This window comes from Erpetoichthys calabaricus, chromosome 6 (assembly GCF_900747795.2).
Source record: "Erpetoichthys calabaricus chromosome 6, fErpCal1.3, whole genome shotgun sequence".
NCBI lineage: Eukaryota > Metazoa > Chordata > Cladistia > Polypteriformes > Polypteridae > Erpetoichthys > Erpetoichthys calabaricus.
The window spans coordinates 74,292,826-74,414,721 of NC_041399.2; the positions used below are offsets into that span (position 1 = coordinate 74,292,826).

The 121,896-nt window shown below is 37.1% G+C and overlaps 2 protein-coding genes across 3 annotated transcripts in view; one reads left to right on the top strand and one right to left on the bottom strand.

Annotated features, from left to right (window-relative positions):
* The window catches only part of ndufv2 (NADH:ubiquinone oxidoreductase core subunit V2), a 72,157-nt gene extending 62,230 nt beyond the window's left edge, over nt 1-9,927 (bottom strand). The window contains exon 1 of the mRNA XM_028803704.2: nt 9,761-9,927. Within this exon, the coding sequence (XP_028659537.1) occupies nt 9,761-9,805 (45 nt within the window). The 5' untranslated portion in view covers nt 9,806-9,927. The remainder of the gene's footprint in view (nt 1-9,760) is intronic.
* Nucleotides 9,928-23,629: 13,702 nt separating this feature from the next.
* On the top strand, nt 23,630-119,862 carry acss2l (acyl-CoA synthetase short chain family member 2 like). 2 transcript variants are annotated; one of them, XR_007935238.1, is made up of 19 exons: nt 23,630-23,912; nt 24,402-24,597; nt 52,978-53,069; nt 60,613-60,716; nt 68,049-68,121; nt 68,240-68,315; nt 70,237-70,321; nt 75,131-75,268; nt 75,834-76,004; nt 79,035-79,168; nt 86,833-86,965; nt 92,898-92,954; nt 94,333-94,413; nt 106,335-106,443; nt 110,808-110,876; nt 113,538-113,714; nt 116,497-116,571; nt 117,737-119,719; nt 119,792-119,861. XR_007935238.1 is itself a non-coding variant. In XM_028803706.2 (18 exons), the coding sequence occupies exons 1-18, from the start codon at nt 23,780-23,782 to the stop codon at nt 117,862-117,864; spliced, it is 2,031 nt and encodes a 676-aa protein (XP_028659539.1). In that variant the 5' UTR covers nt 23,630-23,779; the 3' UTR covers nt 117,865-119,862. The 2 variants fall into 2 exon arrangements, 1 of the variants encoding a protein (XP_028659539.1); XM_028803706.2 differs by having other exon boundaries at nt 117,737-119,862.
* Nucleotides 119,863-121,896: the final 2,034 nt, after the last annotated feature.

The following is a 121,896-nucleotide window of genomic DNA, read 5'->3' on the forward strand; positions in this document are numbered from 1 at the left end:
CTAAAAATAGTGCCATTCATTTCTTTCTATTTGTAAAAATGCCTCCCCCCCATCATTTGCCCCGATTCATCTCCGATGATGGGATAAAGCAGACATTAAACAAATGAGATTTGGCTTTTTGCATGGACATACATGCTATATAAGTGTCCCGGCTTGGGACTTTCAAAATCTGATCATCCTATAATTTACTTTCAAAGTGTCACATTCACTGGATATCTGTGATGGTCACTTGCTGTAATAAGTTTGCCTTTCACTTCTGTTATTCCCTAAAATGTATCATAAATGAATATCTTTGCAAGTCCCATTTTATGAATATGAAAATATATGGGGCGTGTCTGAGAGGTGGGGTGGTTCTTGTGATAGGCCAGCAGTTCACCAAAGTCTCTAGTGCCTAAACAGCCCTTGAATGCACCTGAATGTTATGCCATGTGTACATTTTCTAACTTGTTGATCTTTTAAAATAACTAGGGGAATTTGCTCACGTTGTGAACAGGAAGACTGAACGTACCCCAAGGAGATACGGTCGCTCCTCCGAAACCCCCTATTAAACGGTGATACAATGGGAAACAGAGTTTTTTTTTTTTTTTTTTTTTACCTCCTCTTTGCTCGATCAGCTGCTGGCTTGCTGCTGCTGCTGTGCCACGTGATCTGCATGGCGCACTTCTGTCATATCACCTATGTCCATATATTCAATCTCTTTTTGCTTTTACCTTTTCATCAATATCGCACTGAATTTTGATACCGCGGCGGTGGGTTGGCACCCTGCCCGGGATTGGTTCCTGCCTTGTGCCCTGTGTTGGCTGGGTTTGGCTCCGGCAGACCCCAGTGACCCTGTGTTCGGATTCAGCGGGTTGGAAAATGGATGGATGGATGGATTATGATACCGTTTTGGAATTACATTGTGACAACGCAACATATAACTGCCCGTGATTGAATATCGTTTCTTTCTCTCTACCAGAAATGTGTTTGACAATAGCATTCACACAATTTTCACCCAACAGCAAATCTTTTAATTCTTGCGGATACGACCTCTTCATTGGGAAGAAACACTATTTTTTTCCCTGAAGGCAACACGAATTATATGATCTACAAGTCTCCGACTTAAAGTTTAAATCCAAACAATATATTTGATTTCTTTACGATGTTCCGTTATTTCACCAAGTAATAATTTCCACTTGTTTGCACTAATGCGATCTTTACTATCCTTTTTTTGAGACTTTTGAATTTTCGGACTTCCATTATTTCTAACCTGCTCTGCATGTGAACCACACCACCATTTTTGAATTCTTTACGACGTTCTACTTTGTAATCTACTCTGTTTTATTTCTGGCCCTGGGCGTGGTTAAATTTCTTGGCACAAAGACTTGTCTCGCGGGACGTGAAAGTGTCTCTCTGAGAAAAATCACGTCTCGTCTTCTTACAAGATTTTTTTTATATTTATATAATAGAGAGATTTGGATAATCTTGCCACAAATACAACTTGCACTGTGACACTTACATGCTTTGCTCCATGGATTTACCCGGAGATGAGCCACATGAAAGCTTGTGGGCAAAGGCTTGACTGCATTCGTAGGAAAATAGATTTGGATGTTCTTGTGACTGCCTATGAGGAATATGTTGTTCTATATAAATAGGAACAACAGAAGGCCAAAACTGATTTTTATACAAACTACATCCTACATGGCCAGGCATAATCCCTCAATACTTTTATCTATCCTCTGCTGAATGCTGTCAAGAATTCCTGTTCTTTTTCAACAACAACATAGATATTCAGAGTTTCGTAATGGTCCAACTCCTCAGTCAGATACCTTTTTATCTCCCCATCTTAAATGGAAGTAGTTTATCTAGATTTACCTTTTTGGTTCATCCCATGGTCCATAAACATATCATGACCACCAGGCTCGCCACCTGCCTTCTATGCCCTCCTCCTCCTCTCTGATTAATGCTCTCTTCCTTTTCTTCTCTTATTAAAATTATCATTAACACATCCTCTCATACTAGATAATTTTATTCCAGCCTTAACATGGCTACCATTACACCCATCCTCGAAAAAAAACAGGCCTTGACACCAAGGACTTCAAACAACCACACTATTTCTAACCGCCCATTTCTTGGTAACATTTTAAAACATACCATTCCTGGTCACTTGAACTACCATCTTGTTGCTAATTATTTCTTTGAGAAATTCCAGTCTGGGTTCAGGGCCAATCATAGTACAGACAGTGACTGTACTATCCAGGTAATTAATGATCTTCTGGTTGCAGCTGATCATGGTCTGTTAACACTTAATGATCTTCTTAGACTTCAGTGTCGCTTTTGATACTGTGCCTCAAGAGATTCTCATGTTCAGGCTTGACCATGAACTAAATATTACTGGACAGCAATTTGTTACTGTTGTTCGGTTTAGAGAAGACCTGATCTGACTCTCATACTGTTCCTCAGGGATTAGTTCCTGGCCTTTTACTCATGATAATTTATATGCTGTCAACTGGGGCCATTATCAGATGGTATGGTTTACAGTCTCACAGCTATACTGATGATACTTTGGTCTATCTACAGTACATACAGGATCCATGCAAATCTTACCACTCCCTGGCTTGTTTAAAACAATGGTTGACTGATCATTTTATCAGACTAAATAGTAAAAAAACAGAGGCATTATCATCTCATCCCTAGGTGTTTTTAGAAAAATTGACAATTTTTCTTTAATAATTCCAGGTTTTATTATATCGTTATATACCAAGTCAAAAACCTTTGTCACTCTTAACCCCACATTCTCTTATGAACTACTTCATAAATTGTGAATTTCCCCTTGGGATTAATGAAGTACCTATTTATCTATCTATCTATCTATCTATCTATCTAAATACATTACACTAAGGCAGCCCCCACCCTGATATCACCATGCTTATTCCTGCTGCAGGGGTGTGGAAATCCAACGCCCGACTCGTCCGACACAGGTAAATTGACCATCGGACAAGCGTGTTTTTCTGGTTTCAGTTGTCCGCGGACAAGTGCAATTTTCTGGAGAAAAAAATATCATATGTGCTGTGCAGGGCACATTTTACCACGACTTTCACATTTTAAACATTTGGGTACGTACTTTGTGCAGAAACAGTCTACTTAGGCATGTTCTTCATGTCTCAGATTGGATTTTCAATATTGTTTACAAAATGACGGCTGATTTTTCAAAGGGGAAGCACTCTTATGGTCTTACATGAGTATTTTACCCTAATAATTACACGCTTGGAGATGCGTTCATTTTTTTCATGCCGATATTACGATGTAATCTGATGATTTTTCATTATAAAATCGATAACTTTTATATATTACCAGTAACGACACACTGCACGATAACATGCAGTGAATACACTTGAGTTTTCATCCTCTTTCTCTGTACGTTTAGCATTTGTTTGCTCAGAGGTTGATGTGCTTGCTGCTTCCTGAGCAGCTCTTCTTTACTCCACCCTAGCAGCCCGCTGCTTCTCTTCTTTCGTTGGCATCTTTTCGCTTTAAAACCGATTTAGTTTTTGTGTTGCAATTACTTAGTACATTTTCTTTAATTTTTCACTTAAACTGGCACTTAAGTCTTCAATCTGCCTCAAGAATGATTAGCGAAGGTGGTGGGGAATGAGAACGGCTCCCATACGCATGCGCCGCCCTGCTGCGCACTGCCGAGAGTTGATTCAACAATAAAATAAAAATAAAGAGTAATAGAAATCATCACCCCGAAAGTGGATAGCAGATGTCACGTAGTATATGTGTACCAAATTTCAAGTCAAAGGTGAAATGGATTGCGAGCTACAGGTGATTTAAAATTCTGGACAGACAAACAAACAGCCATGGTAGCGTATTATAGGAGAAAATTGATAAAATTCATTGTTTCTACATAAAAATGCAATCATTTTACTTACAATACAAATGTTTTCACCACATAACAAAGGTTGTTAGGCAGTTAATCTTTCCTGAAATTTGCGATTTCGTGTAGGTTGTGATATATTTAGGAGTTAAGAAATTTATTGCGTGACATCAATTTTGATGAGCTGTCAATAGATCGTTTTTGATTAGCGAATATTTCATATAAAACAAGTTGGTTTCGTGCTGTCAGTTTATTACAAATAAAGAAGAAAATATTCTAACGGTTTCCAAAGGTTATGAAATATCTATAAAAATCTTCACTGTAATTGTAGTATATGAAACAGAACTAGTGTAGCTATAATGAAGGCATTGTTTATTAGTGAGTTAAAATGATAAGGGAATCTTTTATATAATGTTCTAGAGCAAGGTGGCAAAATACTACTCCCTGAAAGAACTTTTTTCAGTTTTAAAATGGAAGGCAGTTTTGGTATCAATAAAAGAGATCAGAAAAAATAAACTATTTTTCACTTTTGTTATTTTTTTATGGGCAAGTGAATTTAACTTGCGGAAAAGTGGATTCTCTAAGTTTACTTGTCCGTGGACAAGTAGAAAAAAATTTGATTTCCACACCCCTGTGCTGTCACCTCACGACTCGATTACTGCAATGCAAATTAAAGGAACACTTTGAAAACATCAGATTTCAATGGGAAAAAAATCATGCTGGATATCTGTACTGATATGAACTGAGTAATGTGTTAGGAACGAAAGGATGCCACAGCATTGTTGTCTAGCCACAGCATTGTTGTCTAGCACCTAAAATCTGGACTAGCCTGCCAGTAGGAATTCGCCAGGCTAATACAGTGGAGCACTTTAAAAAACTACTGAAAACACATTATTTTAACATGGCCTTCTCATAACTTCACTGTAATTTAATCCTGATACTCTGTATATCTAATTCATTATAATAACTATTCATTCAAAATCTGTACTAACCCCTACTCTCTCTTCTGTTTCCTTTTCCGGTGTCCTGTTGGTGGTGGCGTGCGCCACCACCATCTACCCAAAGCACCATGATGTTCCAACAATGATGGATGGATTAAAAGCCAGAAGTCTGTATGACCATCAGCATCAAGTGACTCCGTAAAAAACCCGAACTACAAAGAGGACTACTTCATTTATGTTAGGTAGAATGCCCAAAGGGGACTGGGTGGTCTTGTGGCCTGGAACCCCTACAGATTTTATTTTTTTCTCCAGCCTTCTGGAGTTTTTTTTGGTTTTTTCTGTCCACCCTGGCCATCGGACCTTACTCCTTTCTATGTTAATTAATGTTGTCTTATTTTAATTTCTTATTTTGTCTTTTATTTTTCTTCTCTTCATTATGTAAAGCACTTTGAGCTACTTTTTGTATGAAAATGTGCTATATAAATAAATGTTGTTGTTGTTGTAGCCTGTAGAGGTCTGTGCATCCCTCCATGGATATGCCTCCCCAGACCATCACTAACCCACCACCAACTATGTTACAGGCAGCATAACGTTCTCCATGGCTTCTCCAGACCCTTTCATGTCTGTCACATGTGCTCAGGGTGAACCTGCTCTCATCTGTGAAAAGCACAGGGCACCAGTGGTAGACCTGCCAATTCTGGTATTCTATGGCAAATGCAAATCAAGCTCCACTTTGCCGGGCAGTGAGCACAGGGCCCACTAGAGGACGTCGAGCCCTCAGGCAGAAGTCTGTTTCTGATTGTTTGGTCACAGACATTCACACCAGTGGCCTGCTGTAGGTCATTTTGTAGGGCTCTGGCAATGTTCCTCCTTGGCCAAAGAAGCAGATACCGATCCTGCTGACGGGTTAAGGACCTTCTACGGCCCTGTCCAGCTCTCCTAGAGTAACTGCCTGTCTCCTGGAATCTCCTCCATGTCCTTGAGACCGTGCTGGGAGACACAGCAAACCTTCTGGCAATGGAACATACTGATGTGCCATCCTGGAGAAGTTGGACTACCTGTGCAACCTCTGCAGGGTCTAGGTATCGCCTCATGCTACCAGTAGTGACACTGACCGTACAAAAATGCAAAATTAGTGAAAAAAGTCAGAAAAGGTAAGGAGCAAAAAAATGTCAGTGGCCTCCACCTGTTAAACCATTCCTGTTTTGGGGTCATCTCATTTTTGCCCCTCTAGTGCACCGGTTGTTAATTTCATTAACACCAAGGCAGCTGAAACTGATTAACAAGACCCTCTGCTACTTAACTGACCAGATCAATATCCCAGAGGTGTCACTGACTTGATGCTATACTCTGATTAAAAGGTGTTCCTTTAATTTTTTTTGAGTACTTTAGTTACAATCATGCACAAATATTCACATACCAAACAAAAAGAAAAAGCCAATTCAAATTTTATATACATATAAAGAAATTAAAAGTTGACTGACTCATTCATTCATCAACAAATTACTTCCCATTTGGTTAAAAAGCTGAAATTGGGCAGGATTGTACATCTAGGCTAGTAGGTATCTGCTAAGAAAGGACGTCTTGATATATTAACATTTAGGGGTAAAAATCCTCATCCAAAAGAAAAACTACATACTCACAAATCTCAAAAATGCCTTGATGGATTTGATTGAAATTTGGTGATTATAGAAATTATAGAAAATATTATAGAAAACTAAAAAGGTACATGTGGCCTAATTTTCATTTGTTGCTAAATTTGATGATATTTATTAATATTATGCTAAGTTAAATGCTTTGTGTTGAAAGGGGCTTCATGCAAACTAAAAACGCAGCAGAAGTGATCAACATCAGCATTAACCAAGAGTAAGGATGGATGAGACTGAAGAGGCTGTATTCTGGACAGGAAAACCCAAATATAATCATGTTTAGTGTCTGTTTTCAGGTATGAAATGGGAAGAAAAAGGGTGGTGAAGTTCAAGAAAGATAGGATGTTCAATGGTTAGTAAGCACGCTATTAAAAGTCCTGGGAGGGTGCCAGCCACTGTGCCTATGAGTGCTGTTGTTGCTTCGTTAGATACCAAAAGGGAGGGAGAGAAAGTATTTATATAAAAATACAAAAACTGTATACATAAATAACTGATGCTGCTATAACCAAGGTCCAGTATCTATTGAAATATCCTGGGCGAAACCAGGTAACACAGCTGGAATGTATGTATGTATGTATGTATAATAAACATATATAAAATATCCATCTGTCCAGCATTCATGTCTGGGTGTAGTGTCATCCAGTGTCCACAACAGGGCTGGAATGTCTGACAAAGAAAGGCAAAATGAAGCAAAAAGAAAGAGGCATGTAAGGCATATCCAGTGAACAGAGGTTTGTAAATGCATGACATGATTGAAACTGACAGATTTACAATTGTAATATAAAGCCCATCTAAATAAATGGGCATTTACCTATGCTATAGTATAATGGGAGAAAATAACAATACTTATGAACATTACCAGTAAGACTTGGCTTTACAAAGTACTAAGAAAGTATTCCTTGTACTAACCATTTTCCAACTGGAATTAATGTCAACGTACTATGGATTGCGAAGATAACAGGGTGAAATAACTATGCTACATTCATCAGGCCTCACTTATGAAATGTTTCCAAGCTTCAGTATATTGGAGCGCAAGAGACAGGCACATAATAACCATTCTGGGAACATAAATTTGATTGTAACCACCTGGGTCATCCAATCAGTAGTCACCCAATTCTGAGAAAAAGTTGTTGCTTTACTGTTTTTAGAAAATTAACTTTGCTTATTAATTTGTACAGTTGTTTGATGGCCAAAATTACATTCTGCTCCCTGCTACCCCATCAAAGATGGCAGCTGTCACTATTTTTTAGCAGTAAGAAGTCTTTGCAAGATGTCAAATATCTCCTGAACCAATAATGATATTTAACCAATTCAAAAAATGTTTTTCTCAGCATAAACTGAGGAGTCTTTTTCTGCTTACCCAATTTTCTGAAAACAATCAACTTTTCTTATCAGTTCTTTAAAAATTGATGATCAGACATTGATTTACTAACTTTGTGAATTTTTTTACAGGAAAGGTACACAGTTATTATTCATACTGTTGAGACCTTATTACACAAAAATCATAGAAAAAAAATTGAAACCCTGAAAATGGTTATCTTTTCACAGATTCCAAAGCAGAAAAAAATCTATTTTTTTGCAATTTTTTAGCGATATGTTATACAATCTTTCTGGTGGGGCAACATACAAAAAATCTGCCTCTTTTGTATAATATCACCTATATGATAGTAGTCCACCCAACAAGAAATGCTTATTTTGTTCAGCCTAGACTTTGAGACATGGGGCCTAATAGGGCAGAGAAAATATTTCTTACTAGTATGTACATAACACTAATTAATAACATACTAAAACTTTGCCTTACATTTATCACAAGTTAAAAATCACAACCTTTGCCTTAAACACTCAATTAACATGACTTTTATTGATGAAAGGTCAAAGTGTCTGAATACTTAAAATGTATTTTGGCCAAGAATCAACCACACAAATGGGTAATATTCTTTTTAATTTTTTTTTTTAAATCATGTAGCACGCCACCTAAATGAAGCTCCCATCTGTGTAGGCAGAGACCCAAACAAGTGCAGATCCCCAGCATGTTAAAGTTACCAGTCAATATTCACTTTTAACTTGCACCCGCTTTACTTTTAAAATAAAAAAGGTCAGAATTTGTGGTGCTCGCCTGTCTATTTATGACTTTGATGAAGACATAATGGTTAAACTTAAGCATGATGGTGCATACGCGATGCTGCACTGCAAAAGTGTTCCCACTTGTAAAATGTCTATGTAGTACTGTACTTTGCATTTTGGCAGCAAAACAATAATAATAATATTAATACTAATAATAATAATAGACAAATCAAAGGAGTGTAACAGCCATTAGAAATATATCGTTGGATTTGGAATATTACTGAAATAAAGCCTGTCACTGTGGCAGAACTTCAACATTAGGCACGAACATTCCTCGCCTCTAGGCCTGCCAGTCATGACCAGAAGGCTGAAAAACAATTTTAATTTCCATACCCTACTAGTGTGATATTCTGCTTTTCTATAATTCTAATTTGAGGAGACCATAGAATACATACGCCGTGACTGTGTCCTCCTATTCATTATAATTATTTGCTTTTTTTATCCGTTACTGACAGCACCAAAGCGACAGATTTTTAAAAATTTAAACACACATTGCACACTCAACTGTGTGTGCACTACCAAAAATGTTTAATTTATAAAGTGTATAACAAATTCGCTCAGGAAAACATTTGTTAACAACTGCTAAATTTCGACGATTCAGACATCCCTAGATTGTACCACAAAATGCGTTAAGTAAAATTGAATATTCAGCGAAATGCAATGTAAAGACAGTACTAAAATACAACAAATAAACTGGGCTTTAATCAAGGGAACGTCATCATCTTCTAGTACATAACAATTACCAAAGTCGGTTAATTGTTTTCGTGGCTTAGTTAAGGCCCATCATATAACCTCTCTCTCTCTCTCTCTCTCTCTCTCTCTCTCTCATTTTATTAATATTGCTCTTCGTCCATAAATATACGGTTTGAAGAATGTGTGCCCAAGTGATGTACAGTACCGCACCTTTAACATAAACCATAAGTGACTTCTTCAAGGTGAAGGTGAAATGAATTTAACATGAGTAGCGATGCACAGTTTCAACACTGGAAACTGAATTATTAAATATACATTCATTCATTCCACATTTTAAGAATTCAGCTGTAGCACAGAAAAAAGCAAACCGATACGTATAACTGATTTTGAAAACAAGGTCGTCTGCGTCCTTGCGCCTCTGGCCTACTTTTGAATAAAAAGACAGTTTAACCCACTTTTGTCTCTCAAGTCAAGCGAAACGAATTTACACCTACCGAGCGAGAGAAGCCGAGCCGCATTAGAACATTGGAGCAATGCATTTTCCACAAAATAAATCTTCAGCGTCCTAATATTTAAAACAGTAGAGTCCAAGCCTCTTTCCATCGACCGCCTCTGCCATCTACATCAGCACTGTGACGGAACATCCAATCGAGCGTCGAATAATCGACGCCGAACGCGCATGTCTACATTGCGAGTCTTAAGTTTGTCAACTGCTAACTGACAACCACACCAGATGCCCAGAGCTTCATTTCGATTGTATTTTGAGAAACGTTGGCAAACTACCTGGCACACAAGAATAATAGAGATCAAACTCTGCTGATTAGATGGAGCGTCCCTGCATTAATAATAGTTTGTACTCAGTGAAGAGTGACATTCAAATGTCATTTACATTTTACTGTGGATTTTTGTTTCAGTTAGATTCTTAGACAAAAATCAGTTATCACTTTAAATTGTTCTACTGTAGTTATACATGGTTCGCTACTTAGTCTAGCTAGTCATTCCACTGTAATAAAAGAGATAACTTGATTTCAAAAAGATTAACACAGTCCACACCCCCACTGTAGGCTACACTGATAGCTCTGCAGTGTAATTGGTCAACATCACCAGAATCCTTGGTGTGCACCTGACCTTAATTTGTCCATTAACACCACCTCCATAGTCAAGAAGGCACCAGGGTATCTACTTCCTTCAGCGGCTGAAGAAGGACCTCTCTCACTTCTCACCACATTCTACATTCAATAGCGTTCTGACTAGCTGCATCACTGTCTGGTTTGGGAACTGTAGTGACTCTAACCGATGGGTCCTACAACGGATAATGTACACAACAGAAAAGATCATTGAGACCTTTCTGCCTTCCATTGAAGACATCTTTATAAAGTGTTGCATCCGCAAAGCCTTTTTGTGAAGAAGAGTTCCCTCTCACAGGCCCTTTGTCTTACTTCCATCTAGCAGAAGGTACTGTAGCATCCAAACTAGTTCTACCACATTCACCAACAGCTTCTATCCCTTTAGCTTTCTGGACCCTGAACTCTGTGCTGCCCCTCTGCCCTCAGATCTGATCCTAGCAGCTTATTTATATGTAGGGAATTTATTACACTTGTTACTATTGTTATTTATTATTATTATTTTTTATTTATTACTATTTCAAATTATTACTATGTACAGTATTCAATCACTTATTATTTATTTGATATAATGTAATTCCTTACCTGTCTTGCACTTGTCCTGTGTTTATGTTGTACCATGGTCCTGGGGAGTGTTACTTCGTGTCACTGTATGCTGCAGTACTGTGTATGGATGGTGGTATGACAAAAAGCCACATGACTAAATTTTTCCTTTTTCTTGTGTGTTTTTGTTTTAGCAAGTATCAGCCAAATCATTACAAACCAAATTTGTAGAAGTATGCCAACTATATTTCATGGCTTCAAAGATTTAAATAGTTGTGTCAGTATCCCATCATCTGGCACACAATCAAATACGCATAACATAACATAAAATTCTGAAACCCACTTAATCCAATCATGTGTAACAAGGGGCAGGGGCTTATCTTGGAAGAATCTGGTGAAAAGCATAAAGCATCTCTCGAAAAGCATGCAGACATAAGAATATGTTATTTACACATGGACAATAACCAGATCTGAACCCAGGCCTCTGTATTCAAGAAGTATAAGCGCTAAACACTACACTTCTGCACTAGCTTGTGACAAAAAACATACTTACAGTATGTACTGTATTCCAAAAGCATGATCAATATTTGGGGTTCTTCATACTTTTCTTCAAAAAGCTAATAAAAAGAAGCTGCAATTTATAATATTTAGGAGTTCTACTTTCTATTGTAGCATCTGAATGTAAGAATTTTTCCTTTAATTAAACTAATTATTAACAATAAAGACACACTAATAACACTATCTACTGTGTTACCATGCCATCCCACAATAAAAATTGGATTATTTAATTCTTTTCATAAATAAAGGCACATATGTTTGAGTTTAAAAATCCTCCATACAGTAAAGAGATCCAGTAAAACATTACTATTTACTGGCAGTCAAAGAATCAAAGAATGAAGAGGAATTTAAATTGATGGAAAAATAATAAAAGATAAACAATGAAAAATATATGGAGGCAGTGTAAAGTGGCATATGTTTGTTCATTAAAAAAGATATAAATGAGCTAAATATTTATATATTCAAGTGAGAGGTCCTTTATTGTTTTGTCTATCACCTCATGTGTGGGTTTTGTATGCTTTCCCTGTGTGAGGTTTCCTCCTATATTCCTGAGATGTACAGTTTAGGTCATTTGACAACTCTGAACTGGGCTTGTATGTGCATGAGTGTTCTTTATGCCAGCCAGGTTTGGTGACCTCCTTGAACCCAGTGCTGCTTGGAAAGGCTCTGACTCCCTGCAAACCCTAACAGGAGAAGTGGGTTACAAAGTGGATGGATGCATAAATACAGTACTTGTTCTCTAAACCACCTAAAACATTATTTAATCATAATTTATTATTGTTATTGTAGTGTATGCCAATTTTATTTAATTTTACATCAAGGCTTGGGGAAAATATGCTTTCTGCTGAGGCATCATAGGTCCAGTGACCTGGGTTAATTTCCAGACCTATTTGTTGTCTGCGTCATGTTTGCACACTTTCCCTGTGCTCACAGTTTTCTCAAGGTATTTTTGCTCCCACAAAATTTGAAATATGTGTAAGTTAGGTTAACGGGTGTTGACTGGTCTTGTATAAATGAATTTGGGTGTGAATATACAGTAAGTGAGCCATTTGATAGACTGGTGTCTATCATATCATATCATATTTAAGATTGGTTACTGTCTTTAGCCTAGTGCTGTCGGGGTACTTTATGGCTCTCTACAGCCCCATAATGGACAAAGTAAATTCCAAAAATGTACTGCCTGATGAATGAGTGAGAGTATGTGTCCTATATTCCAGAGTTAGGAGTTTTCTGGTTTGTGCCAAATGTTGCTTGATAGGCTCCTTATCCTACAGACCCTGTAATAAAAAAGTGGGTTTAGAACATGGATGGACAATCTGCATGCATAATGAACATGTTGGCATATAAACAATGTCTCTTTTTTGGATCTTTTGTTTTTTTTTATTAATAAACCAGATTATAATTCTTCAGAACAGTGTTTCCACAGAAGAAATCATTACAAGGCATTTTATGAAGAATTCAAGAATATAATATACTGTAAAGGTAAAGAACTCTACAACTGTTTTTTCTTTGAGTTAGACCACCCTGATATGGGTATTTTAGAAAGAATCAACGGGGTGGAAATACACAAGAAACCAACAAAGTCACAATCTGCTTTATTTCATGCCTTTTATTTATCCTGGAATTGATAAGATGTAATATATTTTATACATTTGTTTTCAGTGACTGACATATTTGATAATAAACACACCTGAGCAGTAGAAGATGCAAATAACAAAGAGGTCAATGTGTACAAAAGGCAAGGTTTTATAGAATCCTGGTTCCAAATTGCTACTCATGTTAAAGAAAGAAAGAAAGAAAGAAAGAAAGAAAGAAAGAAAGAAAGAAAGAAAGAAAGAAAGAAAGAAAGAAAGAAATGGTGAGGTTATTCAAGAGAACTTAACAAGTGGTACATGCCATGTTTAAAGGCTACCAGAAAGACCAAAAACATAAGTAATAGACACCTAGCAGCTTTTGGCTATGGCATAAAAACACAATCTAAAACAAATAAATCATCCAATAAGAAAGTTTTATATGTTAAAAACATATTTTAAAGTTTTTTGTGAAGCTAATAAGAACATCCATCCATCCATCTATATCCATGTTTTTTTTTTAGTTTTGTTTCTTTCTTGGACGCTCATACAGGTTGCATAACTTGCTCATGGTCCCAAAGTGTGCCAGTTGTGGTGTCTGGAGCTGCAGTATTAATGTTTTACTGTGGCCTCAAGGCACTAAATTGTTTGCATGCTTCAAATACTGGATAAACCTACTCCAGAATGTCACCACCATTGGATTAAGTATTAACAATGTCCCATTCTATCAAAACATTGCATTCTTGTTACTAAGTGCTGTTGCATCGATATTTCATGTGACAATTCCAAGTACAGGGAAGTCCATAGCTGAATTTATTATGTTAATCAATCACATTACAGATCTTTTTCACTTATGTTGACCTTTGACTTTGCATGATATCCGTGTCCAATGACCTTTATACTTCAAGCATATAATAAAGGCTGCAAATATCTGAGCTTCCATGGATAACTTAGATTCATTTTGTCTAGTACCAAATTATTTGTTTTATAGGCAGTTCACAGTATATGCAGAATTCTTCACCAACACCAATTTTTAGTAGGCATTTATTTTCTTCCTATCCAGTTTCTTTACTGTCCAATTTTTGCGCCCATAGAAGGTTACTGGCAATATCAAGATATGTACAATTCGGATTTTTGTGTAGAGTTACAATTAATTACTTGAAAATATTGTCTAAGCTCTTCATGGCTATTCTGCCAAGAACGATTCATTGCCTGATTTCTTGGCTTCTTGTCACCTCATTATAAAGTACTGATTGAAACAGCCTTAAGTTGTCCACTATTTTTATTTCTTCTCCATCAAGACTGAAATTATACAGTAATTTGGTTCTTTACTTAATATTTTCTTATTTTATTTCCTAGTACACCTTGTTGTAATGTTTCATTTTGTCCTTATAAATATCCATCCATATAATTCTAAATTTGTCTTTGTTAAAGTTATGGAGCTTTTCCATTGTCTGCTTCCACAGATGTAGTCAAACTCATTTCTATACAATACATTTGGCAAGGCCTATGTGTACAGTCACCGCTGGTGTTGCTGGAGGAAGGTGTTCAAAATGAACAGGGTGATAGTCTTGTGAAATTTGAACAAATGTTCTTCCTCTTCATTTCTGATATTGCATCTATATTTTCCAACCACTTGGGAGCTTTCTTTGATTCACACTTTCATTCCAGTTGCCCATGACAACAGTGTATCTTCTTTGCATGTTTCACATTCAGCTTACATTGTCACAGAGCTGATGAGATTTCGTCCCCATCTGCATTAGCTGTTGGCCCATATATTTACGTAACAGCCATGTTGATGTCAAATGGTCACTAGCTACATTGTGTTTCATTACAATTCTTACAAGCTTCTTCTTATGATGCAGTTAGATCAAAGTAAGATGCAATGAAGCCAAAAACATGGCTCATGGTCAAAAATGGAAATCAAATCATTGTATTTCACTCCATTTCAAGGACAGAATTATTAAAAAGTATAACACTTAACGTTCTAAAATATATTATAAGGTTTAAAAATTTTCCATCACTTACTTTTATTAATAATCTTATCTTCAAAAATGAGTCATGTCATCTGTCTACCTGTGTATTGATCCAATTAACCAACTTAAATATCTATCCATCCATCTATCCATTATCCAACCCACTATATCCTAACTACAGGGTCACGGGGGTCTGCTGGAGCCAATCCCAGTGAACACAGGGCGCAAGGCAGGAAACAAACCCCGGGCAGGGCGCCAGCCCACCGCAGAACTTAAATATCTACCACATGGGAAACATGAATCAATATGAGCAGTAAAGCTATATCCACATGTGTAAAGAGAGAAATAATAAAATTTCCGTTTGTGTTTAGGCTCATATTATCTGCATACTATACTGTCAAAGAAAAAAACAAAAATGTATGTTGATGTTCTAGTTCATTTACGATTTTCAATTGAAATATCAACAGCAATTTTAGATTAAGCCTGTGTGCTTATTAAGTATAATATTTGCATATGCTTTTGTGCAGATTATGTTTGGACAGCATCAGTACTTTGTTTGTCTTATAACCTCCACTTTTTTCTAATCAAAAATCAAATACAGTTTATCTGTTCATTGATGACGTACTTTCATATGTAACAGATAAGGAGATGTATATGATGAAAATATGATTTGAACTGAGCAATCGTGACTTAAAATTCAATGTGCTTAATACTAAAAGTAACATTCTCAGGGATGTTTCTTCCAGGGAGTCTCCTACGTGGAATCTGTTTATGTCACAATTGGTTCCAGCACCCCAACATCCTGTGTTTGACTAACCAGGTTCCCAAAACAAAACAGATAAAAAGGTATACTTAAGAATATTCAATTTTTCTACCATAATGTTAGCAAAGGCAATTATGTAAGTCTTTATGTGGAATTTATAATGCACCGGTATCTAAAAAAATGAAAAAGCAGTTAGAATGGTAAAATAAACAAAATGTTATGTGTGCAAATTCACACCATTAAAATGTCTGTTATTTTCTGAATGCATGCAACAAAGTAAGCAATTTTGCATCTGCTGCTTTAGCTTTTAAAATGCTGTAGTTGCAGTTGTTTAAACTTTGTAATATATTTTTTTTAATTTAGATTGTTTCTATTTCAAAACCACAAAACAAATGGAGCAACCCAACCTCCTGGACAGATTTTATATTAATCATGTACAAATGCACACTAAGTATTGTACAGCTGGTATCATTTAGAGTTATTAGAATATCCCTAATTAATCAAAGGGCCGCAGCAGCAGATTTGCTAATGGGCAGCAGCAGTGAAAAGATTAACAGAAATACCATTTTTATTTTGCCGTTGCTTACATGTTGAGCAGATTTTCTATAATTCATTTTGTCTACTGCTTTTATAGTGATTAAATTTGAAATTTTGGAAAGTAAGTGTGCTTATGTGACACATGGTAAAACTAGTCAAGCAAATGTTTGATATTTGAGGACAAAGGATATTTCTTTTCAGTTGCCTTGTCAAGGCACAGACCAAGAAGTTATCTTTTGGACTTTTTTTTGTCAGAAGTGACACTGTTTGGTGAAGCACCAGGAAATTAAATGGTGCTAAATGTGGGTCAGGAAAAGAAAAGGGTTGTCCTGAGTAACTGCCCAGTTATGAAATCAACTATGTGAATGGCAGCCCTATTATTAAGGGTAGCAAATGTCAATATATTGTCCTTTTAATACAATATCTCAGGATCTGGCAATAATTGCTGCACCATCCGAAATTGGCCACAACATCTATATGAAGAATATTACCACTGATGTGGAACAGATAAACTTGCAGTTGTCAACACACAAAAGTGTCCACTGGCAGAAAACACAGGTGGTCAGATGGAGAGAATTAGGCATGTGGAAAAGGTGAATCTTATATCAGTTTCTTATGTTTCTGAAAAAATATCAAGGTTGTCATTCCTGATCAGTCATTTACTTTAATGTAATCAGATTTAAAGTTGTGAAACGTCAATTCAAGTGAATAACTTCCTTTAAACAAACAAACAGCCCACCACCTCCAAATAGAAAAGAACATTTTTAAATACAACTTTTGTAAATTCAAGTATACTGTAGCTGGAAGTGATGCTATAACACTGTTGACCACTTCTGATGCAAAAGTGGTTTCCAAGCTATGAGATGACTTGCTGTACTGTTTAAGTTGACATGTGTAACAATTGTGTGCAGTGTACAATCATAACTTATTTAATTAAATGGCTGAATAGGATTCCTTTTTACCTCTGTGGAATTGTCTTTTATACTACCAGTGCTAATATGGGTGAAAGATATGGGTTTGCATTTTAATAACAAGATTATGACAGAGATTTCAAAAATATGAAAAAGTAATTTCACATACTTTATAACTTATAATCCTCATAAACCTCCCTCTACTCCAATTGTCCCATGTTGGGTTCTGGATAATCTGATCACCCTACATATTCGGTATTCTCAAGAAGAAAGTATATTTTTATGTCTCTTTGAAATGTCTTCAACAAGACAAATTAAGTGTTATATTGGACACATTTTGTAGCAAGCAGCAGAGCTTTAGAGAGGTCTTTCTTTTTTATGACAGGCAGAAGAATCATTAGCATCATTGCACAAAAGTTCTTTTATATTTCACCACATTACTTATGACAAAACTAAACTCAAGTCAAAACAAAACACTCTTTTAAGATAGCATTTCTTTCCCAATTACTATTTTGCTGCCCCTTAAGCAGGAAATCTCTTGCAAAGGTTATTTCTTTTATTTGCCAAAGTTTGGATGCTTTGTTATGCTTTTAGCCATCTTTATAGAGCAACCATGACGATTTCATGCATTGCATAAATGTGCCACACTGCCTAGCAGTTTCCAGAGATGAAAAGCCACTGGTCCCAATGGCTTTCTTGCAAAATTTAATATATCTAGTACTGATGGCAATAAAAGCAGTATTTTCCAACTCTATCAACTTATTTCAAGGAAGAACTCTGTAGATGATCTTAGCATACAACAGGAGCTGAATATTTCATTTAGAATCTCAGATGAAGAATGGAATTCAGCAAACAAGATACCATACATTCTTCTTCAGTCTGTCCAAAGTATGGTGTAATACATCCTGAAATTGTGCACTACACACACCTATCTCAACTAATCTAAAATCTATCTCGGATAAGAGCCAAACTGTGAATGATGTCACCAAGCTCATGTCTTACTGCGTCATAGTGTATGTTTGGTACTGCCCCTTACTCACAGCATTTTGGGGAAAACATTTACCTGTCTGTCAAATAATTTTGGATTTACAATTACTCCAAAACCTTTAATAGCATTATTTAGAATAACATCAGATGAGATAACACTATGCAATAAAAACTCTATAGTGATAATCTAAACTAAATTGCTCATGCACTGACTTACTTGACAGGAAGAATCCTAACCCACCCTCATAACTCAATGGGAAAATGATGTCTTACATTATCTGTTATACTTTCCAAAGCACAGCTTGTTCAGAATTTGGCAAGAATTATTCAAAGCTGTTCTAAAATATTTGACAGACCTCTGTTTAACCTCTTTTCTCAATGAACATGAAGAACTACATTATACTGGGCATCCTGTTCACATACTGTAGGTCTCTCAATTTTCTTCTTCTTTTCCTTTATCTTTTCTAACTACAATGTGGGGGCCAATGTGCCTAATCAACCTTCTCCATTGAGCTTGGTCCTACATGTCCTCCCCATTCAAACCCTTTTCCTTCAAATCTTCTTTTACTTTATCCATTCACCTCTGCTTCGGCCTTAATGATGGAATCAATGCAATCAGCTTCAGGGAAAGATTCACATAGCTCTCTCAATAAGATGTTAAAAAATAATAACATACTTTATTATGCAACCTTGCTCTTATTTAAGAAGCCTTCAATCATTTTGTTCTGGGGCTATGCATAAGTGAAACAACCTTCATCAAAACTTCTACCTACTGAATAAAGACTTTCCTTAATTTAGATGGATGGATTGAATAAAGTTATATTTTATTCAATATTAAAAAGACACATGTCTTCACCATCAGCCATGCCTGAGATAATGAGACATCCTATCCTGCCTTTGTCTTCCAATATACTGATTGAGGAGACTAATCTAACTGTTGTCAGTCTTAGCTTCCAATATATTACATCTACAGCTAGTAAAGCTGGGTAGTGCCTTGGATGTCTCTTCTGAGCAGGTTAAATATTACCTCCTTCCACGTTGCTGGTAGTAGAAAGAAACACTGAACTCTGCCTGCCATTACGGGTTTTTGGATAGCCCACCCACTTGCATCTGCCTGATTCTGTGGCATGCCCAGGACCTCCAAGAACCTGTGGACACATACTGCTTGTTTTAGATACAGCACTCCCAGGTTTGGCAGGCAAAGTTTCAGTATTACCAATGGTGATCGGAAATTCTGTAGTTGTACAACACTACCACCTTGCCATACCTTACTTGTTCATCAGTCAACATGCAACTGCGCTACTGCCCAGAACATTCAGAGAGTTTTATTGGACACATTTTGTAGCAAGCAGTAGAGCTTTAGAGAGGTCTTTTTTATGATAGGCAGAAGAATCATTAGCATCATTGCACTAAAGTTCTTTTATATTTCATATATGGGACATGAAGCAATCTGCCAAACTACTTATGTGCGGCTAGTCCATCATTCCATTAAACACACTTTAGTTGTTTAAAATTGCAGTGAACTGTTTAAATCTCTGACAGTTGCTGGAGCTTCCATGCTATGCCCAAATATCAATAGTTCTTCTGTGGTGGCTCTGAGGCTAGGGTTCTGCCCTGGCCATCGAAAGGTTGCCAATTCGAATCCCATAAATGCCAGAAGTGATTCCACTCTGTTAGTTCCTTGAGCAAGCCCCTTAACCTGCAAATGCTCTGTCCGGGTTATGATGTTAACCTGCATCCAGACCAGCAAGCAGGTCCTCCAACGTGCAGGGAAAACTTGGGGGTTGGTGGCAGGATTGGCACTCCAGCCACTGTAAAACAAACAAAAAAAAACTTCCACTATTCCATTATATTCTAACTAATGTAATGCTGAGGTGTCATCTGCTACATGGTTACACTCAGGTCCTAAATTGGGATCCTGAGGTTGTTTGTTGTGTGGTGGGTGTGTCAACAGGTTGTATCAGTGCATGCGCCCAACCTTCTGTGTAAAAAGATAAATAAATAAATAATTATAAAAGGAATGACCAGTGATTGCCAAAGGAATGACTCATAATTTCAACTGCACAGAGGCCTCACACCTTAGCAGACTAATATTTGGGATCAACAGTATAATCAGTACAGATAAACCCTTGAAAAACATGAAAATGAAAGTGGTGTGAAAGTAATTTATTCAGGTAGGATGTTCCCCAATGTAAGAGTTGTTAGTCAGTCCATTCTTAGTCGGACAGCATATGCCACCCAGCTAAGACTGGAATGTGTCATGCCAATGCATGTTGTTTCTGAAGGTGATTCTGATTGTCTTGACTAGATTCACCTACTAAATTATCTTGTATGAGAAAACCACTGAGGGCAAAGCAACTTTTGTTCACAACTGCAAAAGGGAGAGAGAATGCAAAAAATAGAAATATAAGGGGGGAAATGGCCAGATGTGTGAATTGGTAGCACAATTAGTGTGTGCGTACCAAAGATGTGTCAGGCAACAGGTAGACACCCTCAGACACTCAGGCGTACTATTGCTACAAGTTTTGAATTTTTTATAGAGGTTTATTTATGAATGTTCTTTATTGCTATTCTCTTAATATAGTTTTAGAAACACAAAACATATATTTTTGCTGAAGAAACCAATTTTTAATATGAAAGAATATTTTTCGCTATTCCTTCCCTTTTAGGACTATTGTGTGTGATTGATTGTTAGAAGTATGTTGCCTAAAGACATGCTCTCTTTTTTGACAGGATGGAGCATGGCAAATTGGCATAAGCTGCCAGACAAAAGACAATCTACAAAATACACTCATGAATGACAGATTCACTTAATTCAAAGCGAACCTTGCTCAGAGCAGAAATACTAGAGCTCAGTTGTCGTAGTGGGGTGACACACATGTAGCTTGACTGACCTTATGTCAGTTGGGTAACAGTACAGAGTGGGGTGGATCCAGGCATAACAGACCTGAGCAATGGAAATAGGCTCTTGGGACATAAAACATATCTCCTCTAGCAGGAAAGAAGTCAGAATTTGGGTGAGTTGCTGAAAAAACTAGACAAATATGGACTAAATCACTTCTATACACTCCTTGATCAAAGGTAGCCTCCTTCCTACTCTGACGTTGCCCCACAGGGAAGGTTACAGGTGATTATAGAAATGCTTACATGTACCAGGCAGGCTAGAGCTGAGATTTGTTTCAGTGGATGAACGTGTCGGCTCAGTGTGACTTAAAAGTTACAGAGATGAACCAGTACAAAGGCAACCTTAACCCAAACATGTTTGGTATGAGGGAAGAAAACCACACAACGCAGAGAAAACCCCACAGACACAAGGAAAGCACAGACTTCTGACACTTTGGAGCTGTGAGTACTAAATACTGTGCCTCTGTGCCATATTATATGCTATTTGTCCTAATTGAAGAGATGGATGTTATTCACTTAATAAGTCCTCAGTTAATTTGGCTTTGTGGCTCTAATTGTCTGAAATATCATAGGCTGATTTGTGGAGCTCCATCCATTTGTTACAATTAATTTACAACTGAACCTTCACTCCTTACATTTTAGAACTGCTGTTTTTGTATTATTATTTCAACCAGGTTTTATTGTGCTACAGCTAATCTTATTTCAATTATTTTTCTGTTTTTTGTCATATTTTTCCTTAAATTGAAATCTTCTCCTTTACAAACTGACCCTAGTGCCACTCAATACTGCATCCTTGTTTCTTCTTGAAATACAGTTGTGACTTTTGTTTTGCTCAGTTTGATGGGAGTCTGTTGGTTTGATACTGTGTCAAGCACTCTCACTTACTAGAAAAAGAACAATGATTCATTTTCTTTTTTTAGGTTGAGCTATAAGCACAACTACTACAACTAGCAACATTCAATTTATGCCTGTGACTTTATCCCTGGTTAACAGGACACATACACAAGGCATATCACTCAGGGCTGGTTGGTAGACCAAACCACCCCCAAAAATTTAGTGGAACTTCAGAAGTCATAAAGACCTAAAAGCTGTTTAAACTGAACAAAAGGACTGTAGTTTAAAGTCAAGTTTTTACATGCAGCACTGCAGAGCATCCTAGAATGTCAAATCCCTCAGACTCCACAATACTGTATTTGAAATTGTGTTGAGGTGAATGTTGTTAACGATGTATAAAATAAAGTTTATTAAAATCACGGTGGCGCAGTGGTAGTGCTGCTGCCTCCCTGCGCGGAGTTTGCATACAGGTTAGGTGCATTGGCGATTCTAAATTGTCCCTAGTGTGTGCTGTGTGCTGTGTGTGTGTGCACACTCTGCGGTGGACTGGCGCCCTGCCCGGGGTTTGTTTCTTGCCTTGCGCCCTGTGTTGGCTGGGATTGGCTCCAGCAGACCCCCGTTACCCTGTAGTTAGGATATAGCGGGTTGGAAAATGGATGGATGGATGTTAAACATTATCTAAACGTTTAAAGTAAATTTTTAAACAAGGGAGGCATAGTGGTTAAAGCCTTTTGGCGCCTCAGACCTATCTTGATTCACATTTTCAGTATGTTAATGTAGCTTGAGTTGGCATCCAATGCAGGGGTTGATACCAAGGTAAGACTCTTCTTAGCAAAAACACTTTCTTGGACATAACATCTAGAAAGACCGATAAGTAATTTTGAAATACACTGCAATTTGAATTGCTGGAAATGTACGTTTCATTGAGCACATTGTTGCCTAGTAATTTAATCAGTTACAAGTCCCACCATGTATCATTTTTCACAGGCTAATAAATTGCAGGGAATTTGAGAGGCACCCTACATTCTGCTGGAGTGCTGGTATGGCAGTGCCTTTCCAACTCAGAGTACAGTAATTGTGCTTTGCATCACATAGAGGCCGAAAGTGGTGTGTGCGATAAGATATCAAAATCATGTTGTTTTGTCTGCACCTGTAAAACTGTCAACTGGTTTGGCTCACGGCTCTAATCAATTACTTATTTGTGGTCGTGACATTCAAGTATTAATGCCCTTATAATGAAATGCTTCCATGTCTAAAATATCCCAAATCAATTGAAAAAAATCCAAGTGCAACTAAAATAAACTTTCTATGTCTCTATTTTGGAACTGTGCAAGCTCTCACATCAAAACGCAATATATTTCAACTGTACGTACCCATTCACTATGCTTCTTTGCAATAAATGTTCTCCATATTCTGCAACTGATCCTTGCATGTTTTAAACGAATGTCCCAAAGTAGCACACCAAATCGTATTTTGCCGATTGGTTGTCCGCAAAACCGTTTGTCTGTCCGTTCGAAAGCGCCGCCAGTTGAATTAACATGTGATTTCTTTTTTTTTTTTTTGCCTGCTGGAGACCCGCCCTCGCTTCAACGAGGAATGTCAAGTGCAGCAGAAGCCAATCAGAAAAGGGGAGTGTCGAGCTCGAAGCCCTAATTGGCTATTCCGGTATTATGTAGTTTTAGTGGAACTAGCAAAAAGTCTGGACGCAGGCGGATACCGGTGTACAGTAAAGTACGCCGACCTGCGACAATTCTGATCGCATTCATTTTGCCCTTGTCAGTAAACAACTCGACAACTTTTTGCCAATGGGACTTCCAGGACCTGAAGCCACTAAGCAAGTAGTCTTCAATCCTCCCCTCGACCTTCAGAGAGATGCACACATTCCCGATTTCAAAAGCTACACAGAACTTTATAAGAAGTCAGTGGAAGAACCTGAAGGTGAGCTATTATTAAGACGAGTGTCATTGATTTATTTGCATATACACAAAGTTTATAATGGTTATAAACTATAAAATAATCGATTGAAATTCATTTAATATGATGTTTAACACTGGTTGGTGTTATCAAAGCATAGATGAGCAGTCGTTATGAAAACTTTATATCAATGAACCGTAATGTTGGGTTAGAAATGCAGAAGTCTTAAAGGAAATAATGGACAAATAATGTTATGCAACTTTAGAAATAAATACAGACGTGCATCAATAAATTCAGAATGTTTCATGTATTTACATAGTCATCCGCCTCCTGATTCTATATTACATTTAAATACAAACTTTCAGTTTACACTACATATTCTTATAACTATGTACAGTCGTATAAATATGTACAGAGAAACACATTTATAATTAGGTACAGAAATTAAAAAATAACTTTTTTCAGAGTGTCCTTGTGTCAGAATCATTTTCCTAACTTGCAGTTATTTTTCAGAATTTTGGAAGGAAGTTGCACAAGATTTCTTCTGGCATTACCCACCAAAGGGGCCCCTCCTTCAACACAACTTCAGTGTTGCAATGGGACCCGTCTATGTGAAATTCATGGAGGGTGCTAAAACCAACATTTGCTACAACTTGCTAGACAAAAATATCAAGGAGAAGAACCTTGGAGAGAAAGTAGCCTATTACTGGTAATCTCTTTTCCTTTACTGAAATATTTTCTGGCTTGCGACACTAAAAACACCATGAAAAATCTTATCAAATGTTTTGAGATTGCCTGTATTGTTTACTTTGTAACAGGACGTACAAGGCAATCAATAATAGTAGAATGAATATAACTTAAAAATAAGCTTTAGCTAACAAAAAATGCCTCACCCATCCATTTTTTATACATGTTTTTATTTTAGAGTTACTAGAGTCAGTTTTGACAGGGGTTAGTACTAACAGTATTTTAACCACAGATGGTGTGTCAGGTCATTTCTGGGAATATTCACATATCCACTTATAGTTGACAAATTTTCGATTGCCAATTTATCTGAAGGTTTGTCTTTGCACTATTGGGAAAGTACAACAAAATCAGAAATGGACACATGCAATCAAGAAATCAAACAATGGTCCAGAAGATGTGAGGGGGCCTTGTTCGAAACAAAATCAGTATACCACCAAAATACAGTTTATAACATTTCTCAGTTATATAGCAGAAGAATAACCCTGAAACTGAAAAAAAGAACAATTTATAGTTTTAAAGTATTCAGATATCAGTTTTAAACAAAGCACCTTCACAAAAAGAATAAATACTGTAGGTCTGAGACATCGCCATGATCTGAATCAGAATACATAAGTCTACAAGAAGTCAGAATAAACAGGCGACATTAAGAGCAATGGCTAACTGGATAAAAGACTGGACTAAGAGTGACAAAGTTACAGACTCAGTCCCCACCCCACCTCACTGTCTTTTTTCAAGAGAGTTATTGTGCTTATGCAATATTTGTCTTCCATTTATGTGCATACTGCTTTGTGATAGTACTCACTATGAAAGGTGATAATGAAAATAATGGTTCTTATTTACTTTTTTGGAACTAAGCATACTGCAAAATTTAGTTGGTACTAACTGAGTATGTGAAACCACTGCCATATGCCCATAAACATGAAGAAAACAATAATGTTTTAAAAACATAATAAATTACATTAAATAAAAAAGTAATAAAAAGTACTTTACAAGTATTGTATAAACATACAATTTTACTGATAGCACCAAAGATTAATTTCCTTAACCACAGAATTTAATCAATAAACACATTTCTAATGCAGAATTTGCTAGTTTGGTAGCTGACTTTGTTACTGGTGTTTATACAGACTATTAGGTAATAACAGTAGTTTATAACATAGGTTTTTTGGAGATGGAGTCCTATTTTTAAATTTGATATAGATTTTTTGAAAGCTAATTTCCATTCCCTTACAAATTTCTGAATAACACTATAAGAACATCTAACATATGCCCTGAAGGAAGAGCTGCTTCATATTCAAATGATGTTTGATAGAGTAAAATAAACCCAGCAGGCTACGGTCTCTGTTGCTGAAAGCAACTGCTGACATTGAATAACAGCAGTGCAAGGTTGGTTCATGGTAGTCTCAACAACATTTACATTTACATTGCTTATGTAAAAAAATCTGGCTTCTTTTCGCAGTTCAAAAATGAGCTTATCATTTAATCAGCTACAGCAAACCGGCTTGCTGTGAATTTACCTGTTATTTTTTAAAGAAAAAAATCTATACAGCTAAAAGTGATAGGTCAAGAAGAAATACGATTTATTATTTAAAAAATGACTTATAAGCAACACTCGTCCATTCATTTTCTGAAATCACTTTTTCCATTAAGTTAGTCGCAGGCAGACAGAACGAGAGCTGGAGTCTGTCATAGCAGCACAATTCATGTATTTCCCATAGAATGCTTATGTCAGGGTCTGATCTTAGCCACTCTGGTGTAACAGGCCAATTCAGACTCACCAGTTAACCTCACACTCATGTCTGTAGAGCTGAAAGAAGAAAGCTTACAGATTTTACACAGGCAGTTACCAAGCCAGGAAATTAATCCAGTTTCCTTGGAGCTGTGAGTCAGTGCTGATCTGTATAATAATCTCTAGCTCTCCCAAATGTCATTCATGTGCTTCTGCACAAGTGGTCTCTGCTATGGTTCAACATTCAATCGAGAGCTGGCTTCAATTTTCCAACTGCAGCAGCTGGAATAGACTCCAGCTCCTTGTGATCCCTAATCAAGAAAAAAAAGGAATTTAGAGTGTAATAATAGAGGTAGTAGTAATAGTGGTATTTTATAAAAGTTGTTTTTTTAACTTTTGTTGGCTTCTTTACTTGATAATTTTTTGATTGCTGTATATTTCTGGCCACATATTTTATGAGCTACTGAAGTCCTCTCTTGCTACTATTTAAATTAGTACATTCGGTTCATTATTCTAATAACTAGGCAGATAGATACATATCTACCTAGCAGTTCAAGAAACATTTTAACAAACAGCAACAATGGCCCTCAAACACACAAAGGAACTGCAAAAAAAGTAGAAAAAACTTCTGATTTTAATAAGGGAGCTGTCAAAGTGGGGCATTATGCAGGCATATTGCCAATGGTATGAAGGTGCCCCAGTAGTGTTTCTTGACACACTTCTGCTAAATAATTTTTTTTCCTAAAGAACTTAATGATAATGTGTCACAGAAAGGAAGTGCAGCATTGTTCATAATAGCCATTGTTTTTTCTTCATTCTCTCCTCTGATACTACCTTCAGCGGGTTGAGAGTGTGTCCCACAACTGAACCTGCCTTCTTAGCTTGTTGTTTCACTAGGCCACTCTTGAAGTGATTTTATTGGGCGAACACACCACAGAGTAGAAAATCGCACTAGATATAAAAGAGTTATAGAACATCTAAAGGATATTACCACCTACAATAAAGGATTGCTATCTCCTAAGAAAGTAGAGTCTTGCTCTTTACTTTAAAGTTCCATCGAACTACTAGACCAGTCCAGCTTGTCACTAATGTGGATCTCCAAGTACTTGTAGCAGTGTACTACTTTCAAATCCTCTCCTCAATTAGTGATCAGACGTAGAGGCACTTTGGAGCGGTGAAAGTCAATAACTAGTTCCTTGGTTTTGCTGATATTGAGTTGCAGACAATTTTCTTTGCACCAAGAAACAATGTCCCCTTTGTCAATACAACCCATTACTTCAGAATCATTAGAGAATTTCTGCAGGTGACATGACCTGGTGTTATATTTTTACTCTGGTGTGTTCAGGATGAACAGAAAAGGTGGGCGGATTGTTCCTGGAGATGCTCCAGTGTTGCTCACATTCACATCAGAGACAAAGTCCTTAGGCCTCACAAACTGTAGTCTGCCAGACAGACAGTCCATTATCTGGAACATGATAGACTCATCCACCTGCATATTTCTAAGCTTATTCATTAGCAAAGATGGCTGGATGGTGTTGATTCTGCTGGAGAAATCAAAAAATCATAGATGCTTTATAAAATAATTTCAAGCTGTGCCACTTCATGTACATTTTTATAGAGTAGGTAAAATCAAAATACTGTAGATTTAAATGTATGCATGTTGTAAACATTCCTTCAAATCTGTATTTGCTTGAGCATTAGATACAGTATTACATTGATAGCAGTGTGTTACTTTTCCATAGCTGACAAATATAATTTGCATCACAGATATACAAAAAATAAAGAGGTAACATCCATCCATCCATTATCCAACCCGCTATATCCTAACTACAGGGTCATGGGGGTCTGCTGGAGCCAATCCCAGCCAACACAGGGCGCAAGGCAGGAAACAAACCCCAGGCAGGGTGTCAGCCCACCTCAGGGCGCGCACACACACACATGCACACACACCAAGCAAACACTAGGGACAATTTGGAATCTCCAATCCACCTAACCTGCATGTCTGTGGACTGTGGGAGGAAACCGGATTACTCAGAGGAAACCCACGCAGACACGGAGAGAACATGCAAACTCCACGCAGGGAGGACCCGGGAAGCGAACCCGGGTCTCCTAACTGCGAGGCAGCAGTGCTAGCCACTGTGCCGCCCTAAAGAAGTAACAGATACTTTTAATTCACTTACATAAACAAACACTCTGTATAAGAATATGTATCAGATAGAACAAGTAAAAATCAAACACAAGTAGTCAACTTCAAGTACACACTGATTGCAAGTGTGGATTTCTGACTTGATGGAGTCTTGGTCACCAGTCAAGTACATGATTGTTTTGGATTTAACAGTTTAAAGACCTGGGGGTATACAACTGTTAGAAAGTGTGGTGGTTATGATAATTGCTAGGAATGGACTGGGTCTCTAATCCTAGCCCTTCCATTCACCTTCCTTTTGCCTCGGCCCCTACTATCTGAGGCTGTTGCATGGTATATTTGCTATGCAGTTGTTACATGAAGGGGGTAGAGACCTACAACGGGTGGTCTAGGATAGTGGCATTGTTGAAGCGTTTTAACTTTTACAACAGCCACTACCTATTGTCATTAAAATGGCTTTATTTACTGCTTTGTTATGTCTCTGTCTCAGTGGGCTTATTCTGATCTGTACTTAAACTTCAGTCAGCATTAGATAAAACAGCTCCTTTAAAACATAAGGAGGTTTCCTTTAAACGTTCAGCTCCTTGGTATAATTCAGAATTGCGATCTATGAAAGCAACTGGCCGACGCCTTGAGAGAATGTCACGTAAGACTGGCCTCACCGTGCACATCCAGGCTTTCTCTGACCACCAAAGAGCTTACAGAGAAGCACTAACTGCTGCCAAGAGCATCCATTATGGCAGAATAATAGAAAGTGGTCATGATAACCCAAGGGTTTTGTTCTCTGTAGTTAATAAACTACTCAATCCCGCATCTGGCCCAGCTACCTCTTCTACTGAAGTCTGTGAGGAATTCCTCCACTTTTTCCATAACAAAATTAAAGATCTAAATAATTCAACTAACATAAATACATCATCTGTTTATATCTCTCCCTGTTTTCCCACTCCATCCAGCTCCTTCTCTAAGTTCTCACCAGTCACATCTGTGTTTGTTAATAACCTGCTTTGTAAAATGAGGCCAACTACTTGTGTACTGGACTCAATCCCCACCACACTACTTAAATACTGCCTTCATGCCATAATCCCGACTGTTACAACAATAATAAACTCATCCCTCGACACTGGGTTTGTACCGCTCACTTTTAACATTACTTCTGTAACCCCAATGTTAAAAAAGTCTGGTCTTGATGCTGACAATCTTAACAATTTCCGGCCTATTTCCCACTTACCTTTTCTGTCAAAAGTTCTCAAGCGTGTTGTAGCTTCCCAACTCACCAATTACTTAACCTCTAATAATTTGATGGAACCTTTTCAGCCTGGTTTCAGGGTGTGGCACAGCTGTGAAACTGCTCTTCTACGGGTAACCATTGATTTGCTTATGGCCGCAGACTCTGGACAAACCGGCATATTAATTCTATTAGACCTCAGTGCAGCATTTGACACCGTCAGACATGACATTCTACTGTCCAGAATGGAGAACATGCTGGGTATCTCTGGCACTGCCCTCCAGTGGTTCAAGTCCTATCTGACTGATAGGCAAGAGTTTGTTAGTCTTGGCAACAGCAGATCTAGCTCAGCGTCAGTCACACAAAGAGTTCATCAGGGCTCTGTCCTTGGCCCTCTTCTCTCCTGTATTTACATGCTTCCCCTTGGCCATATTATCTGTAGCTATGGACTGGGTTATCATTTTTATGCAGATGATACTCAACTCTACTTCAATGTTAAAAGTGGAACTTCATCAGAGCATTCTCAGCTCACAACCTGCCTTAGTGAAATTAAAACCTGGATGGAGCAGAACTCTTTAAAATTAAATTGCAACAAAACTGAACTCCTGCAAATTGGGACTAAACTGCAACTTAATAAAATTAGCTCTTTCCCAGTCCATCTTGGCGGTGATCTCATCAGACCTGCCTCTACTGTAAAGAATCTTGGTGTCATTTTTGATTCCTCCCTCTCTTATTCCACCCACATAAATCACATTAAGAAACTTTCTTACTTTCACCTCCGTCACATCTCCCGTGTTCGCTCCTTCCTCTCCTTTTCTAATGCTGAGAAACTTGTCCATGCTTTTATCACATCCTGAATCAATTATTATAATTCCCTACTGGCAGGTGCCCCTTCTAATCTTATCTCACAGCTCCAGCTTATTCAAAACTCAGCTGCAAGAGTCCTTACTCGAACCAGCAGCAGCGATCACATCACACCCATCCTGCTCCGTCTTCACTGACTCCCTGTGTCCTACAGAATCTATATATATAATTCACTAAGCCGACAGAACAAGCAAGACAACCATGGGATACACACGGCATAGCCACGCCGCCAACTCACAGAGACCCGCCCACCAACGCTAAGACCATGGGATATAATGACAACTCACAGATCTACGCCAGCCGACAACATAGAGCCCCGCCCACCAACAATTCACTGAACAGCCGACCATGGCACACGCATGACAGAGCAACGCCCGACAACAATTTGAGCGAGAGCGAAAGCATTTGCCAAGAATGTTTTCATTAATCAAGAACGAAAGTCGGAGGTTCAAAGACGGTCACATACTGTTGTAGTTCCGACCATAAACGATGCCGACAGGCGATCCGGCGGCGTCATTCCCATGACCCGCCGGGCGGCCAACCGGGTAACCAAAGTCTTTGGGTTCCGGTGGGGAGTATGGTTGCAAAGCTGAAACTTAAAGGATTTGACGGAAGGGCACCACCAGGTGTGGAGCCTTTCGCTTCATTTGACTCAACACGGGAAACCTCACCTGGCCCGGACACGGAGAGGATTGACAAATTGATAGCTCTTTCTCGATTCTGTGGGTGGTGGTGCATGGCTGTTCTTAGTTGGTGGAGTGATTTGTCTGGTTAATTCAGAAAACAAACGAGACTCCCGCCTGCTAAATAGTTACGCGACCCAAGAGCGGTCAGCGTCCAACTCCTTAGAGGGACAAGTGGCTTTCAGCCACATGAGATTGAGCATTAACAGGTCTGTGATGCCCTTGGATGTCCGGTACTGCACGCGCGCTACACTGAATGGATCAACGTGTGTCTACCCAGCGCCGAGAGGCGTGGGTAAGCCGTTGAACCCCATTCATGATGGAGACTGGGGCTTGCAATTGTTCCCCACGAATGAGGAATCCCCAGTAAGTGCGGGTCATACACTCGCACTGATTACGTCCCTGCCCTCTGTACACACCCCCCCCTCGCTACTACCATGGTCAGGTGACTTGGTGGATTATATATAGAAAAGCAGCCGGAACCGCAAAGAACAATGAAAAGTCAACGTGGCTCAGAGGTGCATGTGGACTGTAGCAGAGACAAAAGCGACTGAGGCGGTGTTTGGAAAATGAACAGTCAACGTGACTCACAGGTGCATTTGGACTGTACACAGATGAAAGCAACTCAGGTGAGGAGTTGGGGGCGGGCACATGAGCAGGCAGTGCGTACTGAACGATGACTAAGAGATGACTAAGAAATCAGCAGACTAGAATGGCGGGGGGCCGGGACGGAGGGGGCAGAATGGGCGTCCTTCCCCTCTCCCCCGTTCCGCTCTCCGCGCCCGAGCGCTGTCCAGCCTCGTCCCTCGCTCTGGGAGGTGGAGACGCGATGGCGGTCCTCCAGTTTTTAGTTTGTATGTTGGTTCGTAGCGTGCATTGTTGTAATGTTACTTTTCTTGGTGGTTTATTAAATTACGGATTTTTCAAATGTTCATTTTTTTCCCTGTACCTAAAAATCATTAAAAAAGTGGCGTGATTATGCGGCATAGGCTAAGCCGCAGGTTGGCTAGTCAAATATAAAATCTTACTAATAACCTACAAAGCCTTAAATATCCTTGCGCCAAACTACATCAGTGACCTTCTCCATCACTATGTGCCTGCCTGCCCACTAAGGTCCTCTGATTTTGGTAATCTTGTTGTGGCCTACCCTAATCTACACTCCATGGGTGACAAGGCCTTCAGCTGTATAGCGCCCAGACTCTGGAATGACCTACCAAAATTAATTAGATCAACTGACTCCATGAATTCTTTTAAAAAACAACTCAAAACTTATCTGTTCAGGAAGGCCTTTACCTCTGCTTGACTTTATTACCCTTCTCTCAGTTTACTTCTCTGTCAAGATGCTCATGTAACCGATGTGTGTGTGTGTGTGCTAAACCATCAGTTATATTGTCTGTTAAGCTTTTTTTTTTCTCTGAATTCACTGTCGTAATCTTCTTTATTTATTTATCTGGTTTGTACAATGCTATATACTGTATACCCTGCCGTTCTTTCTTATATTCTGTAAGTGCCTTGAGCATGGGAAAGGCGCTATATAAATAAAATGTATTATTATTATTATTATTATTAAACAAAGACAAATCAGTCCAGTTGCTTCTTGAAAAGATGTGTATTGGGAAATGCAGTGATGGTTTATAATCTATTTGCATGTACGTCAGGTCAAGGAAGGATGTTGTTTTATTAATCAAAATCTTTAATAGCACACATGATGATTTAAGGTCAGAGGTGCAACCTTCACTGTATTCTTCTCTTGTACTCTTAATGGGAACAGTCCTGTTGATCTTTGAGGCGTTGTGGGCTGGGAAGTGGAGTTATAGCCTTTCCACTTGTCAGTTTTATAAACATGATTTTTTGACACCAAAAGAAACAAAGCAGATTTTCATTAATAGAAAATCCATGGTTATGTTATGTTCAGTATTCAATATACATATAGTATATGATATTTCTGTAGAAATGATTTTAATAAAATACAGGTACCTTAATTAAAAATTAAAAGATTGATATCAATTTTAAGAAACACAAATTAGATTGCCTGTATCCAAGGGCTGTTAGCTGACCTTTTTTTGTCTGACGCAACTACTGGCACTTTGACAGTATGACATTCCTCTCAAGGGTGTTTAATACAGCTGACTACTTTTAGTCCAGGCTCTCTTTATTTGTTTAGATTCAAGTAAATGGTGGCAAGTTAAAGTCAAAGATGGAGACAAAGTTCCAACAAAAGCATACTGTAACAAAACAGCAAGTTGAAGGAATTAATTAATTAATTAATTAATCATTATTATTATTATTATTAATTATTAATTTATTAATTAACTCGGGGGAAGAGTGCCACATGGCTATGGTGTCATAACTGACTCTCCCTCGCAATTCAGGTAATGTCCCTCATTTGGGACTCCATGAGCAACTGCTAATTTAACACAAAGTCAAACCAATGGTACCCAAGGATTCTCCAAAGAGACACAGTAGCAAATGAGTCCAGTCTTTGTCTCAGGTCACTGTATAGCATTCATGTCTCACAACCATATAGTAAAACAGGAAGCACCAGGACTCTAAAGGCGACACACATACACACACCTTTCCAGCGACCTCATGAACCCTCATGCTCTCCCAATCCTTCTACTGACTTCGTAAGAAGAGTCACCAGAGACATGAATGTTGCTGCTGAGGTAAGTAAACCTCTCAAGGAGGTTGACATTGTCTTTGCAGACAGACACACTGCTGACGGCTGTGCCCAAAAGGTCATTAAAGGCCTGGATCTTGTTTTTGTTTTTCCAGAACACTTGCAAGCCCAGACTCTCTGACTCCTCGCTCAGTCTCTCGAGCGCCCTGATCAGAGTTCCCACTGACTCCGTGAAGGTCACAACATTGTTGGCAAAGTCAAATTCAGTTAATCTTTCTTGACCAACAAATACTCCACAGCTGCTAAACCCCACAACCTTGCCCAACACCCAGTCCTTGCAAGCATTGAACAGATTAGGAGCAAAAACACACCCCTGATGATCCCCAGAATAAACTGGGAAAAATGAAGAGGTTCTGCCTTCACTCTGCACAGTGCTCACAGTACCATTGTGCAGGCCAGCCGTGATATCCAGCAACTTTGGGGGGATCCCACAAAGTCTCAGGATGTCCCACAGGGCAGCTCGATCAACTGACTTGAACACTTTACAAAAGTCAACATAGAAACTTTGCCTATATTCGCGTTTGCACTCCATGAGAACCCTCAGTGCCTACACACGGTTGATGGTAGACTTTTTAGGCATAAAACCAGACTGCTCCGGTCACTGGTAAGTGAGCAAGTGATCACAGACCATATTAATGATGACCCTAGCAAAGACCTTACCCGGCACCAAGAGTAGTGTTATCCCCCTGTAGTTGCTGCAATCCAGGTGATCACCCTTCCCTTTCCAGATAGGGACTACAAGTTCTGTTTCCCAGTCAGTTGGGATGACGCCTATCTCCCAAATGGAAGTAAAGATTGCTTGCAATGCCAGGAGGACCACCTTACCACCGGACTGGAGAAGTTCACCCCGATTACCGCAGATCTCTGCAGCCTTTCCTACCCTCAGCTGGTTCAGCACCTGTGCTATCTCAGCGCGATTGGGTGGTTCACAACTAATTAAAGGATCAGTCTCAAGAACCACGAACCCAGAGATGTCCAACGTATAGCCAGAGGATCAGCTTTAAACAGCTACTCAAAGTACCCAGCCCAGTGGGTCACAATTGCAGTGTCATTCTCAAGGACCATTCCATCACCTGCCCTGACTGCGACTCTTCCGAGGAACAGATTCAGATGTGCGTAATGCTTTGATTCCTCTGTAAGCAGGACGTGTGCTACTAGACCATAGATGGTGTATCACTTGCTCATAGATTCCTGTAAGAAATGCCTCCTTATCTGCCCTCAGAGCCCTCGCCACCATCCTTCTCAGTACAGACTGGAATTGCCCTCAAGTTGTACATTGCGATCCCACTCGATGATATCCAGGGTGCCCTGCAAGATGAAACACCTCCTTCTGGGAATACTAGTAACATCAACACAACCCTCCGCAACCTCCAGAGTCTTGTCATGGAAGGTTTCCCACTTCACATTAGGATCAGCAAGTTCCCAAGTCCGCAGGTTCCTCACACAAACTGTTTGCAAACTCATTAGAAACAGCTTGATCTTGGGGTCTGGCCAGGTTCAGCCTCATTCTCCTAGTAGGTGATAGCATACTGGACATAAGCTGGATCTTCAGAGTAGCAACAACAAGTCTGTGGTCAGAATTCACAAACTGGGCTCTTCTGTAGACCCTGCAGTTATGCAGGAGCCTTCAGCATCTGACCACAAGGATGTAATCAATCTCCTTCACTTGGACAGTACTGGAAAATTTAAAAGAAATCTAGTATGCTTTTATAATGAGGAGTACTTGGAAATGGGATTTATGTGTGTGTGGTGATGAGAATAATCCTACACTTTTTTGTTTAGTTAGCAAAGAAAATGGGCTAATGCAAGTATAGCAAGTAATCTTTCTCAGCATTTTTATGCAAAACAATGTCATTTAGTAGGAAAAACTGGGGGATATGTCAAAGTCATGCTGAAACAAAGAACAACAAAGAGTGGTTTATGTACTAAAAAATGTAAAACTTCTGACTAAGCTGAAAGCATACTTTACTGCACTGCTGCTAAGAAAATAATAATTCTGGCATATTTTGCCAGTTTGTCTAAAGTGCAGAAGTAATGTAAAAATATTACTGGGATGGACAATACAATGCAGAGCAAATGCAGGATATGTCTGGGAATGTTGAAGATTTGGTTCAAGTTACAGTTGGAAAGAAAACCACACCATACAAGTTAAGTTTGAGAAATTGACAGATGTTAGCTGAAAACCTCAACTGCTGACATGATACCCTTGTTTTTTGAAGGGAAAATAATTGATCAGTACATATGCTGCAAAGAAATCCATTTAAGTACTCGAGGAGAAGATATTTTTTAAATTAGTATGTGAAGAGAATCCTTTTGTCTTTGAAGAATTGTGCTGGAATATACACAGGTGGTGCTTCATCAATGACAGGTGCCACAAAAAGACTTCTTTCCTTGTGTAAATAGAAAAATGAAAAAATAATCACATTAATTTATGTATCAAGAAGTGTTGATTGCAAAAACTATTGGTAAAAACCTCAAGGCATTTTAGGAAAAACTACATTTTCCTAAAATCAGGTCTTCTTAAATAACATATTTTTGGAAATCTAAGTAATGTAATATACATGAACCATAAATATCTTCTTCTCCTGACCAAAGTACATTGGATGTAAAGGGGATGAGTGTTAAAGGTGCATGTGCAAACTGAAACATTTAGTGTTGGAGTTTATAAGTCTACTAAAAATAAATTATGGTTTACAAAACTAGCTTTTCTCTGTGATAAATTTGAACTCCTGAGCAAAAGAAATTCTAGTATGCAAGGAAAGGGAAATTAAAAATATGGCATTGGAAAGTCAAAGAAGACAAAGATGAAACTTCAGACAGTGTTATAAAAAAACATTTGATGTGTGAACTCCAGGCAGTACTGTGGAGAGATTACATTCTGGAACTGAACTGCAATGTATATGAGTGGATAAGGACTGCTTTCATTTCAACGCAAATTAAAGAACATTTCTTAGCAGAAGAAACTGAATCCACAGAACTAAGAAACAACCCAAGGCTTAAACTTGAAATATTAAGAAACAGATGACAATACCAACAACAATGTTTAATTCTATCATACATTTTCATACAAAGGATATAGTTCAAAGTGCTTTACAACATGTAAAAGAAGTATCTGGACAACTTTGGAGTTTCACTGCAAGAACATTTTCCTTGTTTTTAGGGGACATATTCTTATTTTTAGAATGCAATTTGTCATCACTTCTTTATGTAAGGCTAATTATTTATAATTCCGTGGTGATGAACATAAAAAAAATATTAAAGCGCAGACATCTAAAATGCTTGATGAAGTTAGTGGTGTCAAGCATGATTTTGAAAGTCCTTGGAGGGCTGTCCATGAAAAAGGCTTGGAAAGCACTGCACTAGATTAAAGTATAATATTGGTGACAAGACTATTATGTCTTACATTGAGCTTTGCTTTGTTCAGATTGCATTTAAAATGTCTTTCTGAAGTGGTAAAAATATGGGAGTGGAAAAAAATATTCTCAGACCACAGATAACAGTATCTTATAATGTTAATATGCAAATGTTCAGTTTGAGAAACATTTACCCTAGTAGAAGAAAGTTTCTTTCAGATATTGATCTAGGCTTTTTACTGTATAAAAACACATAAATAATCTCTCTTTCTCACTCTCTGTTGGTTTAATGACTAATATTTAACCTATCTGGGTGTATTCAACAAGGGATACAAAGTTCCTGACACTTGGCTATTTTACTCACAGTTAAAGTAAAATTAATGAAGCTCACAGACACAATGATTAAAGGATGAAAAATCAAGCACTACATAATAAAATTGCTCTTGACTATTAATTTTTGTTCAAGTTCACTCAAACTGCTCAATGTAGGGTAGTCATGCAACTCATCATCATTATCAGACCAGGAGTATCTGGGACACTTTTTGAAAACAGGAAAACTGGTAATCTGCTCTTGTTGTTGCTGCACTCTAGATGTTTTTCTAGATGTTTAGAGAAGGTTGGCTTCTGCAAAAAGATCCAATTGGTGGTTGATCAGCTAAACTGTAAGGATGAAATGAAATAGCAACAGAAATCCTGGGTGTGGGGCAGTTTGGTAATTTTACTTAACACTTTGTTTTGAAAGATGATTGCACTGCAAATGTGCAAAATATATACTCTTTTTGCTTTCTCTTTCACTGGTTAAATAAAATCACCAATTTCAATCTGAACGGCTTTTGATTCTAGCCAGAAATGTGCCATAAAAATTAAAATAACATTCTCCTACCCACGTAATCCAAGTCAAGTTTTTAGGTGGCTAGAGCCTGTCCTTGCAGTATCAGGAACAGGACAGTTATCAGTCCAGGACAGAGTGCCTGCAGGGCACACTTATGCATAGATCCAATCTAATTTGGAATAGCCTACTAACCTGCCATGGGGTTCAAATGCAGGAAAATTCTTCAAAATATAGGCTCTACCTCCTGATTATACGTTTCTATTTAAGTGTTATTTAACACATTCCACAAAAACAGTTCCATATCAGCTAAATATAAGCAACTGTATATGTTTAGTTACATGCTATACTTTTTTATGATTGCTACCTCTGAGAAAATTTGAATTGAGTCAAATTAGTCAAGATATCAGTTTAACAAAAAGCTAAAGATCTTGCAACAAAGCAACAGTCCGGGAAATTTCATAGCAGAAATTAAAACTTTATAATAGAGCCTAAATACAGATACAAAAAAAATCAATTATATTGTCATTTGTCTGTAAATAAAGTTTGTAAACAGCAATTAAAAACGATGATGGATATATACAATTACATTTCACTTGACAAAGATTCGGCTGTTCACTTCCCACAATAGATTTAATATAAAGAGGCTCAGACTATTTGCTTAGAATGACAGAAAGACAGTCAAATAACAATATTTTTCCTACTAATAAAGGTTTCAGACAACATAGTGATTGCGTCCCTGAAGGGGTACCTTCTATGAAAAAAATATGTAAGTTCTATGGCTTTCTTCTAGATTATGAAGACCTGCTCTAAATTAGATAGATAGATAGATAGATAGATAGATAGATAGATAGATAGATAGATAGATAGATAGATAGATAGATAGATAGATAGATAGATAGATAGATAGATAGATAGATAGATAGATAGAGCTTTATTTGTCCTCAGGGGAAAAATTGGCTTTTTACAGAAGTTATTTAAATAAATAAATACATAAATAGATAAATAAATATACACACACATGCACACTGTGGTAAACACACCACCAGAATTTTAAAAAGGAAGAAAATTATAAAGGAAGAAATACTTCTGATTTGACAGTCACAGTCATAGTGAGGCATTATGTAGATATACAGTATTGCTGTTGGTATAAAGGAGGCCCAGTAGCGTTACTTGATACACTTCTGCTGAATAATTCATGGAGGAAAGCACTTAGTGTTAGGGTGTCAGAGAGAGGATGTGCAGCATTGTTCATAATGGAACTCAGTTTTTTTAATTGTCTCCTCCCCTATGACGTTCAGGGGATCCAAAGTGCATCCCATAACCGAGCTTGTCCTTTTAATTAGTGTGTGAATGAGTGTGCCATAGAGTAAATTGGTTGTGTCACCCAAGGCCAATTCCTTCTTTGAACATTTTGCTACTACAGATAGACACAAACTTCCTTCAACCCTCAAGAGGGAAAGCAAAAAAAGGAAAAGGAGTGGATAAACATTGTAAAGTTTTATAAAATATTTTCTCAACACAGAAAAAGAAAAACACGGAAAGCCATAAATCAGGACTATCCATTCAGGAATGGTTAATTTGGGTTTTTCTAATTTGAAAACAATATAAGGATGAGTTAGTTTTTTTCTGTCTTTCTCAAAGATTGATTGGTGAGACCATGTTTATATGTATACCTTTGTGAAGAAACAGACAGTTAGCTGTATGAATAAAGTTGTTGGATTCTATAAGCTCTAGTTCAATTTAGTTAATCTTATTAGATTTAAAATAGGAACAATACTATACTTGATATACTGTAGATTTTTAAAGAATTGTCACACAGTTCATTTTATACCCTTCCATTACTGCTAGCCTTATATTTCCATAGTAACATACTGGCATTATAATTAAGAAAGTTTTTATCTTGTGCTATTTTCTGCCAAAGCAGATTCTGGCGCATGCTCTGACCATGTCTATGAGAATAAGATAATTATACTATACAATAAAGTTAATAAAGTATCTTAATGAAAAATTAATGTGTCTCTGTATTTGTCACACATTTGGAAAGACTGGAACTTGATACTCTGGTCAGAAGGTTACATTGACATTCTTCATGATTATTTTATTTAATATCTGCTTTAGACATTTAATCATATGTAATTTTTTCCATGTTTAGTATCGCTTTTGCAATTTCTTGCAATTATCACCTGCTCAGATGGATGGTGGCTGCCTGTATTTTATTTTCTCCAGCACAGTTTACTAATTGGCTTTATACTGTTTTTAGCTGAACTAATTGTTGAATGGGGAATTTGGCATTTTTAGCCATGTATCCCAAATGGTTAGCTGGGAACGAGAGCAAGACAGAGACAACACAATGAAAGAAGAATAGCACTGTAAATGCCATTAATTTTAATTATTTTATGGACCCCTCACTTTTGGCATGTCTGGCTTGAGACACCTGTGATGTTATACTGTTGGTCCTTGATTTCTATTCATATTTATTCAGAAAATATTTTTTGCTTAATGTTGTACACCGTTATTTTACTGTCTTATAACTGAAAGTTGTGAAATACCAAGTTTGCTGACCTTCACCTTTGGCAACAGATGGGAAACTGTATAGACATCATTATACATTTTTACATTCTATCCTGCAGGAGCACTTGATTTTTTGTCATTAAACAATTTTGAATTTAAAAGAGATTGAGACCTGAACATGTGGAAAACATGTCTCATTGTCATCATGCTTTATTGAAATCTTTCTTGATTCCATTCTTAGATGTGCTGGGTGTTAAATCTTTCCCGTAGTACTGTCAGACTCAACTGTGGATCTACGTTTACTCAAATTGTAACTGTTCTTGATTGTTGTAGGCAGCTTTGTCTGTAACCAAAATGAATTCAGTGTTAGAAAATCAAACACTATTTTTTCCTTTACAGATCTAGCATTTAAAATACTACAACCCATAGGTAGAGAATGTCACATAGGAAATCACCGTAAAGATTGATAAAATTCATATAAGACAAGTAGTAAATAAGAAAGACAATAAAGTAATCGTAATTACACTGTTGTTGGAGTATTAATGTCTTACATATGTTTAATGTAGTGATTTCTAGAGTTTGGAGCACTGGGGCTACCAATAATGATTTTATCCTAGGTAATATTTCCATAAATGGCTACTGACAGCCTACGGAGTTCAGTTGTCAAACCCTGCCCCAGACACAATTTGGGTCGATTTTGCATGTTTTTCCTGTGCCTTTGTGGGTTTGCCCTGGGTACTTTGACATTCTCTTAAATTCTGAAGATTATACTGAAGGTCAGAATGATTAGCACCTTCTGATTGCAGTGGTAGTTTTGAGGCTGCCTTGGAATGGACTGGATTCCTGTCTATCATTTGCTCCTGGCTTACACCCGATGCTGTTATAATAAGATTTTGCCCGTCACCATATTACTTTAGAATAAGTGGGTTTGGAAAATTATGCAGTATCTAAACGGTATTAATAGGTAATAAATACAAATGAAATGATGTAAATGGCAAACCTGCCTAACTTGTATGCATTTTTAAAATAAATATTATTTACTGTTATACATTTCAAGAGGAATTTGTGAGAAGTTTTTAAAGGAAAGGATATGTACTCTAGTCAATCCCAGGTAGCCATCTGTCTTCAAGACTGAAGAGTAATTTTCATTTTGGAGTAGAATATGCCCTTTCATTTTTCAGTCCTGTGATGTTGTTGAATGCTGTTCTCTGCACTGCCTTTGCGGTAACTAAAGTATGCCTTTTTTATTGTGTTAAGACCTGAACAATCCGTAGTTCTCCAGATGTGATTACGCTAGTGAATTACAGAGACTGAGCATAACGACTGAGCATGATTTGTATTATAACATAGCCTGGCAATTTGCTTTTTTAACTGCTTCACTGCATCACACGGAAGTAGAGCATGTAATGTAAACATAAATCAACCTAAATTCTTTTCAGAAATTGTATCCTGTAGGTCAGCATTGCCCGTATTTACTCTATAGCTAGTGTCTCTTTTTCCTGCATTTTCCACTTTGGATTTGCCTACAGTAAACACAACGTTTCCGGTTGTTGACCTAGTTTTAAATATTATCCAAATCTTTTTGAACTATATTTGCTGCCCCTTCAATTTTGGTGTGATCTATAATTTTCATAAGTGTACTATCTATATCACAATCTGTATAATTAATATAAAAGCCTAACGGTTAATACAAAAATTATTTTGGGTCTTTATTGAAGAGCTCTCCTGATGTCATTTTCATGTAGTGTCTCTGGCCTACTCACCACCTTGAAATCAAGTTTCCAGCATCAATCAGCTATGATGCCAGTATCTGCTGGCTTGAGAAAGCACAGTCAAATTGGTGTTTTACACATAATATCATCAGGATGTTAACTCAAACAGCTCATTTTTACCAGATATCAGTGAAATACAGACTTAGTAGAACAAATGCTTAAATATCAGTTGAACAAGCAAGAGCATAGAATCAGCCTGACAGATTTGATAAGGTAGATTGTTCCTGAGTAATTCCTTTTAAAACAGTTACTCAGGGCACTAATGTGATAAGCAGTGTACCTATGTGGAAATCACACCTTTGGTATCAAGTTCAATATTTTTATACAAAACATTGTTTTGTTCATAATAAATGTATTAATGTATTTTAAATAAGCAAAATTTACCCTTTGGTATTTTGAATGTTAAGCAGCAATATAAATGCCTTGATACAATGTATGTCCATAAAGCCATCCTTTTTCTATATTTCTGTGTCATGGCTGGTGATTGTGAGTTTGATGACACGCTCAGTGCACACATGCGTAAATAAATAAGCAACTCCAATTAAAAAAAACACTTTGAACTGTAAGAGGAAACTGAATTCCTATGGGGAAAGTGATGGAAACAAACACATGTGCAAGTGCACTGTAAAGTTTCCTCTGGGCCAATTTCATGTTGTGCCCCAAGTGCTGTGAATGAACAGTGCTAACCATCACATTATGTTTCTACCCTTGTACAATGCATTAGCTAAATATAGTATTGGCAGTAATGTGTTTAGCACTGTCGGCTGCATTTACCTTGGGGATATGGAACAGGACATAAAAATATCAACAATAGAGATGACTAACTATTTAACTCTGGTTATTTATTATACTTTTTTACTATATGCCACAGTCACCTACCCAATTAGACACAGAGAATGTTCAACTTAAGCAGACTTAACAATCAATTTATACTTTTTAAGATGGTTTTCTTCAATTATATCTTTATTAATCTTTGATATTTTTCACAGATCACAGCACTGCAAGGTACTTCACAATGTATGAAACAGTGACATTCAAGGCAACAAGAAAAGAAAGTACAATACAAAATAGGTCAAACCGAATACATGTATTTGCCCTTACTTCACTCAGGTGAAGTGCAAAAGCAGGGTATTTTACATGTGTACTTATAGTAGGGAATTAGATTTTAAATAAAGATTTTTAAAAATGATTCACTTTTGCCTCATCCAGCTTTAGAAGTCTCTGTGGTTCAGAAAAGTCATGACTTTCCTCCTGGAGATAACAGAGGCACACTGGGTGTACATTGGCTGTGCTAATCCTTCTAGGCCTCGTCTCATTGTCATTAAGTTTCCAATGCACACAGACTACAAGCTTATACTGAAAGAGCTCTACTGTGTCCAAGAAATCTCATTTGGTGGCCCATGTCTTTTTTTATGTCCATGTTATTTTTATCATCAAGGGACTAAACTTCCTCTATCCCTTAGAATTTAATCTGTTTTGTGGTAGTAGGAGAGGGACTGATTAAGGGGCACGGCAGAAGTCTATTGCTTTCCTGGACCTTATTTGGGGAGTGAATTACTTTGGGATAGAGATGGTATAGAATATAGAGGTGGAGGCACTGGTGGTAACTTTGAGTGGCAAACTGAGTCATGTTAAATTTTATTTAGATCAATTGCTATTTACAGATTGCTGGCTACCACATATAATCTTTCTTTTGTCTCTCTACTAGTATTTTTTCTATCCCTTTGGCTAATCTCAGTATTCATTTCTAGAAGATTAGTACTTTGGGCTCTGGTCCTTGCACTAAGCGCATGCTGGCGTTTCTTCATTATCATCACATTGATGTAGCTATCTTTCAAAAGACATATATATGTTGGTCGATGTCCACTGTTGTGAAAATAAATATTATTGGTTAATGACTTATTTTCCAGCTTCATCTAACTGTGGTGTGCTCATTCTTCTCAGGAGGAGCCAACAGATCAGCATCACTGATGCAGGTGGTGAAACTAGCCATTTTTTGGTATTTGGTATCTAAGATGGAGGTACTCTAAGCTGGTAATTGTTTCTCCATAAACATATAATACAAAGTGAAGTTATTTATGGATATTTGCCAGCAGTTTTTTAAGTTCTATGACTAATGATCCATTTGTCTGCATTAACACAAATGCAGTAATAAATCCTCCCTCCAATACTTCTTTGCATATCTTCATTGCACATTTTATGTAAATTCTGAATACATTTTAATTGTGGTCAAAAGTTTTTAAATACTTTTCTCAGCAGTAGAATTTTCCTTTTTTTCTCCTTATCATGAAACAAAATCTTGCATTCATTTTATTTTTGTCTTTCATTCTCTCAATTTCTTAGCCCAATGAGAACATTTAGCAGTGTCTGGAGATTATGGTGATCTTAGAAAAATGTCATGAGATTATAATATGAACAAAGAAATAAGGGCTACCAAGATAATAAAGGACAAGGCGATATTTGAGTGTCACAGACAAAATGTAGTTGAAAACTAAAAACAAAATCCCACCACTAGGGCCTACTTGACAAATAGCCTAACTAATGCTGTTAGGCTGAGGGTGAATTGAGGTTGAGGCTGTTTTATCTACCAAGGTATAATATGTAGTGCAAATGCCACCATATTTGTATTGCAAATAACATTCTGACATACTGTAAATAAAGAAAACTAAGACATTAATGAAGGTCAACTTTTAAATTTCACAGCAATACTTGAAAATAATGGCAGGAATGGGTTCCTAACATGACAAAACCCAAGAGTATATAGAAAAGCATGTATAAAGTTGACTAATGCTACAGCACTGTTTTCTTTGTCCCTGTAAGCTTTTTTTCAAGCAGCTTACTAATAAGATACATTAAATTATGATTTTCACCAAGGTTCATCTGTTGCCTAGCTTAATATAAGAGGTGGTGAAAAAAAATATTTGCATTAACTTCTCATCAAGTCATGTTGAAATTCCATTCTGTCTCTTTGAGTCATATGGCTGACCCTTACTGTTGCAAAGAATGGTGGATAAGGGAATATTACAAATGGATGGCTAATGTTAGAACTGAGTCTAACATTTTAAGAATTCAGAGGACGTAATTTCATATCATTTTGTGACCCGTTATTATTATATGCAGTATATATTTAATATACAACAATATATATTATGTCAGGGTGCAGTAATAGCAGGTCGCAACAAAGGAGAATAGTTGGGACACCAACCAGGTCGTCCCATTTAATATACATGTAGTTCTCTAACTTAAATAAGTGCCCTTCTTCCGCTATTTTACGACCCTCTAGGTGCTGCTCAGCTTGTAAAATGACGCCTCCTTCTGGGCAGCCTGGCTTCTGATATCATGTGGACCGAAAAGGGCAGGGCTAAGTGTCCTTATTGGGAGGTTTCTCTGAGGTGTGGGGAGAAAAGGAGAAGATATGGTTAGCAACAGCACTCCCTCTCGCCCCGGCAGGTTATCACATACCTCGAATGAGCCGGAGAGGAGATCCTCGGATGTGCATGCGAGACAATATATAAAAATAATTCCAACATGTTGGTACCCTACAGAAAGAAAAATGGCAGACAACATAAATTTTGTGTAGTCACAGCTGTCATGAAAAATATTTATGTAGGTGATGTGTTGGCCTCCTTCCTGACTTTAACCCCATATAGCATCTTTAGGATGCCCTGGATCACAACATGCTGAGACATGTTCCACTGCCCTCCAATTGTCAGGTCTTTCTGCAATAATGAAATGATATTCCACAACCGCAGATATAAAAGCTCACTGGATCTATGTGCTAGAGTTGTTAAGTAGTGGTGACTAACAAAATTGCTTATACAGTATTTTGAAGGACGCAAAATGACTTCTGTTAATGTTATTGTTTTATTCTTTTTTGTTGTTTTATTGTTTTCCTATGATTCTTATATTTTTAATGCTATTTCAGCAATTAAGGTTGAAATATTAGTCAACAAATTGTGATATGTTTCATTCTTCATCTATACGTATATACCATATATAGTATACTGCGTAATATCTCATTTATTTAAATGAACCCTAATTTGCCACACATCTCTTCATGTGTGAATTTTTTCCACCTCAGTCAATAGAAAATTTGGTGACTGTAGAGCAGGAGTTCTCATCCTTTTGTCTTGGCATACGACCCCAAGAAATTTACATTTTCCAAAGTACCAAGTTGTTATGTACAGAACTGTTATAAAGTAAAACTAAAGTTGCTATTGCTTTATCCACCAAAATACTGTATTTGAGGGGTTTTAATGATGTGTTACAGATTGTTTTGTGTATATGTGTATGCCTTTTAATTTTTATTATGCACACATTTTATAACTAATTAAATTTAATGTACTATTAACAATAGTGTGGTTTTCTATGGAATAGCATAATGCTTTTTATGCTTTCATTTTACAAAAAATATATATATCAAAGTTAGAATTTCATGTATGAGAAGTAATTTTTCCCGGGGTAATGACAAATACAGGGCATTTTATTGTCTATGGGAGATTTCAGCATGGGGTTTATAAAGAATATTTTGATCGTCGACAGGGTGCCTGATTTATCTTACTGTGTGAAAGTACTTAAAACCAATATCAAAAGACTCAAACTCTTTAAAGCTGCTTTTAAAATAACACACTTTTCAAATCAGGTTCATCAGAAAAATGTTTTGTCAGGATTACTGTTTTGAGATTACATCTGTGTATGGTGGAGAGTTTAGCTGATTAATAGCACCTACTGAAGAAGAATATTTAATCCACAAGACAAATTAACTCAAATTTAAAATGTCATACACTGGATACTCTAAATTTCAAAATCACTCCATTTATAGATTTATCCCAGCTTTATGGCAACCTTTTGTGGAATCAGGCTTGCTAATTAAAGGTTAATATTTCAGAATTCCCAATAAAATAACCTTTGTTCTGTGGCTTATGCTTGTGTAAATTTCTGTAACTATAGACAGCATAGAATTTGCTCTTATACCATTCAAATACGTGTCATATGTGATTTTAGTCAACTAAAACCATAGACTGTAGTAATAAGCTAATAAAAACTACTTTGACTTAAAAAATGATTGATAGAAATGTAGTGCTTACTGATTTCATTTTCATGAAATAAATGTGCTCTTATAGCAGCTGTCACTACCCAATCTGCGCTACTCTGCTAACTGCATGTCTCTGAGATTATGTACTTCTGCAGGGGAAGACTTAACATATAAGTGAGGTAAGCAGCTGCTTAGGGCCCTGTGCTAGAAGTAATAATCCTAAATAACTAATTGCCATTGAAAGTTACACATCAACTGGTGATGTTTCCTGGATTTAATAACAAAAATATAATATAAACACATATTTTAGAACTTGTTTGAATGTACCTTCCCCCCTTCTATGTTAGCCGTCATCCCTGAAACCTGCATAGAAAGCAGACAGTTAGAAGAGTCACAAGGAATCCCAAGAACTCGAGAAGTAACCAATTAAACCGAGCATTGAAACCTAAAGGCTAACAGCATAGGCTTGCAACAATAAAATGAAACGTAACTATCCCTCTAGGTCAGATGAAAAAAAGAAAAAACTGGAAACAAATAAATTGTCAAGAAACTCCTGAAACTTACTCTTTATTCCCTGCTCCTCCTGAATAAACTTCACAGTGTAAAAGCACAAGTGCTGCATGTGCAGCCACAGAAGCCACCCCTCTTGCAGTCTCAGAAGCACAGGATCATGACAATGGTTGCACTGAAATTACAGATACCTCTCTCCATAGCAACGATGAAACAACAAATGAAAATGTATGTGAGCCTCTTCTTCTCCAACACAACAACACTGCCATTATGAATGACGACCACGCTCTCTGGCCAAAACAGCTATCTGATTAAGACCGCTGTTCATTGGTGAAGAGGGGGCTGGTTTTGGTGAAAAATAAAGATTATCCTTTAAGTAAGGACAGACAACAATTTACTAAAACTAATTATTATATACTAATGATAAATGTGGAAAGGATAAGTACATCATGGATGGTGTACAGTGTGAAGTATGACATTGTGGTGTGCTTTTGTTGCCATCTTTTTGCATGTGGGACTAGTAATCAGTTCAGTGGAGATAGGTACAGCGGATGGAGAAATTTATCAGCTCAATTAAAGCACCATGAAAGGTCTACTATATATATGTATACACATATACACATATACATATACATATATATATATAGTCAAATATGCAAAGTTGTCTGCCTGACTCACTGTTCAACAAAAAAGTTGAAATTTGGCAGAGTGGTTCATCTAGGTCAGTAGGTATCCACCTAGAAAGTACATTTCAATAAATAAATGTTTAGGGATAAACCCCCCAAACAGAAAAACTAAATTCTCCAAAATTTCAAAAAACACTTTGACTTTATTTGGTTGAAATAGAACAAAGAAAATTAGTTGACCTATGTTTTTTGATTTCTTGATATTTGTTGGTAATAAAGCTGTAGTGAGTGGGACACTGTTTGGCAGTGCGTCCTTTTGTCGCCTCAGCTATGATTGTGCACAGAAATGAGGTGTGCAGTTCATGCAAATGAAGATTACAAGCATAGCAGTGTCACTGTACAAGCAAAGGATGTAATCGCGCTGAGAAATGGGGCTGGCGGGGAGTGGAGAAGGGCTGCTGCCCTGCCTAGGAAAAGGTGGCAAACTGCATGGAAAAATGAAATGAGAGGTGGAAAAGAAAAGTTAGGCAAAACTGAAAGAAGAAGTGGTTAGTAAGTGGCTTCCTTGCACACAATCTCTCAGAGAGGATAATCACAAACTTAGTCAGCTCTTCTGTCTCACACACACTTATCTACAGTTTTAATGTAGTTTTGTAATCCACAGTTTGTTTTCTCTTTGTATTTTCACCAAAACTTGGTGGTTAGCTGTTAGGCTGTTCTTCAATTGATTATAATAAATATTGTTTTATATTTTAAAACTTACAGGTATTTTGCATTATAGCAAATGCTGTTTTAAACTTTTTGTCTGACAGCATGATTTATGCACCAGCTTTTATGGGGAAAAATAAGTGTTAAGGAGGCCCCCATACCTGTGTTCACTTAGGGCATCCAAATCACTAGGTCTGCCCTGCAGTTCTCTTAACACATTGCATGTTGTATGACTGGAGAGATTTTCCTTGTGCTTTAAAACATTACTGAGCATCTTTCTATAAATTTTAAAACACTAACTAAATATATTTTATTTTTAAACGATGTGTAGTCGGATGTGTGTGAGGTTGGTACCCCGTCCAATTCTGTATTGTGAAGCTTCCATTCTTTTATCACGGCTGTGTATGGATTGATATTAAAAATGTGAATAATTTCCCCACTCTTTAACTCACTCAATTGACAGTTGATCGTTCACGATATCGGGTTCTCAAAGCATACATGAATTGTGCATTTTTATTTTCAATTCAATAATGGCATAAAGAGGCAATAATGAAAGTTTTTTTTTGGCTTGAAAACGTAGTGGAATTGTCTCACTTTATTAAATTGAACCACTGCTCTGGAGTAATTGGTAATCTGGTAATTTGTACATATTAAAATAAAGTTTCTCTTGCACTGAGCCCTGTTGAACTCCATTTTTGACCTCAACTACTTCTCAAAACAGCTCTTATACAGTGCAGAATTGTTTTAGGTCTTTAAGCTCATTCTGTACTCTTCTCGCACTCTACTTGTAGTCTAATGGGATACCATTTCAAAGACAGATTGAAAGTCAGATTAAATATTGTTTGATCCTCAAATGTCCTGCCTTAAATGTATTGTCTTGTGAAACATCAATATCTATCATACCCTTTCCATGTTTCACAAACTGCAGTAAAATTTTCAAAAAATTTAGAATTGTTCCAGTCCAGGCATTTACTAATCCTGAGACCAATAAACTACAGGAGAACCCATCTTTTTAATAAATAATCTAATCTCTATTAGAAGAAAAAGTGGGTTGATATAAAAAGTAATTAGATGCTATTTTAAGATACCAGTTTTCTTTGTAACTTTTACAGAGGGAATCTTTGGCACATGACTGATAGCTATTTCATTTTGAGCAAGTTGGGCAGTTGCACAATCACAAACAGAAGTTGCTCTTAAATCATTTACTGAAGCAATTCGCAGTTGCATCACTTCCGTTAGATTAATTGGACATTTCTACATTTTTTCTGTAATTCATCTTTGAGGAAATGATCTTTGTTGGCTTTGACATATTTTGTAAACAGGTTGATTCAATATTTCTACATGTATGTTTTCTATCAAAAAGAATAAGAAATTTCTGTATCATGAACGTGAGCTGCCACTACTTAGATAAACCTCAAAAATGATTTTAAACAATGTCAGACTAATGGCCTATATAGTTACTTTGGAGTCAGCATTTTTGAGGTAGAAGTGTAAGCAAGGATTGGTACACTACCAAGGAGGTAGATTGTTAAGGCCTACTCCTAATCTGAATTTGCGTAATCAAATGCAACGTTTAAGTGCATTGACTTTAAGACAGATATATTAGCATCATGAAGTGAATTATTCTGGATTAATAACTGCTGCTTGCACACATCACTTACAATGAAGTTATTAAGAAAACAAAAGTCACATGCGGAATTGGCCAAAATGGTGTGAGGCCTCCAACACAGAGCCACAAAGCAAGCCAGACTCCCCACTAGCCAGATAAAGCTCACTCCCCTACTTCAATAGCTAGCTTCGGCCTACACCAGGCCAAATGGGTTTTAGTATCAAAAGTTCAAAAAATACAAGTAATCTTCACAAATGTATTCCCAATCTTACCAGAGAGAGGATGACCATAAACCTCCACTGGGAATGAAAGAGTAATCTCAAAGAATCTTTATAAATTAAAGATTTCATACAAAAATGGGAAAATACAGAACACAAAAGAGTCAAACAAGATGAAAAGGAGATGCGAAAAAGCAGTCCATAATAACCAAGAAATCAGAATCATAAAAACAGAAGCAAAACAGTCAAAAAGCAAGTAAACACAAAGATTTCGCAATAGTGAGGTAGGGAAAACTCACCAACCACCAGCACATACAATGTACCACAGAGGAACTGAATTACCCATCAGCCTTTATAGGGCTGGGAATAGTCACTCAACAGTGATGAACAAGTGTGTGAAGTATCCACAAAACACAAAGAACATGTCAGCCACTTCCCAGATAAGTAAGTAGCTAATATAAACGGACAAAAAAAACATAAAAGTTCTTCATTGAAAATATGCAGCATTGGCCTACTTAAAAATGACTAACATACAGTCTGTACATCATATTCATCATTTTTGAGGTGTAATATGTTTGTCATGTCAACACACATTGTAATAACAGCTCAGTGATATGAATAATTTTAGATGTGAGTCTTCATTTAGCTGGTTTTACTGCATTTCCCTATTTTATCAAGGGTGTCATCATTTCCCAATTTTGATGAAATGTTGCGCACGCATAGCTCAGAGCTTTTGTAAATATATGTACTGTATGTTCCCTTGTCAAGTTGTCTTTTATATATCTCAACGTTTGCGTGGGAAGTTGCCTATGCACAAAAAGAGGTTTGAAATTGCAAGCTTTATAAATGAGGCCAGGGCAGCATGGTGGCGCAGTGGGTAGCGCTGCTGCCTCGCATTTAGGAGACCTGGGTTAGCTTCCCGGGCCCTCCCTGCATGGAGTGTGTGTGTGCGCGCCCTGCGGTGGGCTGGCGCCCTGCCTTGGGTTTGTTTCCTGCCTTGCACCCTGTGTTAGCTGGGATTGGCTCCAGCAGACCCCTGTGACCCTGTAGTTATGATATAGCAGGTTGGATAATGGATGGATGGATAAATGAGGCCCCGGCTGTTTCTTTTTTGTTGCTTTCATTTTTTTCATGTTTCTTGACAGTGGTTTTTGTATAATGTGTGCAGTTGTCTTACCTGTTATTGTATGCAATTTAAAATCCCTAGTTGGTAAATGACAAGGAAAATGCAGATGATGAGAGTGACCAGTTATCTTTAGCTCTCCATATGTTTTGGACAGATGGAGGGAGGACATGGAGGGAAGAAAATATTGACCTCTGTACACTATTCAAGTAAATGTTTAATGTATGGAGTTGATAGTACTGCTTGAGAATTACAGGTATATTATCTTCTATCATGTTTGTGTTACATATTTTAATTATTTTCTCCTTGCACTCTTTGTACCAGTAGAAAATCATTGTAATTTAACAGATTTTGTTAGAGTGGTTATATAATATTTTAGTTGAATTTCAAAGTACTTACAGAGAAAAGCCAAGCAAAATGACACCTTTTATTGGCTAACTAGAAAGATTACAATATGCAAGCTTTCAAGGCAACTCAGGCCCCTTCTTCAGGCAAGATGTAATCAGATTACATCTTGCCTGAAGAAGGGGCCTGAGTTGCCTCGAAAGCTTGCATATTGTAATCTTTCTAGTTAGCCAATAAAAGGTGTCATTTTGCTTGGCTTTTCTCTACATTCATAATGGCTAACACGGTACAACACCCTAGTACTACAAAGTACTTACAAATAGCCAGGTTGACATGGGGCATCAGATAACCATAATGTATTGTTTTATCATTGCAGGGAACAGAATTCACCTGGGCAAGGCTGCCGTATTACTTATAATCTGCTTCTGAAACAAGTCTGCAAGTTTGCCAACGTTTTAAAAAGCATGGGTAGGTCTTTTAAGTACTTGAAAAAATAACACTGTGTTATCCATACTTGTATTTTTAACATATTTTTTAAAGTCAGGTCAATGGGATACCAGAGCCTAGCCAATCAGAAGAGAAACCAGTACATTAGAGAGCAGACACAAATACAGTCGTGCGCACTCAGCAGTATCATGTCCGCTAGTCTGAATGCATGCCACTGGACTGTGAGAAACCACCAGTTTATTCACGTAAATGTATACGTTATGTGGACTTTTATTTGATTATAATAACAATAAAAAATCTAGAAATGCTACTCACAGAACCAGGAGACTAGGTACAAATCCTGGCCTTGTCAACAACTACATGAACTATTTACATTCTCCATGTTTTTCATAGGTTTATTCTTACATGCTATTTTCTTTGATGTTTCCAAATTTACCTGGCTTAAGCGATCGGAGCTGTGTATAGTAATATGCCTTGAAATAAGCTCATGTGATGCCCAGGTGTGACGTTGAATTGGATTAAGAAGACTGTGCAATTGGAAGTGTGGATAAATGTACTATCACTATCCACAACCTGTGCAAATTGTGGGCAGAGAATCAAGGTCAAAATATTATTTCCGCTATACATGCATCAATGACAAGCAGGGCTGTTCTTGTAACATAGAGAAACTATGTAAGAAAGGCCAGAGCAGACTCTTTTTTTCTTAGGAGATGGTGTTCCTTTAATTAATGTGTTTAGTGACATCCTTTACAAGTTCTACAACTCTGAGATAGCCAGTGTGATTTTGTACACTGTGGTATGTTGAGGTGGTAACATCCCTTCAAGAGAGGCACACCAAATCAACAAGTTGATATAAAAGGCAGACTCAGTTATGGGCCACACTCTTGACCTGCTGGAGTTAGTGGCAGAGTAGAGAACAACAACAAAACTGATGGCCAACAACGCTGCATATAATGTCTCTCTGACATGCTTGCACTGAGTATTTTCAGCAAACATATTATCTATCTATCTATAATAATATGATATACTGTATATAAAATGAAAAAGTATCTTCTTATATAATATGCTACCATGGCTGTCCGTTTGTCTGTCCAGGATTTTAGCTCGCAAACCGTTTGACCTATTGATCTGAAATTTAGTACACATACACTATGTGACCTCTACTATCCGCTTTCGGGGTGATGATTGACCTCCAATGGTATTCCTCTTTTTACTTTTATTTTATTTTATTTTATTGTAGAATCAACTCTCGGCAGCAGCCAGCAGGGCAGTTGTGTGGCGCATGCATACGGGCGCCGTTCTCAAATTTTTTAAGCTACATTTCTTTGCTAATTTCTGCTAGCTTCTCAATACTCTTGTCTTATGATTGTTTATTTCAATTGGAGCCACTTTGGACCTGATTTTCCTTATGGAGAATAATCTTTCAGTTTACAGAAAATTAAACCACAGCAATAGCCACTGAGAGGTTAGCCTGTGGTTGACAACCACATAAACATATACTGTATTTCCTATAAGACGACTCTGACCATTTTTCACTATTCATTCCATTCAGAGAACCAGGTGCATTTAAAGAATTACAGTTACATAAATGTATCAACCTACCATTTACTGTAAATTTAGCAGTGAGCATTTTAGTGTGTATCATTGGACAGTCTATGAAAACTCATTCCCTTGACTGTGAGTTGTCATTCTTTCTACATTAGTTGCAAACTTCAGTGAAAAAATGGCTTTTTATCTTCAGAGTGAGCATACAATTATGTTTCTACCAGTGTTGTATGAGTCTACTTAATTATTCAGAAAACTAAAAGCAATCAACACTTACCGGAATTTGATATCAACGTTTGACGTTCTAATGCTCATCAATAATTAAAATAATTCCAAAATACATTGCAAACCTTTTTGGATATAGCACTTGTTGATGGGGATAAAGACCGTACTCTATTACAGTAATGGCTATTTTGTAGGTTTATTGGGTTATTATTGTCATGTGTACAGAGTACAGCGAACTTCTTACTTGCATGTACTAATCAGCATGCAACAAACTGCCACTTTCCAGTGCCATGATAAGTGAGCATATTACAGCAGCTATCTTGTCTTCATTCTTGTCCACAATTGACCTTTTATTATTACTACCTCTGATTTTTGCCATACAGACAGTTAAACAAGCCAACTGACATACAGACATTTAGTTCTTTGGTGATAAATTTGAACATCAAGTATCACGGCATGGATGAATTCAAACATTTGTTAAAATGTGCACAGCTGCTTTCCTGTAAATTATGACAGTGCATGAAATTTTAAGATTAAGAAAATCACCTGAAAAATACAATATATAAAAATTAAATGAATTTCATTCATTTGCTGGCAATGTTTCTTCAAAAAGGCACCTGCAGTGATGTCCATTAAAGTACATATACTGTACTTCAGTTTACAGAATGGGAGCCAGTAAAAACACACATGAATATATGAGACCACTTTGTGAATACTGTGGAAGCAGTAGTTTTATTCTTATTGAACCTTTTTGGTATTATTTCCTCTTAGATTTAAATTAAACCATAAAATAATAAATCTGTCACTATTATTAAATTCAGCAGCAAAACATCTGACCTTACATTAAGAAAACTTTAAGCTTAAATAAATAATTTTAAGTAAACTATTTCAGTGATCCTTTGGACTCAGCAGATAGTTGCTTTCCAGCAACTGGAACAAATAAAGTTCTAAAGTTCTACCTACAGTATCTATGTTAACATTTTGCAAAGTGTAAGTTGCATACAACTCCAAAAAGAGTCTCTCAAAACAATTTCAGTTTATGAGAGGATTCATTGGCTGAATTACTAGAATATGTTTATGTAAACCCGGTCAATGAGGTCTGATAATTGATCCTAAAAAAGTACAGTTTTTTAGATTGAGAGAGCACTAAGAATTGTCATGAAGAAGTGAAAATACACGGATGTTATCGTAAACTCTAATATGGTGTTGTTGAAGTAATATTCATTGAAATATTATATTCCATTTGGAATTAACTAAATTAATTGCATTGATGACTGAAGTAAACATCACCATTTGCTGTCCAAATTAATAAACGACTAGAAATTCTGATAGTTGAAAATGTACAACACACTGCATCTCTTTGAGAAGGCAGTAGGTTGAAAAGAGTAAGCATAGGATTCTTCAAATGTCAAAATCTTAAAATTTCTATTTTAATAGAACCATTCAGAGTTTATCTATGATCCATCTAACATACAAATAATCAAAAATCCCCTTCCCCATTCTGTATTCTGTATTGTCAGAAAACATAATATTGTTAAACCCACTTAAACCAGCTCAGGCTAACAGAAGCTATTGCCTGTACCGACAGCATGTCATAATTAGGCTTGTGTGGTTTTATTTGTAAATTTTAATGTCTCCACTGCTATTTTCAGATTCCTCTAATGCGGCCAATTTGAGAACCGTCATAAGCATTGCATTATGCGTTTCTAGGGGCTCAGCTTCAAGGGTTGTGAACTGTCTGTAACTGATGAAAGGTCAGCTGGGGGCTCCTTTTGTTATTTAATCCTGTTTTCTCAACTTTGATTCTTGTGTATCGTTAGGATTTGGAAGCTAGGTTTATTTTTGTTTGTTTTAGTTTCATTTTTTTTTTACATGTTTCTCCCATTTATCTCAGTAAAAAAAGTCACCTGTCCATTCGGAGCAGGACACAGCATCAAGCGTAAGACCAATCACCAAAGAACCAACTAGGGATGGGACATCCAATTAAAAGCAATTGGAGGTTAAAAGGAGACACTAGGGTGGCACGGTGGCGCAGTGGGTAGCGCTGCTGCCTCGCAGTTGGGAGACCTGGGGACCTGGGTTCGCTTCCCGGGTCCTCCCTGCGTGGAGTTTGCATGTTCTCCCCGTGTCTGCGTGGGTTTCCTCCCACAGTCCAAAGACATGCTGGTTAGGTGGATTGGCGATTCTAGATTGGCCCTAGTGTGTGCTTGGTGTGTGGGTGTGTTTGCGTGTGTCCTGCGGTGGGTTGGCACCCTGCCCGGGATTGGTTCCTGCCTTGTGCCCTGTGTTGGCTGGGATTGGCTCCAGCAGACCCCCGTGACCCTGTGTTCGGATTCAGCGGGTTGGAAAATGGATGGATGGTTGGAAGGAGACACTATAGCAGTTGTCAACTTTTTACTTTAAAATGAGTTTTTCAACTAATAGAAATTAGCTAAGGGTAGATGTCACACAAATGTTAAATATCTTGTCATGCAAGAAAACATAAATTCATGCAGGAAATCACCAAGCTTTTTGTTAGTTAGTAATACTTCTTGGACCTTCAATCATGATTTTTGATTTTGTGCAAAAGTCAGGTGAATAGTGACTTGCTGAGCTAGATTGGGCTGAATGACCTGTTCCCTGCGAATTTGTTCATATATTCTTACACAGGGCCAAATAGACTAACACAGATGTCTTTAGGTTTTTTCCTACTGCGGGGAATTTTTTTCAGGAACTAGGGACTTTTTAAAAACTCAGAACTTTTGTAGCATTCCCAACACAGGAATTTGGGTCATTTGTAGTTCTTGGTACTTTTTTTAGCTCCTATTCCAGGTTATGAACTTTTCGTTCAACCAGGAATTATAATGGGTGGGGCTCAGGCAATGAATTGTGCTGATTGGTTGACCACAAGCACTGGTGCCATTTTACAAATTTGTTAGTAGTTTAGACACTCTTCACTCTACATACAGTAGATGCAGTGGAGCAATAATCTCCCCCACGAAGTCACAATCACCACATCTCTCTTCAGAGCTACAGTACCTCCCTGGTGTGGTGTGTGTCATCCCCTGTAAATGCACTTTGCATCACATCACTCTTCTTTGCACGCCTCATTCTCTCATACTTTACATTAAAGTGATAGTTCCTGTGGTATGGTGAAAATGCAACACATTAAACTTGCGAGGGACCACAAGTAACCCAGGGCCTACATCATACACAAACTCATTGGTTCCAGAAAACAAAGTTCCTGCGGTGGGAGAGCACTTATTGATATGACAACTGAAGTACCTGGTGAAAAAATCCTTAGAGTAGTCTGACTGGAAGAACATGCAAACTCAGGAAGGTGAATCCTTGAGGCAGCAAAATATTTTCAACTATGTGGCAAGCTTCGTGTACACCAACTCTTTTGCTCATTGTCATTGATAGAATCATAGCATTTTAGTCCATCTCTGTGGTATCCAAGCAGATAATTTGATGGAGCAAGGTCAAAGGTAGATGGTGGATGTTGTTCCATGATCCCAGAGTATAACTACTAGCATATTTCAAATACATTGGCAGAAGAAGAAATGAGAATTTACATATATATCTATCTATTATAAAAAGAAATCCTGTCCTGGAAAGCAAAAAGTAAGTCTACGATACGTGATCTTCTCGGGAGACATTTTAAAGACCCACGAGACCAAAGACACGCCCTGCTTACAATCTGTCAAATAGGACAATAGGCAGCAAAACATTCAGTCTTGTGAAGGATTTGAGCACACACAGATCCAGGGCTCTCAGCGCATATAAAGCGTATAAGGACAGTACGTTATAAATTAAATGTCGACATATAAGCAAAGAAGAAAGCACCGCGGAGAAAAGAGAGACTCAAATGCGTTGGACAGAAAAAAGAGCAAAAAAGAATAATCGAGGTGCAAATTCAGAAAATAAGGAAAGTAATTATCAGCCTGGAACAAGTGGAAATGAAAAAAAAGCACGTCCAGTCCGGCTCAGAATTAAATGACAGTGAGTAAAAGACAAAGTAGAACTTCATTAAGACGTTTACAAACGTTTGCGCTAAACACATGCAGAGCAGGTTAGAGACTATGAAACCAGTGAAATTAGAAAGGCTCAAAAAAAAAAAATGGCACTCTACACATGTGGAGAAAGTTAAAGGATATGAAAGCAGGAAAATTAGAAAATATAAAAAAGTAAAGATCGCAGTAGCGCAAACAAACAAACTGCCTCATTTAACTATGCACCAGTCTAACTTTGGTTTTGCACAATAATTACTACACTATTGCACCTTAACACTTAATTCTACTTTATTCACATAATTTTACTTATTTATTATGTTCTACTATACTGTTATCTTTCAATCTATGACTTTTTATTAATCTAACTAATATTCTTCTAACTTTGCACAGTTTTTGATAAGCGGATCAGGATGCATTTCACTGCATGTTGTCCTGTATAACTATCCATCCATCCATCCATTTTCCAACCCGCTGAATTCGAACACAGGGTCACGGGGGTCTGCTGGAGCCAATCCCAGCCAACACAGGGCACAAGGCAGGAACCAATCCCGGGCAGGGTGCCAACCCACCGCAGGGACACACACAAACACACCCACACACCAAGCACACACTAGGGCCAATTTAGAATCGCCAATCCACCTAACCTGCATGTCTTTGGACTGTGGGAGGAAACCGGAGCGCCCGGAGGAAACCCACGCAGACATGGGGAGAACATGCAAACTCCACGCAGGGAGGACCCGGGAAGTGAACCCGGGTCCCCAGGTCTCCCAACTGCGAGGCAGCAGCGCTACCCACTGCGCCACCGTGCCGCCCCCTGTATAACTATGCATGTGACAAATAAAGAATCTTGAGAATTTCAAAAACGGAGTTTACCGCACATGCATTTATTAGTTACTTTGTTCATGTATATATATTTATCTGTCTGTTTATTTAAAAAGCTAAATTTACCCCAGGAGTCAAAACGTTCTGTCTAGCCCTTGTACAAAAACCTAGACAAAAGCTGGGGTATGACCTTGGTAACCCGATGTACTTTTGGAACTGTGAGAGGAAAATAGCACGACTTTACAGACAGGAGTCCAATGCAGAACTCTACTTACTTTTTTACTTTGTAAAAAAAAATGATTAACTGCTGATGATGTAGATCGTTTTGTCTGTGCTGAAATTCCAAACAGAGAAATCTGTCCTGACCTCATTAAAAAGATTCAGCATACTGGGACTCACAAGATTACAAATATTGTTTTTACAGAAGTTCTGAAATAAAAGTGAAACTAATGAAATAGCAACAATTCAAAGAAAAAAAAATCTTAAAAGTGTGTATCTGGAAAACCAAACACGGGGATTGACGAGCGAAGCGAGCAGGGGGCAAAGCCCCCTAGTCATAACAAAAAATAATATCTGATTCTTCCTGATAATGCCAACAACTTACTACCCATGGATCCCAGAAAACTATGAACATACCAGCACACTTTTCTCCTTTGATTCATAGAGCAATCATGTTGTTTCCATTCTAAATGAGCCATATGTGTGAGCAAAAAGAAATAAGTTCCAATGTCATGTTTGTCTATTATGAAAAAAGGATATGAGCACTTTCAGGAAATCAGTGACTGTGGTGCCTTCTCTTTAACATTTTCCATGCTTCCTATCTGACAGCTCTAAATAACATTCACTTTCTATGTAAGAAAGTTTTGGAAATGGAGAGAAGAAAGCATTTTAAGTTTAAAGTAAACAAGACAGAACTAATCAAAATGCATAATGTGTCAAATTCATCTAAAAATAAACCATATTTCATTATTTTTATTCAGGAGTGAAGAGGGGTGACAAAGTAGCAATCTATCTTCCTATGATTCCAGAGTTGGTGTATACGTTGTTAGCCTGTGCAAGAATTGGAGCAGTCCACTCTGTTGTGGTAAGCATGGAATACATATTAATCATATGTGACTTATCACCAAAGACAAACAATATATTAAAACCTATTGTCTTGAACTTCAGTTTAAATAGCAGTAATTGTAATTTTTACATTTAATATAGAATTAGGTTTACTGTCCCCAACATGTTTGTAATTCAAGACCATGGTAAAGCAGAGGAAATACTCTAAATCTGCATTTGTTTAAATTTCATAATCTCTTAGCAGTTACAGAGACTATTAAGGAGGTACTCGGTGATTTGTATATTTTATTGAGGATAAAAGTGGTACCTGATTAACAAGACTGAAATCACATAAATCACTAGGTCCAGATAATATTTATCCTAAAGTGCTTAAGGAGGATAGTAAGAACATACATAAATCCTTGATAATTTTTTTTCAGAAATCACTATATACTGGGGAAATTTGTGCAGGTGTTAAGCTAGCAGTTGCTACCCCATTATATAACAATGGTGATCAGGCTGATCCAAATAACTCTTTTCTAGTAAGCTTAATATGCATTATGGGTAAATTATGGAAGCAATTTAAATTAAAAGACTGAGCATCACGTGTCAAGAATAGGTGTAATTAGTGAGTAACAAATATAGGTTTAGTTAGGGATAACCAAATGTCACTAATATGCTAGATATTTGTGAAGAAACAACAAAAGCATACAATCAGAAAGGTGTATATGATAATGTTCATCTTTCTTTTTCAGAACGTTTTTCATAAGGTCCCAATAATGAAACCAGAAAGTGGGAATTCAAGGTGTAGTATGTAGATGATGCAAAATTGGCTTAAACACAGGAAGCAAAGGGCTATGGTAGATGAACTCTTTAAAGGCTACATCAATATATAGAATGTGCAAGATTTTCTGCAAGCTGGTTGGAAGTGTAAGCAATATAAAAGTAAAGGTTACAAAAATAGTTTAATGCGTATGTAGCAGAGAAACAACACTACCTTTAGTGGTGTGTACAGAGCAATGCCTACAATTAATGTTTTTGAAATAATGCATGATAATATTAAAAACATACAAAATAAAGCCTATATGAAACAACTCAAAATGTGAATTAGTACCTCCAGGCAAAGCAATAAATGTAGAAATGAGCTTCTTTACCTAGGCCTTAACAATAGCTGAACTGGACTAGAATATCTGCAGGCAACCAAAGCTCCTGTAAAGGATGCCAGAGTTCTGGGACAGGGTGACAAAACTGAATGTAGTGCAGCTAAGTTCAGTATTAAAGCTTCATCAAATTGATGACATTTATTTCACATTTTTACAAACAGATGCTGCTAATTTTAATTTTGAAACGAAAATGGGATAGTATGATTCTGCTTTGTATCTTCCTGTGCATGATTAGTACTGCATGATTAAATTTGATTTGGGATGACTCAAAGATTACTTAACTACTTAAACCTAGCCCCCTGCCTACGCTATGCGCCAGCAACTTTGCTGCCGCTCGCATGGAAAGTGTGGATTTCACTTTCACCAAACAACAAAACTTTAATTTCTCGCGGACAGGCCTCTTCAATGGGAAGAAATACTACTTTTCCCTGTTGGCAACACGAATTAGACGATCTACAAGTCTCTGACTTAAACTTTAAAGCCAAACAATATCTGCATACTTCTGTCATATCACCTACAGTATGTCCATATATTCGATCTCTTTTTGCTTTTACCTTTCCATCAACATCACTTTGAATTTTGATTCCGTGTTTGGAATTACATTGTGACAACGCAACTTATAACTGCCTGTGAGTGAATATCGTTTCTTTCTTTCTACACGAACAATATCTGAAAATTGCATTCACACAAATGAGAAATGATTGAACCGTGTGCTTGGTTGCCCATGTTTCAGATGTGGGCAGGACTTTTCCAAAGCTCTTTGCATAAAGTCTTGTCTCAGGGGTCTTGAAATTTTCTCTCGCTGGATTTCACTTTCACCAAACAACAAATCTTTTAATTCTCGCAGATACGCCTCTTCATTGGGAAGAAACGCTACTTTTCCCTGATGGCAACATGAATTAGACAATCTACAAGTCTTCAACTTAAAGTTTAAATCCGAACAATATATTCAATCTCTTTCCGCTGTTCCGTTATTTCACCGAGTAATAATTTCCATTTGTTTGCGCTAATGCAATCTTTACTATAATTTTTTTGAGACTTTCAAATTTTCGTACTTCCATTATCTCTAACTTGCTCTGCATGTGTATCGTGCCAATGTTTTTGAATTCTTTACGACATTCTACTTTGTCATCTACTCTTTGTCTTTTATTTCCGGTCCGGGGCATGGATAAATCTCTTGGCACAAAGTCTTGTCTCACGGGACATGAATGTGTCTCTCTGAGAAAGTCATGTCTCGTCTCTCTTCCCAAAATTATTTTATTATAATAGAGAGACATGTATCAGCTTTTATTTTAATACTTAATGCTGTGCTCTGAGGAAAAACTGTGAGCACAAGATAGTGTGTGTGTTATGTATGACAAAAATCTCTTTAAAAAAGTTTAACTTTTTTGACATATTGACCGATTACAATTCCCACCAGAGATAAAATGTGTTGGATTTGCTGTACTAATAAGTGCTGATATTTAATTTCCAAGACATTGTTTGGATTCAAATTTTTTTTTTATTATGTGTTTATCTTCCAAGCTGAAGTCTATCCTATCTTTTTTAGCTGTTAATTTTTTGTTCACAGAAAGTGGAACAAAGTGGCCTCTTCCTATTGGTCTTTGAGAGAATTAAAATGAAAAAGACCCTTAGAGGGTATCCCACTTCCATAGTAGACATTATACATAAATATTGTGTTGCTTCCTACACTCTAAAATTTCAAATAGCCAAAAAGGTGGATTATTTTTACTACTAAAATAATTTATCAGACAACACTACAGGACTATTTATTCAAAATAAAGAATGGGGTGTGTTTACAATGTGCATTTTGACATTTAATGGGTTTATATGGGTTGTGATAGCAGTAGTACTTTTGTTATGTGTATAGAGTACATTGATATTATTGCTTGCAGGTTGAATCAACATACAATCTGTCACCACTGCCCTACACAGAGATAAACAAAAATATATACGAATACATAATTTCTTTTTAATAAATAGAAAATACAATCCAGCTTACCTGATGTGCTTCTTACACTTGTTTATATGCTTCCATTGCACTAACACTTGGTAATAAAACCCTGTGAAAGGAAAAAAAAACTGGGTTATTGGCATAGACTTTTCTAGTTATTATAATTTGTCCATATATCGAAAAAGGATAAACTTTTAAGCGTTTCAGATATTTACTGCAAAAGTAGTTCAATTTATTTTTAATATTTTGTTGTTATTGGGAGCAAGACTGTGTTGACTAGTTGCTTGTGTGTACTCAGCAGGATAGACCAAACCTGATGAAAGTGTGTTCTTGGAAGGCTATGTTCTACAATGTTCTGGAAACTTAATGCATATAATAATACTGAGAGGTGAATGTTGGTGGACAATGTTTTGTTTCAGACTAAAATTTTTCTGTTGTCTCATCAACCATCCTGTCAACTTTGGTTACAATAGTAACAAAGCTGCCGAATCATATAAAAGGACAAAGTACCAACCAAAGAAACATATACCTTTAATAATGTATTGTGTACAATGTGCAGAGAAGCAAATAGGCATGCAGTGGCTGCTTTAAAATTCTCCCTGAGAGAACAGCCCAAACACATAAAACCCTAAATTATCATATTCAGTGAACATTAACAAATATCCAGCAGGAATCAACAATTTCTTAAATTATGGCTTCTGTCTAGTCTAGCAGCCAGATCATTTTTCATCTCTGGATAATTTATTCCCGATGAATAATTTGGTTGTTCTTGGAACCCCATATGACAACACAGAACTCGTATAGAGTACTGGTAGATGGTAGAATAAATGAACACTACCATGAAAAATGATGTGCCCCATCGTCTGATAAGTTGTATTTATGCATATTTTTCACAGTGAAATTATTCTGATCTATTTGTGGGCTTATTGTTTTAGATATTGTGTATGAGTGGCTATAAGAAAAGGGTCTACAAAAGTTTGCTGTGTTTTTTATTTGTTTGGCCTGCAAGGTAATCAAACATGTAATTTTAAAATGTGAAAAATTTATTGCAACCCCTAGTAAACTCAGCTTAATTAAAGTCATAAGTAGGTTCAGCAGTTTTAATACATTGGCTTACAATTAAAATGATTTACTCCGGCACTGTCTATTATAAATCTAGTTCCTCTGGCCCCTATTGCCAGCTTGGGCTTCATGCAGCCTCCTTGTTTTACATGCAGTGTGTCCCGGCAACCTTAACTGTATCTGTTGTTGAGTAATGCTGACATGGCTGCAAGAATGTGATAGGCAAGAAAATAAAAAACAGGAATACTAGAGATCTTCACTACTGTACCATGCTTTATGTGACAATGCTAAGGCCATTTTTACAGTGTGATTCCATTATCTAGTGACTCTAGTGTTTTGTGATGTTATTGCCATGTTCCTTACCATCATGGGTATTCTGTCTAGTTGTTATTGCTGTGCCCAATCTGTCTCTTTTGTGGTTTATTCTTTTTTGTTTGTTGGCTTTCTTAAAATACACTTTGTATCCATTACTTACAAATCATGACTTCTCTCAGTGTGTCTGCTTGTCTAGAAATTTAGTTTCCCTGTCATGGGACCACAAGAGAAAGAAAGTCCAGAAATCCTCATACAAATTGGCAATGTCTATCAGGCTCTTGTGAGTGGCAGAGCACTTTGAGGTTCTAGCACTCCACTGAACGACAGTTAGATAAATATTGTAACAAAGCTCTCCAACAAATGTCAGTTATCCTAACAATGGTAATTTAGCCAAAGACTCTGCAAGTGTAAAATTTTGCATTCAATCAAAAAATAAATTCTAGTAGAACATACAGACCTCCACCTCCATGAGTCCATTGTTAGAATGACACTGGGTGAAAATGGGATTCATGGAAGAGTAGGAAATCATAAACTGAAGCACACTACTAAGAGTGCTCACCAAACTTTTGCCAAAATGTGTTTGGATATTCTTCCAGACATTTGGAAAATTGTTCCATGTATAAACAAGTCAAATGTGGACCTTTTTGAACTAGCATGGGTTCTGCTGTTTTCAGATGAATTCTAACACAGCAAGCCCCTTATGTTTGCCATGAAGCATAGTAGTGACATGGTTTGGAGACAATTCAGACAATATCTGGAAAGGGTAAAGAAAAAAAGAGTTTTTAATGTCCTATTAGAAGTCCTGAATTAAACTAAACTGAGATGTTGTAGCCGTAGCAGAACCTGAGACGAGCAGTTTTTGTATGAAAGACCAAAATATCACTGAGCTGAAGAAGTTCTGTAAGGTGACACTTTGAGCCAAAATTCCCCCATGCTGCTACTGTAAGTGATGAATAACTAGAAAGAATGTCTAATTATGGTTATTGCTGATGAGAGTAGCATATGCAGTTAATGAATCCAAAGAGACTTTTTCACACTTTTTGTATAAATATATTAAATAGATAAAATAAGTAGGCATCAAGTGATTTTACTATTTGTTCACTCTGAGTCACTATGAAAAATATGTAGTAATACAAAAAATCAGTTAAGTCAAACATTTGTTAATGCCTCGGCAAATGTACATAACAGGGAAAGAGAAAAACACCTAGATCTTAGGTTTATAACTGAATATTAAGTGTGCTATTCATCTCTAATGGTTAAAGATTCTCAGACCCGACTCCAAAATATTTTAGTTGAGGCTAAAATTAAACAATTTGCGTTCTTTAGCAGTTCTAGATTTGTTTGATTTGTCTCCAAACCAGAGCTGGATTATGTAAGATAGTGATTTAAAACATGCAAGAAAGTTATACTGGAAGAAAATTAAATGTCGAATTTTGGAATGATATAGCCAAAGTCTAAACTTAAACATTCATGTTAATTATGCAGCTTTTTTTCTTGTGAAAAATATACTATAATGTCCAAACTATAGCATGGTCAAATATTTGTGCACAGGACTCTGTCTGTATACAATATGGGCAAACAGGGGGATGGCAGCAACTGATTAATGTGAAGAATGTGATGAGTATTTTGAAAAGAAATCAAGTAGTGAGCTAGCAATTCATTAAGCATTCAGTGTTATACAACTAGGGGTACACTTAAGAAACCAAAATCTCTAAAAACAAGTAAAAATTGTCTGCAAAAAGTGGAGTAGAACGGAAAACCAGAACATGTTGCTGAAAGCACCAGTGGCTTATGTACGGTCTAATCCTGGGTAGATTTTAAACACTCTAACAACAGGTCGGGTGAGTGCAATGTATAATTTTGAGCTGGACATTTAATACACAAGACAATTTGCTATTCTTGACAAGACAGATATTTCACGATATGCAGTTGCAGATAAAGTTGGTATACATAAATATACTTTATGTGAAAGAATATTAGCTTTGGACAGGTTCATATATACAGTATATGATCAGAGACAAAAGACACATCTATTTTGGGATGAAAGGGTTTTGTAATTATGGCATACATATTGTTGATAAACTCCTGAAGTTTCCATTTTATGAAAAGCTAACAACTATAGTATGGAAAAAAGTAACATTCACATTAGTTTTCTTAAGGGTCAAAAACAGATAACTAATGTAACAATAGTATACTGTATTAGTGTAGCACTGTAGGTATCCTAGTGTTCACCAATATATATACTGCTGTTGTCCTTTTCTTAATGATGTATAATTAAAGTGTAATATGATTAAGTCACATATTTTATTCTGCTTTCTTTATGAGCTTTGATTGTGTTAGGGAGATTAAAGAAAGCTATAAGTGAATGGCAGATTATTGCTTAGTGGAAGCAGCAAAATGAAAAGAGCATAATAACTGAAGCAAACAGATGCTGATACCAATCTGATAACACCTACTACTTAACTTAAAATGCAGGAAAACTTATGAAAATGGAATAGCTATGCTAAACCAAATAAATATTACCATTGTAAGCTGGGTTACTTAACAGAAAAATAGCTGCAGCTTATCTACAGTATGCCTGCCTGCAGCATAAGCCAAGACATCTTTGACTCCTGAAGTTTCTTTAATGCTGTAATATGTCTAAACACAAAACGGAAACTGTTACATGGTCCTTTTCAGCACATCAGCTCAGACTGTTTTAATAAGGTAGATCAATAGGCTACATGACAGCTCTGAAGCATACTGTAGCAACTATGAAGATGCTGTGAAAATGAAGAAGAAAGAAACAGAGAGAAAGAATCAGGGATAGAATAAGCTGCTTGACATCCTACCATATGAAAATAAATAATCCCTACATCATATACAATTTTGTGCTTAGTTTGCAGGTTTCTCATCAGAATCGCTGTGTGAGAGGATACTGGATGCTCAATGCTCACTTCTTGTCACAGCAGGTAATCGTCTAGATGAACAGCCATGCACACTAATCTGGTTCTGTAAGAATGTGACTGTTTTCATTATGATTTCTATATTGGTTCTTTTCTGAAAGTCGCCTCTTCTAATCACTACTAGATGGTGTTTACAGGGGAGAGAAACTTATCAACTTGAAGCAGATAACAGATGAGGCGCTTGTGAAGTGCAGGCGAAAGTAAGTGCCATCATTACACAGTACCTTTATTAGACCTGACATCAGGTTTTCTTACAGCAATAAACTGTTTCGAAGTATTGCCAAAGGAAGCAACTACAATTTCCATTTCTCAATCATAGCACAAACTCATTTTCCTCACTGTAGTTTTGTAGCTGAGTCATTTTAAAGTCCAATTTTTAAAATCGATTTCATATTAATTGTATATCATGTATACACACTTGATACACTAACTTTAACAGAAATTGTAACACCATGAAGGAGTCTGATTAATAAATATTTGGCACAAATTATAACTGACACACAAAGCAAGTTATTATATACAAAATTTTTATTGCAAAAAAGTAATGCCAAGCATTTTGTATAAATGTGAGGTGGTATTAAATTGATAAGGGCCTGGATTCTATTTTTTGGGATATTGTTTTTACAACTTTTCAATATTCCTGGTCAACTGAGTCATTGTGGTACCTGAGTGGGGGGCAGAACCCAGTCAGTCCAGTCTTCTATGTCCAGTTTGTTTTGTGAGCTTCTGCACATAAATATGGCCAATTTTACATTGCCATTTTTGTATTATTTGTTTGCCTCTCCGTCTTTGAGAAGTTCATTTTTATCATTCCTTTGTTTAAGTCTTCTTGCTGCGTGTTACAGGCTATAGATGTCACCAGGCTGTGATGGCCATTATTGGTATGCTGTGTTGTTTCCATATGTATGCATGTGACATCATGGTAGCCATTTTATTTAAGAGCAAGTCAGAAATGCATCCTAACTTTGTATAAAATGAAAGGTAAGACTTGTCTGTGAAAAGTTAGTATAAGATAATCTTTTGTATTTGACCTCGGGCAGTTCTGTGATTACAATTTAGCCTTGCATTAAAAAAATAAGACCTAAAAGGTTGATATTTAGCATTCTGATTCTGCCTTACTCCTTAGAAAAAAATCTGCCATTTGCTTTCTTTTAAGGCATACTCCAGTAGATCAGTTCATTTTAATGACCGATCTAAGAGGTTGTGGTGGCCACGCATTATTAAGCTGAAAACCTTGTTTTTAATGCTACCCATAAAGGTGATGATGACAGGATTAATCACTCTCTATTCACATTGTTGTTTAGCTCAATGACAACCTACTCAAATATGCTGGCATGTGGCATTCATTATGATGCCTTTCAAAGGGCGTCCATTTTGTACCTCTTGATAGTGGTCTCGGAATTAGCCCTATTTCCAGGCCTTCTTTAAATCCAATATCACCTTCCCAAACAGAAACAAGATTATTATTGAAGATGAATTAGCACAACTATGCCAAGTGAAGTCTTCCTCAAACCATACAAATCACTGCTAGCCTGTGCTACTGTGTCAGTGAGAGACATTGCCTTTTACCTTGGGGATTAGGGCTAACATTATGCAAATGCTTTCTCGTGGTTTGTCTTGCAATACTTAATGATACGGCAGAGATGCACAGTCATTGCTCTGTGATTTATAATTCCTACCCAGCATAGTATGTTGATCTTGACTGTGATCATTCTGGATGGTCCTGAACTGTGTCTTTGATTAAACATGTTTTTAGCTACAGTATATACTGGTACTGCAAATATTGTACAATAAAAGCATTCCTTGAATTCACTCTGTAGTGTAATGAGCAGAAATTTCACCGATGTTCATGCCAATGATTCAGCCCCAGTTAAAGTCCATCAGCTGTCGTAACAATGCTGTTGTCTGCCCTTTAGGCATATAGATAGATAGATAGATAGATAGATAGATAGATAGATAGATAGATAGATAGATAGATAGATAGATAGATAGATAGATAGATAGATAGATAGATAGATAGATAGATAGATAGATAGATAGATAGATAGATAGATAGATTCTTGTTTCATGTTTTATTCTTTTGTGTTCTTTCTTATCCTAATCATATTTTGCTCTCTTCAGAGGAAGCTTTGCTATGAAAAAATGTGTTGTGGTAAGGCATCTTCAGGGATGTGCAAGAAATGGAAGCTTGAGCAACATATTACAGGTACAATTTCTGTCCATGAATCTGTGTCCTTGCATGCCTGTCTGCATATGGTTAGACTTTTTCATGTGGTATTATTATTAAAGAAAAGAGTACACCGGCAGTGACAAGTGACTTAAAATGACACAAATCAGATAATTCTACATCATATAACATCCTTCCTGATCCACTCTGTGCAGCTCTTTATGTTACAGTATGTGTTAATATTAAATTGTGTCCAGCCAGCTCCTCCTGCTATGCAAGGCTGAATAGGTTTTGCTTTTATTGTTTCTAATGGCAGCCTGCACCATAGCAACTAATGCCACACTGCCTCTCTTAATCTTCTGCGGCACAAAGTTCCCCTCTTATTTTCGTTGTAGCCTTTAAGGTACTGTGTTTACTTGGTTCAATATTCCCTTGTTACACAAAGCCTTCATGTTACAGAAGCACAGGTCGGAAAATAGATGATTTTCATTCCAAACATAATAGAGATGATGCATTCAGCTGAACATTATTATCGCTGTCTGTTTATCCTCCTGGACACCTGTTATGCAGCACGTCTGCAATGCGGTAGCCTGATAAAGTGTTTGACTTGATAAGGCTTCTGTTTGGCTAGTGGGCATGACATGTTTCTGATAAATATGCCATTTGCCTATGCAATGAACAGGTAAGAGAAGCATACTAACTATAAATAATATGTTGTCATGACATTTTATCATTCAAACAATAATCATAACACAATATCTGTAAAACCTTTAACAGGTTAAGAAATTATACAAAAAAGTATCATTTGCCATTGACCATGCAGATTCAGCTTTATCTGAGCCTGTAAGTCTGCACAGACCATTCATGCCTGCGTAGCTCTTTGGCATTGCATTAGTGCTACTGCAGAGTACTAGGAAATGAATGTCTGATTGCAGCTGTCAAAACTGATCTTTTACCTATTGCTTTCTGACAAATAATGTCACCGTCTTTTTCCCCTACTCACTCACACCTTTTAGCGACAAGCACATCAGAGTCCGTGTGAGGTGTGCCAGGTGTTTGAATGGTTTATTCAAGCTTGCCTTCCTCTCAGAAATAATGTCTTATTAGTATGCAAAGTAAATGGAGCTGACTAATATTCTGGGATTGTTTGCTCTACATTCATGACAAAGTGAAATGAAAAAGCAGACATTCAGGAGCATGTAAGAAATATCTCATTATGTTCTAGGAAATACCTCCCAGAACTTAGACATTCATACTTCATTCCACATCCATCACTTACTGAGATTTGTGTGTGGATTGTGCAGATTAGTATTTTTATATTCTCCTTGTGGTAAACAAAGTAACAATAGAAATGAATAATAATACAGAGTGATGGCATTAAATTTGCCTGTATCAATTCTGATTTAATTATTCTGCTCATGTTTGGAATAGTTCAGGCTCAGAAAACTATGTGGTCAACTACAGACACTGTCAGCAGTGTTCAGTTTTAAAACTCATTGGACACCAAATTCCTATTCTTGCTCTTATAAAAGAGTAAGTAGATCTGTTTATTCTTTTTGCTTGGTGGTGGAAAGGAGCTGCATCTAAAAGTGAGAGCCTCAAGAGCCATATTATAATTACCTTGGAGTATTTTCATAAGGAACTGTTGGGGAGTAATAGCAAATAACAGGTTGGTATAGAGAAAATAGGTGTTTTGGCACAGAGAGAGACACACACAAAAACATTTCTGAATCTAGTTCTTGTTTTATCTGATAATCTGTGTCTACATATGACTAAGAAGAATGAGATGTAACATACAACTAAGGCACAAGCGATAACAAAGAGGTGGCTCCACAATGTTATTGCACTTTCTCTAGAGCATAGCAAATGTTTAATACAATGGAGTGCAGATGTAGACAAAGATTTTTTGATAAGTAATTCAACTTAGTGGAGGCAAAAAATGACATGATTGATTCCTCTTGAGGCTGACTTTCAAGGAAGGTCACATATTACAAAATGTTGTGGCACTAAGAAAAAAGATTTAAAAACTATTAGTTTATATGGTTGTGATAACTGAAATCATCCATAAGATTGGAACACAGACATCTATGAATGTTTCTGTAACTCACAAAATTACAGCACAACTTTATTGTATTTCAGAATGTCATAGTGAGCGGTCATTACTAGTAGGTTTTTTTCCAGTCTAGTCAGTGTTATTGAAGAATTTCACTTCCCTCCAATGTGGTTTTTCTCCAGCATTCCTGTCCTCATAATGTCATAAATGTGTGTGTCTAGGGTAATCTGCAAAACTAGACTAAAGAAAATATGTAAGCACGAGTGCACTTTTAGGATGGAATGATATCCCATCCAAAACTGGTTCCCATTTCATACTTGATGCTTTACACACGTGTTGTAGTATTTTATAACCCTGTTCTTGATAAAAAGTTTTTTTTTTTTAAATAATTGGACTATTGATTTGGAGCAGTAAAGAATTTTTAAAATAATTATATGGAGTATTATGTGTTAATTTATCCATCCATCCGTTTTCCAACCCGCTGAATCCAAACACAGGGTCACGGGGGTCAGCTGGAGCCAATCTCAGCCAACACAGGGCACAAGGCAGGAACCAATACCGGGCAGGGCTCCAACCCACCACAGGTGTTAATTTATTGATTAAATCAATCATATCTTAAGATGAGTAGATGATGAAATATTGAATCTTTATACTTTAATCCTACCATTATATCACATTCATTTATGAAGTAAGATTATATAATTAACTGTTTAAAACAAAAGGTACTGTATTTATTCCTTGGCCCTATATTAAAGCATGTATGCTTTTCCAATCTCTGTTTCCTTGTGCTTATTGATAACTGAATTAAATCTCTCATCTGCTTTATTTATGAACTGGTTATAAATAATATTTTACAGGTTTCTCTGGTTTCATTAGCTGGAAAACGATTTTTTTTGCCAAAAATCCATAGCCTTAGGTTACATTACATCATGGGATTATCTACTGTACCTGCACAATTTTACTGTGTCTTTTTAGCACCTGCCTTCCTACTCTAACATTTATATATGTACTTCTCTTGCCATCGTGTTTCTTTGCCTCCTTGCCCTGTTCAGTCCGGTTTCCCTCCTTCCCAATCTCTTACAAGTTAGACAATCTTCCACAATATGAGGACTGCAGTTATGAAAGGGTTAAATAAATGTTAGTCTTAGTTTCAGGATATTCCATCTATTATTAATAAATCATTGGTATGTCATTTTTTGTCGTTTATTAACTAAACAGTTACTTTTCATGTTTAGAAGGGCCTACATCACCCTTGCTAGACCTCTTATGTTTGTTTATACTGTCAGTAGATATATTTATTAATGAGGGAGTGTCTCTTGCACATCATGCCACTTGAGGATATTTACACAAACAGAGCTCATTCTACAGTAGACTTTTCTTCACTGAATATAGTTTAATCTAGCTAATTGTGAAGTTTAATACATTAGGCATATGCAGTTCTATCTGTAATTAGGTTGGATTTTATGACAAATTGATCACCAAGAAGTAAACACCAATTGTCCTTAAGGCTGTGTGCTTAATCTGGATATCAATACCTTCATAGTTAGTGTCAGTAGTAACTTTAGCATAACATTTGCTTATGACACCATTAAAATCTGCACTGCCCAATCAGTAATGCCAGTGAACCTATATACAATATAGAGAGGAGATTCAAAACCTGTAACACTACAGTCAAGGCTGCAAACTTGAGCCAAATATTCACTTCTCTATTGATTTTTGGGGTGATGTGTGTGTGTGCGATTGTAACCATATTTTAAAGAAGGCAAAACAATGCTTGGCAATGCCTTGATACATTTTTGAACTACTTCCTAGATTCACAAGCTTGGTACTACAACACAATAGTAAGCTTACTGTGGGAATCTGCACTTAGTCCAGTATTATGCTGGAAAAATACAAGAAACCAAGGATTGTGGAAACTACTCTTTGCTGATGATTTAGGCACAATTAACAGATTCAGAAGATGAACTACAGAGAACAGTATGCAATTGGCAAAAAGGCCTGAAATACAAAGGTTTAAGAGTAAGCACGATAAAGGCGGAAGTTATGTTGTATGTTAAAGGAGGGGATGAAAGAATCAGAGTCGTAAACAGAAGAAAGGTAAAGCTAATGCTTGAAAGTTAACCATTTCAAATATGGGGTTCAATATATGAGGCAAAAGATAGTTGTGAAACAGCAATAAAAAAGAGTGTTAGAGGCACAGCGTATAAAATGAACTAACTGAGAGGTATTAGAAACATAAGAAAATTAAATGTAAGTTGTACAAGATAGTAGTCCACCAGTGATCCTGTATAGCTGTAAAACTTGGGCTACCAGTAAAAAAGAGGAGCTGCTCATTAGAATAAAAGTTTGTATGCTGCAAATAATACTGGGGATCTATTTAAGAGAAAGGAAAACAAATGAGGAAGTCAGCAAAATGGATGGGTTTTGGGTATGCTGCATGCATTATGGAGGATGACCTGGTCAGAAAAACATAACAACTGTTGGTAGAAGGAGAAAGATCAAGATGGAAGACATATGCTTAGATGATAAGAGACTTGAAGGTGATGGGCCTGGGCCAAGAACTCCACAGACTGGGGTAGATAGAGACAGAATATCCTGATGGCTGACCTTTAATAGTTGGGAAATTATTTCAAAGACATTTAGAATGATTTGTTTCAAACCTAGTTTTGTTAAACTTGCTTGTATCGAATATTATTTGATTTTAATAAAATCAATAAAATGTTAAAAAAAAGAATGATGTAATGATGTCAGTACAATGATCAATGGCCTTTTTAACTTCTCTACATTGGTTACAGACACCTTGGAATGTAGACATAGACGTGTGGTGGGATGAAGTGATGGAGAGCTCCAGTGAAGAATGTGAACCAGAGTGGATCGATGCTGAAGATCCTCTGTTTATTCTTTACACAAGTGGCTCAACGGGAAAGCCAAAGGTAGACTAAAACAACCTGGACATAACAAAAACTTTAAAGCAAGATACAGTAGTAGTAGGGTGATGTACCATGTTAACCATTATGGATGCAATGTAAAGTGAAGGAAAATTACACTTTTTATTGGCTAACTGAACAGATAACAATATGCAAGCTTTCAAGGCAGCTCAGCCTCGAGCTTTTGAGCTTCCTTGAAAGCTTGAATATTGTGTACTGTCTCCATAAACCACCCTAAATTGTAACATAAAAGCTTATAACAGCTAGCAGTTTGCTTTTAATGGGCCTGGGAATAACTGCATATCATTGGCTACCCTAAAACATTTCATTCTTCAATTATTTTCTTTCCTACACAAAGAGATCAGCCAGGAAGATGTCTCTCTGCACTAAACAGTAAGCCGAGCTTAGTTGTTAGTGAGTTATTAAAATGATATATCTGTATTACAGTAACAAACAAGTAAGGATTAGTAAGACTTATTTGTTCTTCTTGAGATGTCAATGCAACTTCTTTGTGGGGATTATAATGTATTTCAAATCTTCAGCTGTTCTATATTTTTACCTTTCTTTCTAGGGTGTACTTCATACTGTGGCTGGCTACATGCTTTACACAGCACTGACATTTAAATATGTCTTTGACTACCATGAAGATGACGTATACTGGTCCACGGCAGACATTGGGTGGATCACTGGTCACTCATACAGCGTTTATGGTCCACTTGCTAATGGAGCAACTAGTATTCTTGTATGCTGAAATAAATTTTTTTTCTATTGAACATTGCAATTTTTTACAATTTTACTTTGCAAAATCACCCAAAGTGAGGCATGTACTGTATGTGTGTCCTATTTCTGAATTTGATTATAGTGATTTTGGTGTAATCAATTTATATTCCAAATATTTCAACCTTTTTAATTATCTTTTTGAAAAAAAATGACTGCTTTCATTTTCCTTTGATGGTTGTATTCAGGCTGTTATGTCTTAATGGTTGATTTCAAAATCTGTTAAAGCAAACTAATTAGCATGGCTGTGCATTTATTTCCCTATGTCAATTATGCCTTCTTTAAACTGCTAAATATTCCCAGCAGTAACACTTGTTAACTTATTTATTGTACAGGTTGAAAATTATTTTTACATTGCATATTGTAATATACACAAACGAGAATATTGGCAGAGTTTCTTTGCAGCCTTTGTCGATTTTTGCAAAGCGTTCGACTCAGTTGATTGAACTGCCCTGTGGGACATCCTGAGGATTCGCAGGATCCCCTCGAGGTTGCTGCATATCATGGCCGGCCTGTACACTAATACTATGAGTGCTGCGCAGAGTGGAGGCAGGACCTCTGTGTTTTTCCCAGTTGATTCTGGGGTTTGTCAGGGGTGTGTTCTTGCTCCTACTCTGTTCAATGCTTGTATGGACTGGGTGTTGGGCAAGGTCGTGGGGTCCAGTGGCTGTGGAGCATCTGTTGGTGAAGAAAGGTTCACGGATCTTGACTTTGCTGACAATGCTGTGATCTTCGCGGAGTCAATGGAGGCTCTGATCGGGGCGCTCGAGAGACTGAGTGAGGAGTCTGAGTGTCTGGGCTTACGAGTGTCCTGGATAAAAACCAAGATCCAGGCCTTTAATGACCTCTTGGGCACAGCCATCAGCAGTGTGTCTATTTGCGGAGAGAGTGTCGACCTTGTCGAAAGGTTTATTTACCTTAGCAGTGACATTCATGTCCCTGGTGAGTCTTCCTATGAAGTCAGTAGACGGATTGGGAGAGCATGGGGGGTCATGAGGTTGTTGGAAAGGGGCGTGTGGTGCTCCCGATATCTATGTAAAAGGAACGAAGGTCCAAGTCTTTAGAGTCCTGGTGCTTCCTGTCTTGCTATATGGTTGTGTGACATGGATGCTATCTAGTGACCTGAGACGAGCACTGGACTCCTTTGGTACTGGGTCTCTCTGGAAAATCCTTGGGTACCGTTGGTTTGACTTTGTGTCGAATGAGCGGTTGCTCATGGAGTCCCGAATGAGGCACATTACCTGCATTGTGAGGGAGCGTCAGTTATGGCACTACGGCCATGTGGCATGTTTCCCCGAGGGTGATCCAGCTCGTAAGATCCTCATTGTTGGGGACCTGAGTGGCTGAACCAGACCAAGGGATCGCCCATGTAACACCTGACTGTGGCAGATAGAGGGTCATTTCTGGAGGGTGGGACTGGACCGCGTGTCTGCCTGGAGGGTTGAAAACCGAGATCCCGAGTTGTTTCGTTGTGTAGTGGGTGCGGCAATGCACTGTACCAGTGCATGCTCCCCAACTTGACTTGAACATGATATTGTAATACAGTACTAATATTGTAACTGAACAATTTCAGTTAACTTTAGTTTGATTCATAGAGCTGCAAATGCTGATTCTGATCACAATAGAGTAAAAGCAAGAATGGACAATTAGTGATTCAAGCTCTCCCTGATTCTCCAGGCTGAAATTTGTTCTTGTCTACCAAGCACAATATTCAGCTTTGTGTAAAAGGCAATTTATTTCAGGTCCTAAATTGGGGTCTGTGAGGTAATAATGATACTCACTTTAGCACCTTTCATGATTTCAAATAAGAAATATAAGTAGCCAGCAAAGTTTAGATTCTATGATTCTATGCCAAAGATCAAACCATATTCCTATCAAATTTAGAAGGTTAAATTATTTAATTGACATAGCTAATATGAAGTATTTCATAAATGATCCCGGAATGAGTACAATATGTGTACTCACTTAAAGGCAGGAAGTGTGGTACAGTGTTTAAAGCTTTGGACTTCAATTCCTGAGGTGGTGGGTTCAAATCTGTGTGATCATGAGCAAGTCACTTGACCTGCCTGTGTTCCAATAGGAAAGTCAAAAGAAATATAACCAATTGCATCATAAATGTTGTAAGTCAACTTGGATAAAGGTGTTAGCCAAATAAGTAAATGTAAATACTCGTAAAAAATATATTTTGCTATGTTTATTAGAGTGGGCATGATACTGACTCACGATTCATGAGTAAAGGGAATGTCATTATGAAGTTATGGAGTTCTATGAACCCAGTGCAAGGCCTATGCTGAACATATGCGCTCAGAGCCATTAGGAGCCACTGGACTGCAACACAGCACACTGCCCTGTGAAACGCAGCTGGCAGAGTAAGCTTAGGTTGGGGTACAGACTTCATTGAGTAGGCAAGACAAAAAGTATGGACAGGTGTATTTAATTGAAAGTCTGCCATCGTTAAAGTAACATAAAATGACAGGGCACGGGTCATAAAGGGACTAGCAAAATGCAACACCATTAAAAATCAACAGAGCAAATCACAAAGAAAAGGTTCAAGGTCATAAACAGATAATCTAACAAAATGCCTTTTATTTTTAAAGCAGTCTTTTATTGCCTTACTCCTCCCATCAAGTGACATCTTTCTACCAAACCATGATAGGAGGGCCGAAGGGCGCAAAGAATACAAAAGGAGTGGCTAGGGGTTAACGTTTGATTCTAGGCAAGTAATTGGTTGGAGTCTATTCCAGACTAAAACAAAGTCTGCTAAGAGCAGGGGCTCATTGGATTATTTGAAGTTATTAGCTCTGCAGCTTAATTATTTGCACTTTCTATGCTCAATGTTTTATTTAAAAAATGGAACAATAAAAGACTGCAAATGAGAAGTAATTAGATTACTAAAGGCGGGATTGATACAGCATATCCTTTAGTGTTTTCTATATAATATAAAAAAACGACAAACTATTCTGATCCTTCTTGAAATGTTATATTTTTGTTTAAGTTTGAAGGTATTCCTGTGTATCCTCATGTGGGAAGATTTTGGGAAATCATTGAGAAGTACAAAGTGACCAAATTTTACACTGCTCCTACAGCCATTCGGCTGTTGATGAAATATGGCACAGAGCCCATCAAAAAGTAAGTTCCCATCCCAGCTGTGCACTGCTTATCTTTTGCTTACTGCATATGAAATAAAAGTTTTGTGAAGAAAGGTTAGGCAATGATTTGATACACAACTTGGCAAATAAACTATTTAGATGACTTATTCAGTGGTTAAAAATAATGAAACCTTGTAAAAGGGAAGAATACTGCGTGAAGTTAAACCTGAGTGACCAGAATGATGCAGTGAGTCTATTTTACTTTTTATAATGTAAGTGGTTTGTAAAAGTCAGTCATTAAACTAAGGAAAAGTTGAGAATGGACGAGTGTTAGCATTATATAACAAGGACAAATTCAAAAATGTACAGATAGTAGGAGTTATGCATGTTATACCATGATATCAGAATTGTATTTACATTACAGACAGACAGATGGATAGGTACTGCAAGACCAGCAGCAGGTTGGCATAGCTAGTGGCATTACAGGCTAAGGCTCTCCAGGATTTGTTACTTTTTGTGGGAAGTTTTTCTTTTCATCTCATAATTCAAAGATGTGCTGTCAGGTTGATCGGTATTACTTTTTTTTCTATTTATGTTTTTTTTTATATTATGGACACCTAGGGCGGCACGGTGGCGCAGTGGATAGCGCTGCTGCCTCGCAGTTGGGAGACCTGGGGACCTGGGTTCACTTCCCGGGTCCTCCCTGCGTGGAGTTTGCATGTTCTCCCCGTGTCTGCGTGGGTTTCCTCCGGGCGCTCCGGTTTCCTCCCACAGTCCAAAGACATGCAGGTTAGGTGGACTGGCGATTCTAAATTGGCCCTAGTGTGTGCTTGGTGTGTGGGTGTGTTTGTGTGTGTCCTGCGGTGGGTTGGCACCCTGCCCAGGATTGGTTCCCTGCCTTGTGCCCTGTGTTGGCTGGGATTGGCTCCAGCAGACCCCCGTGACCCTGTGTTCGGATTCAGCGGGTTGGAAAATGGATGGATGGATGGACACCTAGCACTGAGTTATCTTTCTTCCACAACTATAAGCAGATAAAGCAATAATGGTTTAGTAGTTGTGGTACAGAACACCGAATATCAGTGTATTTATGCACTGAATGTTCAATTATTTATTTTCCAAACCCACTAATTTAGTGCTTTGAGTACTGTGAAAAGTGCTATATAAATGTAATGAATTATTATTATTATTATTAATTTATTTAAACCAAGACATGGATGACAGCACTCAATTTATTGTGACATTTTGAAAAATGTGGTAAATGTCACCTCCTACTGGACATATAAAGAAATAACATTCTACTATGATATTTTTTTCAGACTCTCTTCTTTATATGTTAAAGATCTTTTTATGCAAGGCTCATATTACCTACAAAAAAACTAGTTTAATGTTGAACTTTTATAGAATTTAGGGCAAACATTGTTTTAAAATATGTTTTATTGCTTTCAATTGTAGATTGGTACTTGCCATAATCTGCATTGCAGTGCTTTACACTATTCAATTTAATACATTTATACATTTATAATTACAGAAAGCATTCACTGAAATAGGATCTCCATTTTAGCACATTCTCAGAAACTTGAGAGCAATTCTCATCCCTCCATGCGTCATGTTTCATCTGTCCTTGCTGTACACTATGCCTCAAAAAGACTTAACCTTTCCTCAAGCCAAACTTCAGACATTACCCTTTATTAAGCCACACATTAAATACTGGCAATGTCCTCTTGTCACATGTCATAAACCAAACCTGTCCTATCCTTGAGTCTGGCAAATGAAATTCATTATGTTGTATTTAGCATAACAACAGAACATCCATCCATCCATTTTCCAACCCGCTGAATCCAAACACAGGGTCACGGGGGTCTGCTGGAGCCAATCCCAGCCAACACAGGGCACAAGGCAGGAACCAATCCCGGGCAGGGTGCCAACACACCGCAGGACACACACAAACACACCCACACACCAAGCACACACTAGGGCCAATTTAGAATCGCCAATCAACCTAACCAGCATGTCTTTGGACTGTGGGAGGAAACCGGAGCGCCTGGAGGAAACCCACACAGACACGGGGAACAACAGAACAGAAAAGTTAAAAAAAAAACAACCTGATAACCCTCTGGTTCCACATCATTTAATGTCTCTCTTTCTCTCTCTATCTCATATGCTCCCTCTTCCACTTCCTCTCTTTCTAAACCTACATGTCTTCTCCCTTGCCAGCAACCCTTTGCCTCAGCTCAGTTTCTGATTCTATACTCACTGGTGTTTGTAAGTAACACCCATGTCTCTGGCAATTTCTAACCTGCCACGTAAGTTTCTCAAGCACTCTAAAACTATTGGTCATTTAGCTTTGCCAAACAGGAACATTGTTATTGCATAGGAGTAATGGCATCAGTACATAAAATAAACACACACAGTATGACGAGTGCAGAACTCCAAGTCCAGTTCATTTTACACTTGGGGAAAGAGGAGATGGCTAACAACATCCGTCTCTACTGAGTTTTGTTTTAGCTATTGGTTTCGTAGTTAACATATTTTTTTACAGAAAGTTTTCCTATTTGGCTATTTGTGTACATTTTTAGGTGAATTCAATTTATGGAATGATTAGTACTATAATTCACTACTTTAAAGTCACGCTGATGGCTTCCTTTGTGACTATGAGCATATAAATGTTGTATTTTGTCTTAACAGCGCTTACAGAATTTTAAAAGGTCTCTGGTCTCAGAATTAATTTGAATAAAAGTATGCTCTTTCTATTGAATTCTCAAGCATACAATATTAGATTGGACACCTTCCCTTTTATCATTGCAGATCAGTTTAAATACCTAGGGGTAAATATCACAAGTAAACATAAAGCTCTTTATCAACAAAATTTCGCTGTCTGTATGGAAAAAATTAAGCAAGACTTGCATAGATGATCAACCCTCCATCTCACTCTAGCTGGAAGAATTAACGTTGTTGAGATGAGTATCCTTCCTAAGTTTCTCTTTTTATTTCAAAACATTCCAATATACATCAATAAATCATTCTTTAAGCAATTAGATTCAACCATAACCTCATTTATTTGGAATCTAAAACATCCACGTATCCAAAGAGTGACTCTACAAAGACCTAAGACAAAAGGTGGCATTGCTCTACCTAACTTTCAGTTTTATTACTGGGCAGCAAACATACAAGCTATAAAAACCTGGACACAAATAGATGAACATACACAGGCTTGGTCCGCAATAGAAATAAAATCCTGCAGTACTTCTCTATATTCCTTGCTTTGTGCCCCAATAAATGCAAGTTATAGCCAATATACTAATAACCCAATTGTGCTTCACTCACTCAGAATATGGAACCAATGTAGAAAGCATTTTAAGATGGAGAATCTTTTATCTGTGGCACCTCTGCATGAGAACCACTTTTTTCAACCCTCACAAACATATGCAGTTTTTAATATCTGGAAAACATTTGTGATTAAATTGCTTAGAGATCTTTATATAGACAACATCTTTGCATCCTATGAACAATTACTTTCCAAATTTAATTTTAAAGCAATACATTTCTTTCACTATCTTCAAATTAGAAACTTTGTTAAACAGAACCTGCCCGATTTTCCCCATCTCCCACCTTCCTCTATGCTGGAAAAAATATTGCTCAGTCTCAAGGACTCAGACAGCATTTCTGCAATATATAAAAATATTTTACAGTCCCTCCCTTTCAAAGATCCAAGAGGACAATGGGAAAAGGATCTCTCATTCAACATATCAGAAAAGGAGTGGAAGGTAGCAATGCAGAGAATTCACTCGAGCTCCATATGCACAAAGCATGCAATTATTCAAACTCAAAATTATATATCGAGCACATCTGTCTTGCTTGAAATTGTCCAAAATGTTTCCAGGGTAAGATCCAACCTGTGAACGCTGCAATCAAGTTCCAGCCTCACTAGGTCACATGTTTTGGGCCTGCACTAAATTAACATCATTCTGGACAAAAATTTGTGAGTGCCTTTCAGACAGCGTTGGTGTCCCAATCCCTCCTAATCCACTAACAGCTGTGTTTGGTGTTCTTCCAGATGGGCTTAAAGTGGAGAAGGACAAACAAACTGTGATTGCCTTCACTACACTATTGGCACACAGACTTATTTTGCTAAACTGGAAGAATCTTAACTCTCCTCTTTTAAGTCAGTGGGTAACTGATGTTTTATATTATTTGAAATTGGAAAAAAATCAAATTCTCACTTAGAGGATCTGTGCAGAACTTTTTTCAAAACCTGGCAGGATCTAATCAATAATATTTTAGAATAAGCTCTTAAAGCACTGAGGAAGTAGATTCTCTCCCCATTTCTTTTTCTTCTCCATTTATCTGTATCTGCCTATTAAACTGATCAATTTATTTATTTTGATTTGTTTTCAATCCTATTTTTTTGTAAAAATGTATTTATTTGTATGGAATAAAATAAAAAAAATCTATTTTTATGAAAATTGTATTCTTTCAGTATTTCTAATGATAGTAAAGTTTAAGTGGCAGCTGTTCTATACGAGGAATCTCTGGATGATTCGTTTTCTTTTTTGTAATTTGTTTTTATCTCTGCATATTCATTTTTATTTGAGATTATTATTTTCCTATATCATTATTGTAGAAATATTGTTTTTAGGAACACATTAGTATGTAATTTATGATATTTTTCTTATGTTAATGTATTACTCATTTTTATTTTTTGATATTTTGATTTCTCATTCCCCCATGTTTTCCAATAGGCTCTGCCATTTTGTGGCCTAAAATGCCATATGTGACCTGGGAACATTGTGTGCCCTCTACTGACACAATTACACTATAAAACATGGCAACAGGCACAGTGAAGCATCGGAGCTTAGAATATTCATATAGGAGACCTCATAAGAGGCTAGCACTCAAACAGAAACTAAAAGAAAAGCATTTTTAAGGACATAAAATAAAGCTTTATGAAATTAAGTAAAATAAAGACAGCCACTTTCACTCGTTAAAGCTGAGAGGGTGTTCTCTACTGAGGACTGTGTTTTGATTGGTGAATCTTAGGGGACAGTAGAAGAGACATTGATATTCTGCCATCATGTTCCACATGTACAACAGACCCTTCAAATGCAAAGTGATGAATCTGGATTAAACTTACTGCTTGACACAGTATTTGTGGGCAGCTTTTTCTTGAACTCATATCTGAGGCACAAAGTCACAGTTTTGTGCATGTGCATGAGCCAAGGGATTCTCAAGTCAAACAAAGAGCATACATGTACTCTGCAGGCGATTCACCAATCAATTTTGTCTGAAATATTCCATAGCTGCAATGCTAGTCTGTTGCAGTGTTAGATCTGCTGCCAGACAACATTACTGAAGCATTTAGTACTGCGTGGCCACTTGGACCTACAATAATAATAATAATACATTTTATTTATTTAGTACCTTTCCCATGAGGTAAATATAAAAGCCAGTGTGCACACTTGACTTGGTGGTGTATCAGGTGCTATATATTTAAGAGCAATATGCTGCAGGAACTTTCACGCTGTACATTATTTTAAAAAATAAAGGAAAGATTCCCTCTCTCAGAAAGAAAAGTTTTTGTTAGGCTTTTAATTCTGTGCTTCCTTGAATATGATTTCTGTTTGAGCCCAATATAAAAAGTTTGCACAACTAATCGAGCCTTGTGTGTCTTTTAATTCTGATTTTAGTTTTTGTGTTCTTACCTCTGACACTTGTGAAAGAAATTACAACTTCCAATGGTACATTGTTTTCATGGAAAGCCAGTTCTTGCTGGTCATAAGCATGGTTTTTATGATGTATTAATCTTTCCATTGAAAGACAACTAGGGAAAGCAGAAATGTTGTTTTACAGGCAAGGTCAAGCATAAACAAAAATACAAGACCAAAGGCAAACAATAGTTAGGAAGAAAATGTAAGTTGAAAAAGGTGGGACTTAATATCAGAAATTTACTTAACAGTTTTAAACTGGTAGTTTGAATATTTCAAGTGTTTTTGTTAAAGTTCTGCAGTACTTTACATACAGACTTCAAATAATTGGGTCGTCATCTCTCATTTATCTCAAAATGTACCCCCCTAGGATTATTATTTTATTTCTATGATTGGATAGTATGGCCTTATAATTCCTGCTCTTAAATTTCTCATTGAACTTGGTCCCCTAGAATTAACACAATATATTAATGCTTACGCACTACATATATTACACCACAAGATGATTCCAAGTACAAAAAAAATTGTAGGAGGTAAGGATTTTAACTACAAACTTTGGCATGAGTAAGTGATGTTTCATTTGCTTTAGTATTTCAATCCAGGCCTACAATGCATTATTTCAGCATAACGTAGCCTTATTACAGCTTCTACCTTTAACCAAACTACTAATCCTGGTCATGGAAAAAGACAGCAAAGTGACTTGGAATGTTAAGATTTAGTGAAGAAACCACATTTGCAGACCACCACATTAGACCACAGTCATGGACACTGGAATATTATAGGATAGCCTGTAAAGTATGAGAAAGTCATTCTGATTTTTTTACTTTTATTACTTCATTTCTTTCCCACAGAATGAGTAACTTATTCCCATACATTCCCGTACTAAGCATAATGTCCTAATCCTTTTTTGGACAAGGCAAATAAAAATTGGATTGTGCCCTGGATTCACACATATTTAATTGATTATAACAACATACATAATTCTATACAACTTTACCTGATTCTTACAGTGTAAAGATGTAAAAGTTCTGCTAATTTAGAAATATGCTTCATTATTTTAACTTGAATGTACTAAGCAGAAAGTTTCACACCCTAGTTAAGATATTTTAAAACTAATTGTTGTGTTTTAACTCATTTAATATACAGTATCTACATTACCACCTTGCAATCAAATCTTTCCAAATGACAAATAAAGTGGGTAAGACATGCTGTTTAGAAGATGCAATATGTGTTGCCTCTGTCTGACCATCAAACTAAAATCCAAAACAATGTTAAATGATCTTGCTGAATGGTTATTATGCCTTTTAATAGTTACTGTATTTGTCTAAATGTATAGTGAAGTTAGAGTAAACACTTTAAGACAGGATCCATTATTTAATGGAAATTATATCAGGAACACAATGCACAAGTCTTTAAAATCTGTGCCCACCACAGTCTTCAATGGCACTTGTAGCAGTAATAGTAACTTGAAGGCATGATATATAAGAAAAATGTCATCAGTGACAGTGTCATGTAGCTGTATCAGCACAAAATGACAAGAAATTTACTGAAAGTGAATCTCTTATCTTATAAGTTCATTCACTTACTTTATTAAATATTTTGTTATATTATTGTATTATGCATTTCAACTATTCTAGGTTCAAACCTTAGTCCAGTCATTGTTTCTGTAGAGATTTCATGTTCTCTCTGTTTGCAAAGTGTTTTCCCCCAACGTCCAATGTACTTGCAGGTTAGATTAACTGCTTGAGTGTGAGTGTGTATCAGAATGTGCCTTGTGATGGTCTGAGGCCCCGTCCAGCACTGATTCCTGTATGCCGCCCCGACTCTCAACTGGATTATTGTGTTAGGCAATAGACGGACAGAAAAATAAGTAACTACAATAGCAAAATCAACTCTGTATTTAACATATAGAACTAGAAGTGATGGCAATAACAGGTATGAAAGTATTAAAGTCAAGGAAATTTACAATTAAATTATTTCTCAATGCTTGTATTTTGCTAAGGTACAATCTTGATTCTCTAAAGATAATGGCCACAGTTGGGGAGCCAATAAATACTGAAGCTTGGCTGTGGTGCTACAATATTGTGGGACAGAAGCGATGTCCGGTCCTTGATACTTTCTGGCAGACAGAAACAGTGAGTGTCTTCTATGAATCTGAAATATTGCAGTCTCGTTTTTTAATTTTTACAGCATATTATCCTTTAAACCAGACTGAATCCCTCTCAAATCATGTAAGACATTAGTGATCTTGTCAGCCTTGCAGTCTGTGGCTTACTTGTATTTCCTTGCATTACTTATTATTACTTATTATTCAGGCAAGATGTAATAATACTTATTATTACATCTTGCCTGAAGAAGGGGCCTGAGTTGCCTTGAAAGCTTGCATATTGTAATGTTTATAGTTAGCCAATAAAAGTTGTCATTTTGCTTGGCTTTTCTCTACTTGCATTACTTTATACATTAAAATGTTGTTTTGTGATTTCATAGTATTAGCCAGTTGTATGCACATACCTTTGTCTTTTTTGGGGTTTTTATATGTGAGTATTTCATTTCTGATGTTAATTTCATGTTTGGTTTTGAAATTGCAAAGTTGATTTTCTTTATTCATGCGACGGTATTTTGAATCCCTCACAGGACCACAATAGTTGTGCTATATGGCAGAGATCACACACAACATTATACCCTTGGTGGATACGACAACCTTCGAAACTAATAGCCATAGTTAGCTTTATTAATTTTTACTAGGGCTATATACAGTATATATATATATATATATATATATATATATATATATATATATATATATATATACTGTATATATATATATATATATATATCTATACTAATTAATAAAAGGCAAAGCCCTCACTGACTCACTGACTGACTGACTCACTCACTCATCACTAATTATCCAACTTCCCATGTAGGTGGAAGGCTGAAATTTGGCAGGCTGATTCCTTACAGCTTACTTACAAAAGTTAGGCAGGTTTCATTTCGAAATTCAACGCGTAATGGTCATAACTGGAACCTCTTTTTTGACAATATACTGTAATGGACGGCAGCTCGATGGCCGTGGGAGGCGGAGTTGAGTGTCACGTCATCACGCCTCCCACGTAATCACGTGAAAAGACTGTGAACGCAGTAGGGAGAAATGAAGGAAGAGCCGCAAACAGCGAAGAACAAAAAATTCATTAAACAATTGAGAAGGGAGCGAAACAATAAGAAGCTAGCGAGTGAAGCATACAAGCATCTTCATAAGGGAAACAAAGCTCGGTGTAAAACGTAAGTTTAAATTAAGTTTATAGAAACGCTCCCGCTGCGGATTGCAATAACATATTCGCGAGATAAAAGTTTAATGAGAAGACACGAGGTATAAACGAACCACACGCCGTAGCGCAACGTTAGGGGCTTCACATCTGCCGCTGACGTTCGAGATTCGATTCCCGAGAGGGGATGCAATGAGTGTGTACGCATGAAGAGCACAGAATTAGGGCAAAACACGTGTCGCGTACTCTTTGCATAATTTGAAAGTAAACAATTTCAACCATTCTATGATCTGCTTCTCGCAACTGAAAGACGGCACATGGCGGATGTTAGCCGACTTGCTGACCGCAACGTTAGGGGCTTCAACTCTGGTGCTGACGATAGAGATTCGATTCCCGATAGGCGATGCAGTGAGTGTGTACGCCTGATGAGCCCAGAATTAGGGAGAAACACGTGTCGCATACTCTTTGCATTATTTGAAAGTAAACTATTAAAACCATTCTATGATCTGCATCTGGGAACAGAAAGAGGGCACGTGGCGGACGTAAGGCGACTTGCTGACCAACCACAAGCGTAACCTGGCAGGTAACCACCCATACAATCAGATTGTGATTCAGAAAACGAATGCCATGAATGTAATTACCACGATCTACATACTGTCAAATAAACGAAACACACACCGTAGCGCGACAGCTGTGAAAAGGGAGGTTCACAAAAAAACAGATCCTTAACAAATTGTTAATGGTATATTTTCGATCAGTTTAAAAAGGTTTTCTTTTCTTCTTAATAAAAAATTAAAAGCAGTACTTCGCCACAACGAAGCGCGAGAATTTGGCTATATATATCTGCTTCTCGCAATTAAAAGAGGGCACGTGGCGGATGTTAGACGACTTGATGACCAAGCATAAGCGTTACCTGCCAGGTAACCACCCATACAATCAGATTGTGATTCAGACTAGGAATGCAATGAATGTAATTACCCCGATCTACATACAAGGCGAAAGTCTTGCAACATTCAAAGATGATGGTTTGGGATAAGTACACCATGAAACATAAAAGAGCTTATGAAGCCTTGAACCGAAAAAAGCAAGATCTCAGAGATCGTAAAAAAAAAATAGGAGGTAATGTCGTTTTACTCGCTGTAGATTTTAGTCAAACATTACCAGTTATTCCACGAGGGAGACCAGCAGATGAACTCAACGCGTGTTTACAATCCATGCTTCTCCCACGGTCGGTTATATGTCGCGTGTTCTCGGGTAGGTACACCAAAAAATGTATACATTTAAGCATGTAATGGGCAAACAAAAAATGAGGTATACCCGAAGGCACTGCAGCAGTACTCAATGTAACTTTACTTCTTAAATGTTAATGTTTTACTGTTTAATAATTTATACGCTTCTTATATGTTGTTCAAATTCTTTTATCAAAATACCAGTGACAGCGCAATGCACGATAACATGGAGTGAATACACCATACGCATCCGCCCACGGCCACCCTGGTGTGCGCAGATAGGAGTTGATTCTACAATAAAATAAAATAAAGATAAAAATGAGTAATACAATCATCACCCATAAAGCGGATAGCAGACGTGACGTACTATATGTGTACCAGATTTCAAGTCAATAGGTGAAACGGTTTGCGAGCTACAGGTGATTTAAAATCCTGGACAGACAAACGAATAGCCACGGTAGCAAATTATAGAAGAAGATTTTACTGTTTAATAATTTATATTTATATGAAATGTGCTTCTTATATATTACTTCATATTCTCATATGATAATGATGTTAATGTTGTTTATGTGTATATATATATATATATATATATACAGTGGAACCTCGAGATACGATCACCTCTGTATACGAGAAATTCAAAATACGAGGAAAGTATGAGCGAAAAATTCAGATCTAAATACGAGCATTGGCTCACGTAACGAGCCACGAGCCAGGCTGTGGGTATAGCTCGCGGATTAGCGAGGGGGCGTGGTAGCTGTAGTGAGCCGCAGGGCGATCTGCGGTGTCTGCATTTCTCACCTAAGTGCACAGGTGGGAAACTGCCCACATCCATGATTTGTCCTGTGGCTGATGGGCTGGGCAGGGTTGCCACCCGTCCTTTAATATACAGAATCGTCCAGTATTTGAGAACAAAATTGCGCGTCCCGTTTTGAATCAATACGTATGCGTCCCTTATTTTTTTGTATTAAAAGTGGTAACCCTAGCAGCTGCCATGTCTTCCCCGCATATATAGAGAAGCGCGAGCCGGTTATGGGGGAGAAGAAGTAAAAGAAAAGAGAGGAGAGAGAACAGAGGTTGCAGGAGGAGGCAGGAATCCGCAGCAGTAGGATGTCGGTGCGAGAGAGCGAGCGAGTACAGGCTCGCGTGTAGCTGAACAGGCGAGCCAAACAGCTGAAGCAGGACGGTGTAGAGAAGGTCAGCTGCATTAAGTGTCTCGCCTGTTGCAGAGCCCGCATGGCAGAAGCAGGTGAGACGCTAACAGAGAAGAAGCACCGGGGATTGTCATCTGTTTTTTGAAGACTGCTTCCTGTTGACGTTTTAACCTCGTGTTAAAGGATTGTTATTCTTATGTACTTTAAACCTCCACTTCACAACTATTTTAAGGATTATTTATTTAAAGATTTATTGAATGCTCTACTGCACTTTGGACACCTGTTTTGATTCTTTTAATAATCAGTTATATTATTTACCAGTGTTATTTATTAAAGGTAGACTACAGTATATATAATTTATCAGTGTTATTTGTTAGGAAAAATGATTTTTATGTTAATATATTTGGGATGCGGAACGGATTAACTAGATTTCCATTATTTTCAATGGGGACGTTTGTGCTAGATACGAGAAATTCGCTATACAAGCTCAGTGCTGGAACGAATTAAACTCGTATCTAGAGGTTCCACTGTATATATATAAATAATATATGTGTATATGTATGTATATGTATATATGTATATGTATATATATGTATATATATATATATATATATATATATATAATATATGTGTATGGGCGGCACGGTGGCGCAGTGGTAGCGCTGCTGCCTCGCAGTTAGGAGACCCGGGTTCGCTTCCCGGGTCCACCCTGCGTGGAGTTTGCATGTTCTCCCCGTGTCTGCGTGGGTTTCCTCCGGGCGCTCCGGTTTCCTCCCACAGTCCAAAGACATGCAGGTTAGGTGGATTGGTGATTCTAAATTGGCCCTAGTGTGTGCTTGGGGTGTGTGTGTGTGTGTGTGTGTGTCCTGCGGTGGGTTGGCACCCTGCCCGGGATTGGTCCCCTGCCTTGTGCCCTGTGTTGGCTGGGATTGGCTCCAGCAGACCCCCGTGACCCTGTGTTCGGATTCAGCGGGTTGGAAAATGGATGGATGGATATATATATATATATTCACGGCATTCGTAGTCCGAGGTTCGATTCCCGAGAGGGAGTGCAGTGGAGTGTGTACACCTGATGAGCCCAGAATGAGGGCGAAACACGTGTCGTGTACTCTTTGCATTTATTTGACAGTAAACTATTTCAACCATATATATATATATATATATATATATATATATATATATATATATATATAAAATATGTGTATATGTATATATGTGTATATATATATATATATATATATATATAAATAATATATGTATATATGTATATATATATATATATATATATAAATAATATATGTGTATGTGTATATATGTATATATATATATGACAGCAACACTCATAACAATGACAACACAATTACATTGACAATCATGTTACGTTATTTTTAAAATGTTTCCTTTACTTTTTCATAACCTCTTTAACACACTACTTCTCCACTGCGCAGCGCGGGAATTTTGCTAGTGTGTATATATATATGTAGATATGTAAAAATGTATATGTATATATATGTGTCTGTATGTGTATTTATATATATATATAATATATATATATATATATATATATATATATATATATATATATATATATAGATGTGTGTATGTATGTATGTGTGTATATGTATGTGTATATATATTTTGATATATGTATATATATGTGGATGTGTATATGTATATATATATGTATATATGTAGATATGTATATATAAGTATATATGTTTATGTATATATATGTTTACATAACCTCTTCAACACACTACTTCTCCGCTGCGAAGCACGGGTATTTTGCTAGTATATATATACTGTATATATAAGCAATGGGTTTCTATGTTTTAGTTTTAGTTTAGTTTTAGTTACAACCTCATTCTGCCTTTGACGTTCAATTTTGTCTTGATCTTTCAGTTACTTGGTTTCATTTGCCCTCCTAGTTTGTGACCATTTGTTTGTTCTGACCATATCTTTTATGTTTAATCATCTCTTGGTTTTATTAAGTTCAAAATAATCCTCGGGCACACCAATAGATAGATAGATAGATAGATAGATAGATAGATAGATAGATAGATAGATAGATAGATAGATAGATACTTTATTAATCCCAAGGGGAAATTCACAAATATGTTGTTAACTGATTTCCAACTGCATATGGATAATGATCATAATGAATTACACAGTAATAAACATTTTGACTGTTTTAAGTCTATTATGTTCCTCCTCAGACATAGCCTAAATTTTGCAAATTAATAAATACATTAAAAGAAAAGAGACTAACATCCCATCTATGACTATTTCATGTCTTCTATGGGTGATTTTGGGATGGGGTTCATCACTATAGGATGTCTTTCACTATAGGTGGGGAGAGCCTGATTTTATAGCAATTTGGACTTAAAATAATATTTCTTACTTTTTTTGTAACTACAGGGTGGTCATGTTCTGACTCCTTTACCTGCTGCTACACCCCTGAAGCCAGGCTCTGCTGTAAGTACTGTTTAATCACTTGGGAGGCTTTGTGGGTGAAATAAGAAGCAATGCAGTTAGTTTCTTGAAATATGTATCTCAAAACTATGAGGGTAAGTCAATAATTATCTACCCTTTTGTGATTAGCAGCACAGCTTTCCCTGTGCACGTGTGGAAACAGTGGGTGACTGTTGCCACAGTGGTAAAGTTTCTATCTTGATCACGGCTGCTACTCTTTGCGTTTGCACCTAAAGAAGAGCAGCAACCAATGATCTGCCTTCTATGGGCTGAAAGCCATACAAGGATTGGCGGAGTGTTTGCAAATGGATTGAGATATTGAGAAATAGTCAACACTGAGAAAATCTGTGCCATGTTTCTGACAAATCAATAAAGATTTCAACCCCTTTTATATCTTCAGTCCATAAAAAGTGGATCACTGCTCATAGCTGTTCTTTGGTGCAAATGCAAAGTGGACTGGCTATGTTTATTCCTAAAAAACAACAACAGAAACTGACTGATCCAGGTTGAAACTTTACCACTGTGACCACAGCTAAACCATGTTTCTGTAAGTGTGGAAATGCTCTACAGCCATCCCAAACAAAAGTATTACAAAGGTGCAGATAATTGTTGACTTACCCTCATGACTAATCCAACTCATGGTCACTGTTGCCAGAACCTATTCCAGCAACATTGGATACAAGGTAGGAACCAGAATTGGACATCGGAGTGCCATTTCATCACAGAACCCACTCAGGCATACGGCCACATTCATGTGCAGTTAATTTAAAGATTCCAATTAACCTCACATGCACACGTTTGGAGATGAGGAAGGAAAACTGCAGTACATGGAGACAAACAAATGCAGACATGAGGAGAACCTGCAAACTCTACACAGACTGGGCATGAAACTTAACCCCTCTACAATCACTGTAGCACCCAGCTACCCCAGTTCTTAAAACAACATTAGTAAATTAATTTAGAATACTTCAACCATGCATTATTCCCAGGATTATTTCGATAACACACTATTGTATTATATTAAGGGTTTTGGAGGATCCACAATCTGCTTCCAACAAAAACAAATGCAAAGATGTAACATTTTTGTTACCAGACAGCGATTTGTGTATATGAAATGTTCCCCAGGTGCTAAACCAAGAGGCGAGAGCTTCACTGATGGGACTCCAGCCCAATATGGAACAGGACCTCCAGAAGTGTTAAATGAACAACCCTCCCAAGCCAACTAATAAAAGTATACAGTACAGTGATTACTTAATATATATTTCCTTTTACACAGTATAAAAGGAACAAATATTACAGAAAATAAAATGAAATATCTTGGTTTGACACAGAGTACTGCATAAGGTAGATGGATTACAATTATTAATATATTTTTTTTAAGACTCTTCCTTTCTTTGGAATTTTACCTGCCATTTTAAGTGATTGTGGAGAAGAACTTGAAGGTGAGGCAGAAGGCTATCTGGTAAGTGTTTTCTCAAATTGCTTATCTAATAAAGCAAAACTGTGACATTAGTTCACTCTATGTGTTTCTCAGGTCTGCTCTCAAACTGAATTTGTCAGCTGTTCCTGGGCGAGTGTCAATCCAGAGTGTTTCAGATGAGCTACCTAATTGAGGCCCTAACTGAATCCATTATTCTTTAATTATGTAGCAAAAGAAACTTTGTAAAGCAATTAAAAATGCAATATACTATAAAGCAGCAACAGACAACAAAGCAGGTTGCAGAATAATTCAAAAAATGATGAATGTCAAATAAACCTATGATCCTTAAAGATACCCGCTGCTCTGGGAGAATTTCTAGTATGTCTCCTCATCCTGGAAAATGTACAGTATGCATTCTGCAGCCATCCACTGAGTTTACACTGTGCACTAGCAAGTGAAAGAGTGCTTGTTATTGTATCACTCAGGTAAATGTTTCATTTTAATAAAGGGTGAGGTTGGTGTCAATCACCTCTTATTGGTCTTCATGCAAAGAAATCTTAGAAGCTTTGAGTGTGCATGAAATACTAAATCCTAAATACCTTCTTAAAAGTGAAATACTTAGCACATGTTTGTTTCTAATTATTTTACTAATGCCAAAAATATAAAATGCCTCAAATGTAACACTGTTCAAGATATGAATTCCCTGTTACCTTTCTTATTAACTGTTACTGAATGTTTAAATTTTGTGCTAAATCATAGAAGACTTCTTCTTTCATAGCTGTTGTACTTACTAAACAAATGCATATAAAGTTTTAATAGGCTATGGTCACACAATATCTTAATCTCGTCCTGTACACAAGGAGGACTTGGTGTTACAAAAGGTGATTTCATTTCATTTTCATTTTCATTTTCAACTGCTTCTGTTCCATTCGTGAATCAGAATATATCAAATAATAAGACAAATGCAGTGGATGAGCATTTATTTAGTCTGAAAGTTGCAACTCACACTGACACACACTGTAATCATTGCCATGAAAACCGAGGTAATTGCATTCATGTACTGTATAGTTACGCACTCATATCAAAATCAGATGAGTCTTCTTCCATCAACTCTGAATAGTTAAAATGTGTTGCTGGATACAACAATGTTTTTAAAAAACACACTTCAACAATGAACTGCCTAGTTTTTGCACTCTTCTCGACATACCCTAGAAGGTTTTTGTTTGTGAAAAGCCTATCTAGCCTAGTGCCAACTATCACGCCATGTTCAGACTTGCTAAGGTAATTCATTTTGCCCATTTGAACATTCAATTAAACACTAACTGATGTTAGAAACACTGGTCTGCCAGATTTATACCGCAGATTGCTATTACATGACATATGACATGTGTGACGGATGGCCGGGGCCCATGCCTGGCCGGGATGCCCCTGCACCATATTTACCAGGGGGACAAGGGTGGGAAACCCAGTATCTCCCCCTGGACGCTATATGGGCGCCTGACCCGACACAGACGGACACGAAGGCACGTATAAAAATAAATAAACTTTTATTTTTCTTCAGCTGGAGGGCACGTCTTCCCCGTAATCCCTCCAGCCACAACACAGTCCCAAGCACAGTCCACAAGTAACACCAAGCACTCTTCTTCTCTCTTCCACCACCACTCATCCTCAGCAAGCTTTGTCCTCCTTCCACCCGACTCTGGCCGCTGAGTGGTGGTTGCTGGCTCCCTTTATTGGGCACCCGGAAGTGCTCCAGGTGCTTGATTGCTGACACCTGGCTGCACTTCCGGGTGTGGCGAGACCAATGCACAAAAGGGGCCAGCAGCTCCTGTTGCAGCACCCCCTGGCGGCGCCTGCGGAACCCAACAGGGCTGCACAGAACTCCAACCCCCATGAAGCCCTGGGGGAGTTCGAGGCACCGCTGTAACCCAGGGAGGCTGCCATCTAGCATCCAGGGGGAGATACTGGGTTTCCCACCCTTGTGCCCCTAGTAAATATGGTGCAGGGGTGTCCCGGCCAGGCATGGGCCCCGGCCATCTGTCATACATGTTAGAATATAAAGTTTGTGTGAAGGTAGCGATGTACCAAACAAACTGGAAACGCAGTATAAATGTTCCTGCAATGACAATATAAAGAGAACAATAGCTGGAATATCATCCCTATGGCATCTACTTTATTTAAAAAATGATCATGAATTTAGTTAATGTAATTCTGCAAGGAGATAGAAGCTGTCTCATTATAATTACTAAAAGAAAAAAATCAGAAGTGTAACAGATTATCAGAAGACTGCTCATCCTTGCCACTTGGTGGTGCTAAATTATAGTACTATTTATTTTTCCTTCATTATCATAGTAGAAACTGTCAGCTTATATTTTATTAAACCATTTACAATATCACTTAATAGATAAAGGTCTTACTTTCCTATGAATTTAGAACATGCTAGGGAAAAAACTGCTACATTACATTAATTGTATTGAAGTTATCTAGAAATAAATTTATAAACTTTGACACCTGGTTTAAACAATATTTGTAGTGCAATTTATTAAACCTGTTCTATTCAATAAAATACTTAAAGAAGCTGAATAACCAAACAGTACAACTGAAAGTATGACAAAGTAATGCAAGCTCTCAATTTCAATCTCCATCTTAAATACATTTTTCTGCACTTCCCTTTCCTGTGACATATTTTCAATGTAGTGAATTACAGTATTTCATGATAATTTTATATATTTAAACATATTATCATTACTTGTTATAAGACAGGAGCTCAAATGAGTAATATTCTGTAAAAACTCGTGGAACTTCCCAGGAGGCAAAATATAAAACAAAAAAACCAAAGAACAAATGCCAATCTGATCCTGTATTTCACACAAACTTGCATTTACTTTAGAGTTTAAAACCTTCTACCAAAACATCTGCTAGAGAATGGTAAGGAGAGGTTGTCAATACCTTGACCCAAAGTAACCTATACACCAGTTCCAATAAGCAAGAAGTCAGACTGGCATCTCAACTGTGTAATCACCCATTTGATCACCAAGGCTTCCCGCTCCACCGCTGCATACCTGGTTTCTTGGTCCAGCAGTTTCTGACTCAGGAGCATGATGAGGTGTTCAGCACCATCAACCCTCTAGCTCAGCATGTCACCAAGACCTGTGTCCAAAGCTTCCATCTGGAGAATGTAAGGTAAAGAAAAGTTAGGAGCTTTCAACACTGATGCTTACAAAGAAGTTGAGGGCATCATACAGAGGATGGGGCCTTCAACATGTTCATTGGACCCTTTTCCTAGTCCTCTGGTAAAAGCTAATGTATCAGGTGTAAGCCCTCTTATTGCTGATATTAATCACTCTCTCCAGAGCAGCTTAGTCCCACTGGCCTTGAAAACTGCAAAAATTAGACCTCATTTTAAAAATCCTCTTTGTATCCTGAAGTGATAGCAAACTATTGTCCGATCTCCAACCTTCCATTTTTGTCTAAGGTTTTGGAAAAGGTTGTTTTGGTTCAGCTTCAGGATCACCTCAAAAAATTCAATCTGTTTGAAAAATTTCAATCTGGTTTCGGAACTTCTCACAGTACAGAGACAGCCCTGGTCAGAGTCACCAATGACCTCCTGATGGCTGCTGACCAGGGCTCTCCATCACTCCTTATCCTCCTGGACCTCACAGATGCATTTGATACGGTAGATCATAATATTCTCCTTCATCATCTTCACTATACAATTGGACTTTCTGGCATTACTTTGGAATGGTTCGAGTCCTATTTTACAGACAGGGCTGAGTATGTGGACTTGGGGGATGCTAAATCTCATACCCACACTGTCACCTGTGGGGTCCCACAAGGATCAGTCCTTGGGCCGACCCTCTTTAATATCTATATGCTACCCCTGGGTCACATCATCCACAAGCATGGAGTTTCATTCCATTGCTATGCTGATTATACGCGGCTCTATGTGAGACTGGATTCAACTTCTCTTACACCTCCATCAACTTTTTTCTCTTGCTTGGATGAGATTGAGGCCTGGATGTCCAAGAACTTTCTCAAGCTGAACAGCACCAAAACTGAAGCTGTTTTAATTGGCACCCCCCATCACTTTGTTCCCTGTAAATTGTATTTCTTTTTTTGACCGTACCATTACCCTCTCCCCTTCTGTTACAAATCTGGGTGTCAAGTTAGACTCCCATCTGTAATTTGATACACATGTCCATCACTTTTGTAAAATTGCATTCCTTCATCTCCGAAACATAGGCAATCTCCGTCCCTACCTTTCCCTCTGTGATGCTGAATAGCTGGTTCATGCCTTTGTCTCATCCAGTCTGGACTATTGTAATGCACTCCTCATCAGGATACCCAACAAGAGCCTTCAAAAGCTACAACAAATTCAAAATAGTGCTGCAAGAATCCTGATGGGGGTGCGGAAATATGAACACATTTCACAAATCCTTTGATCACTTCATTGGCTCCCTATCCATCTCCGTATCGAATACAAACTCTGTTTGTTTACTCACCAGTGTATCCATGGAAATGCTCCACAATATCTTAAAGAACTCCTTATACTACAATCCACTACAAGAAATCTCCGTTTTACAAATACCTACCGCCTTCACCCCCCTGTGACCAAATTTCATACAATGGGAGACCGAGCCTTTGCAGCCGCTGCTCCACAGCTCTGGAATGCCCTACCAGAGAGCCTAAGAACACAGCAGATTGTGGGCTGTTTTAAAAAACAGCTAAAGACTTTTCTATTTAGGAAAACTTATTAACAAGAATGCTATAATTATTGTTGTTTTATTTCTGTTTTTATCTCGCTTTGCCTTTGTTTAAACTTTTTATGTTGCACTTTGAGATTTACTGCTAATGTAAAGTGCCCTATAAATAAAATGCATTATTATTATGATGATGCTGACATTAGGGCGTTCCTTAGGTCACTAAATGCAGCTTCAGCTTTATCATCCCATACCACAGTATTTGGGGCCCTCTTCTTTGTCAGATATGTCAAGGGTATTGCTCTCTCTGAAAAACAGGGCACAAGCCGGCATTAGTAACCTGGTAGACCAAGAAAGACTTGCACTTGCCACTTGGTTATTGGACAGGGCTGTTTCCATATGGCATGCATTTTGGAACTCTGTGACCTCACAGAACCCCTGCCCACCAGATAGCCCAAATATTTGACTTTGTGTAACCCAAAGAAACACTTCTTTGGATTAATTCGAAGACCAGCTTTAGTTAATGTATGAAGCACCGATCGGACCTGCTGTAGGTGTTCCTTCCGTGTACTGGAATAAATGACAATGTCATCCATTATAGGAGTTACGGGGACGTAGCAATTTATGTACCAGCCTCTGGAAGGTTGCTGGTACCCCATGCAACCCACAAGGACACAATATTTTCAGTGATCGCTAGAGGTGCTAAACATACTCTCAGCCTTCATAGAGTCCATTAAAGGAACCTAACAGTACCCTTTCATCATGTCAAGTGTGGTCAAGAATTCTGCTTGGCCAAGCTGCTTGAGGATGTTGTCCGCTTGTGACATTGGATAGGCATCAAATTGTGAAATTTGATTAAGCCGACAGAAATCCTTGGAAAACCTCCAACTCCCGTCTGGCTTGGAACTAATATAATAGGACTGGACCAGGGATTATGACTTTCCTCTATTACACCTAGATCCAGAATGTGCTTGATTTCCACATTGGGTCCGAAGTTAAGGGTTGTTTTAAGTGCGAAGAGTGAAGGGGGCTGTCTGGAGGAGAGATCTCCTTCCACAGTTTCTTTGATTTATGTGATACACCCATTCGCTCAGTTGAAAAATTGGTTTGTTTTACCAAATAATTAACAAGCCCCTTCCTTTCCTGAACTTTGTATTGGCCTTGCCAGTGTGCCAGTAATGTGAAGTGTAAGGTAGGAACAAGGACCATGTCACAATCTCTTGAGCAAAACTCCTGAAGAGATGTGCCGCGGTCATAACAATGGGTCTGTGCTGCTTGTGCCTTTTCCATGTGACTTTTCAGAAGATCAAATTTTTGCAAATCTATCACATAATTGCATGATATGTTCTAATATATTTATGGAGGTGACTGCCGCCTCCTCCTCCCATCCATTTTGTAAAATGTTCAATATGCCGCAGGGTTGTCATCCATATAACAATTCAAAGGGTGAGAAACCGGTAGAGTCTTGAAGGACTTCCCAATAGGCAAATAAAATGACTGGGAGCTAATCCAAATTCCTCAATTCCTCGCTGACTCCCTTAGGTAGCACCTGCTTGAGGGTCTGGTTAAACCGCTCTACTAGACCATCTGTTTGAGGATAATACATCAAGGTCCTTAAATGCTTTATCTTGAGTACTTGGCTGTTTCCTTGAACATCTCTGAGGTTAAAGGCGTTCCCTGGTCCGTCAGGAGTTCTTTAGTGATGCAGAATCTCACAAAGACCCCTACCAATTCCCGTGCAATGGCTTCAGATGTAGCTGTTTGCAGTGGGACAGCTTCAGGATATTGTGTAGTGCAATTGGCGAGGATTAAGATATATTTATGTCCTCTAGCTGAGGGCTCTAGTGTTCCTACTAAATCGACCCCGATGCGTTCAAGAGGGATATCGATAAGGGGAATGGGAACCAGAAGAGCATGGTCCTCCCTATGATTTTGAGGCAGTTGACACTCCAGATTGAACTCACAAAAGTGCCAAACCTCCTTGTTAATCCCAGGACAATAAAATCTGAGCTTAATATGTTCGAGGGTTTTTTCAGCACCGAAATGGGCACCCAGCGGTGGGTGTGTGCTAGCTCACAGACCTGCTGCCGGAAGGACTGCAGAACCAACAACAGCGATTGGACCTCCTCCTCATGTTCTTTACCTGATACAGAAGGTCATTATTCAAGACAAAGTGGATGCCTTGTGGCATAGGGTGTTGAGTGCATTGGCCATTAACCAGAACCACTGCCCTTTTAAAGAGGTTGTCCGAGCTGACCTCAGTGGGTGTGGTTTCACCCCAAGATGCCGTAGCATTGACTGATAACGCTTTATTCTGTGATGTTCTGGGGATTGCCACGTCACACTGGGTGGCCACATGTTCTTTCTCAGCTAGCTGTGTACACAGCATGGAGGCAGCCTCGGGTGTATTTTCTCTGTTCATTATGAGGCACAAGACTTTTTTAAGAGTGGGTTGTGTTATACCGCTTTTACTTTTAAGCCAGTCCCGCACCAGTATCACTTGGAAAAGAGGATTTTGGAGTTGCCTTAATGAGTCCTCTTAATTGATGAAACACAAGGCCATCCTGTATCAGCAGGTTTCTCTGAGAATACAGGTTAGACTGGTCTTATAATTCAACCACTGTCACGGTAATACAAATCGAAGGCAACAATACAGGTGTTTCTACCAGAATCTATTAAGGCGGTCACTTTCTGTCCATTAAAAAGCACCACTCCTGCACAAGGAAAAGAAAAGGTGTTAGCACGTGAACAGTACCTCTCTCCCTTTGCCCAGTTTCAGGTTATGAACTCACCAAGTAAAGGGGAGTGGGGAATGTTGTGCCATACCTCCCTGCACTTGAAAGAGTGCTAGGGGATCATGTGCTTGTCCTTAGGCTTCTGAGCTTGGTCCATACTGTGGTACTGGGATCTTAATTAGTGACATCTGAGTTTGGCAAGTGGAATGTTCTGATCTCTCAGATTATGAAGCTGTTCTGTGTTGCTCTATGGTGTCTATGAGAGCCTCCATATTTTTAAAAGGTTGCCTCCAGACCAGCTGAGCAAGATAGTTGGGAAGGGCGTTTATGAGCAAATTTCACACGACCTGCTCTACTACCTGCCGGGAGTCATTTACAACTGGCCATAAGCAACACCCGACTCTGCTGCATAAGTCCATTGCCTATGAGCGTGTTGGTCACTCTGGGACAAACCGCTATTCATGGCATATTCTTACCTGCTGCTATGGGGAGATGTCACACCTTTTTAGGATCTCTGCCTTTAGGAGTTCATAGTTAGCTGCCTCTTTCTCTGGAAGATCATAGTAAGTCCTCTGCACCTCCCCCTTCAGGAACAGCGCTATTGTGTTAGCGCATTCTGCACACTCCCAATGATTCCCAATTCTTCCAAAAATCTGAAAATAAGACTCGATATCATCATCAGTTTGTAAAGGGACGGAGCTTGCGCCTTGTCCTTCTGAAAAGCAGCTTGTGCTTGTGCCTGCGCCTCATACTCGGTGAGTTGGGTGTGGTACTCTCCCACCTGGACCTTCAAGAACTGGAACTCCAATGCCATGATTGTCAGACTGGCTGTGAGGTTCTGCTCCTGGCTTGTCTTGTAGCGAAATCCTGCCAACTATGCCACTGTGAAAAGATAACAGAGAGACAGAAGAAGGTTTGGGGTAGCCACTTCATATACTTGGAAAAGATGCAAAAATCTGCAATGAAAACGTCATTACAGACTGAGTTCAAGACAGAACTGAATTAACAGGAACAAGATGGCATTTTTTTGGACATGGGTTGGAGGAAGTGATGTCATTGGGGCTGGAACTGGAAGTGATACCATTGGGGACAGAACCGGAAGTGATGTTGACAGGCTCAGGTGAGATTTCCCTTGGGTAGTCTGCAGGAGAAAGAGAGAAAGGGTTACTACACACTGCCACCCTCTGGTTTGGCATGATGTTACCATTTTTTGAGCCCGTTGATTGCCTCCGACTTGCAAGTGTGTGACAGCTGGTATGACTCACATTTCTCCAAAATATCTTGCTTTAATAGCAATGCTTGACTTTCTATGGTAGACCTTTATTGCCTTTGTTTATCTTGCCTTGCTGTGCTCACATTGCCTTACTGTGTTCATATGCATTAATACAGTATGCAGATTTGTTGGTTTGTTCTGATATTCGATTGGCAGAAAAACATGAGTGAAATGAGGAAGTGTGTCCACAAATTACATGTAGAAAAATAAAATGTTTTTACAAAGTTACAAACAGGGTTTAATTTTGCTTAGTTTTTTATGGATTGTCCTTAATTCCATGGATGACTGGCAACACTATCCCAGAATGTCCAGTGAAGAGAGTCCACACCATATGGTACCAATGCAAAAGAGTTTATCAGTCAATGAAATGACAAAGCCAAACATTCAGAGAAAGCAGATAAAAGTGACTAATAAATAAAATTGAAAAATGAACATTTTCTCAGTGTAAAACTAAACATTCTGTCCAACTTCCAAAATCAAATTTATATTGTAGAACATTTGTAGATAAAGAAAGAGGTTGGCAGCATGCACTGATACAGCGTGTTGCCAAACCCACCACACAACAAACCAACTCAGGATTCCAAATCAGGACCTGAGTGTAGCCATGCTATTGGTGACACCTCAGCACCACACTAGTTTGAATGGAATGGAACAGGTTTTTTTTTTTTTTACAATGGTTGGACTCCCAATCATGCCACCAACCCAAATTTTCCCTGCAAGTTGGAGGACCTGCTTGCAGGGCTGGATGCAGGTTAATGTCATAACCGGGATGGAGCAATTGCAGGTTAAGGGACTTGTTCAAGCGCCCAATGCAGTGGAATCACTTCTGATATGTACGGGATTCAAACCGTCAACCTTCTGATTGCCAGCGCAGATCCCTAGCCTCAGACCCACCACTCTGGCCGGAAATTTGTAGAAGATGATAAAAAACAAGCTTTGGGTAAGGAATCCCTTTCTTTAGGCTGTTAAGGCCCATAATCAGCAAAACTAAAGTTATAGCAGGGAAGGACAAAAAAGAAAATACAATGAAGTGTTGTTTAAATAAAAGGGAAAAAGGCTCACTTCCGAAAATTCCCAGAGATAATCTTACAGGTGGTTAAACAAACTTCTCACATGAGTCAGCCCAATATGTTCCTTAACTTCCTACTCTCTATCTCAGTACTTCTCATTTTGCTGCCTCCTATAATGACCAGATTATATACCTGCCAAAGCAACTCAAAAAGGACCTCTGATATCCACACACTGCTAACACCACAAAAATGCTTTACTTATGAACCATAATAAAATTAACGTTTCCCCACACAAATGCTGCAAATGGGAATTCAACACAGGGCAAATATAAAACCATATCTTCCCAATCACTTCATACTTACTTCTCTTTTTCAAGTTTACCAGCTGCCCCTTCCAGATTAATCAGATTTTTTGCATTATCAAATTAGATAAACTAATTACTGTACTGCAAAATTGTAATAATTTACTCCACACTGGTGGACAGCAGCACTGCATTTCTAAAAGACCCACAATCAAACTCACGGTGGCAAACGTCCATTCACTATTTACACTCGTTGCTACTGTCTTATAGCACACTCTTGTAGCGCTCCACTCTTGTATTGCTTTGAGACCAGCATCTTGACTTAATTCTTGGTGGGGTGTGAACAGCAGGTGGGTACATTCAGTTAAGAAGTAAAACACAGTACTAAAATAATTTGAGTTTTTAAAAGTATTTATACTTTTCAGTGACGCCTCACTGTTTTAAGAAGTGTGTGCCAATACAGCAGGCAATGAGTATGCAGATAGTGGGACTGCTCCTCTGAGACTGGAAACTACAGCAAGATTAGCATGAAACTTATTGCTAGAAAAGAATAAAAATAGGATTGATAATGTTCTTATAGGATTGATAATGGTCTTAAAAAAGACAAAAAAATATGTAAGACTTGTGACAGTGAGTTTAAAATGTCCTGGATGGGAGTGCACACCAGCTGCTGTTTGCTTGTTGTAATATAAAGGTTTTAGCATACAGTGGAATTCAGCTGGCACTCAGTTATAAGGTGTCACTCATGCCTTGTTGTTAAAGGATACAATAAAATAACATCTACAACAAGCTTAAAAATCAACCAGAAAATGGGTGGATTTTTTATCAGAATATTTAACCAACTGATGCAGTCTATGGCAATTTTTTATTGAATTCTCTCATATCTTGGTTGCTATTTTAAAGCATGGAATAAGATGGGAACCCTGTGGGCTCATGGTACCTGAATTAATTCTCTGCAGTGTGGTATGTCATTTTTACGTGTATAAGGCGGAACTGAAGCTACTTCTGTGCCAACTTCTACTACAGTATGTAATTTCAAAGCTTATTATTTAATTAGGGTGACAAGTTTCTTCAGGGAACTAATATGGAACATGACTTATAGTCCCCCTTATTTGACTTCATTTGTTTTCTCTTTCACACCTTATTGGAAGCATATTTTGGCAAAGTGCTTCCAAATGCTGTATTCTTTGAAGATAACCACACTTTTTCATAAATAAGAGTTACAGCCTTTATTTTCACATTTATTTATTTACCTTTTTTTTACAGGGGTGCTATTCAGTGTTCTGCTGGGTCCTTCTATTCCACTCCATTTTATGAAAGAATTGTGCATTGTTTTGAGTACTTAGAGATGCATATTTTACATATTGACCCTTAGGGGAAATTTAGAGCATTGTGGAGGAAAGGACTTATTTATGTGTCGTTTTTAGAAGATGCCTGTAGTCCACAAGAAAATTCAGAATGGCCCAGTTATGGCCCACAAGTCATGGTTTGGACAGCCTTGTTTTAATCTGTTAGAAACAGAGCTTTCAACCCTGTAGTACCCCAGAATGGGGAAATAATTTGTTTTTAGATCTATTGACCCTCCTTTTAAATAAAGCACAAAGCCCTCCTGTTGTAGATGGTGTAATCTTTGTCAGACAGTTCTCTTTTCTCAGCTTTTGCTATTGTGATCTATGCTATTTTAGATATAGGACTATGGTTGAATTATTCCATTTATCTTGTAATTTTAAATTTTACTGGATTTTTCATTGTCTTCTGTATCTCTTTTTGATAAGTGGAAGGTATGTTTTATAAGGCAACATTATAATAATTAAACTGCATAGCAGATTAGAGAATGAATGGATGCATGGATTGATGGATTAAATTAGACATATCAGAATATTGCACTCTTATAGGTTGTATTACAGAAAAAAAAATCTTTTTATTTTTATTTAATTTGAAAGGTATTCAAGCAACCATGGCCTGGAATGATGCGCACAGTCTATGACGACCATAAGCGTTTTGAGAACACCTATTTCACAAAGTTTCCTGGATACTATATGACTGGTGATGGTAAGACATGGATAAACCAGAAGCAAAGCAGAATGGGTATTTAAAACCTGTTAGTTATCAGAAAACATAGAACAACTTGATAGGTTAATTTGTATTTGTATAAGAAGAAGTACATTAAAACATTGCATTTTACTGTGCATACTATGAACATTCATATTAAATAACGAATTTAAAGGATCCTAATTAAGGATTGATGATACACTTAATGAAACTTGTTTGGCAAAGATATTACTAATGTCTTGTGTGAGGCATCCAAGAACAATTAAAAAGAAACAAAAACATACAACTCATTTAAAAGTATGTTACAAGAAAGTAAAATTAACACAGTGTTAAAACATGTAGAAATTTGCAGGTCTTATCAATGATTTCATTAGGTTACGTCAATTCATTTCAATTTATCCTTATAAATCACTTTTTTACTTAGAAGCTCAATACATAATAATAATTATAACAACATAACATTCACTAACCTGCATAATCCAATAAAGGGTTGTGAATGAATTTTATTTAATTTACTGTTTTTGAAATATTCAATAAATAATTGATCACAAAAAAGATTAATAATAAAAAGGATATTGTTAATAAGGGCAGGAATTTGCTACACTGAATTGGAAATATGTAATAATATTTCATAGCAACTACTTTTGAGGAATCCTCCCTGAAGTATATGACTGTAGTGCAGTCATTAACCAGCAATGGATTTCTACCTTCTTGGTTGAAGTGCTCTTCAATTCCTCATGTTTTGGTTGTGAATGTGCATGTAAGAGTTGAGCCAATAGCGGCAGTCTGTGATATTCAGATAAAGGTTTTTTATTGTTAGCTGAAATGAAAAATACTGAAAATACATTTTCACATTAATAAACTCAAAACTAATTAATCAATAAACAGGAGCGAGAAAGCAGCTGAAGGTATAGTTTAAAATATAGTCAGAAAGTCAAATGTGGAATGGGACAAAAACTTTTAATAATGAGCCAAATTCTAAAATAAAATTAGAGCAAATGAAGAGATCCAAAACACAAGGATGGAATTAGCAAGGCTAACGTTGATTCATTAAAAAATAACAAGTGAAAGAGAGGATCTGCATTTCAGTGCTGGCAGTCTGCACTAAATGCATTTGCCTGTTGTGGCGTAAAAACTTTACATCTACCATCATTAAAGGTAATGCAAACAAGGCTTTTGCTTTTCAATGTCTAAGAAAAATATGTCACCATCAAAGAAAATATCATTTAAATTCTAGGTTTTATTTGTAACTGTTTTTTTTTCTATGTGCAGTTCACTTATGTATTTGTTGTTATCTCAAAAGTACACATTCAAAGATCTAGGCAGTAACTTTTTAAAATTCAGCCCTTCAGTGTACATACAAATCCTGGAACTATCTGGATTACAAAATAGCCTACATTTTGGATAACATTTTGAAATACAGAGCCAGGTTTCAGTGCTAATAAAGGTCTTTAAGGTATTTGAAATGGGAGCTCTGTATGGAATAAATAACACAATAAGATGCTGAGCACACAGTTGAGCATTGTTAGGTTTTTGTAAGCACTTAATAATAACAAATGTCCTGAGATTTTTTTAAGCAAGAAGACAGACATTTTGAGGTAAGGTAGTTATACTCAGCTATTCATGATGCTGGAATGTTGTCGTACTGCATATTGACTAGCACATGTAAGTATGACTTTCACTGTGCTCAGTACATTTGACAATAATGACCCTATAAACCTACAGTATGCAGCTATAAATTGGGATGTAATTAATTAGATAGATAGATAGATAGATAGATAGATAGATAGATAGATAGATAGATAGATAGATAGATAGATAGATAGATAGATAGATAGATAGATAGATAGATAGATAGATAGATAGATAGATAGATAGATAGAATTTTATTCCTCCCAAGTGTACCAAATACCAAAACAAATACTAAATAACAAATGTTAATTTACCCATTACATTATTTATTCATTATTTAAATCTTTGAAAGTATACACACATTATTTTGGTGGGAATTGTGTCTGCCCTATTTGTGCAGCCATTTGTTGCTACACTCAAAGAGACAAACTGGTAATTTTGATGTTGCTTAATTTTCAGATACTGTATGCAATCTATGGCAACAAGAGGTGTTGTGACTAGCAGATGCATTGTGTGTTGCTGGTCGTCTGATTGTCATTGACAAACAAATTTAATTAGACTCAGCTAAATCTGCGATTGAAGTCAGTCTATATACAGGAAGCTTTCTATCCGATTCTGCATTCACTAAGTACAATTTCATCATCAGAATGTATGATTGAATATTAGACATTTTTCAAAGTGGTGCTCTTACAATACAGTGCTGATTAAAGGATTTTCTGTCTGGTGTAATATAATGTCAGGTACTTGGAATGGTTCCTCAATTTGAGCTATTACAGTTAAAATCAGATAACATTTAGTTTGTAGGTTTTCTTAGAGTATATATTCATTCTCTATTACAAATCATTTTATGAAATCGAGTGTAAATGCTACAAATAAAGAACAAATCCTTGATAGATACAAAATGCGTTAAATGATAACAGTAAAATAATGTGTGTCCAGAATAAACAGAACTGGTTATTTTTTTTTAATATAATCTTAGAGCTTGCAGTTGGAAAACCAGTGGGTTCCATTAAAAGGAACAGTACATGTGTTGGTTATTGATGAATATATTGTGTTTCCTCAATTTTTATTGAGCTGCAACCTTGAACACACACCCTGCTTGATTTTATATGACAATGACAATAATTTCCAGTCATTTGTCCCAGTTTATTGTTTTTAACAACATCTTTGCAGAAACTAAGTACTTGTGTATTTAGCCCTGACTCTCATTTCTTAGGCTTTAATTTTTCTTGAACTCTTATGTATCTTTATACGGCAATTTTTGCCTCACTCCTTTTGTACAGTTTTGCCTAAATCTGTACTCTTACCTTTTGTTTAAACATGTCTTCATTCACTTTTTCTTATTTTCCATTTTTTACCCTAGTGGAATATTGACTTATTTTTGTTGACCATGTGTCTCTGTTCTAAAGATGTTTTCATGTAATAAATCCAAATCTTAGATTCTACTGCTTGGTAGAATCCTCAATAACACTGGTCTACAAAAAAATATTTTTTGTTTGCTACTGGGAACTTCAGAGCATAACAGTTGTATTGGAATTAAGCTAGCACATCAGGTTTTTGAAATACGCAAAATTGTTTTGATGTGTTTATTCTAAAAACAAACCAGAAGATGATACCAGAGACACATTAAAGCTTATTTATGTCAATTTACTTCAGTATAAAAGTGAGGTCAGCGTGCCCAAAAATGTTGGAGGCACTTGCTTTTGTGCTTGTACTGCACATCTGTCTCTCTTTGCAAGAACCAACAGCAGTTACCCATCATGCTCGGAGTGAATTTTCCCCGATATCAGTTTTCCATCATCTTTATATCTTGATGAAATCTTTCCCCATGCTCATCTCTGACATCGCTTAGATTTGGTGGAAAAAAGTCGAGATGAGACTTCAGTGACATTCTGACTCCCATAAGCTAATATACTTTCAGCATATTCTCCACAAGCTCAGTATAATTCTCTGCTCTGTGACTGTCAAGAAAATTTTGGACAACCTGCATGAATGAGGGTGCTGATTCAGTTGGCTTTAGTTTCTTTTTGAACTCATTGTCAAGCATCAGTTCATGGATTTCAGGGCCAAAAACACCTTCCTTAATTTTGGCTTCACTTTTCTCGAGACCAAACTTATTTCTTAAATGCTGAAACGTATCGCCTTTACTGTCCAGTCACCCTAGTTGTCCAAGACCTGGAACATCATAACTAAAAAACAGGTCGTGTTGGACAAAAACGGTTTTCAGATTTGGAGTCAGCAAGTGAAATTTGTTAAAGTACAGGTGAAAGAATCCCAGTAGCAAAATGCTTGTTGACCAGTGTAATCACTTAAACCAGGATGTATACCTGAAGAGTAAAGATGAGTCCCAAGAACTGGATGAAGATGTATGCTGATGCAATGTGAACTGAGAGAAGCAATTTGGATCAATAAAACAATAAGTTAATGCATTTGTCAAGTAATAGCCAAGCATTCATTCAGTCAGTCACTCAGTGAGTTAGTTAATCAATTAAGTAATTCACAGACAAAAGCAGTCAATTAATTTACAATTTACTCTAAGAAAATGGAAAATTATTCCACGTAATCGTTAATCTTATGTGCCACAATTCCCTTTTTGGAAATAAAATCTAATTTTGATGCAGTCTTCTTCCATCACCTGCTGTGTTTATCATGGGTTATTTTAATCTTATTTAGAATTCAAGCATTGTGACTAGAAGCATTATTAGAGGCTCAGTTTGTTCTGTTTCTTGCAGGCTGCCGCAGGGATAAAGATGGTTATTACTGGATTACTGGGAGGATTGATGACATGCTGAATGTTTCTGGTAAGGGTGATGAAATCTATGCTTTCCTGTTTAATTACTGCTGAAGATGGCTCTCTTCTTATCGTGCAGAACTGCTAAAGAATCAATGTGGATATCTACTGTACTACAAGATATGTAGCTATTTGTTCTGTTATTTTCATAACCTCATCATCAAGACCTCCATCATGAGAGATTTAAACTCAGGCAGATAATTTGAGTCCCAAATTTATACTAGAGTTTTGTGTGTTTAGCATACTGTATATTCACAATCATTTTCAAGCAGCATAAATGGAACTGCCTGAAATTTACTAGTAATAGATTTTTTGCTGATACTAATTCATTTTTCGAACATACTCATAAAACAACCGGATTTTTTGCAGCACTTCTCATTTTTCTAAATAATTTCCATCATCTTCAACACCCTTGCCTCAATAAGAAACAAGAGCCTGCATGCCCATTTTTGAACCAGTCTAAATTCTGCACTTACTGACACTTCTTCAATAACCACATCATCACCCTCAACACTTTCCCACCGATGATGTCTTTGAGCATGTCAGGAAGTGGAAACTTGAGGGAGCAAGATTTTTGCTAGTAGTGCTGATAAGGAAGAACACTCCAGAAAAGTTATTTGATTGCTTCCTGTATTTTCAGACTTGTGTGTCACAGAATTTTGTGTTGAAGGGGTATTTTTGTGAGTTTAAGCTATTCTTAAAGATGTTAACATTTTAAAAGTTTCAATGTACAAGCCTGATTTAATTGTTTGACCTTGTGGCATAACATCTACCAAAATTGTTCCTTCAGCATTAGTAGCCATGTCTTTACCTGCTGAGATGGGCAAACTTACATTTTTTCTTTCAAGGAGAAGTTTAAAATGCCATTCCACTGAATGTGTTTGGTGTCCAGTTCAAATTTATGGATCCATGTTTCATCCCCAGTAACAATATGTAATAAAAAGCTTTCACTCTCAGTCTCATAATGGGAAACCTAATCTGACCACAATTCTTTCATTAGTTTTATGATTGATTTCTAGGCTTGGAATCCAAAATGCTCACAACTTTGAATATCCCAAATCCTCAATAATGGTATTTCCCTATAAGAACTCCAAAATTTCATCAGGGGATGTGCAGGTAACTCTTGCAAAAACTGGTGTCAAAATGCATGCATCTATAATTAGAAACAGTTTTCATAAATTTAACCTGTATTTGAGGTGTTGTCTGGCGAAAGCCTTTGTTGTCCATAAAGAACATCAAAGCAAGACTATAGTTTTCCATTCAACATATAGAACAGGCCTCTGGACAGATGAATCAAAGATACAGGTATTAGACCACAGTAACAGCAGACATGTTTGGCACAAATCGAAGGGAGCATTTTAGGAGAAGAAGCAACCAACTGTGATGCTTGGTGGTGGATAAGTTATGGTTTGGGGTTGCTTTGCTACTTTAGGGTCTGGGTAGCTTGCAGACATCAAGTCAGCTATGAAAACTACATCATAAAAAAGTGCAATTGAGGGGAATGTGAGGCGATCTGTCTGAAAGTTATAGTTAAAATGGAAATGGACCATTCAACATGGTAATCATCCGAAGCACACTAGAAAATTCATGAAGGATTGCCTGAAAAAGAAGAAATGGATGCTTATGGATTGGCCTAGTCACAGCCCTAATTTGAATCCTATTGAAATGTTGTGGGCAATTTGTACAAGAAAACCCACAAACATCTTGCAACTGATAGAATTTTGCTTGGAGAAGTGGTTCAAAATTTCACAAGTCAATGTCAGAGACTGGTGGGAAGTCATGCAAAACTACAAAAAGATGTCATTTCTGCTAATTGGGAGGGGGCAATGCCAGCTTCTGAGGTCGAGTGTATTTACCACTTCCCCAGTACAGCATTATCCATCCATCCATTATCCAACCTGCTATATCCTAATTACAGGGTCACGGGGGTCTGCTGGAGCCAATCCCAGCCAACACAGGGCACAAGGCAGGAAACAAACCCCGGGCAGGGTGCCAGCCCACCGCAGGGCGAGAACAGCATTATATCAATGGATATTTTTGTTTAAATACATGATTGAGAAGGCAAATTTTCCTTGTAGTTGTATTCAAGTGTATCACCTTTATCTGTAAGGCCTGCTTGCATGACGATCTACTGTTTGGCTGTTCAAATATGTTGAAAAAGTCAGCAATTTCCCAGGAGTGTGCTTACTTTTTCAAATTCTTATGTGAAAAACCTAACCGAAATGTGACTGCTACAATTACTTACTCACATTGCTTTCCATTATAAAAATGCAAACTATATAGTTCGAGAAGTATGTTTTGTGTTCAGAGTTTGATAGTGTGTAAACATGGAAGCAAATGCTGACAGCCAGTTTGTTCATTCTGTATTGTACAGAATGAAAGACTTATGTGATTACAATTTAAATAGCTAAACGCAGGAGAATGTTGACTCAGCTGAGTCAGTTAAAGCTATGACATAGGCACCATGCAATCATCAGTCATATGTCTTTATATTATTATGTTATTTATAGAAATTGTTTTATGTTGAATTAATTTTTTTTTGTTATAGATCTATTTTGAATGCTTTTCTTGCTTGATAAAACTGTTGCTTCTGTTAATAATTTTGGTAAGATATTTGCGGCTGCACAGGTATAACAACATAACCCTAACTTTCTGCATCATACATGTATAGGCCATTTATTGAGCACAGCAGAGGTGGAATCAGCACTAACGGAGCATCCAGCAGTGGCAGAGGCTGCTGTAGTGAGCCGTCCTCATTCTGTAAAAGGAGAGTGTCTCTATTGCTTTGTCACTTTGAAGGATGGCAGAGAGTTCAGTCATTCCTTAGTAGAAGAGATTAAAAAGCAAGGTATGTTGGTGTTCATTTCTGATATCCTCTTTACTCTAGAGCATTGTTTTCACTAAAAATAAGACATGTTAAATTGCAAATTTGAATGGAAATTGTATTAAACTGTGTATTTATATTTGTTTGAAATAAACATAAAAATGTACATTCCCAAATTAGGACTCTTCCTTTTTCTTATTTTTACATATTTTGTATGTATAGGTCTAAGTTCACAGCTTTGTGTAAACCTGCCTGTTTGGTTAGTCTTTATTGACCCTGTCTAGTGTCACTGGATGAGGTTGCAGACAGTTCATGAGACCAAATTGATGACAATGACCAATGCAGATGGGACCGGTTCCACTGGGATGGGTAACATTTAAATCAGAAGGGAGGTGAAAAAATAGTTTAGTTGAGAATTGTTTAAACTAGGGAATCGAGGTACATGGAGTTTAGGACAAGCCAGGTTTATAACTTCATCTAAAGTGTCTGGGAATAATATAAATACAAATATACAAATTCCACAGTTAAAAAGCCAACCTTGATGAAAGGAAGAATAAAATAAATGAGTTGGATTTTCATATTTAAATGCAAGAACAGGCTTGGTATCTTTTTTTACAATATAAAAAAATGTTTCACTTTAGAACAAAGTTTCATATGGCAAATTAATATATGCCATGACTGTGAAGAAATAACTTTACTGAACTTATCCTTTAACATGTTAAAGGAATAACAGAAACCATTCTAAATCTGCGAGAGGGGGATGAGTATAATATAGATGTTACACATTGTTTAGGAAAGATAGGTAAAAAACTGAAATTTATGTAAAGTGCACGTTTTAACTTCAGCTGGGCAATGTGGCACATCATAGTAAGGATATTTGGATTGAATTAAAGGCCCAATATTGGGACAATGTTATAGACCACCAACTCAGACAATAGTTTTAGTATGTTAAAAAGGCAAGTTTTTTAAGGGGATATTTCAGTTATGGGGGTCTTTAAATATCTAACTATGAACTGGACTAACCTCAAATAGTGAAGCCCAAGAACAGGAGACAGACGTAATCAGTGACTGTTTCTTAATACAGTATGTTAAAGCACCAACGATGTGGGAAGCCTGTCTAGATTTAGTGTTTTGAAACAATAAGGATAGAATTTAAGGGGTAGCTGTGATTGACCAGTAAGATCTAGTTAAAATAACATATGAACGATTCACAGTATTTTGGTAGAATGCATATTCAAAAACTAAAATTGTTAAGTTTAGTAGGGTACCTTTTGAGCAAATGTACAAAGTCTATAAAAGATAAACTGGAATAAGCTTTTAAGTACGGTGTCAGTTGAGAAGAAGTTGAGTGGGGTTAACAGCATTTTACATGCCGTGCAGGACAAGTTCATCCAGAAATTTAGGAGTGAGAAATTAAAGAGTACTCTGCAGTGGATAAATAAACAGATTAAAAGAAAGAAATTGTTGTATATGGCATTTAATACTAGTAACTCCAGCACTAAGTGAAGGTTTATTAAAAAGGATATTATAAAAGGTAAAAGGCTGTTAGAGGGAAATATTGTGGAAAATGAAAAAGATTACTCAAAGAACTTATTTTAGTATCCACCTTAATAAAAGTACAAGTTTCTGTGTGTCCATCCAAATGCTATGTCCCAGTTATTCCAAAAGATGGTGCATCACAAACATTTCTAGCAATAAAATGCTTTGTATTTGTCATTCCAATGAATGGTGCATCACAAACATTAACACTTCTTTTGTGAATCCCATACTAAATGGCACACAGCATGCACTGCATAGTGCACTGCAAAAGTAAATGCCGAGGAGTATATTGATTACTTAGGAGGTGAACCACATTAGAAATGATAAGGGTGAACTAAAATATACAAACAGTGAAGCAGAGAATGCTCTGAAGGTTACTTGTGGAAAAGTCGATAACCTCTCAACAGTGACAGAGACGGTCAGTGACGTAATTTGGAAATTGTACAGGGAGAGGTGTTGGTTATATTAAATAAAATGAAATCTAACAAACACAAAATCATCAAGACCAGATAACATTTATCCTACAGGGCATAAGGAGGATTCAGAGTACCTATATAAACCCTTTATTCATATTTCTTGAAAATTGCTGCAAACTGAGGAAATTCTTATTACTGAAAGATAGCCAGTATTATCCCATTAAATAAAAAGAATGATTGGGAAGGTCTAAGTAACTTTGGGCCAGTATGTACAACAGGTAAATTATTGGATTTCACGTGTACAGAGTACAGTGGAAGTCTTACTTTGCATGCGCTAATGAACATGCAACAGTGCTTAGACGGGGGGTTGGGGGGGGGACTGTGTTGCACTAATACACTGGAATTCCTCGAGGAAGCAACAAGAGCATGTGAATCAGAGAGGTGTATAAGGTCTTAGATAGAGAGTGATAGTAGACCTCCTTACTCAGCACTTAGGTGCTGCACACCCTTCTCTTAGAAACATTTTCTATTACCTGTCATGGAGCACTGTGTCAATTTTGAAAGAAATTACTTTTTTTGTTATTCTTTATGGTTTTAATCAGATTATTGTAATATGGATGTTTAGCAGCCAAAATAGACATTAATTGAATGAATGTCAACATAAATGCCTGAAGAACCTCTAAATTATTATATTCTCATACTGTATATACATTTTCAACGCAGTGGACCATAACATTTTGAATAGAACCAGCAAGGTTCAGTTTCACATGAATGCCAGTCTGTATTGCCCACCTTTTCTCCTCCTCATTAATGTCTCACATTTTGAATATTTATTTTTGTTTTCTTCTTAGTTCGGGAAAAAATTGGGCCCATTGCAACACCTGACTTCATCCAAAATGCTCCTGCCCTGCCCAAAACACGATCTGGTAACACATTTGTTTTTTTAAGTGCATGCTCTTTTGTCATTTTAACTGCATTCTCTTGTTTAATAATCTTTAAGTGAAATAAAAAAATATAGTCTATTATTCACAAAAACAGAAAAAAATGATTTGATGATATTTCAGTTTATTTTTAATAGGTCGTCTAGTTGTGATGACATTCTTTAAAAAAGTGTTATTATAAATGTATACATTTTATTTGACATTTGCAAATCCTCCTGTGTCGACATGGATTTTTCTCTCAAAGACATGTGTCTTAGGTTGATTAATAATTCCAAATTTGCCCTGTATGCATTGAAGCGAGCATTGTGATGGACTGGTGCCTTTGCCTCTGTTTATCTCTCTGGTGTTGAAATATGTTGTGGCCTCCATGAACCCTGAATTAAATTAAGTGAATTTGAGAATATGATGTTATAAATGTTTAAATTTTCTATATTATTGCTTGTAGATTTTAAAAATTAGTTACTTTTGCTTTATATGTCATCTTTCTGGGGTGGCACGCAGGGCAGTGTTAGTAGTGCTGCCTCACAGTAAGGAGACTGGGGTATCCCTCCCAGTTGTTCCCTGTGTGGAGTTTGCATGTTTTCCCTGCGTTTGCATGGGTCTCCTCTGGGTGTCACTACCAGGCCAAGTGAGGAATATAGTCCCTTCTTTCATGTAGCTTTTAGTTTCTGTAGATTCTAAGGTTAAAAAAAGAAAAAGTCAAAATAAAAACTGAACACTTTGACATCAAAGTACCCTCTTAAAATGCCATCTCTTGTTAATTGTCTGGCACTTAAGTTCTTCATGTCATGATTCTTTGTCATTTCTATCAGTAGATTGTGAAGCTCAGATTATAAGTGTTCCAAAAGTGCTGCATACAAGTTCTGCAGGCATTGCAATTTGTTGTATAAGGAGTCAGACTTAAGATTCTTCAAGAACAGATTAGATTCAAGAGTTTTAAGGTGAAATCTCATTTCTGCTTCCTATTTTGAACCTTAACCGCGATTGCTTTGCAGTTGTAAGAGTATACTTTACTAGGCTTGGCCATTTGCCAGCCAAGCTTACATTGATAAAATTGCTGGAAATGAAATAGGCAATCTCCTTTTGTAACTAATTTTAAATGAAAGTACTGTGGAAGTAACTGAGGACTTTTTCCTTTTCAAATTTTCAGGTAAAATAATGAGAAGAGTCCTCAGGCAGATTGCTTGCAATGAGAAAGACTTGGGAGATCTGTCCACTCTTGCGGATCCTAAAGTGGTAGATGTTCTTATTAGCCACAGACGTGAAGCTGCAGCTTGAAATGACCCTGCCTGTTCAATTCACGAAAGGAAAAGTCTGAAATGAAATTAAACAAAATACACTTCAACATTGTTCTGAGATGTGAAAAGACACCATTTTTAAGGGACAGACTTTTTACTGTAGGGAATCATCACTTACACAGTTTCAAATAAGGCAAGATTTAAGCAGACCATTCTTCTGTAAAGACACTTTGGAAACTGCATTTACAATGACACCACTTCAATGTAATGTGGCCTTTTTCCCAATTACCAGTAAATATTGAAACTGATTTTTTAAGCAGTATTTCACTGTGGTCTTATAATTGGTAATCTAACCTGAAAATTTCACTTGTGCTATACAGTATATGGTAACGTCCATATTTTACATTCAGACATAATATTGTATTTGATTCTAACATGTTTTTGTTTAACTATCAATAATAATGGGTTATTGTTCTCTTATTTGCTCCAATAGAAATTATCTATGAAATTTTATGAATTATGACCTCAATTTACAAGGCAGAAGAAAACAGGTAGTCTAGCCTTAAACCAGACCTCCACTGAAAAGTAACGGTAGTGATGAATCTCTTCCAGGACAAGCAGAATTTATGAATGGCAAGTTGCCACTCAATTAAGCAATCAGTCAAATTTATTTTTATATGGCCCTTTTCATGAGGGACATCATCACAACATTCTTTTTAAAGTACAGAAGAACGGCATAGAAAGTGTTCTGTTCTTTTTAGGATTGCAGAAAGCCAGAGTTTATCGCAGCAGCTTTGGGCATTGAAGCAGATTGGGATGCCTTTCAACAGTAGGCCAGACTTCACCCACACATAAAAATACTGGTTCAAGTCAAACTTGCCAATTAAATATGCACGTTGTGGGAGAAATAGCCAGACAGTCACAGAGAAAACGTGCAGATTTCACACAGTAACAGGACTGTAAGTCAAGCCTGAATTCCATTGCATTAAGCACAGTCCCTCTCTGCAATCCATTCAAATCAAAGTTTAAGGTTTCACTGTTAACAGACTGACTAGAAGCATTTATTACAAATTAATAAAAAATTGTTCCATTTGAATTTATTTTATTGTCTCTGATGGAAAGGTAATATGCCAAATAAATTGTTTCATCTAGTCAATGGAGCAGTTCAATTCATCTACACTCTGATGTATCTTGTGAAGATTACGCAAATTAAAACATATACACAACATTAAGAATGGACCAAATAAAATGCAGAATGATGAATGTTCGTGCTTGCAAATTGATAAAATTAACGACACAATTTATACTATAATTTATATACATTTGTTATTAAGCCACTCCAAAAAACAAAGTGCTAATAATTAAATAACCATTAGAATACTGAAATGTGATTATTATTTAAGTATTCATCCCAGTGAGTGATTTGTTGAACCATCACTGGCTGCTCTTATGACCACTAATATTTTCTGAGTAAGTTTCAATTAAGTAAATTTACAAATAATGATGGAGCAAACCTAGCGCAGATGTTTGAACTATTTATTTAAGTGCCTACTTAATAAGGTTGCAGGTTTGCTTCAATCATGTTTAAAATCATTTAATTATATTTCTCAGAACTGGAGGAGTTTAATCCAATATGATTTTCTTAAAATCAGAAGTAGAAATGTATCCAGTGGGGAAAAATAGTGTATGTACAATACAATTTCATGGGACTTTTCAAATGGAAGTGTGAGCAAGATGAACCCTTGTTTTCAAAGCGGACATGTCTTCTCATTTGGGGGGTTTTTGTTACTGGTTTTCAGTAAGCAAGGAAGGAGCATTGAATTGCTTGCTTTATTTAGGCAAAGTTGTTTATGTTATAATTTAATCCAATGCCTTGTGAAGACTAGGATGTGAAAGTGTGATGGCTGGAAACATTAACTGATAATCACTTTACAATTATATCTAAAGGTTGATTTTTTCCTACTCAGATGTAATTTTCAGGATGTAATTTAATAAAATACAACTGAAAGCCACAGTTGCCCTGTGAGTATTTTAAATGTTGTCATTCTGTTGACATTACTTGGGATTTTACAATGTTCTGCTATGTTACTTTCCATTGACCTTTTTTGAGTGCACTGCTTTTAATTTTTATATTCTTGTAGCAATTTCATGATTCCACTACAAACATTTGGATCTTTCCTAATAAAAAGGATTTTGGAACTGTGAATAAGAATAGAAAGCCCTGAACACAATGTCTTTGTACACAAGAGCACCACATTCAGACAGACGGTGAAGTGGCCCAAACATGCCATTTATACTAATACAATTGGTAGAACTTTTAAAGAAGAATTAGAAAGCCAGCAGGCCTTTTAGAGAAGGCTGAGAGGAGTGTAGAAAAATCAATACTGCAACATTATTTGTGCTTCTACTGTATTGATACTGGCACAAATACACTAAAGGTTACTTTTTGTGTATTGTGCCATAGAAAGGCACAGTGTTCTTATCTTGGAAGTAGTGCTCACCTCCTATGCAATTTCCCACAGAAAAGAGATAATTCATAGAAATCTGATGTTTTGGGAAAATACCTTAGTTTCACAGCACAATAGGGCTATGGTTGGCATTCAGAAAACCCTTCATTTTCAGATTGTTGTCATTGTTTACAGTTCTCTGCTATTACAGTTAGATTCCTAGATTTTACCACCCCAGGCATTTGGACATAGACTTTGAAAATGCTTTCTTTCCATGCAAGCACACCATTTTAAAATAATGCATTTATTGCATCTTTACGTACCAGGAGTTTCCTATTGGTGCAGATCAGTCTCTTTCAGGTTAGCATTACAAGTTCTTAGTTATGCAATAGCCAATTTATCACTCGTACCTTTGTTTTGGATAGCACATAACAGTATTTTTCATCCTTTAGGTTTCCTGCATATATTATCACTGATTTATAATTTAAAGTTAAACTGAGAATTTACACAAGCTGTTCATTTGATGTGATTCTTGTGTTAGAGATCCATTTCTTGAGTGCCAGACACATGTAGTCTTCAAAAGTATACTGTTGTAAGTCAGAAAAAGGATAAAATGTATTTTGAGTACTTGAAGTATTCTGTTTTTAATATGTTAAAGTGATGTTTTTTTTATTAAGATAACATACATTATCATTCATTTATTTTTAATGATATTAAAAAGTTAAAGGACCAAAATAAAGAAGCATTTACAAATAAAGCACACTAATTTACTGAATTACTGTTTGAATACTCTGTATATGCTACTTTAAATGAAATCCATAGGTATTTGATATCTAGAAAATCCTTTGAGTATTTTTATAATGCATACAGTATGCATAGTGGATAATTTATAATTTGAAAGTGCAATAATAATATAAAATTGCATATATCTATTTTAATTATTGAATGTGTATATGATTTCCATGTCAATAATTTGCGTAAAGTGTACGGCGAGATTTGACTGTAGGATAGTTCTTCTCATAAAGTATAGTTTTCTAAAAGTTGTAAAGGTCCTTTTAAGAAATGATGAGTGTTACACTGTGTGGCAGAGGGCGGATAATCAGATCAGATTTTGAATGACCAAATATTTACAGAGCTTTCCATTGTACAACTTGGTTGGATAGGTAGAACTATTTAAGGATGAATTTCTCAGGGACATTACAAAGTTTTGTTTGCACAAAGTACCACATATACTTAAAATAAATCACCAGGTAGTGTGCTACTATAGATAATAAAAAAAACAAACTATGGGGAGTTTTAAACCTGACTGGATGATAAGCCAGGGGAATACAGATTAATGAGCAATGGTGGATCCATTGGCATGTTCTCGTCATAACTCGTCTTGTTTTTATTGTCACGACAGAGCAGATCTTACTGTAATTGACTGGCAAGCTAAAGTAGAGGTGAGCGGCAGTGATTTTAAAGGTACAGTTTCAGAGAGTGGTCAGACAGCCACTGATCAATGCATTCAAATACACCAAATGGGAAAACAAAACTGGTGGCCACTAAAGTAAACCTAAACATCTTTTTAATTTGCTTTTTCTGTTTGGATGCAGATTAATATGCGGCCCTTTCTTAAATAACTG

Coding starts and splice junctions, on each gene's coding strand:
- acss2l (XM_028803706.2), top strand. CDS start 23,780: ATGGGACTTCCAGGACCTGAAGCCACTAAGCAAGTAGTCTTCAATCCT. Junction 60,717..68,048: donor GAGCAGTCCACTCTGTTGTG/GTAAGCATGGAA, acceptor TTTTGTGCTTAG/TTTGCAGGTTTCTCATCAGA. Junction 68,122..68,239: donor CTCACTTCTTGTCACAGCAG/GTAATCGTCTAG, acceptor AATCACTACTAG/ATGGTGTTTACAGGGGAGAG.